General features: G+C 43.5%; 1 protein-coding gene across 2 annotated transcripts; it reads right to left on the reverse strand.

The window, feature by feature from the left end:
• Nucleotides 1-31205: 31205 nt before the first annotated feature.
• On the reverse strand, nucleotides 31206-107549 carry NNT (nicotinamide nucleotide transhydrogenase). 2 transcript variants are annotated; one of them, XM_054715275.1, is made up of 22 exons: nucleotides 107516-107549; nucleotides 101868-102071; nucleotides 96564-96793; nucleotides 93565-93782; nucleotides 89206-89293; nucleotides 86469-86557; nucleotides 85057-85244; nucleotides 73320-73453; nucleotides 72841-73032; nucleotides 71241-71394; nucleotides 68462-68623; nucleotides 67106-67216; nucleotides 66158-66303; nucleotides 64554-64749; nucleotides 62532-62765; nucleotides 61312-61472; nucleotides 59390-59569; nucleotides 52239-52398; nucleotides 50347-50428; nucleotides 36743-36861; nucleotides 35335-35450; nucleotides 31206-32175 (listed from the first exon to the last, which is right to left on the reverse strand). In XM_054715275.1, exons 2-22 carry the CDS (start codon nucleotides 102016-102018, stop codon nucleotides 32026-32028), a joined length of 3261 nt encoding a protein of 1086 aa, XP_054571250.1. In that variant the 5' UTR covers nucleotides 102019-102071; nucleotides 107516-107549; the 3' UTR covers nucleotides 31206-32025. The 2 variants fall into 2 exon arrangements, with proteins under 2 accessions (XP_054571250.1, XP_008149870.2); XM_008151648.3 differs by lacking the exon at nucleotides 107516-107549 and adding an exon at nucleotides 107236-107295.
• Nucleotides 107550-115668: the final 8119 nt, after the last annotated feature.

Genomic DNA, 115668 nt, shown 5'->3' on the forward strand with positions numbered 1-115668 from the left:
GTATACGCATTTGAATTGTATGTAATTAACCATACGTATATAAGCTCAGTTTTACTATTATATCTAATATTATTTTGTAGCAATTTTTCAAAATGTTCTGTGCTGTGGGGCATTTGTCTCATGGCATGTGATATGAGGCAGGAATTGAAACAGAAATTATGTGATTTGAGAGAGGAAAATGTTAAGGAGAAACTGTTTAGAAAAATGTAAACTGAAAATGATGAGTTCAAGAATATCATCCCACTAGCTTGCATTTTATAGTTCCTCTCATCCCAAAGTCTGCGATTTCAAACAAAACCTGCTCTCTTTATTCCAACCAGGAAAATTTGGCCACAGATTAATCGGTGGAGAGTCTAGGGTGTTGTGACCAGCTTGTGATAGAGGAAGGACTCAGAATTTCCACTAATTTAAAAAAAAAATCCGTAAGAAATATTTTATGCCTTATCAAAACAGCAATAGTCCAAAGCATACTTTTAAAGTAGGTTAGAAGAAATGTTCAAAACCTACTTGAGAAAAATTATAAAATTCTCTGAAACTCACAAAAGCAGAACAAATGGAAGACATACCATGTTCTTGAAGAGAACATCACATCATATACATGTCATTTCTCCCTATATTTATTTGTAAATTATGAAATCCAAATAAACATAGCTCTCAGAAATTTAAAAAAAAAACTAGACAAGTATGTTATAAACTTTGGGAGAAGAGCAACAACAGTAAGCATTAATCTTAAAACAAGGCAATGAGAACAAGTGTCTTTCATAAATTAAATATTTTAAACCCCTATAATTAAAACTGTATGATATTGGTTCATGAATAAACAGACCAGAGAAATAGAAAATCCAGAAATAGACTGACATACATATAGAAATTTAATATATCACAAATAGTCTGGGGAAATGAGTTCTTAATAAGTGTTGTTTGGGGGGAAAACATACCCAGCTCTCACACCAAGTGAGTTAGGAATATAAACGTAAGACAAAAACATGAAAGTACTAGATGAAAGCATGGCTGAATTTCTGAATAAACTGGGAGTGAGGAAAACTTTCCTAACCATGACTCAAACCCCAGAAGCAGTTAGGGAAAAGACGGAGAGATTTGAGTACATGTTTTACAAATTTAAAAATAATAATAATAATCCAATTGTCTCCCTTACCCATGAGGGAGACATTCTAATACCCCCAGTGGATGCCTGAAACCTCAGATCTATGTTGTTTCCTATCCATACACACCTGTGATAAAGTCTAACTTATAAACTAGGCCCAGTAAGAGAGTAACAGTATCTAATCAACGTGAATGAGCTGTCTCAGCAAACCAGGATGGTTTGCTTTTTCCTTCTTCACAATTTCAAAGATAGAAGCGTGGTGCTTACCGGTTTTTAGCAGCTGCAGCATGTAGTTGTTTTTCTTCCTTAGCAAGTCCAGAACGTTCACCTTTCCACCCGAAGGAAGCACTCACAGCTTGTCTGTGGCATACGTGAATCGCCAGCATCACTACTCTGGTGCTCTGGGGCGATTGTCAAGTAAAATGAGGGGGACTTGACCGCCAGCACCCAGACGGCGGAGTCTGAGCATGCACAGTGGCCACGCAGAGGAAGGGATGTCTCGTGGACCAGGACTCGCGAGATTTCCTCGCGCGCCTGCATTTAAAACGTATTACTTGTTTTTGTTTGTTTGTTTGTTTGTTTGTTTGTTTTTTTAATCCTCACTCGAGGATATTTTTCCATTCAATTTTAGAGAGAGAGGGAAAGACAGAGAGAAATATCCATGTGAGAGAAACACATCAATTGGTTGCCTCCTGCATGAGCGCTGACCAGGGCCCGGGCCAGGGAGGAGCCTGCCACCGAGGTACATGCCTTTGACCGGAATCAAACCCAGGACCCTTTGGTCTTCAGGCCGATGCCCCACTGAGCCAGATGGCTAGGGTCGTATGAGTTGTTCATCTCTGGAATTTTCCAGCTAATATTTTTGGACCACGGTTGATGGCAGATGACTGAGACCTCAGAAAGTGAAACCATTGGACAAGGAGGATCTACTGTAATTTTTGCATGGCAACACACTCCATAAGCAAAGTAAACCACAACCAATAAACTGGGGAGATTATTTGAAATTTCTATCACAAAGGGTTAACATCTTTAATATAAAAGGATTACAGCCCTGGCTAGGGTGACTCAGATGGTTGAGCGTCGTCCCATGCACCAAAAGGTGACCGGCCAGACTCCCAGTGGAGCTTGATCCCGGGTTAGGGTGCAGAAGGCAGCATCTCAAATCCATCCTGAGATCTGAGCAACTCTACCCTCCAGGGGTGACAATCAAAAATGTGTCCAGATGCTGCCAAATGTCATATGGGAGTGAAATCACCTGCAACTGAGGACCAATGGTTTCAGAAAATGAAATGCAATTGAACCTTGAACATAGGGTTATCTCTTCAATCCACCCATAGTAAGAGGAAATGTAAACCAAAACTACAACATACCGCTCTAGCAGGTTTGGCCCAGTGGATAGAGCATCGACCCTCAGACTGAAGGGTCCCGGGTTTGATTCCCATCAAGAGCACATACCTCGGTTGTAGGCTCTATCCCTGGCCCCAGGAACCAATCCATGTGTCTCTCTCACATCAATGTTTCTCTCTCTCTGTCTCTCCCCCTCCCTCCCACTCTCTCTAAAAATCAATGGAAAAATATCCTCGGGTAAGGATTAAAAAAAAAAAAAACAACTACAGCATACCATTTACCATGTCTAATATTGAATACAATCTGAAACTTGACTGAAAAAAATCTTTTCACAAGGCTATGGGGAAACTCCAACATGTATTACATGGAAAAAGCAAGGTACAGAAAAGTATTTAAAGTATGCTACCTTTTATCCAGAAAAGGAGGGAATACAAATATGTATTTGTATGTATTTACATTTTTCAATATATCTTATTGATTTTTTACAGAGAGGAAGGGAGAGGGATAGAGAGTTAGAAACATTGATGAGAGAGAAACATCAATCAGCTGCCTCCTGCACACCCCCTGCTGGGGATGTGCCCGCAACCAAGCTACATGTCCTTGACTGGAATCGAACCTGGGACCTTTCAGTCTGCAGGCCGATGCTCTATCCACTGAGCCAAACTGGTTAGAGCTGTATTTACATTTTTTTAAAGAAACAATAGAATAACAAACTAAAAACTAAAAAAAAAAAAAAAAAAATTACCTGTGGGGGGTGGGGAGGAGAAGGGAAAGGGTACAGGCTGGAAGCCAGACTTACCTGAGTGTACCTTGTTTTAGGGTTTGATTTTTGACATGTTAATATTTCACATAATCAAGAAACAAAATTTCTTTAAAAGCAATCCCCCAAATTTAAAAATAAATAAGCCTAACTGAATATAAAGTTGAAGGCACAACCACATAGAAAATTATTTCAATATTTTTAAATACAGTATTTGTATTATAGATCAATAGTGGAATATATCCTAAGGACACAAAGTAACACAAATAAAACAAACTTCATTTAAATGTCTTATTGTTAGTAGTGGTAATATTGTTATTTTGAAATTATTATATACTAGAGGCCCGTTGCACGAAGAGATTCGTGCAATAGGCCTTCCTTCCCTTGGCTTCCAGCACCGGTTTTCCTCCAGCACCCGGGACCCAGGCCTTTGCTCCGCCAGTGTCTGCCATCTTCGTCTTCGCTGCAGACTCCGGAGCCTGCAATCTTGTCTTTGCTGAGGCACTCTGCTCCTGTAGATCCCTTCGCCCCCCGCCTTCCCTCTCATAGCAGGCATCCTGCCCTACCTGGCCACTCCGTGCCTGGAGCAGCTGGATGGCCACCATCTTTGGCCTTCTAATTTGCATACTCACTGATTGGCTGTGGACGTAGCGGAGGTACAGTCAATTTACATATTTGTCTATTATTATGTAAGATAACTCCAATGCTATATATAACTCCAATATTATATATGTAATATGTAACTCTAGTATTATATATAACCTCAATAATATATATAATATGTAACTCCAACATTATATATAGTGAATAAGTAATATATTAATGTCATCAGGAATCAAGATTCAGTGTAAGAGGCATACCTGTAAACTTACAGTGATTAAATTAAAAAACCCTTTAATCTTATATTTGAACTAGAGGCCCGGTACACGAAATTCGTGCATGGAGCAGTGGGGGAGGGGTCCCTCAGCCCGGCCTGTATCCTCTCCCAATCCGGGACCTCTGGCTCCTAACTGCTCACCTGCCTGATCGCCCCTAACCACTCTGCCTGCCTGCCTCATCGCCCCTAACTGCTTTGCTGCCTGCCTGATCACCCCTAATCACCTCTGCCTTGACCCTTGCTTAGTCCGGAAGGACATTTGGCTGTCTGGTCTAATTAGCATGTTATGCTTTTATTATTATAGATAAGAAATATCACAGTATATTTATGATTTCATTTTCTAGCTAAAACACAAATATCTATTAAGTTTCTCTGACCACTGAAAGGGCCTGGGAACAATTACAACTCAGTACAAATGAGCACACCTAACACTCAGGTCTCCAAACACCACTTGCTGGGCAAGTAATAAACAAGATGAGCTGGATAACTTGTCATGCAGAAATCAAGAGAATGTCCCGAGACAACTGCGGCCATGCCGTAAGGACACAGAAGCTAACTTACATGAGCTTGCTGGCTGAAGAGCACTCTCACAGAGCAAAGATATTCTTAGCATTAAAAAAACTAAATCAATAAATAACACATCAAATATATAAAATTCCATGAGTTTATCAATACTGAAAACACCCACAATCACCACCTCTTTGTTCACCACTGAACATCTAGAGTACCAACTCATTATTCTGAAATAGTAAACTGATAATAAAGGGAAATAATTAACTTTCTATCCTGTTTTTCTGCACAAACTACTTGAGGGCAACAAAATTATTGATGAGGGTAAGAGGAATTCTGACTCTAAAATGGAAGGAATAATAGAACTATGCAATCATTAATGGCTGCTAACACCATTAGGTAAAGGTTGTTGGGAAGCTTTATAATAGGGATCAAGCTGAAAACCCCTGAACCCACTAATCAGCATTAACATCATTAAGTGTGAACCAGCTTGACATCAGATGCCTCCTGTGTGAATCAAATAGAAGTGCACACACCTATGAGGTAGTCTCAAAAAAAATAAATTTTAATATAACTGTCTCTAATTTTAACAACGAATTTAGGGGAAGGGTGTGTGAGATAAAGGAACAATTAAATGATGCCATGAAGATGCAATCAGCCAAATCCAGAGTGAGGGGCATTCAATAGCACCAATGACTTGGTTTCTTCAACAAAGTAATTCCATTAAGGAAAAAGGGGGGAAAACCTGTTCCGGACTGATGAAAATTTGAGACATCAAATAAATAGAAATCTAGTCCTTATTTGAATCTTGCTTCCAATAAGCCAACTGGAAAAAATTGGGAAATTTTTAAATGGCCTTAGATTTTAGATTATATTAAGGAATTGGTGTTATTTTTATTAGGTATAACAATAATATTGTGATCGTATTTGTAAGCACTTATCTGTTAGCAATACCTAATGAACTGTTTATAGGTAAAACTAGAGGCCTGGTGCACAAAATTTGTGCACTGGGGGGGGAGGGGGTCCCCTCAGCCCGGCCTGCGCCCTCTCACAGTCCGGGAGCCCTTGGGGGATGTCTGACTGATGGCTTAGGCCTGCTCCCCGCAGTCGGACATCCTTAGCACTGTGGTGGAGGCATGAGAGGCTCCTGCCACTGCCACTGCACTCGCCAGCCATGAGCCTGGCTCAGGGCTTTTGGCTGAGCAGTGCTCCCCTTGTGGGAGCTCACTGACCACCAGGGGGCAGCTCCTGCATTGAGCATCGGCCCCTGATGGTCAGTGCACATCATACGACCAGTTGTTCCATTGTTCGGTCAATTTGCATATTAGCCTTTTATTATATAGGATAATATATCATCTGGGGTTTTCTCCCAGTGGAAAAGGGAAGCAAGCTGAGGCATGAGGCAATTATAAAATAAAATTGCTGACAATTTGAAGGATGGATATACTGGAGTTCAGTATACTAATTACCTTTGCTTTTATGGGTGTTTGAAAAGTTCCGTAATAAAAAGATTTTTAGCCCTGACCAGTTTGGCTCGATGGATAGAGTGTTGGCCTGCAGACTGAAGGGTCCCAGGTTTGATTCCAGTCAAGGGCATGTACCTTGGTTGCGGGCACATCCCCAGTAGGGGCTGTGCAGGAGGCAGCTGATCGATGTTTCTCTCTCATCAATGTTTATAACTCTCTATCCCTTTCCCTTCCTCTCTGTAAAAAAAAATCAATAAAATACTTTTTTTTTTTAAAAAGATTTTTAAAACATTTGATCAAGTTCAGGTATGACACAGTCAATTATCAACAGCTCTTCCCAGAACCGAACTAGTCTTCCCTGATATGTCTAAGAAACATATACCTCATGTACTGACACACTCACGTGATGCTCTGCCCATCTCAATCCTCCTTACTCATTGAATGTCCCCATTCTACATCACATGTAGTCCAAGATATAAGGGATTTAATGCATTCCTAAAAAATGGCAGGCAACGTGCATCAGCTGGCTCCACACGCTAGTGACATCGCAAAAGCATCTGGTGAAGGCCAGGCTGGTTTAGGTAATATTGGGTTTTACTTTGTCGTATGAGAAGGTGTATTTGTCAGGGCCCTTAATGCAGATGTTCCAGAACAATGACAATATTCAGATCTCAACGCTAAATGAAAAATGAAACATTCCCAAGATTCATAAACTGGATTTACAACCCCCTTCTGACACCACTGCTTTCGCTATGAACCACATCACAGAAGGATCTCATTAGAAATACAGTACACAGACAGGGTCATGTGATGGCTTTGCTGTCCTCTGATGCTTCAGGGCTAGTGGGATAGATGTGCAAACAGCACCACCAAATAACCCCCAAACGACATCTTAAACCCTTTATGAAATACTTGGTGCTGTTGAAAAAATAAAATTGTGACACTAAGATTATTTGTAAGAACACTGTTTTACCATTTTAAATGATAAAAATTAAACATCCAAAAATACACTGTCATAGAAAACACACAGATTTTTGGACTCAGGCCAGCTGCATTCGAATCCTAGTTCCATCACTCGCCCAAGTGTGTATTCCATGGGCAGGCTGCTTAAGTTCTCTGAGCTTCACCTTCTTCATTTGTCAAGTGGGTATGAAAAGACTATTTAATAAGGCTGCTGTAAGGATTAAACAAAGTTTACACACACAAATGTTTAGTAAAACACATAATGAGGACTAAATAGTAAGTATTATAGTTAAACTAGAGGCCTGGTGCATGAAATTCGTGCAGGGGGCGGGTGGTTCCTCAGCCCGGCCTGCACCCTCTCCAATCCGGGACTCCTTAGGGGATGGCCAACTGCCTCTCGCAATCCAGGACCACTGGCTCCTAACCGCTTGCCTGCCTGCCTGTCTGATTGCCCCTAACCCCTCTGCCTGCCTGCCGGATCACCCTTAACCACCTCTGCCTGCCTGCCTGATCGCCCCTAACTGCTCCCCTGCTGGCCTGATCACCCTTAACTGCCTCTTCCTCGCCCCGTACCCAGGACCCAGGATTCCTTCCTCCGGCCAGTCACAGGCACCCGAGACCCAGGCTTCTCTCCCTTTGGCCGGCTGCAGGCACCGAGGACCTGCGCCTGCTTTGCCCAGGCCGCAGCCACAGGTGCCCAGGACCACAGGGCGGCCAGCTTGTCCCTCTCCCGGGCTGCAGGTGCAGCCACTGGTGCCCGGGACCATGGGGCATGCGGCTTGTCCTTCTCCCGGGCCGCAGCCTATCTGGTCCCATTTCTCTCTCCCCAGTGTTGAGTGTCTAAGACATGATGGTATGAGGGTGTGATGACCATTTGCATATTATCTCTTTATTATATAGAATTATTATATAGGATGAGTTGCATTGACAAAATGTTCTAGCCATTTGAGATGAGAGGCTCTAAAACTACCTTGCTACAAAATTGGGGAAAAAAATCAACAAAGCATTTTAAAGACTACTTCAGATGCATAGAAAAACATGAGTACCTTATGAATCATTTATCAATGCTGAATACACATCTCCTCCCTCCCCCCACCCCACCCCTCAATGAGGTAGGAACAGATCTCTAACTCTACATACAGAGGCCAAGATTGCGTGACTGAAATGCCTTAGGTAAGGAGGACAGTTGGTCAGTGGAAATTTCAGTCCTATTTCCTGCTGCCTCTCATGAAATGTCCTTTGGTCCATTTGCCACATCACTTTGATTGCATCTCATTAATTCCGGCTCAGCCTGGTGTACAATTCCTGTGGCTATGCCCACCTTGAGTGCTCACCCACTATCTCGTCTCTGAAAGGCATTTACCATTTTCTTTGCAAATACTTGCTCATCCATTTTTTATAACATAACTTTTCTTTTTCTTGAAACACTTCCTTCTCTTGCTTATGAGACATCACTCCATCTTGGTTCTTTTCCTACTTCAGGGACTGCTCTTACTCAGTCTCCTTTCCTGATTTTTCCTTATCTTCCAAAACTTTAAATGTTGGAGTACTAAGACCTCTTCTGTTCTCTATCTCTGATTCTGCCAGGTGATCTCAAGTATATGATTAACAGGGAGCTAATGAGTGTTAGCTTGGGCAGTGTGGATCAGTGGTTGAACACCAACCTATGAACCAGGAGGTCACGGTTCGATTCCAGGTCAGGGAACATTCCCGGTTGCAGGCTGGATCCCCAGTGTGGGGTGAGCAGGAGGCAGCCAATCAATGATTCTCTCTCATCGTTGTTGTTTCTATCTCCCTCTCCCTCTCCCTTCTTCACTGAAATGAATAAAAATATTTTTAAATATTAAGTAAATAAATACATATTAGCCCGAAATGGAATTTTCTGCTTGATGTAGATGGTCAAATACCTAAACAAAATCGGCCCTACTACCCTGGAGATAGAAACATAAATGAGAGAGAATCATTGATTGGCTGCCTCCTGCACGCCCCTTACTGGGGGGATTGAGCCTGCAACCCAGGCATGTGCCCTTGGCTGGAATTGAACCTGGGACCCTTCAGTCGGCAGGCCAATGCTCTATCCACTGAGCCAGACCAGCTAGGGCTGCCCTGGTGTCTTGATCTCCTCAGTAGATGTAACCAGCAGACTAGTTGGATGCTTCCATGGACCAGACAGGATCCACTTTATGCCTGGACAGGGCCAAGATGGATATCATCAATGGTTGTTTCTAATTTTATTTCTATGCTTCCAAGCCCTTTTCTAATGGTCAAATCTTTTTTCTTTCACTATGGAAATCCTTTCATGAAGAAATAGTCAAATCTTTTCAACCAGGAAACAATTAGGTATCTTCAAAGTAACTTTGCAAATCTCTAATCTGATACAGTATGTATTTATTACACATTTTACCTCTCAGAATACAATGTTATTTCTTTCTTTTTCATATCTTTAGAAGGTCATTCACTGTTACATGTGTTCTGGCTATAAGCTCATAATGCTATGGAAATCTGGTTGAGCAGGAGTGGGTAGGTGTATGAGCAGTGGCCGGGTCTAGAGCCATGGGAGAGGCGGTGTTAGAATTCAGATGCATTGGCTTTCTCCATACGGACCGATTGCAAAGCTCATCTAGGCAGAAGGAACAGCATGTGCAATGGTGTAGAATCATGAAAAAAGACAATATATTCAGGGACGGAAACTACTTAAATACAGTCCGGGAAGTGATGATTTCAATTTAAACAGTAGGTTATCAGAGGACACAGCTTCTGCATAAATAACAGAACCCAAAACTCACACAGTAATAAATAGTATGGCATAGAGGTCAAAGACATCAGAATTTGGAGTCAGATTTGTGTTATTACCTCAGCTTCAAAAATTATTCTTTGTATGACCCAGGGCAAATGACTTAGCATCATACGCCTTCACTTCCCAACTTGTCAAATGGGAAATAGTACATAATTCTACCTATTTCATAGAGTTATTACGAGGGTTAAACTAGACAGTATCCTTGACCAGTGGTTCTTGACTGTGGGTCATTTGACCCCCTGGGGACATTTAGTAATGTCTGGAGATATTGTTGATTGTCATGACTCAAGTCGGGGAAAGAGGTTGCTACTGGCATGTAGCAGGTAAAGGTCAGGGGTACTGCCTAATACCCTACAATGCACAACACAACCCCCCACAACAAGGTTATTTATCAAAGGTGCTGAGCTGGAGAAACTCTAACTTAGCCTCATGCTTATCTTATAGTGTTCAGTCAAAAAATGCTATCCAGAGAGAGGAGGAGGAAGAGGCAGAGGATGGAGGATGGATGCTGCCGTACAAAGGCGATGAGTTCACTGCAGCTGCTTCATGTTATGGGGAATGTCAAGCCATCAAGACCTGCTGTCATCGGCGCACCCTCTAATCCCAGAGCCAACTGTCTTTCTACATGGACAATTGGTCCTCGGGCGCCGAGATGAGAATTACAGACTAATGGGCCTAGAAGAGCAGTCAAGCACCTGCCCACAAGGAAGTTCTTTAACACAAGGAGTCACCAAACCTCCCGGCACCTCTAACACACAGCCACCACCTCCTGTCGCGTGGACAAGTCTCTCAGGCCGAAGAACAACCAATAACAAGATCTGGTAACTACGGTTGGCAGTTCACTCCATCCACTAGCCTTGATATAGTGAATCATCACAGCTTAGGTCTCATGGACTGATCTGTATTTTAAAAAGAACCACAGCACACTGTCCAAACAGGTCCTACGTATAAAACCTGAGAGGCTCAAATACTTCTGGTGATCCCCCAATCCAAGGGCTAGGAATGGCTGCGATGAGAATGGAGGGTGCCTGATGAGTGCAGGGTTAGCTCCAGCTAACCACACTTTGGCAGAACAAAATACAGAAGCGAGTCCGTGCCCACAGCGGCTTGAGCCACAAACCCAGAAGCAATCTGCATGTATACATGATGTGGAAAGAACTGCTTGTCAGATGTTGGTTTTTCTCAGCCACAGCCTCGCATGCAGTGGTATCATCTTCAAATTATGAAGGACAGTTTGAGTTTTTAACTACCCAGGCATGAGAGAAACTAATGAAGGAGAATGCCCAATGTTGACAAGTTAATGTCTCATCAGGGAGGACCAATTAGGAAATGTGTCATTTAGGGTGCTGCCTATACTACCAGAACCCACTCGAACAGCTTCTCTGTTTGAACTGACATCTCGGGGTAATGGATAAGCGCTGAGGCTCTGGAGCCAGACAGAACAGGGTTTGAAGACCAGCTCCGCGGTTCACAGGCCGTGTAATATTTTCTCGATGCTAGAAAGAGGAGAGTAATGGCTACTTCATTGTGAAGATTAAATGTGATAGTTCGGGTGGAATTCCAACCACCGCATCGAGCGTGGAGGTACTCTTGGTTAAATTGTGCTACTGGTGTCCATCAGAGAAATCACTTACTGTATTTTCACATATCATCTTCTACATTGGACAGCAGAGGACAGAAGTCCTGTCAATCATATCCCATGTAGATAACTGTGAATTGGGGCACATGTAGAGAGAACTGTAAACTAGAACTGTGACTCGTGAATTTATGATTCTTCCTACATGTGGACATAGCCCTTCTTACGTTTTGATATATCTACTCGAACATTTGTCCTCCTATGTTCTTTTTCACATCCATATTGCCACCATTTTGAGAAGAAAAAAAAATGTTTATTTTTAATCATTTCTTCCTCGTACACTTTCCTTTCTTTGCCATGATACTGGGCAGCCATTGTGGCACCTGCAGATATGTGTTGGCAACTGAAGTCCCACTGGAAGAAGTTTGCATCCATCAGTGCAATGGTTCAATCTCAGGGACTATCATGTGAAAACAAAACCATCTTTTCCTAAAATTCAGAAGAAGCTAAGCTACTATCCCAAACACCACACCTCAGAACATAAATGCCTCGACTGGACTTTAAGGGACAGTTTGCTCCTTAAAGAAATGCTTGGGCCCTAGCTGGTTTGACTCAGTGGCTACAGAGTCAGCCTGCAGACTGAAGGGTCCCAGGTTCAATTCCAGTCAAGGGCACATGCGGGGGTTGCGGCTCAATCCCCAGTAGGGGGCATGCAGGAGGGGACCAATCAATGATTCTCTCTCATCATTGATGTTTCTCTCTCTCTCTCTCTCTCTCTCTCTCTCTCTCTCTCTCTCTCTCTCTTTCTCTCTCTCTCTCCCTCTCCCTTCCTCACTGAAATCAATAAATAGATTTTTTTAAAGAAATGCTTGGTAAAATATTAGTCAGTTTCATAAATGAAGCACAGGAGGAATAGGTTAGAATATTGCAGTGAGAAAGAGGCAAGAAGCATGAATTTAATTAAATAGGCATTTCTTGAGACTGATCTGTGACTACGAATGTATCAGAGTTCATTAGTAAGTGAAAACTAATGAGAAATGACATGAAAGTTAACGTATTTTTGAGGGCTCACTATGTGCCTGGCACTGTTTTAATCTTTTACATGTATTGTCACAACAATCTTATGAGATGGAAACTAAGGCACCCACATTTGGCAAGCTAAGAAAAAGGGTTAGAGAGATGTATCAAGATAACACAGCCAGTAAGTGGCAGACCCGGGGTTTTTCAACTCAAACGGTATGAGTCCGAAGCATTCCCTTTGAATTTCCACACTTTAATGCCTCTGAATAAAAGTAAGAAAACATTGCCTATCAGACACCATTCAAAATCTATACAGCAATCCATTTCAGCAAATCACATTATGAAATGAAATGATGCTATCCTCATAAAACAATTTAAATGGCTTTGCTTCCTGCCAAAGACTAATGTTGTATTTTAAGGAGAACAAAGAGAATTTTTTAATTCACTGGGCTTAGACAGTGACTCTACAAAACATTCAGGATTTGGTAACTGTAATGATCTTAATGAGGTGTTTTTTTATTCCAAGTGTTTAACATTTTTACTGGAAAGAAAGATGAAATTTTCTCCAAGTAGTCTAACAACTATAAAGGGCTGTCTTAAAGTTTTCTGATTTTTCATTGCCTTATTCTATTTAATTCACAAATTTCCCTTGTTTCCCCTGAAGTGAATAAAGCATAAATTCAATCTTTTTTCTAATTGGTTCACAAGCACCATCTAGTGAAGAAACAGAATAATTACAGAACAATTCCTACTGGTGATCACAATTTAATCTGTACCAAATACAAGCCTAGACATGCCCCATTTTACCATTGTTATAAGACAGAATGAGATTTGTTGAATGCAAGCAATGTAGATACGGTTAAAAATAGTATGTACTTGAAGTTCTGTTATTGTTTTGAATTTTTAGAAATTGAGAATTAGCTTGCTTTCTTTGTCCTACTCCCATTGGCCTTTCTACTACCAATGATTGTGGGTGCACAGAAAGCATTGCATTTATTTTTTTAATATGTTTTTATTGATTTTTAGAGAGAGGAAGGGAGAGGGAGAAAATCATCGATCAGCTGCCTCCTGCATGCCCCCTACTGGGGAACAAGCCCACAACCTGGGCATGTGCTCTGACCAGAAATCAAACCGGTGACCATTGGTGCACAGAGGACACTCAGCCAACTGAGCCATACTGGACAGGGCCACAGACAGCATTTTATTTTTTTATTTTTTATTTTTTTTAATATATTTTATTGACTTTTTACAGAGAGGAAAGGAGAGGGACAGAGAGCTAGAAACATCGATGAGAGAGAAACATCAACCAGCTGCCCCCTGCACACCCCCTACCGGGGATGTGCCCGCAACCAATGTACATGCCCTTGACCGGAATCGAACCCGGGACCCCCCAGTCCGCAGACCGACGCTCTATCCACTGAGCCAAACCGGTTTCGGCCACAGACAGCATTTTAAATGGCACATTTCACTGTACCAATATCTAGAGTGTGTGTTTTTTTAATTTGGTTTTCTGTATCAGCCCAAACTCTGCTTTCTTTCTCCTCCTTTTCATTTATCACACTAAATTTTCTTAATATATTCACCTAATCATTGGTCAAAGGCAATCTCTTCCCTCAGGAAGCGCACAATCCAGTAGACGTAGACTTTAGGGAAATAAAGTATTGCAGGTGTTACAACAGAGCACAGTATAGAGTAGAATTAGTCCATTCTAAGGGTCAGGAAGAATGGCTACCACTTTGTAATTTCTTTGGAGGGCAAGGGGCACATCTTTTTCTATAGCAGGAGCTCTCCTAGTCAACTTCCATTTAACCAGCTCGCCACATTAACCAGAGCTCTCCATCCCATCCCCATGCCCATGGCACACTGATTACTGAGGCCTAGCAGGCTACTCTAAAACATTCATGAACTTCTGTTCCTACCAGTTGAGTAGAATGCTTAACGAGAGACAAATGGATTTTGTTCCCAAATACATACATACATGCCAGTTTAAGTTGCAGTTACACAATATTAATTATATAATTTAAGTAAATACTCTATCAGTTGATCAAATATAAGTTCAAAAATTAGTCTCAAATTAAATACAGAAGATTGGAGAGAAATCATAAAAATCTGGAAGGAGTCTCCATTCAGTTTGATTTGAAGATGTTTTTAGATTGATTCTTGCTCTAATTTTTTATTTTTTTAAACTAGAAATCTTATACTGATACTTATACACACGTTTTACGCAAGCAAGACAATGCACAACATCGCTAGGATCTCAAACTTTAAAAGGAAGTGGGGGGAAAAGATGACAAAAGGATTCATTACCAAGAATAATCTTAAAAAGGCATAGAGGTAGAAGAAGTGTGCCAAAGAAAGCAAAAGTACAAAATGAGCTCAAGATTGTGGAAAAATAGAACAATAAACTGGGCTCTTTAAATTGTATTTAGGAAAAATGAGCTCATGAGAGGTACAAGTCTTTGGCCTCTGGAAAGGATTGCCATAATAACAAGAAGCAGAGAGAAGGCTTATTTCCTCAAATCCTATTTTCTTTTCTTCTTCGCAGAGTGAACTTGATCTGGAAAAGATAGAAGAGAGGACTTTATAAAGAACCTCCTAACGCCTCCAAATGTGATTTGTACATGCAGTTTCCGAGTACAACTTCAAGATGTGCCTTGAGGTGGCCAAAGCTGTCAGGCCTTTTTGAGGAATCGAGACAAGCAGGAGAAATGCTAAAAGAATGATAGTGGCCTTCCAAAAAGGGCAAGAAGTATACACTGAGTGGCCAGATTATTATGATCTCTGAACGCATAATAATCTGGCCACTCAGTGTATATCCTATATAATAAAAGGCTAATATGCAAATTGTCCTCTCGACCAGGAGTTCGACCAGCAGGCAGGCCGGCCAACCACCCATGTCCCCTCCCCCTGGCCAGGCTGGCCGGACCCCACCCATGCACAAATTCATGCACCAGGCCTCTAATATATATATATATATACTGATTGGCCAGATTATTATGCGTTCAGAGATCATAATAATCTGACCACTCAGTGTATATTGCACATGATGGACTAAAAAATATGCTTACCATCCTTAACCTCATTCTGAACAAACTATTAAAATCACAGGCTACAAACATTTAAAAAGGGAACAGTGTTGGGTGTGAATCATGATTAGTTCATAGGAAACAACTCCTACCAAAACGAACTCATTTGTTTTTGTATGTTTATTAGGTTAGTCAGTTTCCTATTTCTGTGTATGTTTAGAAGACATTTGACAAAGCTTTTAAAGTTACCCTTCTGGACAAAAAAGTGAAGAAATTGCTGTTTGTATCTAAATTGGCCTGAATAACAACTGATCAGAGTCAGCCTTGGAGAACAGTCTGTAGTGTGGGTTGTCCAGTTTTGTCCTGAGCCCGAAATAATAAGGACTTTTTTTTTTCCTCGATGAATTCAATAAGGAAATTGATGCCATACTTGCAGGTGACACAAAGTTAAGGCTAGTCAACCCATTAGATGGCAGACTCAGGATCTGATCCCAAAGGATAGAACATGGGCCCAAATGAGTCAAGATTAAAAAAATAAAGAAAGAAAACTCTAGTGTATAAATGGGACAGACGTTATCAGCAGTATGTGTGGGGAAAGAGTTGAGGACCTTAATTAAGTCTTTTTTTTTAATTTTAGGAACAGCGTCAAAGAGGTAATATACTCGTTGACTGTATTAATTACAGTAGCAGCACCCTAGAGCAGACACATTTTCCATAGTGGCTGGTCAGTGGTGTCAGATGTTGTGGAGATGCCCAAGAAAGTGAGTTCTGAGATTTACATCTGGTGATAAGGAGGTCATTGTTGACTTTCAAGAGAGTGATTTCTTCTAAGTAAGTAGGTCAGCATCCAACAACAAAGGCTTTTGAGGAATGTAGAGGGTGTGAGCAAAAATAAACTACCCATTTGAGACTTTTGATTGGTAAAGGGGAAAAAAAATAGCTTTTAGGTAGAGAAGATAGAGTAATATTGAATTCATGTCAAGTTCTCCTGTTTTAGAAAACTTGGATAATTTCATGTAATTAAGAGCAAAAACTATACTTAAAACTCAAGAGCCCTCTGTGTAGTGTCCTTAGACCATTGTCCAGCTTCAGCTATGCTCTGCCTCTAATAACAATTTTTTGTATTTTACATTACTTCTACATTTACCATACAAATAAGCATACCAGAATGACTAGCTCTGGAGTAATATAGAAGACCTAGACTCTAGAGCAGAATTATTGGGCCAGTAAAAGGACTTTGAGAGGGGTCTAAATTATGAACGATTACAGACAGAAAGACAATTTTCTGCAAAAACTCAATCAACTCTATGGTAGAGAAGCGACCTCTAAAGGGAACATGGACCAATGATTAAACAAAGGAGAAGGTCAGACAATGATGAAGAACCCAGATAATAACAAAGAGCAGGATCAGAAATAGAGGCAGGATGGAGATGCTGCCCCCACCAGACTGAACGACAGACTCTGTAACTGGCTAGTAGAAAGGAGTGGCAATCAACACAGTTTACTGGTGCTGGGTTCAGAAACACAAGATTTAGTATTAAAATTGACTGATTTTTTAAAAAATATTTTTTAATATATTTTTATTGATTTCAGAGAGGAAGGAAGAGGGAGAGAGAGATAGAAGCATCAATGATGAGAGAGAATCATCGATTGGCTGCCTACTGCACACCCTCTACTGGGGATCGAGTCGGCAACCCGGGCACGTGCCCTTGACTGGGAATGGAACCAGTAACCTCCTGGTTCATAGGTTGACGCTCAACCACTGAGCCGCACTGGCTGGGCCGTGATGTGGTTTTGTAGTGGAATTATTTGTAGCTTGTTACATGGATCTGTATGCTTAAGTACAATAAGGTCTACAGCTACGCCATTAAAGAGAGAGAAAAATAGAAGAAAAGGAAAACTCAAGAGCAGCCTGCACTTGAAAATGAGTAGTTCATCCTAGAGTGAAGCACATGACTCTTCTCATGGCACCTCCCCAACATGACAAATTCTGTATTTCTAAAAGGTGAAGAAATCTCTTGGAAAAACTGACTCTGCCAAACACATGCATGAAGTTAAGCAAATGTCAAATTGGTACATTAAGCTGTACTTCTTTGCTTCTTTGTTTAGCAACCAAAGCGTTCACAAATTACAAGTAGTTCCCAACTTACCAAGCAGTTGTTTTCTAAAAGTTCGTTGGCAAATCAGTTCTGTGACAGCATCGTGTTGTGGTTCAGAGCGGAGCCAGGCCGCCCAGGTTCAAATCCGGACCCCACCACCTACTTAATTAATTGGACTCCAGCTCCCACCGCTATAGAATGGGACACCTACTCAAAGCATTGTTTTGCTGAGATTAATGACATTGAGAGTTCTTAGACTCAGACCTGGTGTACAGTGAGTATTCTAGCTTGTTGGCTATTGTTATCATTAGCACACGGACAGGAACAGGAACACAGTAACTAGTTCCTACAGCAGGGGGATCAGAGGGACTGCAGTTACGGAGAAGGATGAAAGAGAAATGTGTCCCCAGGGGGTTGGTAAAATGTCTGTACCTCTCCATATGCATAAGGGGAGACTCTTCTCTAGGTTACTTTTCCCAAAGTGTTTAGCAAAACACATTTACATGCCAAAGAGCACGTTAATCAAAAATAAATAAATTTAAATGCTTAATTAAATTTAAAAGTTCAGTAATCAGATGGCAATGGGGAATGTTGTCTATTATATCCTTTCCTCTTGGAGAGTTACAGTGCATGCTATCAGTCCTGGGATTAAAAAGAGAAAAATACTGCCCTAGTCAGTTGGGTTCAGTGGATAGAGCATCGACCTGCAGACCTAAGGGTCCTGGGTTCGATTCCAGTCAAGGGCATGTACCTCGGTTGCAGGCTCCTCTCTGACTCGGGCCTTGGTTGGGATGTGTGCAGGAGGCAACCAATTGATGTGTTTTCTCACATTGATATTTCTCTCTGTCTTTCCCTCTCTCTTCCACTCTCTAAAAATCAATGGAAAAATATCCTCGGGTGAGGATTACAAAACAAGAGAGAGAAAAATACTGTTGAATATTAACTCAGCATTTTCTAAACTTTTGTGACCATCAAACCCAACTTCCTCTTACCTGCCACATTGTGGGAGGCGCTTCTATGGGTCAGTTGCTTCCCAGATACTCTCAATTAAAGAACGAACAGCAGTTATGCCTAAGGAAATAAAAGTGGAGGCTTTGACTCACAAGCCTCAGAGAATTGTGAAAATGCTACCCATAATTTGAATATTGGTTAAATCATGATTGCTATTCTTGCTCAACCCATCCAAAGGCAGAACAGTAATGTTAAAATAAAACTCCAACATTTCCTTTTCTCTGCTCATTGTAGTAAATCCACTATATATAATTTTTCTGTTTCATTTTATGGACTTTAATGAAGATAAATCTGAGAACTCTAAAGTGCATTGATGCACTATAATTCTTCCTTAATAAATCCAAAATTGTTTCATTGAAAAAAAAGGAAGCTTTTAACTATGATTGCATGGAAAAACAGGTAATATTTATGGCAGCTCAGTGAAGTTTTTACAATGCATTCTAGTACTTGTGCTAGCTCTTACTAGTTTTCTTGCTTCTGGTAATGTTTTTTATCTATGGGTTAGAATTTAAACGAATCAGGTGTAGCAAGGGGGCGCACATTGCTCCCATAAGTCTTAGTTTCACCACAACTCTTAGCTTTCATTTCCCTTTTTGAAGCATCTCATAGATGTTTTAGAATGCCATGTGCCTGTTTTCCTGCCCACGATGGTAATAAAACAATCAGTCTAGGCACAAAAATTTCTAACATAAGAAGAGAGAATTTAATTGTTCAGAATCCCAATTCATTCATTTAACAAATACCTGTTGCACACATTCCATGTGCTAGAATATATGCTAAGTATTTGAAATACTACAGAGTAAACAAAAATAGATAAGATCTCTAGCCCCTTGGAGCATCTAATCCCAGAGGGTATCCTATATAATAAAAGGCTAATATGCAAATAGACCCAACGATGGAACAACCAAACAACCGGTCGCTATGACAGGCACTGACCATCAGGGGGCGTGCGCAGAACATGGCAGGCGTCAGCCATGGCGGGGTGGGGGGGGCAGGTGAGCGGGGTGCCAGACCAAGGCGGGGCACCAGTCGCTGTCATCAAGGCGAGCCTCTGGTGTTTACTGAAAATTCTTTGCTCCTGCACACCACAGTCCTTCCCGGCGCTCGCACCCACTGCCAGTGCAGGCCCCACTTGCACCCACAGCTGGCTGCCGGCCCCAATTGCCCTTGAGGGCTTCTCCACCTCCCCCTGCTCCTGAGGGGCAATCGGGGCAGCAGCTGCCACTCACACTCACTGAAGGTGCCAGCCCCAATCGCTCTACACTGTCAGCATGTGTGAGCAGCAGTGGCAGGAGCAGGGCTGCTGGAAGACAGGAGACCTGGGCCACAGCGGGAGAAGCCAGGCAGGGGCATGGAGGATGGTCTGAGACCTGCCCCTGTGCCTTCAGTAGCCTCGCGGCCCACAGTTCCTTTCAAGGTGCACGAATTCTTGCACTGGGCCCCTGGTGTATACATATATATGTATGTATGTATGTATGTATGTATGTATATAGATAGATAGATAGATATAGATAGATAGATGATAGATAGATAGATAGATAGATATAAAATTACATATAAAAAATATTTAAATGAAATTGCTCTGAAGAAGAGATATTTGGTTCTATGAGCACCTATAATAGAAAAAAATTGACTTAATCAGGGGGACCCAGGACACCTCCCTAAGAAAGCATTAATGGAATCAGGAATTGAAGGAAGAACAGTCGTTAAATGGATGACAAAAGAGGGGGAAAGCCTAGCAGGCAGAAGCCCACAGGTGGGCAAGACCCTGGCAAGCAAGGGCCTGGTGACCATCCCTCTCAGTTAGCCATTTCCTGGGAAAGGAAACTGACAAGCTGACCCTGACTCAATAGTAAGTGACAAAAAATAATGCCATGTGTCCAGAGGTAGTTGCATTTTCATTCTTGAAGATGGAGAATCTTAGCTTGGGAGTGGAGGGGCAGGGAGGGGAAAGGGAATTATAATTTAAATAATGTTGAAGCTTTAAGTACTAGGACAGGCTGATAAGGAAGCTATTCTGGAGTAAGCAGGGCTCCCAGGGGCTCCCATCTAATGCTGCCTGGAAGAATGACCTTCCTGGCTCCCATGGGAAAAGGGGAAGTGGAGACCATGGAAAGGAGGAAGAAGGAATCTAAAAAGGTGGAACTAAGTTAATGCATAGTTTAAAAAAAAAATGAAACGAACTTTGTTATTAATGCTCTGTCACAGCTTGCTTCAGACTTCCTCTGTGTAACAAACGGCCCCTAAACAACAATTTACTTCTCAGAATTCTGGTTGTCAGAATTCCAGCAAGGCTCAGCGGGGGTTCTCCTGCCCACAGATGCAGCTGCCTTCAGCTGGAAGGTCCAAGACAAACTCGAATCCTACCAGACTCTCCAGGGTACCTCTCGTGATTGGGTCCAAGCTTCGTTATACAATGGCAACAGGCTCCCAAGAGGAAACTCTCCAAAAGGCCCTGCCCCAATGCTCAGTACTAATCAAGCCTCAGGCTGCATGTCACTTGCTAATGCCCCACTGGCCAGAACAAATCACAAGTCCAAGGTTAAAGAAGGACTGGTTCACAGACGCAAGAACAAGAATTCCAAAACGGTGTCTGTTTCCGCATGTGTACATATATTATTGCCAAAGCGTCATTAAAAGGGTTTAGCCTTCTCCTTCTATCGTATCTGCAAACGTTCTCCACACACACACACCCACTCCCTGCCTCAAAGAAGACAAATCTTACAGGGTATTTAAGTCCCTCGTGGCATTACACTGTGCTCTTTAGAAAAAAAAAAAAAATCATTTATATGGGAGAATCACCAAGTCAATTTATCACTGGATTCATTTGTAAAAGGGGGTGAAATGGGAGTCACCCAATTTTGCCGTTTGTGAGGAGAAATGGTTGAAATTATTGAATAAGATGTTTAATCGCCTGTGATTTCAATGATTCATGCCATCCCAGTTCCTTATCACAAATGGGCTGTGCTGGGATTCATGACGTGTGATCAGGGAACTGTGCCAGCTAAGGTTCCACCGAGGAGGCAGAACTGCTGTGAGTGAAAGGAAAACAGCCATTTGCTAGGGATCAGCTTCACAGGGTTGCGAGTGCTGGGGAAGAAGACTGTAGGCTCTGCTGTGTGCAGGGACTAGGCCAGCAGGACTGACACCCCCACATGAAGTGGGGGAGAGCGAAGGCAAGCTGGAACTGTGTCTGTTGCACACTCAGCCACACAGGAGCCCTGCAGCAACAGCTGTCCTGCCCCACGGAGCTGTACACGTGCCCAGCCCGGGGTGTGAGAAGCAAAGACCGAGATCCAGGGGGAGCGGAAGAGCTGGGGTCCAGCGCGTGGGCAAAGCCAACAGTGGGCCCGAGGTCAGCCAGGGGAGCACAGGCTCGGACAACTTCACCCCACCTTCCACAGTCACCCGGGGTCTCCAGGGCTACCCTGAAATCAGGCAGAAAGGAAGTTCTGAGGGGTGTACCTCCAGCTGAGCTGAGTGGACACAAAATGCCAATCATGTGCTCACCATCCCTGAGAAACTCACCCATCGGGGAATGTTCACGTGCTTTCTCCTGCATTCACGTGCTTCTCACCTGGTGGGCTGACCTGAGATCCACTCAGGAGCTTGAAGAAAATCTCAGACTTTAGGAAAACGTACCTCTGAGTGGCCGCTGCCCAGTGTCAGTTGGCTCTGTTTCCTTGGTAACCTGAGCCTCTGAAATGCAAAGAATAGAGTTCCTCCTTCACTAATGCTCTAAGAAAACTGGGGGAAGGACCAAATTGTGGACGTGACTAGAAATGTTATTTTTTATTTTACTTTTGCTTGAGAGCAGCATGAGAAAAGGAAGACTGGTCAGTACCAAAATTGACAAGTGACTATTGAAAGGCATTTTTTTAAATGTGACTTATTCCAAGAGTTATGACCTCAAACCTGCTCCTCACACTAACATTAAAAATGGTAGTCCCAAAGCAAGAGAAGTTTATTTAAAATATTAAAAACTATCCATTAAACATCAATACTGTGCTACATATATGAAGAGAAGTACTACCTTTGAAATTACTTGATTTGGTGAATTTTCACATGCTTTCTCCTGCATTTAAATGCCTGCTTCTGCCTTGTCTGACTAACCATCTCTTGCTCATCTTCCAGAACCCTCCTTGGCAAAATCTCCCCAGAATTCCCTACTCTTATCCCAGGCAATAATAGTCAATCTCCTCTACAAGCTACCACCATAACTTACAAAGTATTTCATTTTTGCACTTACACCAAAACAGAACTGTATTACCCTTATGTGATCCCACTAGAGGCCCAGTGCATGAAATTCATGCACTCAGGGGTGTCCCTCAGCCTGGCCTGTGCCCTCTCGCAGTCCGGGAGCCCTCGGGGGATGTCCGACTGATGGCTTAGGGGAGCGGGCCTAAGCCGTCAGTTGGACATCCTTAGCACTGCCACAGAGGCGGGAGAGGCTCCCACCACCACCGCTGCACTTGCCAGCCATGAGCCCGGCTCAGGACTTCTGGCTGAGCGGCGCTCCCCACTGTGGGAGTGCACTGACCATCAGGGGGAAGCTTCTGCGTTGAGTGTCTGCCCCTTGGTGGTCAGTGTACATCATAGCAACCGGTCGTTCTGCCATTCCGTCGATTAGCACATTAGCCTTTTATCATATAGGCTACTATAGTTCAAGGGACCATGTCACAGGTATCCGTTACCTGGCACAGCACATGGCACCCAATTAATAATGAATGGTTGGCTTCTCATGGCCACTCCATCATGTACTTTATAGCTGGGAGGCCAAACCAAGACAATGGCGGGGGGGGAACAGAATTCAAAACATTTCAAGTATAAGTGATTTCTCACATCACCTTATGATCTAAAAAATGTCACTTATTGCTACCATTGGCATTTCTGTGGCCTCTTCTCATTTGAATTGCAACTCCTCACTCCACATTCCTTCCAAAAATCTCATGCCAATGATCGCTGGTTCCTCACCCCTTGGACATCCCCTATGTCCATTTGGAATCTAAAAAAAATTACGGTGGTTTGGGTTTCACCCATCTCATGGATGCTCTCTCTTTTCCCAGGGCCTTGCCCCCACCCCACCCCATGGGGAGTGAAGGTCCCCATGCTCAGCGCTCTTCCCCGCCTTGATGAGGCCCCTCATCGCACAGGCTCGTGCATGGGGAGCACCTATTATGCTAAGCTCCACCTTATTGCCCACGTTCTCCCTTGCAATCAATTCAATTTCATGCTCAGGTAATGGCATGAAAATATAAAATCATGGCAGTTAGAAACATGTTTATCTTCTTTGTTCCATTTTAACTCAACTTCCTTGATTTCTGTGGGAGAAAAAAAAATATTACTCCAGAGGAGCAAAAAGCTTACGCATAAAATAGGAACCATGACATTTTTTGAATTGACCAAGCACTTGTAATTTAAGAAAGAAATATAATTAATTGGCAGAAAATATGGTTCTTGTTGTTCCATCTGCCACAGGGTAATTATGGGAAGATTGTGATATTTGTTTGTGCTCCAAATTCTCCAGTGAAAAGTACAATTAATAACATACACAGAAATTAGTATTTTTTTAATGTATATTGCATTAGTACAAAAAAAATTAGATGGGCTAGAAACACTAACTTGTGTGCTTAAAAAGACAATAATTATCAAAAGAGCTGTATTTAGACTTTTTTTGTCTTTGTTTCAGATGTGCTCCAACTATGAATGAATGGTTCTTTTCAACTTTTTCAACTTCTGGCTATAGATTTAATACCAAAGCACTGCTGATAAACTAGTAGAAATTGGACATTAGAGCATTTTATTATCCCTCACAGGGAAAGGGGCAAGGGGAAAAAAAAAACCTTCCCAAAACAACTCAATGTCTCGCTAAATTTTTAAAAATACAGATATCTGAAGCAATTCAGTTAGTCTCAGGAGAATAAATGGCTCTTTCAAATGGTTTGACTAAAAGCATTTGGCTCAATTCCATTTCAAGTTATTTAAATAATAGAGCACCTACTACTTTCTTCGTGGGAATAACATTAATATTCTATTCTCACATAAAAACTTTTAAAAAGTTTCATCCTAGAACAAAAAGATAGATACAGAGGCAGTAAAGCATCAAACAGACTGTCAAATTACAGCGGGAAGGCTGGGGAGTGTGTGTGTGTGTGTGTGTGTGTGTGTGTGTGTGTGTGTGTGTGTGGCGGGGGGCGGGAGGGGGGAAAGAGATCAACCGAAGGACTTGTATGCATGCATATGAGCACAACCAATGGACACAAGACACTGGGGGGGGTGGGATGAGGGCAGTTGACAGGGGGTAGGGGAGGCTGGGGGAAGGTCAATGGGGCGGGGGGGAAGGAGATATATGTACTACTATATGTAATACTTTAAACAATAAAATAAATTTTAAAAAAATAATAAAAATAAATAAATAACTAATAAAAAGTTTCATCCTAAGTATAGATACTGGTAAGGGGATGTTTTATATAGTGAGACTGCCATATCCTCTACCTTATTGCTCTAAACATCCTATAACTTCTTTCTTCCATTAAGGCCAAAGAAGAATATGAGGATGTCAATGTGCAAAGATAGTAAGCAAGACTAGATATGACAATATACATCTCAGAGGATGCCAGCCTGGACAGGTGAAGATCAAGCACCTGACCACTCCACTCACCCTTTGATGTTGTGTAATTCACCATGCTCTCCACTCCACTTTGCCTCTGAATAAAGATGTGTCCCCAGGAGCAGGATGAGGAGAATAAAACACCCTGAATGAAGGTCAAGTTTCCATCACCCAAGAAATGGGCAGAAGACCTAAATAGACACTTCTCCAAAGTGGACATACTCCTACAAATGACCAAGAGACATACGGAAAAATGCTCAATGTCCCTAATCATCAGAGAGATGCAAATTAAAGTGACAATGAGGTATCACCTCACACCTATCAGAACTGCTACCATCAATAAATCAACAAACAAGTGCTGGGGAGGATGTGGAGATAAGGGAACCCTCGTGCACTGCTGGTGGGAATGCAGACTGGTGCAGCCACTATAGAAAACAGTATGGAGTCTCCTCAAAAAATTAAAAATGGAACTGCCATTTGACCCAGTGATCCCACTTCTGGAATATATCTCAAGAAACTGGAAACAACAATCAGAAAGGACATATGCACCCTTATGTTCATAGCACTGCAATTTATAATACCTAAGATCTGGAAATAGCCCAAGTGCCCATCAGTACATGAGTGGATAAAATAAGTTGTGGTACATTTACACAATGGGACACTATGCAGCAGTAAAAAAGAAGGATCGCTTACCCTTCGAGACAGCATGGAGGGACCTGAAGAGTATCACACTAAGTGAAATAAGTCAGTCAGAGAAAGACAAGTATCACATGATCTCACTTATATTTGGAATCTAATGAATAAAACAAACTGATTAATAAATAGATCCAAAGACATAGAAGCATAGAACAGACTGCAGAATCTCAGAGGGAGGGAGGTAGGGGTGAGGGAGAAATTAACCAAAGAGCTTATATGCAAATAGGCATAACCCATGGGAACAGACAATAGTGGAGTGAAGGCCTCAGGAGGGGATGAGAGTGGGGAGGGAGGGTCAATAGGAAAAAAGGGGGACGTCTATAATATTTTAAACAATAGAGATAAATTTTAAAAAGAGAAATATATATGTATATTCAAATAGTTTGGTATAATATGGCTCTTCCCTTCCATGAATGGCATCCTTTCCTTCCCTATTTTTAACAGACGTCAACAAAATGGAAAGTGGATCTTGCTAGCAGCCAGAGCGAAGTTTGTCTCACTCAGCTATTTTCCACTGATGTGTGGACAGGATGTTGTTTAGCACAAGATTCATACTCCTTAACTAGTAGCTACTGTTACTATTCCCCACCCATTGAGCTACTAGTATGAATGGGGGCAGTCTTCCTATCTTGAATTTTTTGAAAGCTAAGGTAAACTTTCAATTAGTGATGAGAACTGCCTACATGAGGTCAATGTGGAACACACATAATAATGCATTCCCCTTCCCCCACCCTGTATTTTATCAGAAGGGTGATATACACTGTAGAAATGTGCAACCAGCAGTGATTCATGATGTGGAAGCCAGCAGCACCTTCTTGGTGATGCCATCATCCAACTACTCACCGTGGGCTCATCTCTAAAATCCACGCTTTGGGGCCGCCTATACAGCGTTCGGGGTAAGATGCATTACAGCAAAGCCCAAAACCCGTGCAGGTCCTCTGAACTTCTTACACGTACAGCATCCTCATAGGATTTTCTGGTATAGCCTCTGAACGTTCCATTGGTCTCATTTACAATGATGACTCTAATGGCTATAAGACCATGTTTCCAACTCACTACATTTATACCCGACACTAATGAAGCAGTTCTCCCCAGTCAGGATGGACCTGGAGTGTGTCTCAACGTCCATGCCCATTTATATCCCAATGGGACAAAACCACAGAGCTAGCTAGCTAGCTACCGTTTGCAAGAACAAAATGTTCCGTGAATCAGTAAAGCCCCGAAAGCTATCAAAGGCCTTTTCCAGAAGTAATTTCTGACACGCAGTATTCCAGTAAACTCGGAGGGTGTAGCAGTCCCCGCTAATCCAAGAGGGATATGTTCCAAGACCCGCAGTGGATGCCTAAAACCACGTATATTATTGAACCTTATATATACTGTTTAATCCTATACATGCATACCTTTTCACTCAAAAGAAGGACTTTACACCTTCTCTTGGAAATATCTGAATTGCCAGCATCACCACTCTTGGGCTCTGGGGCCATTATCAAGTAAAATAAGAGTTACTTGAACACAATGTCAATCTGATGACCACAAGTCACAGTGTGTAGAGTGGACATGCTAGACAAAGGGATGATTTGCATCCAGGCGGGGACAGAGCGGGACCCGCGAGAATTCATCAGGCTACTCAGAACAGCACACAATTTAAAACTGATAAACCGTTTATTTCTGGAATTTTCCATGTAATATTTTCAGACCACAATTGATGGCAAATAACTAAATCCGTGGAAAACGAAACTGCAGATAAGGGGGGACGACTGTAGTGACAAAACATTCGAAAGATAAAACCGTGACATGGTTTCCTGCCGTGGGGAGAAAATCAGCTCCCTCCTGACATCATAAAGGGGGGTTATTTAGTCACGCTTTCTCCCAGGTCTCTGGAGTTTTAGATGTGGCTGCTCCCTCTCCCCAGTGAGGCTGCTGCCTGTGTGTGCGGCAGGGGACCAGACTCGCAGGGTCTGAAGGGAATTAACCGGGCACAAGACCTGCTGTGTTCGTATGAGCGCCTGCTCTGGTGGGCGGTGCACTCCCTCCCTGGGAGCGAGAAGGGGAAACAAGGCTGGCTGAAGCCTCTCACTGGCTTTGGGAAAGCAGGTCCTGAAAAGAGCTGGTTTAGACAGAAGTTCCCTGGCTAAATCTAGCTGTCCCCTTATGGGAGAAGCTTCCCAGTTCTGCTTTTCCAATAGAAACCAAGAAAAAGGAGGATGGAGAACAATGGCCTACTTCATGTCTAAATGGTATCTTCCCATGCGTTGCTATTCCCTCCACCACATCCCAGTGCTGCTGTGTGGTCTTCATCTCCCCAAACCCAACAGGAAAGGGGAAGAAAAGGGTAGCTCTTCATATGCCACCTTTACAACAGGGGGGCTAGGAGCACCTCGGACCCCCTCTCTGATCTCTCATTTCCCTTTCACTTACCTCCACGGCGGGGGTCGGGAACTAGCCACCATCGTCCCATGTCACCCGCATACTCCAAATCCACATCCCCTCCTCGGTCCTCAAAGCCCAAGGCAACCGCTTCTGCTCTGCGCCATCCTATTGCCCCATGTGTACTTGCCCCTGAACTCAGGCACCTTGCGTCACTTTACCCTCTCCATGCCTGTCCCTCCGTGTCTTCGCTATTCACCATGACCCGAGCAACGCCGCCCACGGACCCGGCTCCCTGAAGGTCTGGCTTGGTCTGTGGGTGAATCTGAACTATGCAGCGGCAAGCCAGACTCCGCATCCTCACGGCAACCTTTCCATTACTTTTATTCTTCACAAATAGGCTTTGGAAAGAACTGGAAAGCAAAGTTCAAGGTTGCGATCTTTGGCAAGAATATGAAGTGCAAGTATTTTATACAGAACAATGCTTTGACATCAACACGACAGAGATGTAGTATCTCCCCATTAGTTAGGACCCAAGCTTTTCAAGTTCTCCATAATCATAAACTGGCCTTCCTCTACCTACCCAATATGATTTTCTACTCTTCCCCCAAAGAAATTATCTACTATGACCTAACTTTTTTCCTACCACTATCTTAATCATTATATGTAAGAGTTTCACATATCCAATTACTGTCTCATCACCTACATCATTCTTTTACCAGCATCCAAAAGATTTCCATCCAGAATTACAGTATACACCATGTTAAATATCTATAACCATTTAAGTAGTAAAAAAACAAACAAACAAACAAAAAAAACAGTTCAATTCCTTAGCCCAATATGTAACTTCTAAGAAATAAGAGTTTAAGAACAGCTATATTGAGTGCTTTGAAATTCAAATGTTACCATTTCTGCTGCTTTACTAAACAAACACTTTAAAGGTTTCACTTACAAAAGTATTCTTTTCTCTTTGTTAATTAACTTAATTCTTCTTTCTTTTGAGAATCTAAAGAGCAGCTGGATTATGCAAGTTGCTGCCACTGGAGTGAAGAGTTTGGGGTTGTTGTTTTTACCATTCTGACCCAATAACAGTTGTTGGCAAAGACTCTCCAAAACTGGCAAGAGCTATAAATTAGATATTTGAACTATTCTCCCTAGTTGCACGACAGAGCTATCCAACTTTCCAGTACTAAAATGCTTTCATTCGCAAGACTCATGTCTTCGGGGACTAGAAAATGTGCCTCTAAGTCAGATGAACACATGGGGTATGAGTTATTAATTATACAGAAAAGTCTATGGGATCACATAAATTGAACTAAACCCTAAAGCTGACTGGTGCATAATACTTCCCATATTTGCTTTGGACGAGACAACAGCAAAATCTAAAAGTCGGGGTGGTCATGACTCAGATAGAATCCACAAGGCCAAGGCCCACTTTCCACATCCATTACCACAAATTTAACTGCTATCCCCTGACTCGGCTAAGGCCTGAGCACCCCCTGCAGGAAGAGACTATTCCTCTCTCTCAGTCCTTTCTATTCCAATCCCTAGAGAAAAAAAGAAAAGAGTTACAGCATAAGATTTATATACCAGAAACTGTCCAAAGTGACATAAATAGTAGACAGACAGAAACATGTGTATAATGCATAAATACTTATACATTTACTTACATCTGCTCTTTCCTTAAATGAGTAACTCAAACACAAATTCTCGATTTAAGACAAACAAGAAAAAATAAAGGACAATTAGTAAGGCCTAAAGACTAATCAGCAATAGCACTTCACTGCCTAAGTGAAATTCCTATTTTTTTATACCACACTATAGGGTACAATGGAATATAGTGAACAATACAAGAATAAAATTAAGTCATTTATTCTCGGTTGTATGACTGATCAGGAAATGAGGGATGATAAATTGGATGGGTAAAAATTATCTTTGTGGATTTAAGACTTCACTGTAATTAATAATCTAAGACCACCAACTTTTTGGAGTATTGATTTAAGAAATTATGTTTCAAAAAAACTTCAATATCCTAACCAAAAAGTAAAATAAAACCAACTACATCATAAATTTTCAATTCAATTAACACAAATGAATGACAAAGGATTACTATCAAAGAATGAGATCACCCTAAATTTTAAAAGTACTTACTATAAATGATGAAAATAAATTTAAAAATCTAAGTATAATGATTTTTGATTTAAACTGAATGCAGGAATTTTCTCCAAAAAAAAAAAAAAAAATTCCAAGTCGCTGCTTTCCAGGTATATCTACAACTAGAAAAGGAAAAGGGCATACAGATACCACCTACTTGCTTCTAATAGGACTTTAATGATATAATTCACTTTTCGGGTTCCTTATAACCTGAGTCCCATTAAAAAATTGCATTTATTCCTCAAAAATTAAAAAGGAATCTTTTCTGCTTTAAAACACACACACACACACACACACACACACACACACTCACACACAAGATCTTAATTGCAAGCACAGCAAAACAGAAATTGATTACCAAACCAACAAATATTGTGAGTTGTAAAGTCAGTAAACATGAGCATCACAGTAAAAATTACACACCAGTTACTTATTTTTCTGGTTTAGAAATCGTTTTTAGGTGTTAATAATTGTTTCAAGAAACTCAACACACATTCATCCTCTATAGAGCTTTTGGCAATGGAGCAACATCACAAAGGAAATATACACTTTTACTGCAAAAAGACATGGTCTTGACTAGTGCTTAAACAAAGCACTAGTAACTAAAGGGGAAAAAACCGTGCCACCATTTCTCCCAAATGTGATCAGTTACGTAAGACCTCAAAGCACACACTGATTTGTGGGTGGAAAAAAAAAGTATTTCTTGCGAACCTTAAGACAGATTAATTTCATCTACTTTATAGTAGCAAGTCTTCCCCGGATATTACTAACAAGCAGAGCTATTCAATGTTAGCATTTTGTCGCCAGAGACAATTGCTACATCAATGTGCAAACATAATGAACTCATTTTATTAGGCAAATAGTTGAATTCCATTCAAGTGCACTTAGTACAGTACTACGCATTATAAATTGATTGAAATTAAAGAGCTCTCCGATTAGAAATGGGGTTTTAACAAATACAACTAATACTGATTTCACATTATGTTTCATTGGTGTTCTAACGAAACATACAAAGCAAATGGCTTAACTGTTTCCAGCATCTCTGGAAGGTTACCTAGTCCTTTAACGTATTAAAATAGAAGTGAGAAAATACACCCCTGAAATCTACAATTGAAAGTACAGTTTGAAAAACCAAACCCAATTTGATATGGTTGGTTCAGATGGTAAAGGTCAGAGGTCAGCTCCGGAGTTGAGGAAAGTTTCAAATTAGTCACATTTGTTGGAAAAACCATCGACCCAGGTGCCTGCAATGTTGACACTGCGTCAGATTTTTCAGATCTGTGTTTGGTGAAGTCTCAAATCCTAGACTTAATTTCTTAAAACATTACTGGGCTACTGAGCAGGAATTTTAAAAAATCTAAACAGGTTACATTGAAAATGAGGCTGTTCTTTCTCCTTTTATAAAATACTTTTGATTTATAACACCAAAAAAATATGCACAGAAGGACATGTCGAATTTTTTCAATCCTTTTTTTAAAAATGCTCTTGAAAAATCTCCCTGTATTTGCTTTGCTTTCTTCAGGGTCTTCCTTTCCGTGCAAGAGCTTTGCTACAGAGGTGCTTCAGCCGTCTATAGTGATACTTCCGTGGCCTGTTCCCACAAGTTCCCCTGCTGCTAGACAACAGCTTGACCTTTGAAGTTTACTTCTGGTAGGATTCTCGAACTTTCGCCTGTAGTGCATCACAGGTCTTCTTGGCATCGCCTAGCAGCATGGCCGTGTTGGGTTTGTAGAAGATTGGATTGTCCACTGCAGCATAGCCAACGCCCAAGGACCTCTTCATAACAATGACCTAGGAATGGAAGATGAAGGGAGAGAGTGCATGTAACATCTGGGCTGGGTGCTAGGCACACAAACATTGCCCTGCCCGCACTCTGAACAGGCATGTGCCTCTCTACCAGTTCTCTAGTTCAGAGACTCTTAAAATACACAAGGAGTATTTTATAAATAAATATTTTTTTTCTTCAGAGAGGGAGAGAGAGAGATGGAAACATCAATGATGAGAGAATCATTGATCGGCTGCCTCTTGCACACCCCTACTGGGGATAGAGCCCACAATCTGGGCATGTGCCCTGACCAGGAAACAAACCAGTGACCTCTTGGTTCATAGGTCAACTCTCAACCACTGAGTCACACCAGCCAGGCACAAGGAGTATTTTAATGCATATTTACATTGCATTAACTTTAATTTTTAAAATGTGCCCATACTTTTATACCAATGAAAGAAAAGGTCATGTGAACAGTCATTTATCTCTGAGTGAGCAGATTGCGACTTTCTTCTTAGTGCTTTTGTCCACAAAGACTATGTATGACATTTTTCTAGTCAGAAAAATATGCATCTTTCTCTGAATGGGCTAAAGAGAACAAACACAGTGATTAAGCTTCTACTACAAATCCTACCTAATAAAAGGGTAATATGCAAATTGACCGCACCTTTGCTACGCCTAAGCCACGCCCACCAGCCACACCCACCAGCCAATCAGAGCGAGTATGCAAATAAACCCAACCAAGATGGCTACAGCCACAGAGAGCAAGGTTTCCCAGGCAATGGAGGAAGCCGAGCTTTCCGCCTGCCCTTGCTAGGCCTAAGCCTCCACTCAAGCTACAAAGTTTCAATTATAGAAGGTAAACAAATCTTAACAGAAATGGCGGCAGCCACGGAGCTGGAGAGAGCAGGCCAGCATTGCCCCCGGCAACGGAGAAAGCAAAGCTTTCCGCACACCCTGGCCAGGCCCAGGCCTCTGCTTAAGGCTACAAAGTTTCAATTATAGAAGGTGAATTAACCCCAACAGAAATGGCTGCTGGCCACGGAGCGAGCAGGAGGCTTGGCTCCGCTCCAGGCTACAAAGTTTCAATTGTAGAAGGTAAATAAATTCCAGATACCAGGGCCTCCTCTTGGGTCACCAGGGGGTGTGGCTGGTCTGCAAACCACCACAGGCCCCTTGCTCAGGCCGCCCCACGCCCCAAGGGAACACCCATCCTGATCCGGGACACCCTTCAGGGCAAACCAGCTGGCCCCCACCCCTGCACCAGGCCTCTATCCTATCTAATAAAAGAGTAATATGCAGATTGACCATCACTCCAACACACAATATGGATGCCCCCATGTGGTCAAAGATCCTGCCCCAATGTGGACACAAGATGGCCACCACAAGATGGCCAGCAGGAGAGGGAAGTTGGGAGGCACCAGACCTGCAAGGGAGGGCAGTTGAGAGGGACCAGGCCTGCAAGGGAGGGCAGTTGGAGGTGATAAACCCTGCAGGGGAGGGCAGTTAGGGGTGACCAGGCCGGCAGAGGAGGGAAGTTGGGGGCAAACAGGCTGGCAGGGGAGCAGTTAGGCATCAATCAGGCTGGCAGCAGAGTGGTTAGGGGGTGATCAGGAAGGCAGGCAGGCAAGCAGTTGGGAGCCAGAAGTCCTGGATTGTGAGAGGGATGTCCGACTGCCTGTTAAACGGGCAGTCGGACATCCCTCGAGGGGTCCCAGATTGGAGAGGGTATAGGCTGGGCTGAGGGACACCCCCCTTTCCGTGCACGAATTTCGTGCAATGGGCCTCTAGTTTTAAAATAAAGGTAGTTGAGTGGGAAAATGGTATCAGTCCTGCTCCCGCACTTTAAGGAAAAAATCTACTGGAAAGTTCTAACACAGAAGCTCAAAGAGCACCCTAGCTGTCACAAGGAGAGGCTAATAGCTAATACTGCGGTGTCTCTGATGCTGATGTGCTACAGACATTTACAATTACACAGATTACAGCTGGTGCTGTCCTGCTGAGTATCAAGTCAGTTCTTAATGAAAATAAAAGCCTCCCTATGGTCTAGGTCCTGCCATCTATCCAAGAAGGAAAGCAGTACAAATGTGTTCACGCTTCAAATAGCATTAGTACGACAGTGTACTCTGCAAACTCTTTGTTTTGTTAATCCTCACCCGAGGATATTTTTTCCATTGATTTTTAGGGAGAGTGGAAGGGATGGGAGTGAAGGAGAAGACAGAAAGAGAGAGAGAGAGAGAGAGAAACATCAATGTGAGAGAGACACATCAATTGGTTGACTCCCGCATGTGCCCAGACTGGGGCAGGGGCCAGAGATTGAACCTGCAACCCAGGTATGTGCCCTTGACCGTGAATTGAACATATGACCCCTCAGTGCACAGACCAACGCTCTAACTGTTGAGCCACACCGGCAAGGGCTCTGCAAACTCTCCAACATTAATGACCAATGCAATAATTTCTCATATCCCATGAACCAGTGCATGGCTTATCTGCTCACGTACCACAAACACTTAAGTTTTAACCTCATGTGTACAGTAAAGAGAAACAAAATGAAAGGGGAAATGTACCTTCTGTAACCATGGTTCTGAAAACGCAGACCTGACTTAGGGGGGGTAAAGAAACGTGCCCACGGCTGGGCAGAGGGCAACTGGCAAGCGCCGAGCTCCCCACGACCTAGCACCCCGCCCTTCAGGAGTGTGTGCACGTGCAGAGCCTGCTTCCTCATGCCACGCTGCTGTCCGATTTCCAAATCACCTTCCTCCCAGACACCCCATAACGACATACAAACCCCCTTTCGATAACATTGAATGAAAAAATGTGCTCGTCTTCATATATGAAGGCGAGGAACTGACTCACTGTCCCAGAGAGAAGCCATCTGCTCCACGGGACTCGACCTGGAACTCGGCCAGGCTCATTCCAAAAGCCCTTGTTCAGCTGCGGTTACAGATTCCGTTAATCCAGCTGCACCATCCCCTCTGGTTCTGCTGTGACCGAGGCATTCACCCAGATTCCCCGGTGGCCACAGGGCACAGAAGCTGCATCAGGAGAACCGGACCCTAATCCTCCTCCAACGCCTGGGCCTCCTCAAGCCTTCGTCACTTCTCATCCAGAGACCAAGGAACGCTCCGTGTGTGTGCATTTTAAGGGTTTTGATAACTAGGATGAAGCACGAGCCTGAAACGTACCTGCTTTGACTTCCAGACCTCGAGAACCGGCATGCCTGCAATAATAGAGTTGGGGTCTTCTTGAGCTGCTGAATTGACAGTGTCATTAGCTCCAATCACAAGGACCAAATCAGTGTCTACATCGTGAAAGAAAAAGAAGAGAAAATATAAAACTCAGGGGAGTCCCTTGCGCTTCTTTCCGGGGAAATGAGACTGATCTGGCTTCATAACAACGATAATAACAAAAGCTAATATTTGTAAGACCCGCGCTTGTGCGAGGCACCATACCAAGGGCTTTATCAGAGAGGTTCAGTAACTTAGCCAATGTCACACAGCTGCAAAGCAACAGGCCTGCATCCAACCTGAGCATCCTGGCTGGAGCTCGCATTATTATGCTTTCCTTCCCCTAATGTAACTTTATATAGTTCTTTCATTATCCCAAAGTGACCTTGCCAATGACAATATTTTATAATATCTGTGTTCCATTTTCAGCTTCTAAGATGACCACATAAACGCAACTTGATGTCTAAAAGAAAATGGTCTATGAATCTGTACTATATTAAAGCTGTGTCCATAATTCCTGGAACTGGCAGGTTTCACACATACTTTAGCAACGGTGAAGTCTGAAAGGAGGCATACAATTAAAATGGCCTAAATTCCCTCTTTAAGCATTATAATGTGAACTACCTTAGAACTTTGCCAAAATGCCATGTGAATCTAGACATACACACGATTTCATTATTTTTCTCTAACAAACAGTTTGTTTGTTTTTTTATGTTAACAGTGGACACTTGCCAGAGGGAACTGGTTTAATTTTAACAAACATGATCTTGGGCCAAATGTCATTAGCATTCAACCAATCGCCATGTGACAGCCACCCAGGACAGCACCTTGTCCAGTGAAGGCTGGTACTTTAAAGGGGACAGAAAACTACTATTCTGATCCTGAGCTGGTACAACTGGAAACCAGTAAACACTGCAGAAATCAGACACTGAATTATCCACAGCAATCTGATAAATGAGGAACCTGAGCCTGAGCAGCTAGTTCAAGGTCATGAGAGAGAGAGAGAGAGAGAGAGAGAGAGAGAGAGAGAGAGAGAGAGAGAGAGAGAGAGAGAGAGTCAGGGCCTGGATTCCAAAGCCAGGTGTGTTCCGAGTCCCCGGGCAACCCACTGCCCTGCATCGCCTCCCAGGGCCTGCTCCATCCTTCAGCTCTCCTCATGGGAGCAGAGTTACCTGTGCTGCTTACAACCCAGGTGAACCAGTCAGCACTGTCTCGTTTACGTCATTGCGACTGCATCCCCGCCAGGAGCAGGTTGCCCCCCATCTGACGAGCAGGTCTTCCGTGATCCCACAGTTTCTGTCCTGGACTGGCACTGCTTTAGTCACTCTAAGAACAAGTCAATGTCACCATCGGCCCCATCGCGTACCTGGGAAATCCTGGTTGATCTCGTCCATTTCCAGCACAATATCATATGGCACCCCAGCCTCAGCCAGCAGCACATTAAGCTGGCCAGGCATCCGGCCTGCAACTGGGTGAATTCCAAACCTAGATGTGAAACAAACGAACAGCTGGCCTTACTTGATGGGCCAAAATGTACAGAGACCCCAAGATCACCTCCCAGTCGGCACAGTTTGTTCTTGGCCCCTCTGCTCCTCCTGGTACTGCCTCGTCTCCGCAGGCAGAAGTAGAATCAGCACGGATATGTGGTCAATTTACAAATATTGACGTTGGAGATTCGGTATCTCAGTATCACACACACTAGGACTCCCCTCAGAAAAGTAAGCATAACTTTAGACCCTGAATCCTCCATATCCGTTTGAACTACAATGAACTTCCAACAACATTCCTATGTAATATCACCTTACATTCAATAAGCATTCTGCTTTCATTATGCTTTTTGACATACCTTGAGTCTTTAAAAAAACATACGTAAGTCAGCATGGAATTAAACATTTGCCATGAAAAATCAACTCTACAGTCAGCTTTAACCTCTATGTTCAAAAGTGGGGAAATAAAATACTGTCCAGTGCATGAGTGAATGGCCTACAGTCTTCCAGGGAGTGATGAAGCATTACTCCACGTCACAGAAGAAATACAACAGTAACACGCTGCAGTGTCCACAAGGCGGAGGTATCTAGAGATCAGAGCTCCACGCTTTATCAAGGCAAAGGAAACTGAAGCAACAAGCAATTTCTTCCAGCCCCGGCCATAGGGGATCTTTAAAGTCATGTAACCCAGCCTCTTGCCTATCGTACTGACCTCTGTCTCCTCAGCATCAGGCACAGTCCCTGTCATATAAGAAGAGCTCAATAAAAAGCAAATCTAAGGAAGAAATGCATTTTATAGAATCTTGTGGCAGGGATCCATCCAGTCTCAGCTTAAATCCCTTCAGTGACCAGAAACTTACTCCTTCCTAAGGTCTGCTGCATTACTAGACAATCCTGATAATTACATATAACACATGCACCGTGCACAAGCACACACTCGTTACAGTAAGCCGGGGAGAACCCCCATCTCGTTGCTCTCCAAGGTCTGTAGTTTTGCCATCTGCAGCCATGAGTCTACTCCCTCTTCCCTATACGGGTCCCTTCCAGCCGTCCTAAGATGCCTACTAAGCAAAACATCCTCAAGTCTTTCAACTATTCAATGACCCGCGGGATGGCCTAGCTGCCTGTTCCTACCTCCGCTGTCAGTGCCCAGCCCCTCACAGAGAACACAATATTGCTGGATGTGATCTAGATGCACAAGGCCCAGCAAGCAAATCACATCCTCAGATCCCCCGCTGATGAAGCCTGAGTTGCATGAGCATTGACAGCCAGCACAGCCCATCGCTGTCTCTGACAAAACGTGCGGTTATTGGAGATGCTGTTACTTTCACAGGAACTGCCTCCAAGCCAGGCCTCCCTCCCCACTCCCAACACAGTCCTGTTAGGAACAGATTTAAGCATAGGAATTGACCCCTCACCAAGCCGACCTGCAAAGAGCTATAAAATGGCCATTTTTATCACCCAGATAACTGATAAACGCTTTTCTACACCTTTAAAACTGATCATGACGAGTCTGGATCACTGGAAGGCTTATTATCATTGGGGAAAAAGAAAGACATCAAGTGATGGGTATTCTCTTTACCAGATTCCCCTTTGCATAATCTTTCTTCTGGGACCGCTGAATGTTCCTCAATGACCAACTTATGTTTAAAAAAACAGAAACTCCGACCGAAAGGGAAAAAAAACTGTTATCTCTAGGTAGTTGTACAACAGATCGTGGCTTTTTTCTCATGTCTTTAATATTTTTCTATGAGAATGTACAGTTTAAATTAACTCCATATAAAATAACACTCCATGCTTTTATGTTGTGATATAATTTATAAGTTACTTCTCATGTATTATCTTTTTCTGGCCCAAAAAGTCTCCATCAAGATTTAGAATTTAGGGCAGCTGATTCAAATCTAGTACTTAGTTAAATAAACTGGGTTTTAGAGCTGCATTCCTTTATCTAAAAAGAGTGAGCAAGAACGTATACAAGAGGGGCTGGCATGTATGATGACATAATGGCTAATATTCACTCTTTAGGATGTACTATGTGGTGTGCACAACTTTCTTAGTAAATGGTCACACTGGGATTCAAGAGTCTGAACTTTTAACTACTATACGATATAGTCAGTCGAGTCAAGCAATTTAAGAGATGATTTTGTTTAGTTAACAGTTCAGGTTAACCAGCTGTGTGATGTTGGGCAAGTCACTTAATGACTCTCCCTCCGTCTCAGTTTCCCCATAGAGTAGTAACCAGCTGTTATTATGAGGCCACAGCCCTAAGGCTATGAAAACTCTCAGTAGAAGAGGTCTAAGAAATACCTATTTATCTCTGCTTGAATGGGTGTAATAAGGAGTTCCAAGAATCCAATTTCTAGTGTGCTTTGAGAAAAGCTGAGAACCAAGAATTGTTCAACAATGCTACAAGCTATAAACAATAAATTAAGTATTTGCATGGACAAACAGACATAGGAGGAAAAAATGTCTCTTAGTATGCAAAGTGCTACAACAATGTAAAACATTGACCAGCATCCCTTAAGTGCTGGGGAAGTTAGATTTTGAAAAAATTACTACAAGTGGGAGGTAGAAATGAACTGGATAAAATAAACTATTAATAATTTATGATTCATTTAAAAGGAATTCCTCCCCTCTTCCCTCAGTGGGCTGTCTGCAGTCCAATTTTAATGAGAATAAAATTAAAGACAGTCAACAGTTTACTTCAAACAGTGCTCCCCAACCTCACTGTCTCATCAGCTTCAAGTTCTCTTTTTTTTTATTATTCATTTTTAGAGAGGGGGGCAAGGAGAGGGATAGATCTACGAGAGAGAAACATCATCTATCGGCTGCCTCCTGCACACCCGCTTCTGGGGATCAAGCCCACAATCCAGGCATGTGCCTTGACCAGCAATCGACCCTTTGACCTTTCGGTTTCTGGGTCCATGTTCAACCACTGAGCTACACCAACTGGGCAGCTTTTAAGCTCTTCAACCATAGTTTCTCTCCTGTCATTTTGGGGAATGTAACAGTTCAACACTTGAGTAAAAAATTTACAATGTTCTCTAAAAAGAAATATTGCATTTTTTTTTTACTAAACATTTAAATGTTAATGTCATTCTCTTTGCCATACCAGAGCTTTCCATCACTCCTGGAAATGAAGGAAATAAGGCAAAATACTGACAAGTGATGTTCACGCTCTCCCTGTGAAAGTGCAAGCTACAGTCAGCACGATCGCAGCCGTTTTCAAACTGTCGCAGAGAAAACGTTTCCAAAGTGTTATGCAGACTCTTTGGTTGAGATACCTCTTTAAAACTGTGATATTTTTACAGTAGCAATAAAACATTTGAAAAAAAATTTCTCCAGGTACCAAAGTATATGCTCATTAAATGAGTTATTATTACTAAACTCCAAATCTGAACATAAATATCATTTTAATACTTCAATAACACAGTATTTTAAGCATTAATATAAAAAAATAGACTGGGAAAGAAGATGCACATATTAAAATCACCAAAATGGCCCTCACTGGTTTGGCTTGGTGGATAGAGCATCGGCCTGGGGATGGAAGAGTCTCAGGTTTGATTCCGGTCAAGGGCACATGCCCAGGTTGTGGGCTCAATCCCTAGTGGCGGGGAGGACAGAAGCAGCTGATCAATGATTCTCTCTCATCATTCTCTCTCTCTCTCTCTCTCTCTCTCTCTCTCTCTCTCTCTCTCTCTCTTTCTCTCTCTGCTTTCCTCTCTGAAATCAATAAAATATATTTAAAAAGAAATGGTGACCATGTCCGCTCACTATTAGAAATGAAAAAAAAATTTTTAGTTTGAAAAACTCGTTTCACTTTACAGAGGTTTAAACATATTATTAATCAGCTGATTTTCATTCAAGGTTAATGCCCATTTGCATTTCAACTGTGTCCACTTCAGGTCAACATTCCAAATTAGCACAGGGTTGCTTGCCCAGATTCACGCACAGGTGGTTTTACCTCCGTCACCGACTAGACCCAATGACACAACTAAATAACTAGATTCAGTTCAGGGAGCTGCTGCTCAAAAGCATCAGAGGTTCAGAAGAAACACAGAATATCCAACAACTTAGAAAATAACACGCTCTAAGTGAAAAAAGATCAGCTGGCTAGAAAAATGGCAAAACTATTTTCAAGCAGACCAAACAAAACAGAAGTTGACCAAATAGTCCTCATTTTCTTTACACAGAATAAAATAAAATGATCTTCAAATGCAAAAGGAAGAATTGGACTTAAAAATTCAGAGAAAAAAACACACACTACTTTCTGTTAATTTAAAACAAATGCCCCAGTTAGGGGATGTTTCAGGCTTCTTCTCTGTGGATCGGGGAGAGAGAAGCTCATGAATTTGATGCACTTGGAGTCAAGAGTATTTCACATACAAATGCGAAGGATAGTTGGTTGGCATTAGACATGATCAAGACAGCTGCAGCCGCTGGGACAGCCTTCCAGGTATAGGAGGAGGCAGGGGATCATCAACGGTCTGAACTACCCATAAGAGAGGACCAGCTTAGGTGGACTCGGGACTTCCAGAATAATGTAAGATATTGCTCTGTCTCACTCCTAGAAGTATCAACTGCCACCAAGGACTCACCTGAGCTCCTCTGAGATGTTAATAGTAATCTTGAACACCAAACACTTTCTCTTAATCTCCCAGCCCTCTGATCACCAAGAAGTATTTCTTGCTTCCCCCAGGTCCTTTCCTCTTCCCAAACATGACTGGTGAGACTTAAAGAAAGACTGAGAGTCATACTACATGACACTCGAGGTCTGAATTAGTTTCCTATTGCTGCTGTAACAAATTACCCCAAATTTAGTAGCTCACAGCAACACAAATTGATGATGCTGTTACAGTTCTGGAAGTCAGAGTCCAAAGTCCATTTCTCTGCACTGAAATCATGGTGCTGGTAGGACGAGGAATCCATTGTTTGCCTTTCCCAGCCTCAGGAGGCTGCCCCCATTCCTTGGCTTGTGGCTGTATCACTGTGACCTCTCTTTCCATTGTCACTTCTCTGAGTCTGACCCTAGTGACTACATGGGCCCACCTGAATAATCCAGGATATCTCCCTATGTCAAAATCCTCACCTCAAATCTACAAAAGTTCCTTTTGCCACCTGCCATGTAAGGCAACACATTCAGAGATTTTAAGGACTAGGAGGTGAACATACTTGGGGTCATTATTCAGTCTGCCACAAACTCCCTTTCCAGTCCTAAGATTCCATGAACTAGAGTTTCTATTTTAGCTGAGTAAACCAACATACACCTCGTGCTTTACTTTTGGATTTCGATTTTGTATTCCTCTTTGACTCCAGTATTTTTGTTTAATTTTAATTTATTTACTTGTTTTTAATACTACCTTTGCTTATCTTTAAATTAATCCACTGGCTTATCATCTTTATGCTTTCACTGAGGTGTCATGGACCAAGTTAGAAATCAAAAACCTCTAACTGTATGAGTTACTATTGTAATATGTGATTAGCTGCAGACTTCATAAAGATGATGTTTCTTTTGAGCTAGTTGCAAAGGGTAAATAATCGCAAAGCTAACCAACATGTTATGCTGAGCATCCCAAAGGGAAGATCACTTTATATTTGTTTGTGTAGTAATTTATTATACTACACTTTTAAGACGCTAAGATTGGAGACAAGCACACGCAAGACTATTATAAGAGAATGCCAATGTTTTGAGAGAAACAACAGAACACGCTACATTTGTAGAAATATGTATGTGCATGTTGATGAGGCAATGGGAGTTTATAACAATTCTGGCCCGTGGAACTGGCTGATCTCCAAAGTATGTATTAAAGTTAATTGTATCAGACATCGGTTGGCCAAGACCGGCAATTTCCAGGAACCTACGGCCAAAGCTCATCAATGTCCCATCATCACATGAAGAATATCCAGAATTCTGAACTGCAAAGCCTACTAGCCTTTTGGTTCTTCCCTTTGAACTAGAAAAAAAATTATTTTTATTGTGCACATGCTTAACAAAACAGAGCCGGCTGTCCCTGACCACAACAAGATTCTACAGAAGGGAAAGAACTACTAAGTGAGATCACAGGAAGATCTTGCAGCCACCACACTCTTTCCTTATGCAGCTCCTCCTTCAGATGGCTGCACCCCCCAGGCCAAGAGTTCCTTAGTATAGGAACCATGCTAATTTATCAGAACCTGGCACTCGATTCTCGGTGCTCAATGAAAGGTGTGCCCAGAAAGGTAGGCTTATTCATAAACTTCCCACATCTCCTTTTATAGAAAGAATTTGGGGAAGCAGCATAGAGAAGCAGTGAAATGCTCTAGAGACCCACTACCTGGGTTCAAGACATTTGGACAATTAACTTCCATGTGCCGCCCTTAATAATGGGAGTGATGATAAAACCTCTTCAGAGAAGTACTGTGAGATTTAAGTGAGACAATTAGACCAACCGCCTGGCACACATACGGTAAGCCTTCAATAAATGTAACCTGTAAATTATATTCAAATACATTTTGGTAATTTAAATGTTCATCTGTATCTTTCAAATACATCCACATTTTAATGATCACTTTTATAAAAAAGAAACACACATTTTTACATTAAGACAAATGTTGGTTTGATGCCAACATTTTCTAAGTTGGTTTTCTAATTTTTAACTTGAAATCCTAGTAAATTCCAATGTAATCCAACAAAAGCCAGAAATTGTTTGTACTCCCAACTATATCAAAAGACGAGAGAAATCACCCTAACTGGTTTGGCTCAGTGGATAGAGTGTCAGCCTGCAGGCTCAAGGGTCCCAGGTTCGATTCCAGTCAAGGGCATGTACCTTGGTTGCGGGCACATCCCCAGTAGGGGGTGTGGAGGAGGCAGCTGATTGATGTTTCTCTCTCATTGATGTTTATAACTTTCTCTCCCTCTCCCTTCCTCTCTGTAAAAAAAATCAATAAAATATATATTTTTAAAAAGACTAGAGAAATGATACTCAACAGAGACTGAGGCTAACAATAGAGACTGAGGCAAACAATTGTGAACACTAAACTCATTGGGAACTTGGTCATAACTAATATTAGAATACAGATTTACTTTAATAGAGTCAAAGTTCAAAAGGCCATCTTCAACCCTTCCACAGATACTATTAGGCAAAAAGTATTGTTTCCTGCCCAGCCGGTGTGATTCAGTGGTTGAGTGTCAACCTATGAACCAGGAGGTCATGGGTTCAATTCCCAGTCAGGGCAAATGCCCGAGTTGTGGGCTCGAACCCCAGTGTGGGATGTGCAGAAGGCAGTGGATCAATGATTCTCTCTCATCATTGATGTTTCTATCTTTCTCTCCCACTCCCTTCCTCTCTGAAATCAATAAAAATATATTAAAAGAAAAGATTCTCTAATCCAACCACTTCCTAAGGTAGGACTCCTTTATTCAGAATTACAGCAAGTAAACATGTACAAATTGTTGAGTCACAAAACAGGCTGTAGTTCCCCTTTGAGGCCATAATGAGTCCCTGGTATGTGCTACACACGGAGGACTTTTGATTGTATGTTTGCAGGTGCAATGCACCATCCTGAGAAGGGTCCATTGAAGTAATAAAAAGATTTCTTACTACTTTCAATATTTTTTACTAATTGTGCATTTTACCTGTGAAAAATAAGATGGAATCTGAAAAAGGCAGGTTTCTTTGGTTTATTACATTCTGATCAGAATTTCTTTAATTTTTTTTAAAATATATATTTTATTGATTTTTTACAGAGAGGAAGGGAGAGGGATAGAGAGTTAGAAACATCGATGAGAGAGAAATATCAATCAGCTGCCTCCTGCACACCTCCCACCGGAGATGTGCCTGCAACCAAGGTACATGCCCCTGACCAGAATCGAACCTGGGACCCTTCAGTCCGCAGGCCGACGCTCTATCCACTGAGCCAAACAGGTTAGGGCCTGATCAGAATTTCTTATTGACAGTTACAGGTCACTTATTCAAAGTGCAAGAAAAAGCTATTTTGTAGTAAATGTAGTTTATTTTTTTAAATATATTTTATTGATTTTCCACAGAGAGGAAGGGAGAGGGATAGAGAGCTAGAAACATCGATGAGAGAGAAACATCAACCAGCTGCCTCCATCAACCACCGGGGATATGCCCGCAACCAATGTACATGCCCTTGACCGGAATCGAACCTGGGACCTTTCAGTCCACAGACCGACGCTCTATCCACTGAGCCAAACCGGTTTCGGCAATGTAGTAAATGTAGTTTAGAAGAAAACTTTATAAAATGTGAAGCAGGGGAAATGGGACATAAATTAATCCATACTGATGAAAAGGCGGGGACCAGCTGGGTGGGGTTAGCCCATCCATTTGAGGAGGAACCTGGTAACGAGTGGAAAACCTTCCTGACAAGGCAGACCGTGTCCACACAAACTGATTAATGAGAGAAGCTACAGAATCAACTTTCTGGCCAAGCTTCTTAGGCAAAGGATAGACACCCAGCTTTCTAAAATTGTGAAAGTCCTTCCGACCAGCAGTGATCCAGACGAACTCACTCATACGATTCCAAATGAAAAGAAAATGTTCGTTTAATTTCCTAGCGCTTTCCAACAGCTAGAACGAGAGAACATTATGTACCTTTCTTTTCTTTACTTTTTTTGAAGGCAAATAAGGGCTGAGCTGCTACTCTGATCTGCAATCTGGTGTTCATCCACGGCCTGCCTTTCTTCAGGAAGAAAATGACGAATTTGTTCAAGAGCTTACAATTAGGTCCCAGGGGCTCCATTTTTCTAGGACAGAATAATATGACCTGTTCTGTGACGGATGAGGATATGTTTGACAAAGGGCGGTGGTCACACTTCCCATGGGCACATGTGGCCTGTGCCACAGAGGCCACCCAGAGAATGAGAAGCCTTCCAAACAGGGTGCAATCGGGCGATCTCGTGCAAACACTGACAATGTCACAGCACGACCTTGTCCACGGGGAGGAGATTACTACAGATTGGGCCCACATATGGCTCTCCCATCACTGAACCAAATCCAGCTCCCAGACCCAGAAGAGAAACAGAAGGACTATGAAGCAATTGTATTTCAAAACGGCCAATTAGGCTATGAAGAATGACATCAGAGATAATATTAAACCTCTACTTTGCCACTAATGTTCTAGAATACTATATTCTGACATAGTGCAGAGATGTAGTAGGAACTGTACCTAATTTCATCTTTCTGTCAGAAGCACTAATGATGCTGCTGAGTGGCTCTTGAAGTGCAATGCTAGTGAGCAGCCCAAGACACACACTATCCGCAAGATACGGAAGAATGTGGACCTGAAATGAGAAGAGGACTTTTGTTTATTTATGTTTACTTGAACCTTATTGAAGAGAATCAGCTTAGAGAGTTTCTTCTCACTAATACTAGGACTAAGAACCCAAAGTCACCCCGATGGTCAGAGGCCCTGACTTCATCGGCTGTGAGGTTTTCCCTCGGACCACAGGGGTTTCCAAGGGAGGAGTCTAGAATGCACGGCTTTGCAAAACACCCAAGTCACAGGCTTTTAACACGGCCATCTGTGCTCTCCTCCACACCAACATGCAGGGGACAGTCTGAAGCCGAAGGAAGACTGGTCAACAGTCAGAACCCGCGAGAAGAGGCCACGTCCTAGGAGCACAACTGACCCCTTCGATCTGAGAGGTTCCTGGCAACTCTGCATGTAGGTTGAACTCAGATGTGAACGAAGACACAGACTTTGCTTTGGTTTGATTCCCAGTCAGGGCACGTGCCCAGGTTTCGGCCTTGATCCTCAGTGGAGGGCATGCAGAAGGCAGCCAATCCATGATTTTCTCTCATCATAGATGTTTCTGTCTCTCTCTCTCTCTCTCCCTTCCTCTCTGAAATCAATAAAAACATGTTTTTTAAAGAAAATTAAGCAGTGGTTAATTATTTTTTAAAAATTACAACTCTTCCTAAGAATTACTCATTGGCAACACTATCTCTGCTTTATAGTGAAAAGCCTATCATAGCAATGCAAAGGCTGGGAAATATCAAGAAGACAAGTCTGTGCTCTTGTAAGATTTTTCATAAAAAGCTTGCAGCAATCAAGCATCATTTAGGCGAGCTCAAAGGTGTTCCGGGCAACTGGGAAGTGGCCAGTAAAGAAAGTTTAAGTCAGTGGGCTTTCCCGATGTTCCGCACGAGCCCTGTCCTGAGAGGCCTCAGGCCCCGCTGCACCTCAGCTCCCGGTGAGCGGGTTCTGACTACGGCCCAGGAGGGAGACGGCAGTATCTCTGCATCCATCACGGGCCATGAAGTCATACAGACGGGCTGGGTGACAGATGCCGTTTTTCTTGGCACCACTTGGGCATCACTCATTGATGACAGTCATATGTCCGCACTGGCCCGTTTCCATGAGGGCTGTGTGCGAGTATGTCACCACATCTGGATGCTGGGTGTGAGGGGGTCCCGCGGCTCAGAGCGCCTAAGCCAGCGGCCCGCAGCTGTGCTCCAGGAGCCCGGGGGAGTGCCCAGTGATGAAAGGACTGAGGTACCGCGACTGCAAACACAGGTTTCTCCCTTTAAAGGGCGGGGTAACCACGGCAGCAGCCTCCTGTTCAGACAGACGTCTGCCTCTGTAAAAGGCAGCCAGCATCTACGGATTTGCACAGTCCTAACCTTGTAAAGAAAGCGTGCCTGTCTCCTGTGAAAAGACGATGACACCGGAGGCAGAGTCAACAAAGTTCCTATGATTCCCTTTAAATAAATTTTAAAAAATCTTCACACAGAAGCAAGAAAGGAAAACGATGATAATCCACTGTCATCGTGTTAGCAAGAATCGTTCTCTTCCGTTTAAAGCAAACGCAAGGTTTGCATAACTTGTTACAAAGCCGGTGTTGAAAATTCAACCTACTACAGTAAAGGTAAAAAAAAAACAAAACAAAACTGTAACACACTAACATATATAATTGTATATCTCCCATAAATCTTAAGTCAAATAATCACTTTTCCCCGTGGACAAAAATGCAAATTTTAATGAGGTCAGAAACGAACATCCATTTGTCTTCTCCCTTTCCTTTACAGAGCACTTTTTCCTCCTCTTATTCATTTCCTTTCACGTCCTGCCTTCCGTCCAGCTGCCCAGCAGTCGTTGATGCTCACCAGCTCTGCGCCCACCCCTCTGCCACTGGGCTGAGTTCCCAGGGCGCTGGCCACCATAGGCTGGTCAGGGGGCAAGCAGAGAACAACATGAAACGAATCATGCCCTCCCCTAAGGATAACGGAGGCATGGAAGCCACCTTCCTGTTTTATTAGACTTGCCACTCGACTCCTAAACATCTGCGTGGTGACAGCAGGTGTTATACTACATTCGACTTTCACATGCGGACAGAATACAGAGAAACACTTCCTTTTAGGAAAACGATTAAAGATTCTGTAATACATCCTTTCCACTGGTAGGTCTGCAAACGCTTTCCGGGGCGACGGTGATCACAAAGAAGCAGAGTTTTGTACCCTACGTGAATGTAGGAGTGAGTTACCGAAATGAGACTTCTTATCATGACACCGGGTCGACCAGTCGCTATGACACACGCTGACCATCAGGGGGCAGACGCTCAACACAGGACTGCCCCCTGGTGGTCAGTGCGCTCCCACAGGGGGAGCACCGCTCAGCCAGAAGCCGTGCTCACGGCTGGTGAGTGCAGCTGCGGTGGCGTGGCGGGAGCCTCTCCCGACTCCACGGCAGTGCTACCAAGCAGCGGCAGCAGGCTGGGAGGAGCATGAGCGGCATGGTGCCAGGCCCCGCCTCGGGCTCCTCCCTGGCCGCCTGCTCCTCCCTGGCCGTTCTGGTGGACTCGGGGAGCTCACCCCTCAGGGCAAAACCCCCTGCTTGGCGCACTGTTACATCCCCCGAGGGGTCCCAGATTGCAAGAGGGCATAGGCCAGGCCGTGGGCTCCCCCCACCCCCCCTGCTCTGTGCACGAATCCATGCACCAGGCCTCTAGTGTGAAAATAAAGAAACAACGTCAATGACTTTTCTCATCGTCAATCTGCAATTCACTGAAGATGATCCTACGTGTGGGAACCACTATATCCCAGGAATGCTGGTCCTACCACAAAGTAGTATTTTAACTCCTCACATTTTAAAACAACACAGACTTTGGATTGCCGGCAAGTAGAGATAGGAGGAAGGAGTGAGAGAAGAAAGGGTGGGGAGAAAGAGAGAAAGAATATGCAGCCGACACTCAAACATTTTAGATAACCCTCTGGTTTAACCACCTGAGCCCCTTTTACCACTGTTAGCAGCTGCGATATTTAGGAGAAAACCCGGACTCTGCGCAGTCCACCAGGGACCCTGCCCGGCTCTAGGCAAGCTCTTGGGCCTGTTTTCTTATCATCTGCCCCAGACAAAAGTGAAAGACTGGCATCTGCAAGGGACTTTCATTAACAGATATCAACGGTTTTGTCAACAGATATCCACATCCTGGTGAACAAGCTAATTTTCCTTAATCACAGCGTTATCTCCTCTCTCAGGTCAATGCAACTGCTAGAGAGCGGCTTCCTGGGACATGCAGGGCCCTGCGCAGCCTCCTCATAGCCCAGCTCCAGACTACAGAGCCGGGTCATCCCTTACCTCCCCACTGTTCCATCCCTCACACCCTCCGTCCAGGGCCATGGGACAGATCTAGAAATGCAGTGCTCCGCTCGCCGCCCCTCTGCCCAAACGGCAAGTGGCCGCAGCAGTGGTTGCTCTAACGCGTGTTTCAGAGAGTGGGTGGTTTATAACAAGGAAGTCCCAGCAGTCTTCTCCGCCCTGAGGGGGTGAGCTCCCCGAGTCCACCGTTAACCAGCCCACAGGTCCCCACCGCGTCTGCCTCTTCCCTGGCCTCTCCTGTCAGACGTGTTTGGTCCAGCAAGGTCACCGGGATGTGACTGTGCTTGGCCTCCTTCCCCAAATCCAACCAGAGAGACGGGGCTTCTGGTTTTCCCTGTTAATAGTTATCCTGGAACCCCATATAATAAAACTTCCCTTTGTCACCTGAACCTATATTTAGGTTCGATGCTATTGGACAGAAACAGCAAAAACGAGGTAGTCAGACTAAGGTGAGAGCAGGGGGTTTTGCAACTTAATTTCTTTCCCTGAGATTACACGTGCAAAACTCCACTTTAGGAAACAGTCATGTCTAACCACTGCGCTCTACACGGTAGTTCGTTATGGAGGAGTTTCTCTGAGCATGCCGAGCCGCAGAAACGGGGGTGGCTGTTCAAGCGTCAACTTACAGCGACGGCAGGTGTCCCCGCCACACTTGTGAATGGTGAAATCGGCCAAACCACAAGGAGGGGCTGTCTCCAGGTGGTGGGACTGTGATCACTTTTTGCTTCTTCCTCCTTACTAGTACCATCTATGTGTTTTTCTGGTTTTATTCAATCAGCACACATTCCTGTCTCATTGGACAGACACTGCAGGCCGGATTACAACAGAAAGGAAGCCGTCATCTACAAAGAAGCCATCGGCGCTGCTTGCGCGCAGGACGCACCTGACTTTCTTGCCCTGCTCCGTGAGCATCTTCACCAGGTCGGCGATGGGGTACTGCGCTTTGGCCGCACACAGTCCGTAGCCTGCGGGGAACGCCAAGAACACGGGAGAATGCGGTTTTATTTTGAAATTCCTCTCTGGATGGAAACATTTTTATGCCAAAAAAAAAGCAATCCATGAACAGGACTAAAAATGAAAGCAAACTTATCATATGGAATTTTTTAAATACTGGCCTAAATTTCAACTTCAAATTCTAATGGTCCCTCCTCAGTCTTGTGCAGGTCTGATACCGCTGGGCATACCCTCCCACAGCACACCACCCACATACATGTCGTGTTCCCTCTGCCTCTCTCTCTCTGTGTCTGTCTGTCTGTCAGTCCCGCACATCTTCCCACCTTCCCACTCCAGCACCGCTTCTCAGCAGGTGACACCAAGCCCACTGTGGGGAGATGATTCTTTCTGCGGGGATGGCCCAGGCATTCTAGCAAATGCAATGCACCTGCTCCCACACAGAGCGGACAGCGGCCGCCCTGTCGCTGAGACACCAAAACCCCGACCCTGTCTCCAATGTCTGCAGAAGGTGATACTGGCCCAGGTGAGAAGGCTTGTACCTGAACATCCAGTTATGCTAATGTTTACTTATATCTTGGTATAGAACCAACCAACAAACTACCCACATGTCAAATCAACAGATTTTCTTTACAGAAAATGCCTATGATATAACACGACAGCGTTAAAATCTTAATCTGAAAACAGTATGCTGCCTGTAATACCACAGCATTATCTTCACAGTGAAGAACGAAACTCAACTTCAGAAAAGAAGGAAACTGCCCCGCCAGTGTGGCTCAATACTTGAGCATCGACTCATGAACCAGGAGGTCACGGTTCAATTCCTGGCCAGGGGCACATGCCCGGGTTGCAGACTCGATCCCCAGTAGGAGCATGCAGGAGGCAGCTGATCAATGATTCTCTCATCATTGATGCTTCTATCTCTCTCTCCCTCTCCCTTCCTCTCTGAAATCAATAAAAACATGTTTTTTAAAAAAGAAACTGAGGCCTGAAGAGAACAAATGGCTTGGTCAATGCCATGTCGATTGTCAGAAGCAAGATTAAACCAAAATGAGATGCAATGACTCCCAGACCAAGCTCTTTACTAGGCGACGTAACCTCACCTTGGTGGAAACAACAGGAATGGCAATGATTTTTTAAATATTTGTTTTTAAAAAGAAAGAGATTAACATTTACTGAGCAAGTTTAAGAGTGAGCTACTTTCAGCCGAAACCGGTTTGGCTCAGTGGATAGAGCGTCGGCCTGCGGACTCAAGGGTCCCGGGTTCGATTCTGGTCAAGGCATGTACCTTGGTTGCGGGCACATCCCCAGTGGGGGGTGTGCAGGAGGCAGCTGATCGATGTTTCTCTCTCATCGATGTTTCTGGCTCTCTATCCCTCTCTCTTCCTCTCTGTAAGAAATCAATAAAATATATTTAAAAAAATAATAATAAAATAAAATAAGCCACAACCACTCAGCTGGTGTGGCACAGTGGTAAAAAAAAAAAAAAAAGAGTGAGCTACTTTCATATACTATATCTAACTTAATCCTGACAACAGGCCCAAAAATTCTCAATAAGGAATAAACAACTAAGACTTGAAAATGATTCAACATTCGTACAGAATCACTGGAAGGCATGGCTAGAACCACATCATCAATTTATAGAATCTCTATGTGATCTCCAAAATATTAACACAAGCTGACAATTCTCAATCTTTCACTATATAACAATAGGGTTGCTTCTGAGTTCCCATTATGTTTTCAAAAACAAACAAGTGCCCATTAGATGTTTTCCTATTCTAAGAATTTGTTAATGTAATCAATGACAATGCCTTTTCTTTGTACCTGGAGTAATAATAATGCTATTAGCTTCTCGAATCATGTCGATGGCATTCTCCAGGTTGATTTCTGTATGTGTGCCCGTAATTTCCATGGGTTTTCCACCAGCTGTTGAAGTGGTACCATAGCCTCCAAGAATCACATTCGCCAGGGAGCGATTCATTGCCTGAAAAGCAAAATTTTCCTCTGTGAGAGTTTAATCCACATAACTTTTGGAAAATGATCTGAATATATGATATTCAGAAATATTCACTAGAGGTATATTTGATCATCTAAAACATTTTAACCACATAATTTGATCTAGCTTCTGAAAATTATTTCAAAAGTGTAAATGAAGGTATCTGGGAAACCACATCCTTTTTTTCTATAAAATCAAGGACACACGAATATATTTTCAGTAAGAGAGTAAAGTTTGTTAAGGCATTTCAAGGAAAGTTACCGGTAACATTAAGGAATTAATGAAAAACTCAGACCTGGTTACTATCACCTGCACATGGATCGAGCAAATTGTACCTCCACATTCACATGTATTTCACACGAGTACAAGGAAGGCACAGGAATATGAAATTTTACAAGGTGACCCTAGAGAGCTCTCAGGTGAGTTCCACTGCGAGCTGCGAGCTGTCCAGAGGCAAGCCCAAGGGAAGGGGCAGGGATGCCTCTCATTTAGAACTCTGCTGCCCTCTGCCGTCAAGAAGGATAAATGTAGAGGTTGATAGGGTCTGACTTTCCAAATCAGCTCTGTGAAGCTGTAGTAGAAGTGACTGGACTCATCACTAGACTCCTAAAATATTTCATTTCCGAAGAGATAGATGAGTGAGCTACACGCTTTTTTAGTAAAACAGACACCCACCCGTTTAACCAGGAAAAAAAATTATCTTGGGGGGAAAAAAACACAGTAGGAAGGCACTTCTAGTTGCTCCTTTACAATCACCCAACAATGTCCCATTCAAACACCACCACGGAAACGTGCCGATAACTGATCGGGTTCTGAAAACAGTTCGGGTATGGCCCTCTCAAGGCGAGGCAAAGGAAGACGCATGGAAAGACGAGAAGCCAGATGTTCTGAGGGATCAACTACCTTTTAAGACTTCAAATCCCTGTACATGATCAAAGCAGTCATTCCACGTAATCACAACAGAATTTCTCACTTCAAAAAAAAAACTCCCCAAAAATTACTAAACCCTATTTTAAGGGTTGTAATAAACATATCATTGAGCCACTTATAAGCTATATGAGTATCAATCTATTACTTTTTTTTTTTTTCAAAAAGACACATGATTATTTAAAAGCAAAAAGCACCTGGAGATTTGCAGTGACAAGTAACACATCAGAGAGAAGCACATGACCTCCCATCATGTGCTAGTAAGCACATGACCTACCATCATGTGCTAAGAAGCACATGACCTCCCATCCAAGGACAGCCCACCGGCTGCCACCTCCGGGGGACAGGCCCGTGAGCTGCTGAGGGGACAGAGAAGAAGGGGCAGAGAGCCACACTTGACAAAGGGCAACATGCCAACAACCTCACTTGCAAAGATGATAGATCAAAATGTCATAATTTTTCAAACTTTTCTTTTGACCTAAGTTCACTGATGAGGACAACATTCACATTTTACAGAGCCCAAAGTCTAGTAAACTTGTCTAAGATTATCCTACATAATAAAAGCCTAATATGCTATGTGTCCCGTCGTCCATTCAACCAATCAAAGCGTAATATGCTGATGATATGCTAAGGCTGCTCAACCGCATCACTATGATGTGCACTGACCACCAGGGGGCAGACACTCCCACTAGTAGGTTAGCTTGCTGTTGGGGTCCAGCCAATCGGGACTGAGTGACACGGGTCTGACATGACCTGGAGCCCTCCCATGGCCCCTCTCCAGCTGGCCAACCTCCTGCATCCCTCCCTGGCCCCCATCATGCATCAGTGGGGTCCCTCAGCCTGGACTGCACCCTCTCGCAATCCGGGACCCCTCAGGGGATGTCAGAGAGCTGATTTCAGCCCGGTCCCGCAGGCCAGGCCGAGAGGCCCCACTGGTGCACAAATTCATGCACTGGGCCTCTAGTAATGTATAAAATAAAGCCCAGAATGTTTTTATGTATATTATTAATAGATAAGAAGGGCAGAGAAATATTAAAGTAATGCTTTTATGTTCATAGTCCCCATCTGACATGAAGTTTTAAATGCTGAACACCACCTCCTCTACTTAAATCCAAGGTTTAATGAAAATCTACATAGCCATAGCCGAGACTTCCCAAACATTCAATATTTATTGATTTTGATCAATTCTATCTAATTTTGAATTACAAGATTCTGGAAATAAATGACCAAAAATAGTTTCCACAAAATTTTTGTCCTTAAAAACTGATTCAAAGACCTATTTCAGACATTGAGATATTTCTGTCATAGATAACTTTTTGTTGTTGTTCTTAATCCTTACCCAAGGATAATTTTCCATTGATTTTTAGAGAGAGTGGAAGAGAGAGGGAGAGAAAGAAACAGCGATGCGAGAGAGACACACTGATTGGTTGCCTCCTGCACACACCCTGACCAGGGCCAGGGAACCTGCAACCAAGGTACGTGCCCTTGACCAGAATCAAACCAGGGACCCTGCAGTCCGAGAGCCGACACTCTATCCACTGAGCCAAACCAGCTAGGGCCATAGATAACTTTTAAAAAAAAAGTCAAACATATCAAAAGATTCCATCCCCTGCATTACACAGTCCTGTGAAGGGACAGAGGACAGAGGGACATGACGGGGAGAAAGATGTAGATGATAGAACACTTTCATCTTACTGGACTTAGGAGGAATCATTTTTCATTTCCTATAAAACTGAGTGGAGGAGAAGAAAAGAATATCTGAGGACATTTCATTAATGTGTACCCACTCCGGATGGCATCTTAGGGAGGAAAACAGGGAACCACACAGTAGTGTAACAATCAAAGTCTACTTGTTAAACACGTATCCACAATTATATCACCATTAAGCTAATTCCATGTGGTCTCTTAAAAACGAAATTATTTTTCATCTCTGAACATACCATTGCAACATCATATTTTCAACAAATGTTTAGGGTTTAGGGCTTTGTTTTGTTTTGTTTTTTCTCTTTTTGGCTTGCTTAAGTGATTAATGAGACTATCCTGTGACCACTGACCCCAGATTGAAGAGCTCCCAGCTCCAAGACAAAGCATTTGCAACCCTGTCCAAGACTGTGCCTTTTAAGTTATTAAGCCCTATAATGAAAATTGTATGCTACATTAAAGAGATCCTTAATTCACGTAATTCTAAGCAAAATGTAAGAAGAAAACTCTGAAAACAAAGGTCATGAAATGGACCAAACCAAAGCAATAACAACATATATACCATTGACTAGCATCTCTCATTTCGATGCTTTGTAGGTGCTGATTAATTGGTTGCAAAGCAAAAAAGAAAAGTTTTTTTAGTTTGGCTTTGATCCACTTAATTCTGTTCTATTTTCATTTGGAAAAAAGCAGCTAACTGCAAAAATCAAAAAATTTGGTCTGAAAATGCTGTTCCATTTTCCAAGTAAACGGACTATAAAATCATAAAGAGGTTAATGTCTAACGACATCTGGATATAAAGCACAGCGTTCATTTGCGCTGGTTTTTGGGACACTGTGGACATTTTTCAGTTTTTATAATACTGGGTGTTGTGTAACCACGACATTAGGCTCCGAAGACACCCAAAAGGATTCTTTGTCAGAACGAAATCCAATTTCAGGGGTTGTTCATTAGCCGCTCGGGGTGCATTCCATTCCCTCTCGCTTAACAAAAGCATGCTGGTCTGGTTTGGCCTCGCCCGTCTCCTTCAATAAATAATAAAACAACGAAGGTAAACATGCCGGTAATAATACTAGATATCGATATTTGATAGTATATCTGCTACTACAGCCTACCTGGAGAGGATTCCAAAATATGAAAAGAGCTAACAAATAAAACATTCATCTAATCGTTACTTAACAACTATTGTATTTCTTTGAATGTGCCCGGTGCATGTGAAAAGACTACAAACACAACAGTAAATAATACACGATCTCTTAAAATACCTTCCTTGCAAAAGGAGGAGAACAGAATTTCCTACCTCCGGAGTTCGCGTGGGGAGTCAGTGAGCTAACATTTGTACAGCACCCAGCGCCACTGGCAACATCACACTCTGCCTAGCAACCAGCACATATGTTGTTTTTATTAGTATTATGAACGACCAGCAGATACGTCCTTTTTATTAGTATTATGAACCGCTCTGAGCTGCCAGGAAGCACCAGCCACGAAGAAACAATTGCTTATCAAGAACAAGCACAGGCTAAGAATTCTTGAAGATGAAGGTGAAAAGTCAGAAACCAGGAAAATGTAGAAGTGAAGACCATTTCTGTCTTCAAAACTGAAAACCACGGCAGCCCTGCTTTTGTCGTCTGTTCTGTAATAAGACAGAGGAGCAGAGGGTTCAGTAAAACGCCCGCTCTATGCGTCACCTGCCGGGAGAACTTGCAACGAGTGCTCTGTGGAGACCCCTTTATCAATATCAACAGCCACCTTGACCAAGCGATTGTACGTAAAGACAATAACCAACGATGCCCGAGGAGAATGCACTGCAGGAAAAAAAAGGTAAGAGCAACTAATAATATGGACTTGGGTACGATATAATACCATCTTAGCCGACACCAAAAACTGTTAGAAAACCGTGGCACAGAATGCATTTAAACATATGCATGTGAAAAGACTATAATTAGAATATTAAATGTGGACAGTTAGGCGGTAATGGGATTATAGATTATTTTATTTTATTAGTCATCCTTTTCTATTTTCTTCCAAATTTCCCACAATAAATGCCTTTTTTATATTTGAATAATTTTTAAAATGAAAACTTCAACCACCCTTGAGCCCAAATGACTACAGTTTGCTATTACAGAGCATCAATCTGACCCAGTGTGATACTTGTGGTCACAGACAGCTATAAGAATAGTGTGTTAACCTTATACACAGCACAGGAATAACAAATATCTGCGGTCCGCTGGCAGTGGACAGCATGCCTGAGGCAGAGGAAATAAAAAGAACATTAAAAAAAGAAAACAGAATAAATAGAGAAAACAGATCAAGAAAAAGGAAATAGAAAAAAGTTAAGAAAAAGATGATACAATACATAAGTAGACATAGAAAAGAGGACTTTCAACTCCTGCCTCTTCTTACCTTATTCTAGTTACTGTTGTAGAACTGCTACTATCAAAGCTACTGCAGTTACTCTAACCAAAAATAACAAGAAACTAAATGAAGAAGGAAAGGAAATGGAGAGGGAATAAAAGAGGTACACACACACGAAACTGGGCAAATAGTGCTGATACATTTAAGAACCTGAAGAAAACCCTGTAAGAAGAAAAGGAGAAAGGCAAGAAGGTACCCACGAAGGTATCCAAGATCTAGGTAAAAGTCCTCCGTCCTCTGCCTGTACCAGAATGCCACGAGCTGTGTTAAAATTCAAGCCTCTCATTTAATTTTAAAATCAGTGCTTTGAACCAACCACAGGTATTAGTGAAAATCTGCTGCCCCCTGCTGGTCATTTAAATTCACCAAATGAAGCAAAGCCAAACTAAGGGTTAAAGGTTCATTTTTAGAGAAAATTATTTCTAATATAACTGAATAAATGTTTTCTTCTTCATAAACATTTGGGTTTTTAAAAAAACAAAACACACAACTCCAAAGCCTGGCATTTTTCAAATAGGAAACACAGAACCTCCCATTCCAAAATTTCCTCAACAACTAGACTCTAGTTACTAGAGGGATTTAATTTCATTTTTTAAATATATTTTATTGATTTTTTTACAGAGAGGAAGGGAGAGGGATAGAGAGTCAGATCGATCAGCTGCCTCCTGCACACTCCCTGTTGGGGATGTGCCTGCAACCAAGGTACATGCCCTTGACCAGAATCAAACCTGGGGCCTTTCAGTCCGCAGGCCAAGGCTCTATCCACTGAGTCAAACCAGTTAGGGGTAGAGGGATTTAATTTTAAAAGCTCTTAACTTGGTATTAAACTTGGGCTATCAAATCCTTTTTGTTTTGTAATATGACCAAAGAAAACTAAGTTTTTATTATAAAAAGATGACTCCAGCATTCAATCAACAATGAGTTTTTTTAATTAAAATATAAGGGAAAGTCTCAATTGTCAAATAAGGGTTTTTAACTAATGTATTAAAAGAATGAAGGTGGGTTAAGTATTCTTTTTCTGAATTATTAATCAGTGTGAAGTTCACATGCTGATTTCACTCAGTCTCATGCTTGTCCTTTCACAGTCATTCAAAACGATTATTTAGAGAATAGCATCTATAATTAGAAAAAGGTTTCTAGTCAAGCCTTTAATTATTTGCAGGATATCTTCTTGCCATCAAGAAGAGAATTAAAAACAAAAAGGAAGCTAGGAAGTATTTTTCTTGTTAATTTTTTTTCTTTTCTTCTAAAACAAATAAACCACGCTGACCACAAAACTTCAGGAGGCCACTCTCACAGATGACCAGTGGGAGTGTCAAGTGCAGCAAGCGTTCCCGGAACAGCACGGGAATGAGCAGAAGGAGCCCCTAAAAATGAGCACACCCTCTCCCTTCTAAGAATCAATCCTAAGACAAAAAATCAGAAGTGCCAACGATGTATTTGTGTACAAAGAGAAATAAAAATCACACAACCTACCAGGTACAGCATTAGGGAAACATTAAATCCATTTTTATATATCCATGTAATAGATTAGTTCTGAAGTCCCTTAAACAATAATATTGAGAAAGCACTTTTAATAAGAAAATGGCAAGAACATGGTTTGCAAGATTTAAAAAAAAATTAAATGTGGAAGTGTACCTGGTGATTAGACAAGGGAATACACAGATATGTAATTCACAAAGAAAGAACGGAAGGAAATAACCCAAAACCTGGAGTAGTTATTTCAGGCGGAGTCAGACGATTTTAACTTTCCTGATTATCTACACTGAGTACTTTAGAAGCAGCCTTGCAAATCTATTCAAAGGCTACCCACTGGGATTTCTGCGGAAGAGAATGAAAGCTGGGGTGGTCATTTTTACCGCCAGTAACAGAAATGACAGACGCACCCTCACGTGCAGAACACCGTCCCCTGGTCTGTCGGGCACGTGTCTCTTACCACACACATGATGTAGGACAGGATGGCCCCGGAGGAGCCGATGAGCGCGCCCACGATGGTCAGCAGGTTGTTGTTGAGCAGGAAGCCCTCGGCGCACAGGGCCCAGCCCGAGTAGCTGTTCAGCACAGTGATGACCACGGGCATGTCCGCACCCCCGATGGCAGCCGTCAAGGTCACACCCTGGGACGACAAGCAAAGCGCAACTCAAAATGAACGCAGTACAAACACAGCCTCTGCCCTTGGGCATCCCGGTTCTTAACGATTCCCAGTTTTCCAACAACTATCTCTACACGCACGTGTCCGTCTGCCAAGGACGAGGCACCTCCTGTCTGACCAGGTTTCCCGCAGATACAGCACACGTAAACACTGAACCACCTCCCCCACCAGAGTCCCCCCATCCCTAAAAGGCAGTGATGAAAAGCAGGCAGAAACGGGGGAGGAATCCACACTTGGAAACCAGGGGCGGCGCTGAGTGCATTTCCCAGTTTTTATGGCTTTAGCCTGAGGGCAGGCTCTGTTGTGCCAAGTGAAGCAGCTGAAACAAAATACAATCCCACAGTCTCACTAGTTTGAAGATCGGAGGGCAGGGTTTGGGGCGACCACGGCAGTTTGGAAAGTGAGAAAGTAAGTTCAGCACAGGGGTAGGCTAGAGAAAGAAAGCCCCACATTCTGTGCATGAACTCTGCCCACATCTCTGGCTGACTCCTGAACCAGGGGCATATGCAGGCAGACTCCAAACAATCCTACTGAAGATGAAATAACAGTAGATTGCGGAGATGTAAACTATGCACAGGAAAGACAGTCAATAATATTGTAGTAACTATGACTGGTGCCAGGCAGGTACTTGAAAAATCGGGGGGAGCACTGTATAAAGTATATGATTATCTCTAACTGCTATGCTGTACACCAGAAACTAAGACAAAGTAATACTGAATGTAAACTCCGGTTGGATTTTTTTTATTTTTTTTAAGATTGCAGCTGCCCCCTGCCACAGGGGAGCCAGAATTTGAAATCTGGATCCAGCCTGGTGAGCTGCCTACAAAACTAATAAAGAAATCATATAACCAATACTCTTTGGAGGAACGCAACAGACTCCAAAGTCGCTATCATTCACGATATCCATGATGCAACCCCAAATCACTGAACCAGAGAGGAAAAGGGCTTTTTATTCCACATATTCCTATATACTCTGAGTTTGTTACAATGTGAATGTATTCATTATTGCTAAATTAAGTGAAAACCAATTATATTAAGCCAGGAAATATTTTACTCATTCTTAGAGTCATTAAGTATTTTTAATCAAATTCACCTCTCCTCAAAAGTAACAATTTTTGAAGTTTTACATTTCAATGCACAGGTTTGATTTTGGCACTTTTTTTTTTTACTTCTTCTGCCCGGTTAGATAAAAAATAATAATAATAAAACTATTTTTCTTTTGTTCAAAATAGAACAAAAATCCATGCTATCTATATAAGTCAAAATAAAAATAGATCATCAGTGGTTGTAAATAGATAGAATTTTAAGTTACTTAGTGTTCTAAAGGTTCTGTGTTGAAATCACAGCCAAACTCTTAGGATTACGTAAAAATCGGTCTGATCTTGCCCAGCTGGTGTGGCTCAGTGGTTGAACGTCCACCCATGAAATAAGAGGTCATGGTTCAATTCCCGGTCAGAGTATATGCAGGGGTTGCGGGTTCAATCCCCAGTAGGGATCGTGAAGGAGGCAGCCAATTGAAGATTCCCCCTCGTCATTGATGTTTCTATCTCTCTCTCCCTCTCCATTCCTCTCTCTGAAATCGATAAAAATATTTTTTAAATAAAATAGAATAAAACATATCTATTCCGTTGGGGGGTCTTAAAGAGAGAGAACTATAACTAGACTATACTCTGATAAAATACAACGAGTTCCTCTCCAACTCTTACCATGATAGCAGAGAGCGCCGACACGGAGCCCAGGCAGAGGATGCCCGTGCCGAAGCTGGGGTCCAGCATGTAGGGGATGATCCCACCCAAGCTGGCCGCCAGCAGGCCCGCGTTGAGCATGTGCCTCCCGGGCAGCAGGAGGGGCGCGGAGTTCAGGATGCCTGGAACCGAGCACAGGGCCGTCAGAACCTAAGAGCCCCTCCCTCCCTGGGTCTGTCCTCTAACCCCAAGCTACCGACAGGCAACATTAGAATTAAGACATGGCATTCGAAACATCACTTCCCATCCCCAGATACTGAGCCATCAAAGCCAGTGCGAGTTCCTCCTCATAGCAGAAAACTAGCGGACGCAGGAAACGCATGCCTCCACGGAACTGTCCCCTGCGGGCTCCCACCACACGCCTTCCCTCTGGTCACGGAATCCTGAAAAGTCACTTTCCCGTGGGGCCAACACAGAGGCTAAACGTTGTTTTCTCCATCTAAAACTTCAGAACAACGTCCTAGCACACCAGCATTCCTGATTCCATCCCTGAGCCCGGGAGGAGGGGCTGGTTTGCTAGCTGTTTCTGAGGACAAAGGGCGAGACAGAATGTCTTAGGCGGGCAGTTCTTCCTGTGACGTTTAAGCTCCATGGAAGTCCCCACTGAATTTTAATGAGTTGATCACTGAGAGGCAAGACCAGATTTTTACATCACAAACTAGTTTCTCTCGAGACTCGTGTTTTCATGAAAACGCCGGAAGCAGCCTACGTGGGGGTTTTCTTTACTTCTGTTTTCATGTGTGGTTTTAGCAGTAGCTAAAGTTGCCAAACGAGAGCCCAGAAATGTGTATTTGTTTTCAAGTGCCGTATACTAATCACACAAATGCACTCAGTGAGCTTCCCTCTGTTCTGGAAGCCAAGGACTATGACGATGTCACTTTGTTCATACGTGTCAGCCAAGGTCAGTCACTCCCTCTGCGCACATCCCTGTGTCCTGGTTTCCTGCACTAACTGCACGCAGAAGCAACAGCTCCCCAGCCTTACAAGACTTCATCAGACTTGTAAGGATCAATGGAGGGAAGCACCTTCATGGAGAGAAAAAGGGTTTGTATATTCTGAGGGCTACACAAACGCTTCACCTAACAGGTTCTCCTGTTTAGCTACTTTCTGAAATTTTAACAGGCTCTCCTAGCCCCGCTAAACAACAGATACTCACCTTCCTGTGGTGCCGACTCACTTACCCTGCAGTTTTCCATAGGCAATGAGGGAGCCGCTGAAGGTGACCCCGCCGATGTAAGTCCCGAGGTAGGCCACGATCTTGGTGAGGTTTGCCGCTACGTCTGTAGCGAAATGCGGATACTCCACAATGTACTCAGCTACGCAGGTCAGCACCGCCGCCAAGCCCACCAGACTGTGGAAAGCGGCCACCAACTGAGGTAAGTCCGAAATCTGGATGCGCTGGGCAATTGTCAATCCTGTCGGGAAGTGCAGGTCAAAGAGAAATTAAAACAAGACAGACCCTGGAGGAGGAACCGCTACAAAGACCACCCTTAAGGGGCTCCCTCCGTGTCACCAGTAAAGAAGCATCTGCTTCCTCGCAGGTGCTAACGGTAAGGACGCTGGCTACATACACTCCTTCAAAGCAGCAGGTTTTCTCAACACACCTAGCCAAGGCCCAGCTCCAGAGAGCCTCCTCCCTGCACAACCTTCGAAGATGGCCCTGGCCTAGCACATCCTCAGATTCCTTAAAGCTCCAGTTAAATCCCCTGAAACTCTCCCCAGGGCATGGATACCCCAGGCCCGGCACACAAGAACCAGCTGGACATGAAGAAGGCCTAGGTTTTCAGGTGGGTGGACAGTGGCCAAGTCCAAAAGTAATGAAATGCAAATATCTGGGTAATAAATGTCCAAATCAGGGAATTCTGAAGGAGTTGCACAGTTCTGGCCAGGTGATGCAAACGTGCTGAGCTCAACCTATCCTATATAATAAAAGGCTAATATGCAAATCGACTGAATGCAGAACAACCAGTTGCTATGATGCGCACTGACCACCAGGGGGCAGACACTCAACGCAGAAGCTGGACTCTTGGCTGATGAGCACAGCAGCGGTGGTGGGAGCCTCTCCCGCCTCCCCGAGGGGGCTGTCCAACTGCCGGCTTAGGCCCGCTCCCTACGCCAGCAGTCTGACATTCCCCAAGGGGTCTCAGACTGCAAGAGGGTGCAGGCTGGGCTGAGGGACCACCACCACCACCACCCCGGTTCCCAGTGCACGAATGTTGTGCACCGAGCCTCTAGTGTCTAAAGGTTTTCCTGCCTGAACCCCTAGCACAGACACCTTCCTTCAGGGTCTTTCTAGGGACAATCAGGACAAATTGGGCCCAAAGCTAATGTACTGAAAACTATTAGCCACCAGCTCCTCGGAATAAAAACATTTGTGTGTATAAATACACACACGACTTTTTACTCATATCAACGGAATGGAGCACACAGTTTTCGAATAATAATTAAGTATACGATACTCTTAAATGTAAATTCCATACGGCCAATTGATTTTCACAGAATGCTTTTGTTGATTTTTGCCAAACTCTGGTGCCTGCAGCCAACCCAGTGTTTGCTGATGAAGGAGTGTGGTTCCCACATGAATGCTGGTTGGTAATTTTGTTAACAGTAACAAACAAGATGAAAGTGAAGCAAGATGCATGTGAGAACTTGGCTCACTGTCAACCGTGTGAGCGACGACTTCGCTGGATCTGGTAAAGGCTTGCACACACTGGAAGGATACTGGCCCGTTTTTGTGCTATTCACAATATAACGGCTAAGGACACAACACACTTTTCAGTTGAAGCTGCGTTATCAACACTTTCTCCAGCGCTTTCTCAGGTCTGGACAATCAACACAACAGTTAAGTGAAACCACGGCCAATGTCAAGCCACCAGTGTGGTCCCTAAACATGGAGTTGGGAAGAGATGAACAGGCGTCCATCATTAGATGGTATTTCTACCAGAGACAATAAACACAGACAACCTCAAAAGCCTAGATAACAAAATCTAATAAATTAATTAGAAAAGTATAGATAGCAATATTACCTTTGTTTCTACTATAATTTATCTATTTGGTTTTGGTGACTAGTCATCACAGTTGGTATAATTCTCATTCAAACCCAAACACTAAAACATTCACAGAGCAAGTACATCAACTGAGTCAAAAGTGGGCGGAGAAGTGAGCACGGGTTCGCCTGAAGGCAGAAGCCTACAAGTGCTTACCAATGGTGCCGCCCAAAGCCATGGCTCCCGACATCTGAGCCAACAATTCCGGGTTCGGGTTCAGGCCTCCAAGGGTGGCTGCCAGGCCTCCAGCCACGCCGATCATGCCCAATGCATTGCCAAGACGAGCAGTTCCCTGGGTGGAAAGGCCGGCCAGGGCACCAACACAGCACAGACCTGAGCCCAGGTACATGATCTTCCCAAAGGAAGAGGGGGGAGAGAGAGAGGGAGAAGGGGAGAGAGAGAAAGAGAAAGAGAGAGAGAGAATATCAAAACTTTTGGTCTATTAACACAGGAAAGACCTCTCTTGAGGAAACGTGATTCTCTAAAGACAACTTTAAGTGCAGACAATAGAGAGACCACTATGAGCTCTTCTTTTAATATTTCGATATATTTTCCTACCCATTAGGGATACTAAATACCCTCCATTGTACTTGCAATTATACCATTTATGTAAATTGGTTTCTTCGTGCATGATGGCATGCACAAATGTATATGAAAGTACCTAAATCTAAATTATGTCATTATGGGATCTAACCAGATGCTAGAAAGGCGGCGACCGCTGATGCTGCATGTGCCAGGGGACCGGGCCACACACTGCACGAATGTTGTAACTCAGTCCCATGAGATCCACGGGAGGAAAGAATCTTCAGCCTCATTCACAGAAGAGAAAACCAAAGCTTAAAGCGGTTCCATAATTTTTCCAAGGTCAGCTGATCAGTAAGTAGCAAATCTGGGTCAGACATGTGTCTCTCTGACTCACCACTCCAACTCTTCTCAAAAAAGATTGTGCTCATTCAACAAATGCTACATGTTGGAAGCGGGAGAAACCAGGGGAGACCTGATTTGCCTGCTATCTGGGAGGTTTCAATCCCAGTCATTGCGAAGAAACAGAAAATACCAAGCCCAAAGTTGAGAATTATAATTATACTAGAGGCCTGATGCACAAAATTCGTGCAAGGGGCTCAGCCCTTGCAGCCGCGGCGGCTTGCCTCAGCCCTCACAGCCCCGGCTTTGTCTGTAAGGTCATCCGGAAGGACGTCGGGAAGGATGTCCGGAAGGTCGTTCAGCTGTCTGGTCTAATTAGCATATTACATTTTTATTATTATAGATGTAGACCTTTCAAAGTTCAACTAGATTATTTGTTTGGTTATAGAGTATTCATTTTTAAACTATCTTTTTAAAATTAATTGGCATAACACCTCCTGATAACAAGAGATGATATACTGGATTTTGGGGGAGTGGGGAGAGTAAGAAAAGGACTAATAGTACTTAACAATATACTTTTTCAAATTTATTACTGATTATTTCATTGCATCCCTACACCAATCCAGCCAGGTGCACAAAGAGGACGCTAATAACCTTCTCGACTATTTGTACATGTGGAGAAACTTGGGGACAAACCGGGGAACCCACATTTGCACATTCAGTGAGTGGGTCCACCTGGCTCCAGAATCCAGGGTCCCGATGCTTTATTTGACCAAGATGTTTCTAGAGTTATTGTTGTATCTGCATGATAGAGTGTGGATACTGGTAATGAGAATGTTACTCCAGTTGAGAGAAAAATAGTGGCAAAAGCAGAAACTTTCCAAAGAGTCTCTTACTTGTTCAATGTTATAACCGCTGGAGAGGGCAGCTAAATATCCTCCCACGAAGGTGCCAGCAGGGAGCAGATACAGGTAGTTGTATTCCGGGGGGTCAGTGGGGCGCTTGAACATGTCCAGCATCCTCTGAGTCACCAGAAAGCCACCTTAAAAAATAAATATAAGACAGAGAGGTTATGTCATTGAGCAACACGATTGTTTTAAAGCGCTTCAATTTTTCTATTTTAAGCACCTTTATCATCTATGGATAAGTATCATGTTAAGTAACAGGCGGTCAAAATTAGAAACTATTTCATTATTTAAGCCAGTTCCATTGAAGGAGGGGAAAAAAAAAAACACCTAAATTTGCCATCAGGGCAGAACCAACTATTGCCACATGACTACAAGTAACCAGCCATTCAGACGGCGTGGGAATGCAACCCATCAAAGGCAGGGTTTATTTTCTAATAGGTTATCCTGTTTGTTAAAGCCTACAATAAATTAAAAAGAAAAAATACCACATCAACAGGCACCGGATTTCTTGGACCCTTGAAGAATTTTTAGCTACAAAATAGCATCAAGTGAGTTTCGTGCACAAATTATGTGCTAAGCTTTCGGTTTATAGAAATAAACACAGGCTAAGCTAAGGCAAGAGACTAAAATTTTTATCTCAAATTAGACTCTAATCTAGAGATGTTATGATGATAATTCTTCATCAACTTAGTGCCCAACTATGCATTTAATAACTTTCCAGCGAACTTGTATTTGTTTTGTGTTGGGACCTTGACAGTTTTATCAAAAGAGTTTCTAAAACTTACAGACGGGCAAAGTAACTAATTTCCCTTCCTAGAGAGCATTTATGAACTGAGTGAAACATTTTTAATGGACTGTCTATTTTATACTCGTTTATATTTGCTTCTCCTGTCCCTGTTCCAAATAGCACTGTGGCTTCTGTCCCCGCCATCGTACCTGCGATGTTGACCGAGGATATGAAGGTAGCAAGAGCAGCGAGGCTCTGAGACGTGGTGGAGGGGTACAAATGCCCGCCCATCAGCGCCAGCCCACCAACTGCAGTCAACCCTGCGAAGAAAGCATCAAGATGGTAAACAGCGCCCTTAGCCAGTTTGGCTCAGTGGATAGAGCTTCAACCTGCGGACTAAAGGGTCCCAGGTTCGATTCCGGCCAAGGGCACATACCCGGGTTGCGGGCTCTATTCCCCCAAGATGGGGTCGTGCAGGAGGCAGCCAATCAATGATTCTCTCTCATCATTGATGTTTCTCTCTCTATCTCTCTCCCTTCCTCTCTGAAATCAATAAAAAGTATATTTTTTAAAAAAAAAAGATGGTAAACAGCCACAGTGACACCGCCAATCAGTGTCACAGCGGAAGGACGCCACAGGCCCAGGTTCATAAAGGAGAAAGTCCTCACACAGCTTTCCCACCGAAGTACCATTTGGGCAAAGAGTTAACAATACCCCTCCCCCTTTTGCATACGATTCTGAGCTTCCTCTGTCTTTCTATCTCCGTTCCCCTGCCAACGACATAAATCAAAAAGGTGGTTAGATAACGTTGCTATGGTGAAAAGGGACCCCCGGGGATAGGCTGCAACTGAACTGGAAGGAACGGTCCCTGGACTAGAAGACGTGACGGTGAGGCCATCGTTTGGGCCTCTCCTGAGATGGTACTTCTTGGAACTGGACATCATCCCTGCGGAGATCCCGAAAGCTAAGCCTATGGCCATGTGCTAAGAGAGGCCCATGGCGGTCAGCAAGCATCCTAGCAGGGCAGCTCCCACGTGTGTCCCATGTGGGTCTCGTTCCTCAGATCCAAGCTCTCCCTGGGGGCCGCAGGGAACAGCCCCTGGGCAGGGTGTGGACTGCGGCAGGGCCCTCTGTGAAGACTCGCACCCAGGGAGCCGCCGACGCTGCCCTACTGGCTGCTGTGTCCTGCCCCAAAGCTTCAGGTGAACCTCACACCAGGGGCAGGGGCTGCGGGCTTGCTGGGCCGCACGCTCAGCCAGATCGAAGAGCCCCAAGAGGAGGCTGCCCCACGAGTCTATGGGACACTGCTTCCCAAATGTTATGGCGGTGGGGGGGGGGGGGGGGATCCCTACTTCCACAGCAGTCACAGCCAAAGGAAATGACAGCGGCTGCACTGCTGGAGGTGGAAGCCGCCCAGCCCAGCCCCATGCCTGTGGGAGCCCAAGCCACCACAACCACAACCCCTGACGCCAAGCCAGGCCATTTGCAAACACAGACTCCATAAACCTTCTGGAAAGCACTCTATAAACCCATGCAAACCCGAGACGGGGGGGAGAGGAACAAACCTGAGATCGCGTTAGTCACGGACATCAGTGGCGAGTGGAGGGCGGGGGTCACTCCCCAGACGGTGTGGTAGCCCACAATGCCGGCCAAGCCGAACGTGGTCACCATCTGGGAAAAGGCTAAGTTGGGAGCTGAGAGGCCCAAGCCCAGAATCCCGGTGAGACCTGCAGAGGGAGAGGAAGGAGGATGAGCTGACAGCCACGTATCTCAGGAAGACTGAAAGCACATGTACACCCCCATACCAGCAAACACGTGGACTAGCCGGCGCTTTTAAATTCCACACCCTTGCCAGTAATGAGCAGATTTTTTGAGACATTTCATGGCTGGGAAGGGAGAGAGAGGATGGAGAGAGGTATTGTGAACAAAGCTCAATGTCCTGGCCACCTGCCCCCAAAATAAAATAAATTGTAAAATCTATTCAAAGTGATGAGTCACCTTAACAGCAATGTGCACATTTTCCTTTGTGGGGCTTGTTCCCTGCCCTGTTTCAAGTGTCACTGACAATGTCACGTGTGTCTAGACAAGTGTTTTTCTTCCCCAATGACAGGCCTATGGATCTCCCCAAGCATTTCCCACTCGGGCAAGACAACCTTTCTCTGGCAGGGCTCCTGCCAGGCCAGACCTATGTCATCTCGGATGTGGCTGAGGGGAGGGTTTGAAACGAGTAGGAAGGGTTTCACTGCCTCCGGCACCTCCCACACATGTGGCTTCCACCCACCCGGGCCGGAGTTTTGCAATTGCTCCCGAATCTGCGCTGGACCGCGGGGCGGGCAGGCAGCGCCCGCCTCAGCACCAAGTCAGCAAAGAGGATTGAACAAAGACCAGGGAACGCGGCCAATTCAATTAAGAATGTCACAATACAAACAGTCGGCTCTGGACATACATCTTCAATTATCGCCTCTCCTAACAGCAAACATGTGGACGGCTGCTGGGAACAGAAGGAAGGGTGACCCAGTGGTCAGGAAACGCGGGATGAGAGCAGGCGACCAGGGAGCTGAAGAGGGTCCTTTTTGCCCTGGATACGAACTATTTCTTTATAAGTGGTACAGACAGAGCATGTAGGAACTGACATTAATTTTACCTTAACTCATTCAGTAAGACTGTAGTTTTCACTTTTACTTTCACACACACACACACACATAGAAGAGTTCCAGTGCAGAGGGAGAGTTAGATAGGATATTGTCTGGTGCTCCAGTTAATCTGTAGAGAAGCTGCATGGGGCTGTGGTGAAGAATACCTTTCCTCAAGCCAGAATGCCTGCATCAAATCCCGATTCGGCTGCTTACTAGCTGTGTGATCTCGGACAAGTTACTTAACTTCTCTGTGCTACAGTATCCTCATCTGTAAAATTATTAGACCTTTGTCTTCATGTGGTGAAATACAGAAATCACATCTGCAGGTTTTCTTATCAACTATTTAATAAACTAATGTGTTTACTACCATACACGTAATAATGTCCGATGTCCAATTTCTATAGTCTGTGTAACAGAGGAAAAAGAAGAGAAAGGCAGAGGACAAAGAAAGGGGGGGAAATAAAATCAAATTCCTTGAAGTACGCTATTCAAATAGATTCCTAACACGTACACAATAAAAATGACTTGTTTTCATGACAAAGGAGGAAGTTCAAGGTAGAGAAAAACAAATACAGGGCCATCCTTTTATTCACTGGAATATGTCATTGTCACACCTATTAAAACGCAATAAACTTTAACTTAACATACATAAGAAAAACCTAGAAGAATGAATCATCCTATTTCTTCATGAATCTCAAACAGAAATGGCAACTTACAATCCCACTGATATACGTACTCTCCGTGTACATTACAATAATCCGGCTTCATTTTTTTAACAAACAAGTGCAAGTAGGGACACTGCCCATTTACTCACAACATTCACAACTAGAGGTTCTTTTAGTCATTTTGCTGAGATTTGCTCTTTATTCAAGGAGAGTTACATACTTAGCTTTCAAACATCTGGACTCACATGGGACTTAGGGGAATGCTGAGGCTACAAGAATTCTCTGTGCCTGGTGCTGGTCCTTAATTCTTCAGAGTTTGCTTTTGTTTTGGATTGGTTTTGGCTCTAAGCAGATCTAAACATTTTTAATTTATTCTATGAGAGAGAAACCAATAAAATATCAAATATCCATATGTCAGACTCAACAAGTCATAGCCAGAATGAATATTTATCCTTATGTTATAATAACTCTTTAGTGTTTTCCCAAAAAATGAATTTAAAAGCAAAGGCTGGATGTTAAATTGCAAAGAAAAGAGATAAGCATTTAAAAATTGAACTTTTTTGTACGAGGTGGATAATTTAGAGTGTTGGCCAAACGTTCCAAGGCTATGCCTGTATTGCCCTCTCTTCCACGGAAACATCTGGTTCCCTAGTGTTCCCCGGTCTGACCCAGCTGTGCAGACCATCAGAACTAATGTCTTATAAACCGCCAAATAAACAAATAAAAAACCACATTTATACGCACTTCACGTCAACACGATCTGACGTACATCGCTACACAGATAAAAGTGTGAACAATCATACGGGTATTTAAAAGTATTCATTCCAGCATTTAGCATGGGGCCTGTTAGCTCCTGGGGTAGCAAATCTACACAATCTGCAGCTCCACCGGGTGGGACAGATCGCATGTTTATGGAAACCTGCTTCTACGGGCCCAACTCCTAATGGAATCCAAAGACGGGCAAAAGCATTTTATTTACTGCTCCTGACAGGACTATCCAAATTCAGATCATCAAGACCACATCCTGGTCAGCGGGGCCTCACCTGCGGTGTACGCCGAAGCCGTGGTCATGGTTTTCCTGAAGGGCGTGACTGTGGCTGCTTTTTCCGCTTCCAGCTCAGCCACTGTCTTCGGCTTCTCGGGGGCGCCCTGAGGAATGTTTTTCGGTGTGGGAGCAGGGAAGATCACTTCGCCATCCTGACAGAAATTAGCAAAAACACATTTCTTAAGTCAATCCAGTGTTTTAAAAATATGTTGGAGGGGAAAAAAACTGTTCTTTTAAAAATAATTTTAAATGAATTTGTATAGCCCTGCCTGGTGTGCTCAACGCTTCGAGCGTCAGCCTGCATACCGAATGGTTGCAGGTTTGATTTCCGGTCAAGGGCACATATCTGGGTTGCAGGTTCAATCAGGCCCTGTCTGGGTGTATTCAGGAGGCAACCAATCGATGTGTCTCTCTCTCTCTCTCAGACCTCACCCCCTCCCACTCTCTCTATAAAAATCAATTACAAAATATCCTCGGGTGAGGATTAACAAAAAATAAATAAGTAAAAATAAGTAAATGCATATAATTTATAAATTGTCATCTATAAGATATATAAAACCCTAAGTGACCCTTATGACCAGTCGACCTCAATCAGTAGCTATGACACACACTGACCACTAGGGGGCAGATGCTCAATGCAGGAGCTGCCCCCTGGTGGTCAGTGCGCTCCCACAGCCAACCTCCTGCGGCCAGCCAACCTTCCATGATCCCTCCCCACCCCCCGACCATGACCCCCCCCAGGCTGGCCGGCCCTATCAGGACTGGGCAAGATGGCCCCAATGGCCCCAATTGCCGGCCAGGCCAAAGGACTCCACCTGTGCACGAATTTGTGCAACGGGCCTCTAGTTTTATATAAATATATCATGCATGTTTATGTAAATATATGTTTGTGTTACACATACATGCATAGATATATAACTTGTATGTGCATAGAACACATATAAAGAATACAGATCAAATCCTTAAAAGCAGATAGGTTTGAGAAACATTTCATTTTCACTTTATTCAATTCTGATTTTTTTATTTTGCTTGTTTCTGTTTTTCAAAAGCTATGCATATTTTAGGTGTGTCATATGTGTACAGGCAGTCCTCGGGTTACATCGGACTCGACGTAAGTCGTTTCATAGTTACGTCGCCATCTCCCATTTATTTAAAAAAAAAAAAAAAGATCTGTCATTTCAACGTATGTACACATGTGCTTTATGTTTTTTTGTTATTTATTTACCACAAGTAAAGGTCAGGAATTGTTATCTTTCTTTTAATTTTTTTTTTTACTGTTTCACTTCATTACTGCTGTGTATGTGCTCCATGTGAGTGACATAGGTGCTTATGGAGGTGGGTTCTGACTTACAGTAAAAATCATTTTATGTTGCACCGTAGGAACGGATCTCCAATGTAACCCGAGGACCTACTGTAGATAAGTCTTTGCAATATTTAAGTCATTCTGCATTTTTAAACAATTTTATTGGCAAAAAAAAGCAACACATCACTACTTTATTAGAATGGACCTCAATTCCAAACTAGGATTCTTCCATGAACAGACACCCTGAACCAAGTTTGCAATGAAGACTCAGGAAAGAACAGATCTCTGTACCCACCTTCATCACGACAGTTCCTCTAATGACGTGGCCCATTGTACCAAAGTCAAAGTCATCTTTCACTTCAAAGTGAAAGTTATCTTTGTCCGGGCTGATGGCCTTCAGGAGCTTGGTGATGTTGTTGGAGTACAGGGTGCTGGCCTGCGTGGCCATGCGGCTGGGGAGGTCTGTATAGCCTATGTGAGTGACGCCCTGAATGAACAAAAACGCAGTCAGAAAGGCCTGTTCGCACGCTCCCATTCTTCCCAGGACAAGTCACAGTCAAAGGCAAGGCTACGTTTCGAAATTCTGTACCTTTATAAATACATACACAGACTCACAAACAAATATACATTTCAAAAGGAGCTTTAAACGTGCCTATTTTTTATTTTTACAATGTTCAGGCTTCAGTGTTTCTAAATACATAACGGAATAAACACTCACACAAATCGGTGGAGATGTGGGAATTGGTTCATAGAAGAGGAAGCTTTGAGCGATACCTTATGAACATACAGTTCTCCTGGCTTCGTGGTTTCAAAGTTTCCACCAGCCTCTGCAGCTAAATCCACAACCACTGAACCTTCCTTCATTGACTCGATCATTTCTCTACTAAATAAAACCGGCGCTTTTTTACCTAATAAAACCAAGGAAAACAGTACAAATTACTTCATAGTCTTTTAAAACTATATCCTGAGTATTACAGTCGTCTCTGGGCACTCAGGAACTCAGCACCTGAAATTTGAACTCTTTCAAGAGACCCCTAAAGTCCATCCCACAGGTGAGAGCGGTCATTCTCTAAGGAAGCATAGGACGTGAGCTGCAAAGCCAGGGTGGGAGATGGGGCTAATGGCTCAGCCTGGAAATCCCAGCACTGCTCTTCCAAAGGGTTTATTTACCTCCAGTACCACTCATGAGAGAGAAACATTTTGCTTGGTTTGGTTTAAAAAAATTTTTAAAAATTTAAAAAGCAGAATAATAAGCTATTAAGGAAACTATGTGCACCCAAATTGGACAATTCATGAGAATCACAAATGTCAAGGGAATATTCAATAGTAATTTATGAATTACAAAACAGAAGCTTCCTAATCATGTTAACAAACATCGCCAGGTATTCCTGCACGTTATATTAATCTATCCTAATTTAACACAGGATAACTCTGAGGAGAGTCAAGAAAGTGCCCCAGATGCATGGTCTCCTGAAGCTGATTGAGGCAGCCCTGTAGGGCACCAACACAGCCCCTCCATCTCAGTGGAAAACGACTACGGAGGCTAAGAGGGCTGTGTCCGGGAACACGGAGATCCTGACCCCAGCTAAAGTCAAGCAGACTGCTTTTTTTTTTCAATGGGAAACCAAAAAAATAAAATCAAATGACCTTTATTATACAAATACATTTATACTTAAATGTTGCCTAAGAACAGGTGGTTAAACCCCAAAAGACCCACAAATTTATCTGGTGGGCAAATGGTGACTCAAGCAAAGTACTTTCTATGTGAGCTCCACCCCTGGAACCACAGGAAAATGTTCTCCGCGTAATTAATTACTTGTCAAGGAACCACAGAAAAAGCCAGGCCAGCAAAAACTTGGGTTTCACAAATCAAAGGCCTGGAGATATTCCTCAATGTACTAATGCCAACGAAACATATTGGTCAACAGCATATTTTAGCAGATTGGAGAAATTCCTAATGAGCTATTTAAAGAAGAAACCTAAAAACAAGCTTTTACCTAATAATTTAAAAACATACTTATTTTTAAAAAATGTTAAGGATTATGTTAATAATTTACCTCTCATAGCTGCAAATTTCCATGTAGCTAAAAGTCAAAATTTTACCACAACTCCATAAGCTATGGAAATTCTCACAAAACAATCTACCGCACTTAAATGGTAGCATAAATAAGAAAATGTATAATATTCTTAGATAAATTATAACATTGTGTGCCTTCCACTACATGTTAGATGTACATTAGCTACCAAAATCCCTAAAAAATTAATCAATGAGTATTTATTACACATTCTGATTTTACCAGTTAATACAAAGTGATTTCAAGGTTATCTTTAAAAACAGAAATAATACTGTTTATTTCTTAGCCATTCAACTTAGCTCAGAACAAGATTAATTCATAAAAGAGCCTCAATGGTCCAGCCGGCGTGGCTCATTTGGTTGAGTGTCAACCTATGAACCAGGAGATCACGGTTTAATTCCCAGTCAGGGCAATCGTACCCATGCCCGGGTTCTGGGCAGGATCCCCAGTAGGGGGCAAGAAGGAGGCAGCCAACCGATGATTCTCTCTCATTCATTGATGTTTCTGTCTCTCTCTACCATCCCTTCCTCTCTGAAATCAATATTTTTTTTTTTTTTAAAGAGCCCCAATGAAAGGGTTATCTTCATAAAGTTCAGGTAAAACACAGGTCAGCCGTGTTTCTCCGCAGGGAGACCCATGGCAGATTGCCTTCAATGGGCGCTGGTTCTGTACTTTCACAAGTACGTGCAGAGCCTGACAACCTCAGAGACCACCTTCGACATTCCACACAGTCCTTGAGAACATCTGGCTTCCTACTGCAAACGCCGCCGAGCATTTCAGTCCCGAGTAATGTTCGCAAGACCCGGTGTTACCAATGAAAGAGAAGGAAATTACGCTAATATTCTACAGGCCAGACCCTACAGTGGGTGTTTTCCTACATCTATTCCTCCAATAACTCTGCAAGGTAGAACTGTTTACACACTTTCAGGGATGAGGAATCTGAGAGACACATCTGCTGTTAAGCAGTGGTACTGGGAATCCCAATCTACTCATCTGTCTCTGGGTCAGGATCTGACCCCCAATGAACACATGACATGCAACCAGATAAAAATGACAAAGTGGGGAGGAGGAAAGAGCTGTTCGCTGGTCAACAAATTCACATTTCTTATGGGCTGAACTGTGGCCCCGGAAAATTCACGGTTTTGTTTTTAAATATCTTTTTTAATTTAAGTCGAGTTGGATTTTGTTACAGTAGCCCTGGAAGGCTAATAAAGTGCTCTCATCTTCCCGAGCACACAGTTAGGCGACAATCCCCAGCTTCCCTCACCGTTAGATGTGGCCCCATGGCTACCTCTTAGCAAAAGAAATGTGAGCAGGACTGGTGTGTGCCACGGCTAGGCGTCCCACACACCCTCCTCCGCGTCCCCTTCCTTGGCCGGCTGGAACAGAGACAGCGCCCAGAGTGACCTCCACAGCTTCCGGATGGGGACGGCCACATGGTCACGCCTGACTTCCCCCTGGGGACCACACGAAGGAGAGCTGCCCACCAATGTGTCAACCATCCCTCACCGTTCACTCAGCAAGAAGTACATTTGTAGGATGTCTGAGCCATTACACACTTTGGGGTTAAGTTGTTATGCAGCTAAGACCCCGCTAATACCAGGCCCAAGAAAGGATGGGGAAGGTGGGACGCGGGAGGTACAGAAGTGCACGGGGTGGGGAGTTCTCTGGCGGGTGCTGCTTCACCTAAGACAGCCTCCGCCTCCCCATCCTTCCCGCCCTTTTCCACTCGGGGACTACCAGCAGGGAGCCCAGAGCTTCCCGATGTTGCAACACGCTTTTGGACAAAGAACAGACCAAACCAGAATTCCGCAGCACACATTTTCCTAACAGAACATTTGTTAAATTTAGCCCAGTCGCTCACTAAATGCGCTCAAACAACACTCTAAGAAGACGAGACTGATAAATGGAAACAGAAATCTCCCCATTTTGGCACCCTCCTCCCGATGACAAGTCGCCCTGTGGGTGTTGAAATCTACCAAGAGGTGCGGAGACAGCCCGTGATTACCAGCCCTTGGTAACGATGTGGCAACATTTAAGTATTTCTCTCTGCCCTTCAAAATTCTCAAAACCAATGAAACTTCGTTAAAGTAATATTATAAAATTCTATACAACCATTCTATACAATAATACATTTAAGGAAGAGGAGGATGATAACTGAATCTGATTACTCAGTAAAAAAAAAAGTTAGGCCCAGGTGGTGTAGCACAGATGGTTAGAGTATCATTGGGATACACCAAGGTTGCATGTTCAATTCCCAGTCAGGGCACATTAAATACGTGGAACAACAAATCAATGTCTCTCTCTCTCTCTCTCTCTCTCTCTCTCTCTCTCTCCACCCCCTCCTCCCCTTTCTCTCTCTCTCTCCTCTCTTCCCCATCCTCTCTCTCTCTCTAAAATCATTTTTTTAAGTTAAATAATTCAACTAAGTTGGAAATCACTGCTCTATATAGTTTTGTCCCGGAAGAGCATAATGCTTACAGAAGAAAGAACAGTCATCTGAAAAATAAACCTTTACTTTAGGGCAGGGGTGGGGAATCTCCGGCCCGAGGGCCACATACGGCGCTGGAAATCATTTGGTCTGGCCCTGCCAAGGCATTAAGGGTGAATTAATTAAACGTTTGACCAAATGGAGCAAGCTAACTGTTAAGTTGATAATTCTGTATGGCCCACAAATGATGTTATAAATCTCCAAATGGCTGTTGGCAGATGAAAGGTTTTCCCCTGCTTTAGGGGAAAACTTTGCTCAGTCATCCAAACAAAATTATCTTCGTGGAATTTCAAAATTGGAGAGTGCATCACTGTATTCATTCTCTTGTCTGAAAGAACACGTTTGAAAATCAGTGTGGAAAGTTATGCTTTTGTGCTATATCTCTACTCCATGTAAAAGACATGGCCACACCACTAGAGAGCCCGTGCTGGATTTCAGGAGAGCTCTCTCAGGCTGGGTCACATGTGTAAGGCCCTGGCATATCAGAGAAAAACACCCCTTCCCATCTTTCAGCCATGTAAAATCACCACAGGGTCCTTTAAGGGGTCTACTCTATGACCCTAACTGGTATAGAGAAAAAACGAAAGTACTATTACCCCTTTGGGTGATATAGATTGTGCCTAAAAAGAGGTCCAAGTATAGATGGTCTAAAGAATTACAACTTATAATCAAGCAGTGAATATCTTCCTTCTTAGCTTATCGGACACTTTCCACCACCTAAACAAACCTATCACTACTTCCTAATCCTACCTCCTGACAGGTCTAACTAGCCACCTCCTACTGCAAACTGGGCAAGTTTTGATACTTAGGAAAGTTAGGTTCTAAGTCTTTTTTTTTTTTTTTTTAATTTTTTTTAAATTTCTTTATTGATTAAGGTATCACATATTTGTCCTCATCCCTCCATTGCCATCCCACACCCCTCCCCACGCATGCCACCACCCCCCTGTTTCTAAGTCTTTTTTTATTAAAGCATAGTTGGCATACAACATTATATTAGTTTCAGGTGCACAATACAGTGACTCAGCATTCACATATCTTATGATGTGATCACCACACTAAGTCTAGTAACCATCTGTCACCATGCAAAGCTACCACACTATTACAGACTATATTCCCCTTCACCTTTCTCATCCATCCCCCGCCCCCACCCCACGGTTTGCTCTTTGTTTCTATGAGTCTGTTTTTGTTTTGTTTTGTTTGTACATATTTTTTTTAATTCCACCTATATGTGAAATCATGTGGTATTTGTCTCTCTGACTTGTTTCACTTAGCGTAATACCCTCTGGATCCACCCAGGTTGTTGCAAACTTCTTTCTTTTTTATTGCTGAGTAATATTCCTGAGTGTGTATGTGTGTCTTCTTGATCCATTCATCTATCTATGAACACCTAGGTTGCTTCCCTAACTTGGCTATGATAAATAATGCTACAATGAACATAGAGATGTACGTAACTTTTTTGAATTAGTGTTTTCATTTTCTTTAATAAATATTCATGAAAACCAACAATCAGAAGGAGAAATTAAGAAAATAATCCCATTTACAACTGCATCCAAAAAGAATAAAATACCTAGGTGTGAATTTAACCAAGTAGGTGAAATACCTGTACTCTGAAAACCATAGTCATTATAGAAAGAAATTGAAAAGGACATAAATGAAGGTAAAAATATACCATGCTCATGGAAGAATCAAAATCATCAAAATGTTCATACTACACAAAGCAATCTACAAATTCGATTCAATCCCTAGCAAATATCAATGGCATTCTTCTCAGAACTAGAACAAATAATCCTAAAATTTATATGGAAGTACAAAAGACCCCAAATAGTCCAAGAAATCTTGGGAGTGGGGGAGTTAGAGATATCACACTCCCTGATTTCCAACTATAATACAAAGCTATAATAATCAAAACATGAGGTATTGGCACAAAAACAGATGCATAGATCAATGGAACAGAATAGAGATCCCAACTTATAAGGTCAACTAATCTATAACAAAGGAGGCAAAAATATACAATGGAGAAATAACAATCTCTTCGACAGTGGTGCTGGGAAAAGTGGACACATGACAAACCACTACCCCACACCATCCACAAAAATAAACTCACAACAGGCTAAAGACTTGAATGTAAGACCTGCAAATATAAAACTCCTAGAAGAAAACACAGGCAATAAACTATTTGACATCCGTCTTAGTAATATCTTTCGGGTGTGTCCCCTCGGGCAGGGGAAACAAAAGCCAAATAAACAAACGGGACTTCATCAAATCAAAAAGCTGTGCACAGTAAAGGAAACCATCAACAACACAAAAACACAACCTGCAGATGGGAGAAGATATTTGCAAATGACATAGCCAACAAGGGATTAACATCCAAATTATATAAGGAATTCGTACAACTCAATGACAAAAAAATAAACAATCCTATCAAAAATGGGCAAAGGAGCCCTGGCCAGGTCGCTCTGTTGGTTAGAGTGTCCTCCCATATTCCGAAAGGTTTCGGGTTTGATTCCCAGATTCCCAGTCAGGGTGAGTATGGGAGGCAATTGATCGATGTACCTCTCACACTCAAATTAAAAAAAAAAAAAAAAAAATGAGTGAGGATTTTAAAAAACACAAAAACAGTTCTCAAAAGAAGATACACAGACAGCCAACGGACATGAGAAGATGCTCAACGTCGCGGGAAATTCAAATCAAAACCACAATGAGATATCACTTCACCTGCAGAATGGCTGTCATCAATAAATCAACAAACCAGTGTTGGCAAGGATGTGGAGGAACAGGAACCTTTGTGCACTGTTGGTGGGACTGCAAACTGGTACAGGCACTGTGGAAAACATTATGCAGACTCCCAAAAAGACTAAAAATAGAACTACCTTCCAGCTCAGCAAATCCACTTCTGGGTATGTATCGGAGGAAAATGAAAACGCTAGCTTCCCAGTCCTAAGTTACCCTCTGCAGTGTTCCTACCCAAAATGGAGCCAACAGAGCATTCTCCCTCTTTCCTTGGATAGCCCTGGAAAAATAAAGGGATTGTACCAACCGAGACCTACGGGAGGCACCCAGGATCGTTAGGGTGGCAACATCTGCTGAGCCACTACTGTGTGCCAGGCTCTGTGCTAAGCACTCGCCACCACGCCACCACGGGCTAAAGCCAACACTCGCTGAGAGCACAGGACGCAGCGCAACTGAGATCCACTGGGAGCTGAGGCACCGGCAAAGGGCTGTGAATGAAGGAGAAGGAGGGCTTACCACCCAGTGGAGGCGGCAGAAACCAAATCTCAGAGGGAGGAAGGAAGTGTTAACTAATGAGCAGGCTTTCGAGGGGCAGGGCAGAGCCCGGATACATTCCAAAGAGAGGGAGCGATGTGCAAAGGCCTGAAAGTCCTTGGTCTATTTGAGGAGATCACCCCGGCCAGCGTGACTGCAATCCGACCCGGAGAGCGCTACATTACTTTAACATGAGGCCCCAAAGCTAAATCTGGCCCAAACGCTACTGAAATACCCTACCCAGAAGTACAGACGTGGTAGCAAAGGTTGGGGGTGTGGGGGTGACGTGACCCAATCCTGATCATTTCAGAGGCCTTTACTGAAGGATGCAGGGAACCCGGTGCTCCAACACAAGTCATCATTATTGAACAAAGCCCTAGGCCTTCCAATAGCTCCGGTCCCATCACACAGGGAGGGCCAGACCTGAGGTGGGGAAGGGACAGCGGAAAGCTTCTGATTTTCAGTGAGGTGGCCTTCAGGAAAGCCTTGACATGGAGAAGACTGTTTCTGGCAGGTAGACTTGGCATGCGCTCCACAGTACTCCGTTCTCACTGGGATTTAGGTGAAATCCGCCTGCACACGGTCAGGGCTAAAGCAACACGCTTGCTCCTCACCCCTCCCCACTCGCCCCTCCTTAACTCACTGATCAGATCTTCAGCCTGATTCAGCCTCTTCCGGTCAAATATTCCAAGTCTATTTAAGTCTCCCTAACAGGTTTCCAGAACACTAGGGATGCTAATAATAATAGCCATAACCGGTTTGGTTCAGTGGATAGAGCGTCGGCCTGAGGACTGAAAGGTCCTGGGTTTGATTCTGGTCAAGGGCATGTACCTTGGTTGCGGGCACATCCCCAGTAGGGGGCATGCAGGAGGCAGCTGATGGATGCTTCTCTCTCATCCATGTTTCTAACTCTCTATCCCTCTCCCTTCCTCTCTGTAAAAATCAATAAAATATATTTAAAATAATAATAATAATGCCGAAACCGGTTTGGCTCAGTGGATAGAGCATCGGCCTGCGGACTCAAGGGTCCCAGGTTCGATTCCGGTCAAGGGCATGTGCCTTGGTTGTGGGCACATCCCCAGTAGGGGGTGTGCAAGAGGCAGCTGATCGATGTTTCTCTCTCATGAATGTTTCTAACTTTCTATCCCTCTCTCTTCCTCTCTGTAAAAAAATCAATAAAATATATTTTTTAAAAAATAAATAATAATAATAATAAATCTCTCGTGTCTCAAAAGGTGTAGCAGGAAGATTATGAGCACAGCCTGAGCATGCCCAGAGCGGGGCTGCCTTGCTTTCTAAGTAGTCTCGAAGGTCCAAGAGCTGGACAGGAGGCTGGGAGCTGACCTGTGCACAGCGCCACGACATGGGACAGCCCGCGAGGCCCCATCCTGATGACACCTACATCAAGTGAAATCCCAGCCTTTACCTGATTGCCCAGCCCACTCCTGGGGTCCAGATGATGGAACTCGTATGTGGTACAAAATCCCAGGTCGCACAATAATTAGCTGGCTCCAGAAATATTTCATCCCACATACACCCCACACGCGTACAAGATCACCGTCTTTCCAAGCCCCCTGACCGATGTGCACCTGGGAGAAAGGAAAGGTTCCCGAGTCCATTAAGTTGTAACCCGAAACAAGCTGGCTGGCTGTGTCCCTCTCAGCATTCTCATCCACCCAGGCCTCCAGCACGGCCACGAGGACTGGGTCTAAGGAATCTGAACTCGGAGAACTTCTGACATTTAACTTAATCTCCTCTGGACCCAACTCAAGAAAAACCTTAGAATAACTTCTGCCCTAAGATCTTTCAGGAGTTGGACATGCCACCAGGTGACCCGGGCAAAGGCTCAGGACATAAACCTGCAGAGGTGCACGCAAGGACACTGCTGTTCAAAGGGTATTTGCGCCTTTACATGATCTTTTCCATCTTTTTTCCTAGTGCTCACGCTTTCCGGTTTCAGTCCCCGAGGGAGATAAAAGATGGTTAAAAAGATCCCCTTCCGCCTTATAATAGTGTAATTAACTTTTCCTTTTTTGGTTTTGAAAAGAAAAGAAATAACAGAAAGGTCCTTTTCAGGCCAGCTTTCTGAGTGTGAGCTCTGGACCAATGCACTGGTCTCTCTGTACATTTAATGTGCTGAGGCGATCGTAGCTTCAGAAGAGGAACACAATAATAAAACTTCTTCAACAGTCTTCTTTCAGACTTGTTATATACTGGGGTGGCTGCATTGGTTAGAGTGTTGTCCTGGTACTTCAAGGTTGTGGGTTTAATCCCCAGTCAGAGCACATACAAGAAGCAATCAATGAACACATAAATAAGTGGAACAATAAATTGATGTTTCTCTCTCTCTCTCTCTCTCTCTCTCTCTCTCTCTCTCTCTCACACACACACACACACACACACACTCTCTCTCTCTCTGCCTCCTGCTTCTCCCTCTCTCTAAAAATCAATAAAAACATATCCTCGGGTAAGGATTTAAAAAAAAAAAAGACTTGTTATACAATTTGACTTTCTACTAAAGTACACTTACTATAAACTACTTATTTAAAAAATATATATATTATGGGGGATAGGCCCTAAAAGTCAGTATGTGTTTTATATGAGAAGTCTTATTGCCCTAGCCAGTTTGGCTCAGTGGATAGAGTTTGGCCTGCAGACTGAAGGGTCTCAGGTTCAATTCCAGTCAAGGGCACATGCCTGGGTTGCGAACTCAATCCCCACTGGGGAGGGGGCGAGGGGGGGAAGGGGGAGGGGGCAGGGGAGGGGGGAAGGGGGTGAGGCGAAGGAGGTAGGGGCGGCGGGGAGGGAGACGGGTATGCAGGAGGCAGCTGATCAATGATTCTCTCTCATTAATGTTTCTATCTCTCTCTCCCTCTCCCTTCCTCTCTGAAATCAATAAAAATATATTTTTTTAAAAAGAAGTCTTGAGCTCTATCACTCACTTCAAGCTTTATGATCAATAATAATTCTATACACTGTGTCCAAACTATCCTGTTCTTTAGAACAAGGTCGGGCTTGACTAGATCTAGCTTCAGGGCCTCATTTACTCCCTGAACAAATGTTTTAGCACCCTCTACTGGCCACTTGTCGCATCTAGTCAGCAGCTGCCTTTCAAAGGTCAGATGGCACAGCAAGGCCACCCACCCCTCCCACAAGCCACCTGTGCAACAGCTGAGCCAGGCGCCACTGCCACAGAAGGACAAATCCTGAGCCTCTCCCCCTGGCTGGCCTGCTCTGCACCCACCACCAGGCCTCATTTCTACACACACAGACTCTTCAGTGGGCTGAGCCCATAGGGGCCTCCTGCCCGGCTGCCTATCCTGCCATCTCAGGTGGGATGGGGGTGTCTGGAGAGACCACCCCACCTATGAGGTTTCACCTGGACACACAGAGGACAGAAAGAAGAGCTGGGAGGCACGTATTGCCCCACAAGCTCATGGATATGATCAAATTCTTGCCCTTGGGATTATCATAGCCAGATTTTGGGGGGAAAGGGGGTTAGAAGAGAACTTCTCCTTTCCCATGACTTCAGGACAAGGCAACTTCTAATTTCCCAGTCCCCTAGAGAAAGTGAGGTTCTGTTAATAGGATCTGACACAAGGAACCATAAACCCTATGAGATTTCAGACAAGAAAAAAATTAAGAGTCATCAGGGTATTCGTTATTCGATAACACATGGAAAGAACATAAGAAGAGAAGAGCTGCCCGGCTGGCGTGGCTCAGTGGTTGAGCATCAACCTATGAACCAGGAGGTCACAGTTCGATTCCCGGTCAAGGGCACATGCCCAGGTTGTGGGCTCGATCCCCAGTGAGGGCCTACAGGAGGCAGCCAATGAATTATTCTCTCATCATTGATGTTTATATATATATATATATATATATATATATATATATATATATAAAAGAAGACAAGAGCTAAGAATATAAAAGGTGGAGAGTTTCTTCACTCCCATATCTTGCTAGATCAAGTTAGTGTTTATTGAGTAATAAGTGCTTATTAGTTTGACACCATCATCTATTGAGTGAAAAATATTCTTTAGAAGAGGATGTAATACTGGACTAGAAAGTAATTCCTGATATCCAAAGAGCACACAATTTGGTTACAAAGACCAAACATGTCAAAGGACATAACTAAAAATGACAAAGTGCCATATCCTTTAGTAAAAATATATGTACTGGAAGTTACATAAATATACACACAGCCGAAGCTCCCCTGTCTTTCCACATATGAAAAAATGATCATCAAAATATCAGTAACGGGCTCATCTCTAGTGGAACTTCCGATCTGTACTTCTTTCCCTCCCTACTTTTCAGTTCCGTTTGAATTTCCTACAATAAAAAGGTAGCATCTTAACAAAAAGACCAGAAATAAATTAAAAACCAATTTACCACGGGTATAAACAGAGAAAATTATGTACAAATATAAACTTGTACATAGACTATGATCTATGAACACAGATAAAAATACACAGAAAAAAGACTGGAAGCCAATAAACCAAAATACTAATGACCGTTGCTCTCTAGGGCTGTGGTGATTGTGTCTTTTCTGCCTCTCATGTGCTTTCTCATTTTCTACAAAGCAAGTCGATCTTTACTTGAAGAAATTCACTCGTTCGACAATGACTGACCCCGGTCTGAAGAAGTCATAGCAAAGTGCTGCGGGACCAGGGGCTGGACACACCTGGGATGAGGGCGGTGCTGATGAGAATGTCCACCTCCTTGCACTGCTGAGCGAACAGCTTCATTTCAGCCTCGATGAACTCCTTGGACATCTCCTTCGCGTACCCGCCTTGGCCCTCGCCAGACTCCTTCAAGTCCACCTCCAAGGGCTCGGCACCGAGAGACTTGAACTGCTCCAAGGCCGCGGCTCTGGCGATCGTTGAGGGAAAGCAGTGGTTATTTTAGGCCCTTAATACGGAACCAAGGTCATCATTCACGCAGACATTTTTTAAAAGAAAAAACTGTATATATTCAAAGTGGAGGCTTCCTTTCGATGTCTCTGATTGGACTGTTTCAATGTTTTCCTAAAGGGAGTTAATGCTTTTATGATAAGTATTTTTTCAAGGGGGGAAAAAAAACCTATAGAGAATCCCAACTTCTTAGTCAAATTACAAAAGGAATGTCACTATTACCATCTCTAGTAATCGATTGTCTCTGTGGCTCCATTATCAATGATGATGGGAGTTCTGACCTATATTAAGATTTGCCTTCATTCAAATCACTCAAGTGGAGGTTTTCATCTGTAAGTGTTCTGACTTAGGGGGACTTTTCCCATATAAATGACTCTTCTACTTAGGCATGTTTTACCGGAGTGATCTTTGCCCATAGTCCTCATTAAATTGTGTTTGGGGGGGAAAAAGCAACTTGTAAATGGTATAAATGGCAAATGTAAAAAGCCAACACATTCAAATTATGTAAAAATATATTCTGTTATTTTTTTTAAAAAAATGCTGGCCAAGCATTGCGCACTGGTTGGAAAACCAGAGCCAACAGAGATCTGAGTTCTGTGATAGACAGTGCTTGACTCAACAACACCCATCCCTCGGTGAGTCCCAAACTTCCCTGGTGACAACAATCACTGCAGCTGCCTGCTAACAGTTCAAATTCCCATTAAATGACAATCTCAGCCCAGGCCGGGCAGCTCAGTTGGTTGGAGCCTCATCTCAATACACCAAGGTTGCAGGTTCAATCCTTGGTCAGAGCACATACAAGAATCAACCAATGGATGCATAAATAAGTGGAACAACACATCGATGATTCTCTCTCTCTCTCTCTCTCTCTCTCTCTCTCTCTCTCTCAGATCAATAAGTAAAAAGACTTTTTACAAACCTGAGTATGGTGTTAGTTTTCAAGTCTTTTGTTTTATTTTGTTTTCTAAATTATTTCTGCTATACCGAGTCTCGGTCCTTACATTTTCTTCCACTAAGTAATACTTTTTCACTTTGAGTTCACTTTGAAAAAACTGGAAATATTTAAAGAGCTTAGAGAGCAGGTTTCAACATGCTACTTAAATTTATAAACTCTAAGGACAGCACAACATCCACGTGAAACAAGGGTTGTGACCTTGACAGCAATCCCCAGTACAGCACTCACCTCGTGTCGAATCCTCGAACAATGGCCCCCATGGACTTGGCTGCACCTGCAGAGGCAAGCCCAGCAACGCCACCACCAACGATCAGAATCTAGGAAAGAGGGCAGAACCGGTGTGTTTTCAATGAAGTTCATTATCACCCGCTAGCAACTTCAGTGTCTGGTACACAGTTAGCGCTCAATCATAAACCAGGAGGTGCTGGTGGCGACCATCAGCCCTCACTCAACATTCTGAACGACAGACAACGCTTTAACTGAAGGCCACCGCTTTTTATTTATTTTTTCCTTTTTACTGAATTTATGGGGGTGACGTAGATTAACATTATAGAGGTCTCAGGTGCACAAGTAATTCTATAAGACATCATCTGTACACTGTATTGTGTGTTCACTGCCCCAAGTCAAGTCTCCTTCCATCACCATCAATGCCCCCTCTAGCCTCCTCCTCCTCCCCCCAAGCCACTGTCGTAAAATTTATCAAAGGAACACTGCTGGCAAAGGCCAACGACCTTCACTGAAAATAGCCTGACAATCAGCAGCTCAGTGTCAAAGCTACAGCCAGCAAGACCCACAGTATGTGTGCAAAAGGTTAACAGGTTCTTCACCCTGTGCCAGCGCTTCTTCCACTGACATTCCCAGTGTAGCAGCATTCCAGCTACCCCTCCCTCCAATGCTCAGGTTTGACTATGTTCATAAAGTATCAAAGTAAGCTGCAAAGATGGTACAACTTCGGTGAGCCAGCTTACTCCAACCCCGACTTGAGCTCGAATGCTTCTGAAAGGAAGAGCAGGTGATCAAGCACCTAATTTTGAACCAATTTGAATGGGTTGTAGCTGAAACATAAAGCAATGTAATTAATCTCCTTAACCCTGGGAGGATCCGAGCCAAGGAAACCAAAGAATTCCTCAGAAACAAGAGTCTCCCCCTGCTTTCTAAGAAACAAAATAAGGAAAATGTTGTCTGTGGTGTGAAAAGTCCTATTATGCTTCCCAGTCAATGGAAGGTAACTCCTTGTTGCTAAGGAAGGAAGGAAGGAAGGAAGGAAGGAAGGAAGGAAGGAAGGAAGGAAGGAAGGAAGGAAGGAAGGAAGGGAAGGAGGGAGGGAGGGAGGGAGGGAGGGAGGGAGGGAGGGAGGGAGGGAGGGAGGGAGGGAGGAGGGAAGAAGGAGGGAGAAAGAGAGAGAGAGAAGCCACCCACAGAAACTGAAGTTTATAAGTTCCTGCCCACCCATCGTGCCCACTCTTCCTCCCCCTCTTTAAGACTATACTAGTCAACTGTGCTCCAGGGCCCCCCGGGCAGTGTCTCCAAAGTCCTATGAAAACTGCTCTTAACGGTAATGGTTTGTTTGTAGGGGGGGTGGGCGGGAGAGGGGGGACTCTCTCTACAGGAAAGGTGACCAAGAGGGACCAGAGGGAACAGGCTCTGGGCTCCAAGGCCCGCCCCTCCACACTGCTACAACAATGACATGAAATAAAATAAGTGAAAGTCACAGGACGAGGCCAAGTTAGCCTCAATCGGAAATAACAAAAGACTCCGCAATTTAAAAGAGGGAATGGCACTAGACTAAGGCGATGTAATCTTAGAGAAGGAATGTATTCTCTCTCTCCACCTGAACACTTGCCATTCTCTCCTCCCGCTTGTTTAAAGCAATTAACTAGGTTTCTCAAAGCTGATATTGTGGGGTTTTGTTGTTTTTTTGTTTTGCAGTGTGTGTGTGTGTGTGTGTGTGTGTGTGTGTGTGTGTGTTTTCACTTTTCTAGGTGTTTTACTTTGTGTGAGAACTTTGGGTTTATAATGACAAAGTACTTTAAAAGCAGGAAGCACCCTACAGACAGGTACACTCTGCAGGTGGCTGACAACAGGTCAAGTCCTGTTTCCTGTACCGTGCCGACCTGCTTATACTGTCAGTTAGCGGACGCAGTGTTGAGGGGTCACAGGGAACCCACTCTTTCACCTAGCCATGCCCACCTCTCATCCCCTCTCCTCTGCTCTCCATCTCGATGAAAGAAAGTGCACCCGTGCCCCTGCCAAATATCCCGGTTACACCTCCTCCCATTTCCTGTCCTCATGACCCAACATTCGACAAAAAGTGAGGGAAACAAAGGCAATCTTTTCAATGAACCAAAATGTCACAATCATTGGGAAATTCGAGAATTTGCTGGGGGGGGGGGGGGGGGAGAGAAAGAATTTGCTGCTGAAACCGGTTTGGCTCAGTGGACAGAGCGTCGGCCTGCGGACTGAAAGGTCCCAGGTTCGATTCCAGTCAAGGGCATGTACCTTGGTTTCGGGCAAATCCCCAGTATGGGGTGTGTAGGAGGCAGCTGATCGATGTTTCTCTCTCATCGGTTTTTCTAACTCTATCTCTCTCCCTTCCTCTCTGTAAAAAATCAATAAAATATATTTTTAAAAAAAGCAAGAATTTGCTGAATGGTGTCTTGAAACTGTTTTTGAAAATAGTAATAAACAGGCTCCACAGAACAAGTCATCCAAAATCCCTTTAAGGATGCAAGTTAGGGCGTCAAAAGCAGAGAGAGGACTGACTAGAACATCTGGAAACATCAACATGCTTTTTCTCGAGCAATCTTAAGCACTTGGAGGCGCCGCCATCTATCTGTACATGCCACAGGTCACCCATGGGAGTTAACACACAACAAACATGGGAAAATAGCTGTCCTTCTAAACTACACATACCCTCGCCTTTAATTAATTCATATTATGAAGAAACAGCAAACGTTTTCTCTACCTTAGCTGGAGGGACCTTTCCAGCAGCCGTGATCTGACCAGTAAAAAACCGTCCAAAGTGATTTGCTGCTAGTACAACGGCCTTGTAACTTAAAAAAAGAAAAGAAAGAAATGCATGAATAATTCCATAAAATGAGCAATTCCATCAAATGAAAGGCGTGAGGCTCGTATAAGCATCCTAAGTCACCAATTACATGCTAATCATCAAAGGATGATAGCTAACATTTTATATGGCACCTGCTATGTGTCAAAAACAGTCCCAAGTGTATACACATATATACGTACGCCTTTGACCTTCATGCCGTCGTATGGATAGGTACAATTATTCTCTTCACTTCACAGGTGAGGAGACTGACACACAGAGATGAAGAGACTGGCCCAAGCCCTCAGCCGGTTTGGCTCAGTAGATAGAGCATCGGCCTGCGGACTGAAGGGTCCCAGGTTTAATTCTGGTCAAGGGCACATGCCTGGGTTGCGGGCACAATCCCCAGTGGGGGGCATGCAGGAGGCAGCTAGTCAATGATCTGTCATCACTGACGTCTCTATCTCTCTCCCTCTCTTCCTCTCTGAAATAAATTAAAATACTTTTTAAAAAGAGAGAGACTTGCCCAAGGTCCCTCAGCTAGTAACAGGCAGAGCCAGAAGTGTAACCCCAGCATCCTGCCCAGGAGGCATATGCTAATCCATACCGGCTCCCAGGCCTCTTTCTAACAGACACTGAAGAAAGTCTGTTGTGATAAATTAGACATGAAGGAAAGACAAGAAACCGCTCACAATGGTTTTCTTTGGGTGCTGAGACGACAGGTATTTCAAACTTTTTGTTTTACTTTAGTACAGTGTCCTAAGTTTCCTTGGTGACTACATAGCAGGTATAAGAACAGAGGGAAAACTTTAAAATTAAAAAATTAGATTAGCAATATGCTTGTACATAATAAAATTCCATTTCCAGCCTCAGGACAACAAAAAAAACACACTGGTTGAAAGCATGGGAGATTTTGCAACAGTGACCTCAGCTCAAGTCGAGTTCTACCACCGACGTGCTCTGTGACCTTGGGTAACTTTCTTGAATTCACTAATCCTTGTTTTCCCCATGTATAAAGCGGGGACCAAAAAAAAAAAAAAAATAGCATCTCTTAGTGTTGTCATGAAGACTAAATGAGATAATGCATGCCACGCACTTACCTACAGCCTGTCACAGTAAATGCTTGCTAACTACAAGTGTTTTTAGCTAAAGAAATACTCTATGCAACAAGAACTAGTAAATTATACCATCTTTTATTTAATAGGATTTTTTATCACATAACATTAATTTCATTTTCATACCATTTTACACTTTTGCACATTCTCACTTGGTAATAAACACTCTATCTTACTGCTATACAACTATGTAATGATAAACTCCACCCACTAGCTGACAATGAAACCTTTCCTTAATAATATCTTTATAAAATACTTGACATAATAATTGGTGCAAAAGCATGCACTATTTTAAGTTAAATTACATTAAAAGCAGGAAATAATATTTTAGAGATTACATGATGTGTTCATCTATTTCTGAATCCAAGTGATAGAAATTTTCAGAGAGTAAACGTGATAGCGATTCAAAGACCATTGCAAGAATTTAATTTTGGAATTAATATTTTAAAAGATTCAGTTGCTATACTGAAAAAAATAACAAAAATGAAGCTGATTACACAGGAAATGTACAAGAAAATGTTGATGGTAGAAAAAAATGTTAAAAGTGGGCCTGTTTTTGATGAGAATAATAAAACTCAGAATGAACATCAGTGAACTGAAAGAAATGTGTCTTCAATGTAATGTAGCCGTGTGTGTATGTGTGTGTGTGTGTATATGTACTATATATGATTTAGACAGAAAATGACTTATCACATGTTGTATGATAAGTATACTAGATGATTCATCTCAAACTATACCCTTCGCATATATCAACTCAGGACATAAATAGTGATTCTTTAAATTGTGTTCCATGGATCCCCATAGGTTTAAATTGCAGCCAGCTCTGGGGCCACAGTGACTGGGATGGAGAACAGACATGTTCTGGACCCCCATCATCCCTCAATTCATCTCAGGCCACTCTGCTCTTAGTGGAATTGCTTTTGTTGCCTCATAATATTTCATTTGCTCAAAAGATTCTGCATCTAAAATCCACTGATCTAAAGCTACTGGTTTAGATAAAGACCTTTCTCAAATGTACACTTCACATGACAAAGTCAACAGCACCCTTAAAAGTTTACATTGTAGCCTGGTTGGTGTGGCTCAGTGGTTGAGGTCAATCCAGGAACCAAGAAGTCATCAGTTCGATTCCCTGTCAGGGCACATGCCCAGGTTGTGGGCTTGATCCCCAGTAGGGGGCGTGCAGGAGGCAGCCGATTGATGATGTCCCTCTCTCATCCATGTTTCTATCTCTCTATCCCTCTACCTTCCTCTCTCTCTTTCTTTTTTTTCCCCCTTCCTCTCTAAAAAAAAAAAATCAATAAAAACATATTTTTTAAAAAGTTTACATTGTACATTTTCTAAAAAAGTTTAAGTCCCTCATCGCATAACATAACTCTTCTACAAACTAAATAAATATAACAAAAATGTATTGTGTTCCTTGGTATATCATTTATATCACACACAAAAATGTCTTTAAACCAACCATTTGCCATATTACACGAAGTTCAACAAAATATGTTTTTACCTTGTCATTTTTGTTTATTGTGTCTTATTTACATCCGCAGTGAATGGTTGGAACCCAAAGTAGAATCTGTGGTATATTTGATATGCTACACCTAAGATATAAAACCTAAGAAGACTTTCAGCTCATCTGTCAGAATTTATTCAGATTCTTCTTTTTTTTTTTTTTTTTTAGGCAGTGTTTTTTTTAAAACATTTTCATTTGTTGGTGCCTCATTCATATTAGCAAATTGTCACTACTAATAGTTTTCATGCTTAAAATCTAATTCAACTCGTTTCTTAGCTGAGCTGATTTCATAAGCAGCATCTGATTTCCAGACTTTTCACCCTCGCCAGCCAAGTGAGCAACACGCCGCCCTCAGGGAGCTATTCCTGTCCCTCCCCTGGGGCAGGCGTGACTGCGCAAGCAGCCAGTCCTCTGGGCACAACCAGGGATCCTTCACACAGCACTGCGGGCAACAGGCGCGCACGCATCAGTGCTCCGGCAGATGAAGTTCATTGCCCTCTAGGCCTCAGAGGTCAGAGGACACAGCTAGCCTTCAGTTATCAACACAGGTTTTGACACCAGATGAAATTTCTGCAAGTGCAGACATTTTTCCTATTCATTAAATATTTTATGAATTTATGGAAGTAAAACCTAATTAAAATGGTGAAGCTGCTAATGTGTGTATATTAAATTGAAACATGAAACTGTCAATATCCAACCATTTTTTACTATAAAAACAGCAATTTATGTTAACTAAGCTGATTGTGGTAATCATTTCACAGTATGTATCGGGTCATTATATTTATACCTTAAACTTATGCAATGTTATGTGTCAATTATAGCTCAGTAAAGCTGGAAAAAACAGCCCTAATCAGTTTGGCTCAGTGGATAGAGCGTCGGCCTGCAGACTGAAAGGTCCCAGGTTCGATTCTGGTCAAGGGCATGTACCTTGGTTGCGGGCACATCCCCAGTAGGAGGTGTGCAGGAGGCAGTTGATCGATGTTTCTCTCTCATCGATGTTTCTACCTCTCTATCCCTCTCCCTTCTTCTCTGTAAAAAAAAAAATCAATAAAATGTATTTTTTTTAAAAGCTGGAAAAAACAGTAATTTCAACCTAATATATGCATGTATACACACATATATGAAATACAATAAACTCTTCTTACAAATAATCTGACAGCCATTTCCTTTACTGCAAGAAAATACTACTTGCCTCCTACCCAGGAAGATTACAAAGGAGAGTACAACAGAGTACAGTGTGAAGAACCATTTCCTATCTGATGACAGGGAAACAATAAAAAGAGTCTTGCCCAGCTGGCATGGCTCAGTGGTTGAACATCAACCTATGAACCAGGAGGTCACGGTTTGATTCCCAGTCAGGGCATATGCCCAGATTGCAGGCTCGATCCCCAGTGTGGGGCGTGCAGGAGGCAGCCAATCAATAATTCTCTCTCATCATTGATGTTTCTATCTCTCTCTCCCTCTCCCTCCCTCTCTGAAATCAATTAAAGAAATATATTTATTTTTAAAGTCTTAAAAATAACTGCAGTACACTCTCAAAGGCTGCACTCTCCAACAATCCTCACAAGTAAAATCACCCCAAGAGAGAAGAGCTACAATGAGCACTTTCTGTACCACCGCCGTTCTGTTGTTCAACCGAAACAGGAGGGAACCTACCCAGCAATGTTGGCCATGGAGCTCAGCGCGTCATATCCCTGAGCAATCGTGACTCTTGGAACCTGGTCCATCGCCAAAACTGTCGTTTTCCTTTTGGAAAGTTTATCTAGCAAGTCTGGATTTTGGGCTGGATAAATGAAGCTAATCAGTGTTCCCGAAGTCTTTAAAAGGTCAGCTTCATGAATATCTAATGTTGGATTAAGCATGGGGGCCCGCACCTGAGAAAAAAGCCAAATCACCGATTAAAAATGCAAATACCTTTATCATACTTTGAAGTAAAGAAGACAATTTAAATAATGTGCCATGAATACTCCAGGAGTGATCTTTCAGCAATAAATGTCTGACTACATTCCTGCACAAGGTAAGGCACACGAAGATCTATGACATCTACCCTGGACTGAGGAAAGAGCACATACGACTAAAAATAGTGCCTCGGCAGGTTTGACAATGAGCTATGGAGCAGTGGCAAAATATGCAGGTTCTACAACCATCCTGTCCTCCCAAAACCGGTCACTCTGACACAATTAAGAGACATTGGAAGTTTGGGCTGTGTATTCAAAGACGCAGTTCTTGGGGATTTTGACAAACACAAACATTTGGGGTGTTGAGAAGTTAAGAACATTATAAACTAAAATCTCCTGGCTGTATGGATAGATTTATGTAGCCTTAAAATTGCAGGTGAATATTCATAGATGAAGGCAAAGCGGTAGCCTTGCTGAACTGGGTTGAAGCAAAAAGCTACAATAAAGTCTCTTCTGTTAATAAGTATCAAATCCATCAATGAATGCACACTCCACATGCCTGCAGGTTCCAAATGTCCACGTTTTAAAGCCAATTTTTTTAAATTCCATTTTACAAGTGTTTTGAAATGTGTTTTATATCCAAGTTTAAAATCAATCTTCGTTTAGCTCCCAGCCCACAATAGTGCTTTCAGGCAAGTAAGCACAGAGAAAACAGCACTGGGAATAAGTGTTAAAAGGAAATACACCCACCAATACTGAGTCAATATTTTCATTTCACAGCATTTTGTCTCAATTGACCTATGAGACCCCTTAGTCTGTTATTACCATTTCGGTTGTTGATCTTGGATGCATATGATTTCAGGTTCTGGTCTTTAATTAAGACACTCTGACAAGGTCTGTCTCTCCTCAGTGAGAATCTATACTAATAAAAGGGTAATATGCTAATTAGACCTGATCGACCAGACATCTTCCAGATGTCCGACTTCCTTCCGGACAAAGCCACAGTGGTGGGGGCCAAGGCAGAGGCGGTTAGGGGTGATCAGGCTGGCAGGGGAGCAAGCAGTTAGGGATGTGATCAGGCCAGCGAGGAGGAACAAGCAGTTAGGGGCGAGATCAGGCCGGAAGGGGAGGGCAGTTGGGGGCAATCAGGCTGGCAGGGGAGGGCAGTTGTGGGCAATCAGGCTGGCAGGGGAGGACAGTTGGGGGCAATCAGGCCAGCAGGGGAGCAGTTAGGGGGATATCAGGCCAGTAGGCAGAGGCGGTTAGGGGCCATCAGGCAGGCAGGCAGATGAGTGGTTAGGAGCCAGCTGGATCGGGCCTAAACCAGCAGTCAGACATCCCCCAAGGGGTCCTAGATTGGAGAGGGTACAGGCTGGGCTGAGGGACACCCCCCCTCCAGTGCACCAATTTTGTGCACCAGGCCTCTAGTCTATAATACAGATTTAATAAAAATTAGGGGACAATTTTGCATTGATTCTACCGGCCCCTATCGAGTGCTAGGCTGAGACTGTCAGCATCAGAGTGAAGCCAATGGAATGTTTCCTTGAATGTGCTTTCAGACCACTGGTTCCTCAGGATATTAGCAAGCTTGATGGAAAGAGAAGCCCCCGGGACAAGCAGTTTATTACTGCAAGGATAGTGTTTCCATATCACAGGATCCCCAGTGCCTTCAACATGCTCACACATTGCAAATCCCTAAAAGGAACACAGAGCATTTCCAAAACGTATGTGTGCCACACGGAGCCTTTTGTGTGAGACATCTCAAAACGTTACCATCCCTAAAATACACCTTGGAATGGGTTACCGTGATTTTTCTATTTTTCCTAAGTTTCTTTACCAAGTATCTGCACACCTATAAAAGCTTTAGCTAAATTACAATTTATCTCCATGTTATACGTTTTACTTCTCATTTTCTATAGAAAACAAAACAAAAAACAGTTTTGTGTCTTCTGCAAGAACCACTACTTACGACCCTATCAAGAGAGTGGAGTTACTGTAAAAAAAAAAAAAAAAGAGTGTGTGTGTGTGAGATTGATTCCTGAGAAATTAACAGAAAAAAAAGCTGATCTTGAAAGTGAGGAGCTTATTTTAACCTGATAATCACGCTCATATAATCCATACTTCCCTGACTGCCTTGGTTGCAGGCTTAGGAATTTAAGTTAATGTTCAACTCTAATAATTATCCCTGCTACACTCATAACACAGCCTCTCTGCCTTGCCCTATATGAGATTTATTGCTCAAGTTCAATCCATTTCTATTACATCTGAGATATTTTTATTAAAGTAGATGGGCTACTCGCCCCTCGGCCCGCTGCTGCTTTCTCCAGGACAATCCTGCCCTTTCTAAAAATAGCACTGACGTCAGATAAAACCCTGTTCCTTCCCAAGATCACTGCACATTCAGTCCCAGGAGGAGCTCCACAACTTCCTTCTATTTCAGTAGCAGTTAGATGCTCACCTGTGCACATTTAGGACATGTATGAACCCTGGGGTACAAATGTCCCTAGCCAATTAAAAGGGGACTTCCACACTGCCAATGTACAACGGAGGATCATTTGTTTCTCTTTTCATGGTTAAATACAGATCACAAGGCCTGAACATGAATATTTACAACATACAATCCTTTCTTGAGAAAAAGGCATTGTTTGAAATATGAAAAGCTCTAACCATGGACAGAAACAGTTAATTTTTCCATGCAAAGAGTTTGAAAAGTCCGCATGCCATAAAGGGACTGGGGAGAGGGGGGGGGATAATTACTTTGACCACCAAATCCGAGGCCAGCACTTCCTTTGTTCCCTGGATCTGGGCACCTGCTGCTCTGTAGTGATCATCTGAGAATTTGGACGCTTCGCCAGCGCCCGATTCCACGACAACGTTGAAACCCTGCTTGACCAAGGCCTGAACGCCTGCAGGAGACAATGCCACTCGCTTCTCATTTTGGAAAATTTCCTTGGGGATTCCAACAGTCAGTTGCTTATATGGAATTCCTACAAACAAAGCCAAAATAAAAAAAATAAAAAGGAACATCTGGTAAACAATGTTTCAATAACAGAGTTCAGAAAATGGATATGGGCAAACTGTTCAAAGTAGACTGTACATACAAGTCGCTGTTCAAAATGATGTTCCTGATTCAGAATCTTAACTCTTTGACCTTTTTTTCCTTTTTTTTTTTTTTTGATAGGTAAGTTTTTATGCTCACTCTCCTGAAAACTCTAGATATTTTATTTAACCCAATGGCTCTCTTCAAGACACATGACTAGCTTAGACCACTCAACATGCTAACTCCACTCTTCAAATTAACCCTCTTGGGTTTACCGTCTCCTTGTCCTTACTTTTACAGAAGACTGAGGAGTAATTAGCTGTTGTGAAGAACCATCCTCTACTAGACACCCAACGTCACCTTCCTGGCAATGTGGCCACAGGTAACACCTCACAGATTTCCAGGTTCTGTATCTTGAGACCTGACATCTCAGCCACAACTCATTAGACCGCGGATCAGAAGCCAGACAGGAGAAAACCCAGAAGCTTCTGAGATGACTTACACAGGAGCTTTGGCAGGTTACACTCTATGTTGGCCAGTGACTACCCACCCAAACAGGTTCTCTCTCAGGAAGCTGGAGGGGAGACCCTCTGGAAGGACACAGAGGGCAGAAGAGGGCAGCAGCAACCAGTGAGCACAGGGTGGGGCGATCTAAGGGAGGTGCCAAGCAACGGCACCAGAAACAGCAGTAGAGACGCAAGGACAGAAGATGAGTCAGAGCCATGAAATCCAGAATACCGTCCCGCTTCTCCAAGAAGGAGATGAAGGGTTGGTTGCCTGGGCTCCCACACTTCCCAGTCCTTACAGTAAGGCCTCACCACAAAATACAACCTGGTGCGATTCTGTTCCTTGCAACCCAAAGCCTGTGTAATACAGCCTTAAAGTATGTATACACCGTTCAGATCAGCTTTAGCTAAAGTTAGTTTCTTCTGTTGTTTTACTCGCAAGTGGGCATAGACAGTTTTTTTTTCAATAAGAAGGATTTGCCTCTATGTAAGTTTTACTAAAGTTTAGGAAATCTAGCAACATAAATTCTGATTATATATAATTAAAAAATAAATCCAATGATCTCTACAGAGTAACTTAGTGAGACTTTAGAGAGCTTATGTCAACCTAAACGTATCTGCATTTGAACAGCCTGAGATGCCACACTGCATAAGCAGTACTAATTGGTAGTAAACTCAAGGCAAATATATGTTGGCTCTTACACTCTACTTGAAGGAGAGAAAAATAATAAAAAAAAAACCCTGGCAAATATTTTGGATTGATGTACAAAGGGAAATCACATATACTTATCTACTACTCACGTATCTAACAATCTCGGATTATGTAGGTCCTATATACCGTAAGTCAAGGAAGGTACCAAAGACAATTGAAATCACATCAAAAGGACTTAGGAAACAACCTGAGAAGGCCAAAGAGGGCACAATTTGAGCATCAAAAAAAGTAATAAATAATTTTAACAGTAAAATATATCTAAGGGTGTTAAGATCTAGGAGGTTTTGATGATACTCAATAAAACAAATAAATATTTTGTAAAAGCTTCACTGGTCTACTTTGGAGGAAGGAATGTGGGGTAGGCAGAATTATGGGCTCAAAGATATGCACGTCCTGGTCCTCAGAACTGTGACTATGTCACAATACCTGGCAGAGGAGAATTAAGGTTGCAGAAGGAATTCAGGTTGCTAATCAGATGACCTGGAAGTAGGGAGATTATCCTGGGTTATCTGGGTGGGCCCAATGTAATCACAAGGGTCCTTAAATGTGAAAAGGGGGCACAAGAGTCAGAGTCAGAGTAATGTGACGATGCTATGCTGCTGGCTTTGAAGATGGAGGAAGTGGCCGTAAGCTAAGAAATGCAGGCGCTCTCCAGAAACTAGAAGGGGTAAAGGCAGATTCTCCCCTAGAGCCTCCAGAAGGAACACAGTCCTGCCAACACCCTAATTTAACCCTAGTGAGGGCCATTTCAGACTCTGGCTTCCAAAAGTGTAAGACAATAAATTTGTGTTGTAGGAAGCCAGTAAGATTGCCATCATTTGTTATATCTGGAATAGATACATAAGAGAACCAACTGATTATTACCAAAATAAGTAAATAATGGGAAAGAATCCAACACTTATCCCACCTTTCCAGTACAACCTCAGGGTAACTAAATAATAGAGGGAATGTTTTTCTTTATAGAAAAATTCTAACTAATAAACAAAAATAAAATGATAGGCCCTGGCCAGATAGTGCAGTTGGTTAGAGCATCATCTCCATGTGCCAAGATTGTGGGTTTGATCCCTTCAGGACACATATAAGAATCAACCAAAGAAAGCATGAATGGGTGGAACAACAAATCGATGTTTCTCTCTCTGTCTCCCTTCCTCTCTAAAATAAATAAGATTTTCAAAAAAAGAGAAATAGCCTGAACGGCGTGGCTCAGTGGTTGAGTGTTGACCCATGAACCAAGAGATCACCAGTTCGATTCCTGGCCAGGACACATGCCAGAGCTTTGAGCTCAATCCCCAGTAAGGGGCACGCAAAGGCAGCCAATTGATGTTTCTATCTCTCTATCCCTCTCTTTTCCTCTCTTTCTAAAAATCAATAAAAACATATTTTTAAAAAACAGAGAAATCTATGTAAAGGTTCTAGTACAAAGCGCAGCAGCCTTCAAAAAATAAAAAGATAGAATGATAAAATGTCACCAATTTAAAACCCCTGAAATCATGGATTCAGTTAATCATCAGTCAAATGGCTGCTATAGCATGTGAGTAAAAAACAGGCAGGAAGTTCATATGGATGGATCATAATGACATCTAAACTCATGGATCATCTAAACGCATGGATTCACCTTCTTGATATAATGTAATAGATGACACACAGCGTCACCTGGGAAGTATTCTTGCCCAATAAATCAAACCCGACTCTAGTCCGGCCTCTGCATCCAACTAAATGTTCCCGAAAAAACAAGGTGCAGAGAAACTGGTTAAATAACACCAAGGGAATAGAGTCAGGCAAACCTAGAATGTGAGAAATTCCACAAGCAACAGCTAAATTCTTCAACAAAGAAAAAGAAAAAGAGAAGTGGGGGGTGGGGGCGGGGGCAATGGGGGGATAAGGACACATGTGTAATACCTTAATAAAGAAAAAAAATTCCAAAGAAAGAAAAAAAGAGGAAGGAAACTATAGATCAAAAGAGACCTAACAACACAGCAAGTGAAATACAACATATGGACCTTGTCTGGCTCATTATTTGAACAAAGCATCTGTAAAAAAAAAGAAAAGAAATTAAGAAAAAAAGTGAAAAATTTGAGAAAATGAATGGTGACTGGAATTACTTTTCATGCTTTTCAATGTGATAATAAAATTGTGGCTTTATTAAGGAAAAATAAAATCCTTATCTTTTATTTATTTATATATATAGATTTTTTTTTTTATTTCAAAGAAGAAGGGAGAGGGAGAGAGAGATTGAAACATCAATGATGAGAACTGATCGGCTGCCTCCTGCACGCTCCTAACTGGGGACCAAGTCCACAACCCGGGCATGTGCCCTTGACTGGAATTGAAACCGGGACCCTTCAGTCCACAGGCTGATGCTCTATCCACTGAGCCAAACCGGCTAGGGCAAAATCCTTATCTTTTAAAGATAAAAAGTAATTGCCCAGGAAATAGTCCAGAATCAGAAATAAAACAAAAAAATAAATAAATCAAGTCTTATACATCATGAATATAGAGCTGTTGATGCCTGTGCATTTACTCACAAGGACAACTGTCATGTCCGCAGTGCGGTTATTTCCTTTTACTTTACCCATGATTGTATCACACCGGATAACCTGGCTTTCTAGGAAACAGTTTTAAAATCTGAAGCCAAAGTTGAGGACTCCCAGGGGCAGGTACCCTGCCAACAGTGACTCGCCGTGTGAGAACAAGGAAAGGCTGTGAAATCTATTCCAGGCAGACGTGAGAATCCCAAAAGCCCCGGAGGTTAGGGGTCAATGCACAATGTCAGTCCTACAAACTTAATCTTAAAAGGGTGTTATTCCACGTGGCAAAGACTTCTGGTTGCCCCCCGGATGCCCATTCTGGTCCTCCACCTTAGAGACAGAATGCCCTTTTTGGTTGAGAATGTTGCCGTCTGGGATGCAAGACAAAATGCCCAAGTCTCCCTTGCAGTACATGTGGCCACTGGTCTGTGTTCTGGCCAGTGAGGAGTAGCCAGAGCTGGGAAGGCGTTTGGGTGCGGTGCGTACAGGGACCTATCTGACTCAGTGTGGAAGGGGCCCCCTTTTAACCTTTCTTCCTTCTGGCCTGCACCCCTGAACTGAAGGGGGGCTTTGTAGAGCACAAAAAGGCTTCCGCTCTTACCGTGTAGGAGCTAGAAAGCTGGTGGCAAATTCTGAGTAGAAGAGGGATATGTTTTCATTTTAAAAAGAGTATTGTCACTGTCACAGACAGAACAGACTGTAGGGGGACAGAGGCAGAAAGCACAGAGGTCATCTAGAAGACTGGTGACAGCTGAGGGTGGCTTGGACCGGAATGGTAACAGCGGTGGCGGTGAGGAGAGGACAGATTCTCCATACAAGGCAGGGCTGACCTGCACCTAGGGAGACTCCAAGGTTTCTAACCCGAGCAACTGAGAGGAAGCTGCCGCTTACTAAGCGGAGAAGCGCTGCTACAGATGAAGCAATACGCTTAGTTCCTAACTCTTGGGCACAGATGCACCTCATATGGTATAGTCCTCCAATGCTGACCAGGACGGAGAAAGAGCTGTTAGGAGGAGTGGTTACTGTGAACAGTACTTCCCAGGGTTCAATTCCGCTGGTTTGCCCTTTTTCTTTTTCTAGTACCTTTTCTTCTCCATTAGTGCTGACAATCTGGAACTTCTCCTAAGAAAAGGGCTCATTAGCTCTTTTTATGCAAATGGATGGTCCACAAGCTCTAGGCTGGAAACTGCATGCTCTGCCTTTCTCCATCCTCGGAGAGCTATTTGCTCCTAGCACTTGAAGGCTTGCTTCACACACGCTGAAGTGAGACTTTACCTGGTTTTGCAGGGGATTTACACCACAGTGCCTGATGCGTATGAAATGTTCGTAAAAACTCCTTCTTCCCAGGCACAACCTTACAGGACCCCAAATTGCTAAGGAAAGGGCACGAACAGCTGGTCACCACTGTTTTCAGGAGGTTGGCCATGTTCAGAGCAGTCCCCAACTTTCTGAATCCCCAATTTTCTTGAAGGCAAATCACTAAGAGAAAAGAGAATAAAATATTTATGTGCTGAGAAAAACATACTTTGTTTTTTGAACATCAAAAGAAAAAAAAAAACATTAAAAACAGACTAATCCAAAGAGCTTGGAATAGAACAGTTCTATGTGGGCATCTACAATGAATTTCTTCGCCACGTCTTTTACTGACAGAAGGTGCTTCAAAGGTTTGTTCCCAATTCAGGTATTTAAGGGTTGAAATCCATTTTCCCACTTAAATAGTTATAAACTCATTAGTCGATTCAGAGCCTAGATCACATACGTGTAATTGATCCTTAATGTAGCTAGAAAGTTAAAAAAAAAAAATTGCCATAGAGTCCAGTCCCCTCTTACCTAAAAGTTATTTCTAAGTCTGCATGTCCAGCAAAAATTGTGTATATTCAAAGTTACCCTTGAATTTCCCTTATAATATCTAAAATACTGTGTGGTACAGTAGTAGCTTGTTTATTTTATTTTTTTAAATATATGTTATTGATTTCAGAGAGGAAGGGAGCAGGAGAGAGAGATAAAAACATCAATGATGAGCCCTAACTGGTTTGGCTCAGTGGATAGAGCATCGGCCTGCAGACTGAAAGGTCCCATGTTCAATTCCGATCAAGGGCATATACCTTGGTTGCGGGCACATCTCCAGTAGGAGGTGTGCAGGAGGCAGCTGATCAATGTTTCTCTCTCATCGATATTTCTAACTCTCTATCCCTCTCCCTTCCTCTCTGTAAAAAAATAAAAATATATTTTAAATTTTTTTTTTAAAAAAAAAAACACAAAAACATCAATGATGAGAGAAAATCATTGATCGGCTGCCTCCTGCATGCCCCACATCGGGGATCAAGCCCACAACCCCAGGCATGTGCCCTGACCTGGAATCAAACCATGACCTCCTGGTTCATAGGTCAATGCTCAACCACTGAGCCACGCTGGCTGGGCAGTAGTCACTTGTTTAGATGCCACATTGCACAGAAAACACGGCATCCTACTCAGTGAGGCAGGATGCTCATCCTGTGCAAGCCCTCGAAATGAGAATGGATGAATGCAAGACTCATACCTGCCAGGTGCACATCTCAAGAAAATTAAACATGTGTGGGATATGACTCCAATAAAAAAGGGAAAAAAATCCAGTGTGTGCTTGGAGATTAGGGTGTAATAGGAGCTCTTCTGTCAGTGATCCTCACAAGTAGGCACTTTTTGCCAGCTCTAACCAGGCTGAGGGAAGTGTCATTGACCTTGGCTGTTATTGAACTAGGCTTCGAGGGCTACCTCCGTAGCAGATCCCCAGGGGTTCAGGGAAAGCCCCCATCATCCCCAGGATTTCCAATGTCCCCCATCCTTCTTTTCTTTTCCTTTAAAATTGGGAAGAAGCAGAGGACCTGGAACTCTATCAGTCAAGCTCAGCTGATTCCACCAACTGTCCATTTACACTCTGCGCCATCACATGGGCCCCCAGGTGCCCAGCGCCCAGTCCCAGCAAATCCCATAAACATTCTTCCCACCTCCAGAGGAAGGAGGGAGGGGGGTCTAGCTCATTTTTCATTTCAGAACTGCTGCCACAACTCCCGGAAGCAACTTCCTGCAACATTGAGAATGGAAATCCTCAATCCAAGTGGTGCTGATTCTTAAAATGACCTTTCATTCAACAACCATGTACTGAAGGCTGAGCCTCAGAGGCACCGCCATTAGGAGCATCTGAAGAATCAACATGGAATAGGTCATATGCTTGGAGATAAGAAAAATCAACAAGTAATAACACTCCCAAGCAGAGTAACGCAAGTCCAAAGTTCTTGGAGGGATCAAAGGAAATCATGTCTTCCAACAGGGTTCAAAAAGGAGAAGGGAAAAGCCCCGGCCAGGTCGGTCAGTTGGTTAGAGTGTCATCCCGAAACACTAAGGTTGCAGGTTCGATTCCCAGTCGGGACATATTCAAGAGCCAACCAATTAATGAGTAGAACAACAAAATCAATAAATGAAACAAATAAAATCTCTCTCTCTAGTGGGAAGAGATCAAAGAACTTGTATGCATATATGCATAACCTATGGACACAAACAATAGGGTGGTGAAGGCCTGGGGTGGGTGGGCAGGTGGGGTGGGTGGGCTAGAAAGGGTCAATGGGGGATAAAGGGGACATATGTAATACTTTCAACAATAAAGATTTAATTTAAAAAGGAAATATCTCTCTCTAAAATCAATAAACTTTTTTAAAGGAAGGAAAAGGTGTTAGAGATGGAGAGAGTAATGTGAACAAAAAGTTAAGGCAGAGGGAGCATGCAAGATGTGTTCAGACATGCAATCAAAAATGCACAAGAAAAAGCCTTTGCATTTTAATAGGTTTTTATCTTTTCAAAGTGTTTCCACATTATGTCATTTCATTCCAGTCCTAAAGCATTCCTGAGTCCCATAAACACTCTCCTCATTCTCTCATAGGTCACTTCTGGTGTCATTCACAGCTGAGACTGCAGAGCAAATGATTCAAAACACTCATTCATTCGAAACATTCACTGAATCCATGCCAAGAACCAAGGGAGAAACAAAGGTATATAAAAGATACTTCTTGTCTTGAGGGAGATTTCCTAGTCCTCTCCTAACCTTCCCTTATTGGGTCACCCTAATCCCCAACCAACTCTGTCCTTTGGGGGCTGACAAGGCTGGCCCAGACCTCATCCGCGGAAACACAAAGCTAGCAATCATAGAACCTACCAGTAAGTCTGCCCCTCACTCACTGTTGGACCTGAATCTGTGCCTCAGTCTGCTCCTCTATAAAAGGAGCACAGCCCTAGCGGGTTTGGCTCGGTGGATAGAGCATCAGCCTGTGGACTGAAGGGTCCTCAGTTTGATTCAGGTCAAGGGCACATGCAGGGGTCTGGCTCAATCCCCAGTAGGGGGCGTGCAGGAGGCAGCAGATCAATGATTCTCTCATCATTGATGTTTCTATCTATCTCTCCCTCACCCTTCCTCTCTGAAATCAATAAAAATATATTTTAATAAATAAATAAATATAGCATAGGAAAGCTCCTTTGTTAGGCTCTAGGCATTTTATGATTAGATGAGATTTTGCAATATTTTAAAGCTGAAGTCCTACTTCGTGGCCTGGAGTCTAGAAGATTTGCCCTGCCTACTTGGAAAACGGTCATTTAATGTTAAGCAGATCCCTGTCATCAGATGTCAATAGGGCCAAAGCCTTCAGAAGTCAATTTCTCCCCAAAACTCCACTTGATTCGAGTTATGAACATACAGCACAGTGAACAAGAGTAGTTCATTGGCAAGAGCAGTCCCTATCACTAAGCCTAAATCAAATACAAATGACCCTGAAAGATATTCAGAGAATAAATTTCTGAACCACGTTATCACAAGCTGTTACTTGTTACCAAAGATAGTATTGCATCGTAATTATCACACTTTCTCTGCTTTAAAGCTCCCTGCTGTTTTATTATCCGTGTGCTTCTATGGCTTTCAAGCAACGGGGAAAACTTACAACTCAATATTGGGAAAAAAGGGGGGGTTAGTGTGGCAGTCATATGGTCCCCTTGAATGTAAGCTGTTTGGGTAACTATCTCCCCTAAAACCCTAGAGGTTAAGCACCTGAGAGAGGAGATGACAGAGAGGCTAAGAGGGTGAACTGGGGATCAGAAGCCCCCCAGTCCCCAATATATTGGCTGTGTGGCCTTGGCAAATCAGTCACTTCACTTCTCTCTACCTCGTCTTTAAAATGGAAATAATAATAGCACCTACCTTCTAGGGCTGTTGTGAGAAATAAAAAGATACAGTATCTCTATTGCTAGTTTTATTCCTTTTGGTATTACCTCTGGCCCAGTGATTTGCACAATATAGAGGAAATCAACAAGCAGTTTTTGACTGAATGAGTGAATAGCCAGGGCTAGGCAACCTGAAGGTCTCCAAGGAGTTTCAGGAAATTTCCTTTGAAAATGATATGCTGTGTAGGCTTGCAGAAAACTAATTCTATCAGCAAAGGTAAGCAGCCTAGGTACCCTTGCTGATAAGTAATCCTAAACTGCCCATTCAATAAAAATTAAAAAAAACATCCGAAAAGATTTGCAAGTTACAGAGGCGCGATGGAGAAAAGGGGTGCATTTTTTCCATTTTTTAATGTATATTTTTATTGTTGATAGTATTATAGATGTCTCCCATTTCCCCCCCCCCCCCCGCCTTAACCCTCCTTGGGACGCATTTTAAATAAAAGTAGCCACGCAAGCCCCACCTGTCCGAATAGAGCCTGTCCTTAGGAGACTCCCTAAAACAGATCTCGGGAGGACTGCCCAGCACCATCGGGCGAATAAAGGACGCCTGCACCCGTAAACAAGTCGTGCCTTTAAAGCGAGGCACACCAACCAAGGACGCAGCACCCTGCAGGGCTTGGAGTGGCAGGCTGCCTGACCTCGCCCAAACCCACCGCTACCGCCCCTGCTGGGCACCTAAACTGCCACCCGCTGGCGTGGGCCCGGGACCGCTATTTATAACCTTCGCCCGAAGCCCATTGGCGCGGGCTGCACAATGTCATCCCGCCCCGGAGTTCAAATCCCCCGCCGGCCCCCCGCGCCTCTCCCAGCTCCCCAGCCCGGCCCCACTCCCCGCGTGCCAGAGGTTTGGCCCCCAGGTGCCCAGCACCCAGCAGCCGCCCCACACACACTCACAACTTTCCCTCGCCACCTCCTATGTCTCCAGCTAGTCACCCACCCCGAATGCCATCAAGGGTCAAGCACAAGTTCGGGCGTCCAGCTGCCTCCTCTCTCCTGGTGCACCCCTATGGAGAGTCCTCTATGACCTCCCTCCTTCCTCCCATCTGGCGGGCCGAAATGACCCCTACAACCTCCGCCGCGCCCCCAAAGCCCCAACACCTGCGATCTGCACAGCTGTCGCCTCGCCCCCTGCTCCCTGCGGGGACCCAGTTCCCGAATGCACCGGCCCCAGCGAGAGATGAGAAAGCAGGCCCTGCAGGCTCGGTTCTTCCTTCCCCCACGGCCCCAGCCTCCGGCCAGCGGGCGCCCAGGTCCCAGCCCACCCCGCCCCCTTCTCCTTGACAGGTCTCCTTCCCGGGGGACCCCGATCGTCCCCGCGAGCCCTTGCGCGCGCCTGCCCAGCTGCGCCCCTTCCCCAGCTGCACCCCGGGCGCACCCGCGCCGCCCGCGCCACGCTCACCTCGGCGTGGAGGCCGGGCTTCGGCGGGCGGTGCTCGGGGGACTGCGAGGGGACGCCGCGCTGGCCGACCCGGGCTGGGGCCCCGCGCTGCTGAGCTCCAACCCGGAAGCACAGCCCCAACCCTGCGGAGGCGGCCACGTGACGGCGACACGGCTACCCCCACTCCCCGGCCCCGCGACCCCTCCCCGCCCACCCGCTTCCCGCCCGGCCCCCTCCGATGGCCCGCCCACCCGCCCGCCCGCCGGCCGGTCGGTCGGTCCCGGCTGCTCAGCGACCTCACCAAATACCCCGCAGGAGCGCCACGGCCAGGTACCCCCCGGGCCCGGCACCGTCCCCCGTGGCAGCCGAAACTTCTTTGTCTCGGCGCCCCGCCGCCCCCCGCCCCGCCCCCGCGCTTTCCCTCGGCCCCGGCTTGTCAATCAAACCTGGAGCCAGACCCGGGCGCTGGCGTTTTCTGGGCTGCACTTGATCTCTCTCCCTGGAGAGCCGCTTACAAAGTGTGACTTCCTCCCCAGCGTCCCACCAGCACGCAGGAGAGGATAATGTGACTCCACGCCTGGTGCCTGACGTCCCTCCAACCTCTCTAGGAAAAAAATCAGGATTTCTGTAACCAGAGAGGACCAAAAAGGAAGTGGGAAGGAAGCCAGGGGGTGGGGAAGGGCGGGATGGGGGCGTTTTGTGTTTCCTCTCCGGCCAGAGAAGGAGAGTTAAGATGTGAGGGCCTGAAAATGAACACACATCTGTGCCCTGCAAAGGCTGGGCCAGAGAAAGCCGCGTGCTAACGTCAGTGTCCAGTGCCCTTGCAGGCTGGTGTCCCCACCAGGCCTAGGCTGGGCTGAGCAGACGCACTCAAGGCCTCCACAGCGTAAGGACTTAGTTGCTCTCTGCACAAAGTTCTGTTACTTAGTCTGCAGGTGTGTTCTGATTAAAAGTCGGAGGAATGAAATATAGACCATAAAATGGCCCGTTTCCCCTAAAGCTGAACCATCCGGAGGCGTCAGTTAAGAGAGGTCATTGCTTTTCACTTTAATTAGCATATCTAAGATGAGGGGAAACATTATGAATCTTGTCCAGCCGGTGTGGCTCAGCGGTTGAGCATGGACCTATGAAGCAAGAGGTCGCCAGTTCGATTCTAGGTCATGGCACATGCGGGGGTTGCAGGCTTGATCCCCCACAGGGGGCCTGCAGGAAGCAGCCAGTCAATGATTTTCTCTCATTATTGATGTTTCTATCTCTCTCCCTCCCTCTCCCTTCCTCTCTGAAATCAATAAAAATACATTTTTTTAAAAATTATGACTCTAAAACATATATTCCATATTCTTAAAGAGAAAAAAATCTCAGAGGAACCCTTATTTTGAGAACATCTCTTGTGTTTAACTAGCCCAGAGGTCATTCAACTAATGGACTCTCGCTGTCGTGTCCCTGTAAAGCATGGCCCTGTCCTAGGAGAGGTCACACACAGGCAGAGACACAGCCAGGTGTTTTAAAATCATAATGAACCATGATTAGTGCAGAAAACCTACCAGAGGGACAGGTTCCAGATGCTGCAGGTTCAGTGAGTCAGGAATAATTGATAAGGATTAAAACTAAGATCCTTTCACAATATATGTAAGACAAATCGTTATGCTACATAATTTAAACATGTACAGTGCTGCATGTTAATTATCTATATATATAAAAGGCTAAGTTGACTCACGCATGTGCAGTATACATAAAGCTCTCACTGGCGTCAATCGCACATGTGTGTTTCTCTCTATCATTGTTGATCATGAAGTTGGTTGACACTTCCAATATAGAGAAAGGGTGAATAACGATATTAAAATACTTCTTCTAATTAATTTCCTTTCAATGTGCATGAATCTGTATACCGGGACACTAGTATCTCAATAAAACTAGAGAAAAAACTAAGCTCTTGTTTTAAAATGTGTGTGTGTGTGTGTGTGTGTGTGTGTGTGTCTTAGGGGTTTGCTCTTTTTCTCTTCAAAGCTTAAAAGTCAGTGGTTCTCAACAGGGCAGTTTTGTCCCAGGGTGTCTGGAGACATTTTGGTGGTTACAACTGTAAAGGGGAGGTATCTAGTGGGTAGAGGCCAAGGATGCTGCCAAAACTGTACATGACACAGGACAGCCCTTTACAACATAGAAGTATGACTCTAAACGTCAATAGTTCTAAGATATTAGAAACGCTGGCTTAAAGAAATGTTCAATGAGTTATTTACCTTACTTATCATTATACCATATGAGAGTGAATCCAAAGATGACGTACACCTTTTCACTTATTCTGTTAAATAGTAAGCATATGGTAATTTTTTTTAATTCATTTCCCCAACATAATGTGGGTGCCATTGCTCCAGATGAAAACATTTGCCATTTGGAAGGTTTCTGTTTTAGACCTTAAACCCCTACATAGTAAGTACAATGTATTCCCAAAGAAAATTGGATTAAATTCCAAAGTTTGTAAGGTAGTTGCTTCTGACTCTTAGCCACTGTCTTGTGTAAAATTTTTTGCAAAGATTTCATACCCCCACTAGGTTGTGAGGGTTTTGTCCATCTTGATATCTGCTCCTGCCTCCTTGGCTCTCCCAGCCACCAAACAGTAATGCTCACCTAAATGCAAGTTCTCATTGCACATTGTTCTAAGATTGGATACTTACATTTTAAATATACTTCAAAATTAGGGTACACGTAGGGAGTTTCCTCAAAAAACTAAAAATGGAACTCACATTTGACCCAGTGATCCTACTTCTAGGAATACATCCAAAGAAACTAGAAACACCAATTAGAAAGGACATATGCACCCCTATGTTCATAGCAGCACAATTCACCATAGCTAAGATTTGGAAACAGCCTAAGTGCCCATCAGCAGATGAGTGGGTTAGAAAACTGTGGTACATCTACACAATGGAATACTATGCTGCAGTAAAAAAGGAGTTCTTACCATTTGCAACAGCATGGATAGACCTGGAGAGCATTATGCTAAGTGAAATAAGCCAGTCAGAGAAAGGTAAGTATCACATGATCTCACTCATTTATGGGATATAATGAACAACATAAACTGATGAACAAAAACAGATCTAGAGACAGAGAAACACTGATCAGACCATCAAACCTCAGAGGGAAGGAAGGGGAGGATGGGGGTAAGGAGGAGAGATCAACCAAAGGACTTCTATGCATGCATATAAGCCTAACCAATGGACACACACAACAGGGGGGTGAGGGCATGAGAGGTGGTGGGAAAGAGGGGAGGGGGTAATGGGGGAATAAGGACACCTTAATCAATAATTTTTTTAAAAATTAGGGTACACTTTAAAATTTAATTTAGGAGACTCTGTACCCACAAATGCTTAAAGAGAGTATAACCCATATTTAATATTTAGAGTCCTAATCTATCAAAAGCAACAAAGACGACGTCTTTAGAAGAATGTAGCACACCATTAGAGTCTGTGGAGAAGAGGGTACCAAGGGAAGCAAGGAAAACAGAGCTCCTCCAGAGAGAAAGATGCCTCTGTGAGCCTCGAGTCCCCCTGTGTACACCTCCCATTCATTTGCCTGGATTAACCTATCACTCCTGTATTTCACTGGAGCTGGGACCTTCTCACAGAAGCCTTTCCTGACTACCCAAGATTGAGTGAGGTGCCCTCCCATGAAGGCCCAGTTGTAGCATAATTATAACATTTAAAGTTCCGTGTTACTATCGCCTGTCTGCTTGCCACGCGCAAGCTTCCTGAGGACAGACAGTTCATCTTATTTGCTGATATGCCATCAGCACCTACAAGACTGGCTTTGTCAGGTAGTCAACAAACATCTGCTAGAAGGGAGAAAATCATGGTGGGTGTCCTGGAGGTGCTGCAGCAGAAAGAGGCTGCTGGCTTTGACCTCACGCCAACAAACGGCATGAATGTACTGTGCCAGGGAGGTAGGGAGACAGAACAGGCCGACAGCAAAAGACCCATTACTTGACATTTATACATTAAACATTGATGTTCCTGACTGTCTTTCAAATGCCCAGTTTGGACTCTGAAAAGAGCATTCCCAGCTATTACATTGCCTTGCTGCTGGCCAGCTAGCACTTCGGTTCAATCAGTTGAATTGTGCAATTACTAGAATATTGCCTGTTGTAATTATCCACCCAGAACTTCCTCTCAAATATTCAACTCTTATATCTCATATTCTGAGCACCACTTTCTTATTTCTAATTCTCTTCTCTCTTTGAACGATGCTCCCACTAATCTCTGTTAACATGCAAGCTGCTATGATGATTTGGGCAGAGACGAGTGAACAGAATGACCTAGGGAAAAAGTCAGGAGTGATGGAATAAGGTGTATTTATATATGTTTGGTTTTTAAAACTTTTTATTTTGCTGGAGGCTAATCCCAGCAGGTCTTAATTATGCAAGAAGTTCCTCAGAAGGCTGATGGATCTTGGGGCTTCAGCAGGGCTGAAAATCTGCATATATTATTACCTGCTGCTGGAACAGCTGAAGGAATTTCCCCTAACCTGGTCATCTTTTCCTGTTTATCAAACTTCACCTGTTTGCATTCCTAAAGGGCCAATGTGTTTCCCAGCAAATAAAAAGCCGTGGGTCGGGACATTCGGGGAGCCCACTTCACTAGAAAGTGGAGCCTCCCCTGGATCCCCAAAAATGCCTTCCAAATTTATATTTCATGTCTAGTTTATTTAATTTACGGCACAGCCCCTTCTCCAGATTCCTGAACCCTTGCAGCTGCGGAAAGACCCCAGCATTATTTAGAGCTAATTGTAGGTACACATGCAGCTGTAAGAACTAATATGGAGGGATCTCCTTTACCCTTCACCCAGTTCTCCCAACAACTTACATAACTATAACACACGTCCAGAAATGTGATAATATACAACTCAGGTGGGTTGTGTGGGGGTTCTTTCCTGACTTTGTGCAGGAAGGATTTCACAGGATGAATCCAGGTGATTCTTAGAGAACCTGTATTAAAGCTGGGGACAATGAAACAAGAAGGGGCCTAGAATAGAAGAAGCACCAGGAGGAGGAATAAGCCTAGCCTGGGCTGCTTTGGCTCACTAAGAAGTCAGCGTTCAGGGGCTTAGCTCAGGATGAGCTGCTGCTCCCTGGTGCAAGTCTCATGGAATCCCTTAGAGTTTAGCAGATATGTGCCTGTTGGGGGGGGGGGGGGGGGGGGGAAGAAGGGAAGGGGGAGGAACCAGCATGCTTCTGGTAGGGAGAGCACTTGCTGGGACCTTCATTTTGAGGTTTTTGTTTTGTTTTTGGTTAATCCTCACCCGAGGATATTTTTCCATTGATTTTTAGAGAGAGTGGAAGGGAGGAGAGACAGAGAGAAGCATCGATGTGAGAGAAACACATCAATTGGTTGCCTTCTGCACACACCCCGACCAGGGCCAGGGAACCTGCAATATCCACTGAGCCAAACCAGCTAGGGCTGTTTTTAGGGTTTTTAATATATTTTATTGATTTTTTACAGAGAGGAAGGGAGAGGGACAGAGAGCCAGAAACATCGATCAACTGCCTCCTGCACACCCCCTACTGGGGATGTGCCCACAACCAAGGTACATGCCCTTGATCGGAATCGAACCTGGGACCTTTCAGTCTGCAGGCCGACGCTCTATCCACTGAGCCAAACCGGTTTTGGCTGTTTTTAGGGTTTTTAAAGGCTGGGAGTTTAGGAGACATCTTAGTGAAGAACCAATAGACTACCCATCAGTTTTATGCTGATGTGCCAAAATGAGATTTATTCTCTTCACTTCATCTGTCCTTGGGTCTGGTTGACACAAATGGCACTAGTTGGATTGCTATCCTCTCCCTGAGTAGGGTGACTTAAGCTATTTACCTTCTGGTTGTAGGAGAGGTGTAAACCATTTACTCTCAAGTGTCCTAGGTTTAAGGGAGATAGGATTTACTAGGTGGCTGCAAACTGCATGGCCGTTTAACTATCTGTCTCAGTTTCCCTTTCCCATTTGTTCTGGCTTACTAACGTGTCTCAGCTATACTGGGGATCCAAAGAAAAGCAGGACGATTGTAGGTGAGTCCTATTACTTTATTTAAAATATATTTTTGTTGATTTCAGAGAGGGAGAGAGAGAAACAACAGTGATGAGAGAGAATCATTGATGGGCTGCCTCCTGCATGCCCCACACTGGGGACTGAGCCCCAAACCCGGGCATGTGCCCTGACTGGGAATCAAACTGCGACCTCCTGGTTCATAGGTCAATGCTCAAACACTGAGCCACGCCGACTGTGCCTTTAATAGGCACTAAAAGCCTATTAAAGTGCCAAGTAGTACTGGGTTAGAATCTCAAAGTGCAGAGATTAAAAGGAGTCCTCTGCTGGCCTGGCCGGGTAGCTCAGTTGGTTAGAGTGTCATCCCAGTATGCCAGGGCACATACAAGAACAGACCAATGAATGTATAAATAAGTGGAACAACAAATCAATGTGTGTGTAGTGTCTCTCTCATCAATAAATAAAATAAAATAAATATAAAAGGTGTCCTCTGCCCTCAGGCTATTTTAGTGGAGGAGACAGTTAAATAAACCAAATATTAACAATCCAACATACAAGGGCCAAGATAGAGTTTTCCCAGAGTGCCACTGTCCTGTAGGGAGAATCTGAGCTTAGCCAGCTGGGGGAGGTCTCCCTGGAGACAGATCTTTCCCATAGTTCACAGCAGGCCTCTCCCCAGATTACAACATATTTTGCAACCTCTCAGAATTGAGTCCTCCTTCTCTCCTGTCATCATAAATCCATAAGAAAGGCTTAACTGTGGAGGAGGTGCATTTTTTAAAATATATTTTATTGATTTTTTTTACAGAGAGGAAGGGAGAGGGAGAGTTAGAAACATCGATGAGAGAGAAACAACGATCAGCTGCCTCCTGCACACCTCCTACTGGGGATGTGCCCACAACCAAGGTACATGCCCTTGACCGGAATCGAACCCAGGACCCCTCAGTCCACAGTCCTATGCTCCATCCACTGAGCCAAACCGGGTAGGGTGGAGGAGCATTTTTAATTATTCTTTTCAGAGTCCCAAATGGTGTGTGTGTGTGTGTGTGTGTGTGTGTGTGTGTGTGTGGCCTCTTGGCATTTTGTAACACCTAGCACCTGGCAGTTAGCCCTAAAACCGTCCCCAGATGAATTTGAGCTTTCATAATATCTTGGCGCCTTTTTGTTGTAAAATGAGGATGATTGGAATGTCTACTTCAGAGGATATGGGGATTAAATAAAAGGATAAAAGTAAAGCTCTTGGAACTGTAGCTGGGACATAATAAACACTCAGTAAATATTAGCTATTGTTATTATTGTGAAGCCAACCCATTCATGGAATCCCCAAGTCGACCTTTCTTACATTATAAGATTGGGCCTCCAGTTACATCGGAATAAACAGGGAAACAGTTACATCAGAATAAAAAGGATAACATCTTAATCACCTAACTCATCAAACAAAATGAGCCTATAAAGATGCAGATAAAAGTCTCAGGTGGACAAAAGGTGCTATCACAAAAGTTCTGAGGGAACACAGGGGTGACGAGTGCAAACCAACGCCTGGACAGAACTGGGGCAGTACTTCAGTGGAGCATGCAGCATAACTCACTCTCACTGTTTTCAAGTGAAGAGCAGGAGACGCCACTGGCAGATGGATTATTTTGAGTTAAAGTTACTTAAGAAACAGCCAGTACAAGGACATTCTAACCCTTCTTTGCCTCCTGAAAGCAGGAAATAAATCTCCACCTGAAGGTCCCCTCCCTGGACCAAGAGGTTCGAAGCATCCTTATCACCAGAAAAAGGGAGTTAAGGTTGAGGAGGCTTCGTAAGCAAAAATTATTACTTTCTCACTAATCTGCTACCACAAGCCCAAACCTCTTTATTTTGCCAACTCTTCACAAACTTATTGTCTCCTTGTCTAAAAAGTATAAAAGCTGCCTCTTTTGGTCACTTTGGAGAGTTTCCCATTTTTATAGGCTCCTGTCCGTACAAAATTAAATTTGTTTTTCTCTTGCTGATCTGTATTAGTCGACTTAGTTATCAGACTAGCCAAACAACCTAGAAGGGGAGAAGGGACAAGTTTTCTGTCCTTACATGAGCATACAGTTTGTGGGTCTTTCCTGTATAATACAAAAGTCCAGCCCAGCAGGGGTGGCTCAGTGGTTGAGCACCTATGAACCAGGAGGTCACAGTTCGATGGATTCCCCCTCTGGCCACATGTCCCAGTTTTGGGCTCAATCCCCAGTAGGGGGCATATAGGAGTGGGTTGATCAATGATTCTCATCATTGATTTTTCTCTTTCTCCCTCTGAAATCAATAATAAAAATATATATATATTTTTTTTATTTTTTTTCAATATATTTTTTAAAGTCTAGCAAGAAGTGACTGACAGAGGAAACCACTGGAAGATGGCAGCGTCGGTAAATGCCTGTACTTGCCGCCTCCCACAAC

Source organism: Eptesicus fuscus, chromosome 4 (assembly GCF_027574615.1).
Source record: "Eptesicus fuscus isolate TK198812 chromosome 4, DD_ASM_mEF_20220401, whole genome shotgun sequence".
NCBI classification, from domain to species: Eukaryota; Metazoa; Chordata; class Mammalia; order Chiroptera; family Vespertilionidae; genus Eptesicus; species Eptesicus fuscus.

Excerpts from the sequence above, each read along its gene's own strand:
- NNT (XM_054715275.1), bottom strand. The coding sequence starts at position 102,018 with ATGGCCAACCTCCTGAAAACAGTGGTGACCAGCTGTTCGTGCCCTTTC. Across the intron at positions 93,783-96,563 it reads CCTCGGATTTGGTGGTCAAA|GTGCGGGCCCCCATGCTTAA; the intron begins GTAATTATCCCC and ends CTTTTTTCTCAG. Across the intron at positions 61,473-62,531 it reads TGCCTATGGAAAACTGCAGG|GCATCCTGAACTCCGCGCCC; the intron begins GTAAGTGAGTCG and ends GCTCGGTTCCAG.